The 144179-nt window shown below is 43.5% G+C and overlaps 4 protein-coding genes, 1 non-coding gene and 1 pseudogene across 9 annotated transcripts; 3 read left to right on the top strand and 3 right to left on the bottom strand.

Annotated features, from left to right (window-relative positions):
• Positions 1–6162: 6162 nt before the first annotated feature.
• Zc3h12d (zinc finger CCCH-type containing 12D) lies at positions 6163–37132 on the bottom strand. The gene is made up of 5 exons (XM_038340653.2): positions 36751–37132; positions 24516–24655; positions 13830–14064; positions 10202–10308; positions 6163–9179 (listed from the first exon to the last, which is right to left on the bottom strand). The coding sequence occupies exons 1-5, from the start codon at positions 37062–37064 to the stop codon at positions 8386–8388; spliced, it is 1590 nt and encodes a 529-aa protein (XP_038196581.1). The 5' UTR covers positions 37065–37132; the 3' UTR covers positions 6163–8385.
• On the top strand, positions 28790–28913 carry LOC119822084. The gene has a single exon (XR_005286690.1). It is a non-coding gene; the product is annotated as a small nucleolar RNA SNORA40 (small nucleolar RNA).
• Positions 37133–54694: 17562 nt separating the features above from the next.
• Ppil4 (peptidylprolyl isomerase like 4) lies at positions 54695–88740 on the bottom strand. Of its 3 annotated transcripts, none has more exons than XM_038339953.1 (13): positions 88612–88740; positions 83159–83226; positions 83009–83073; positions 80186–80303; positions 79523–79665; positions 78116–78212; positions 77169–77285; positions 73317–73441; positions 70118–70184; positions 69371–69482; positions 68025–68121; positions 64365–64512; positions 54695–56095 (listed from the first exon to the last, which is right to left on the bottom strand). In XM_038339953.1, the coding sequence occupies exons 1-13, from the start codon at positions 88679–88681 to the stop codon at positions 55844–55846; spliced, it is 1479 nt and encodes a 492-aa protein (XP_038195881.1). In that variant the 5' UTR covers positions 88682–88740; the 3' UTR covers positions 54695–55843. The 3 variants fall into 3 exon arrangements, with proteins under 3 accessions (XP_038195881.1, XP_038195883.1, XP_038195882.1); XM_038339955.1 differs by lacking the exon at positions 88612–88740 and adding an exon at positions 88363–88540; XM_038339954.1 differs by lacking the exons at positions 79523–79665; positions 80186–80303.
• LOC119820644 lies at positions 68287–68686 on the top strand (annotated as a pseudogene).
• Positions 88741–101715: 12975 nt separating the features above from the next.
• Positions 101716–115769, top strand: Ginm1 (glycoprotein integral membrane 1). Of its 2 annotated transcripts, none has more exons than XM_038339448.1 (8): positions 101716–101879; positions 105959–106018; positions 107408–107504; positions 108938–109089; positions 109908–110064; positions 111214–111344; positions 112901–113064; positions 115103–115769. In XM_038339448.1, exons 1-8 carry the CDS (start codon positions 101766–101768, stop codon positions 115212–115214), a joined length of 987 nt encoding a protein of 328 aa, XP_038195376.1. In that variant the 5' UTR covers positions 101716–101765; the 3' UTR covers positions 115215–115769. The 2 variants fall into 2 exon arrangements, with proteins under 2 accessions (XP_038195376.1, XP_038195375.1); XM_038339447.1 differs by having other exon boundaries at positions 101719–101879; positions 111211–111344.
• A 1557-nt stretch (positions 115770–117326) lies between these two features.
• Katna1 (katanin catalytic subunit A1) lies at positions 117327–143511 on the bottom strand. Of its 2 annotated transcripts, none has more exons than XM_038340356.1 (11): positions 143329–143511; positions 136957–137131; positions 134627–134784; positions 132421–132601; positions 130945–131066; positions 127625–127730; positions 126429–126587; positions 120746–120872; positions 119510–119644; positions 119012–119138; positions 117327–117689 (listed from the first exon to the last, which is right to left on the bottom strand). In XM_038340356.1, exons 2-11 carry the CDS (start codon positions 137122–137124, stop codon positions 117491–117493), a joined length of 1482 nt encoding a protein of 493 aa, XP_038196284.1. In that variant the 5' UTR covers positions 137125–137131; positions 143329–143511; the 3' UTR covers positions 117327–117490. The 2 variants fall into 2 exon arrangements, with proteins under 2 accessions (XP_038196284.1, XP_038196285.1); XM_038340357.1 differs by lacking the exon at positions 143329–143511 and adding an exon at positions 139066–139632.
• Positions 143512–144179: the final 668 nt, after the last annotated feature.

Below are 144179 nucleotides of genomic sequence, written 5' to 3'. Positions count from 1 at the left end.
CTTATGAGTGACTTACGAGTGAGTACGTATTATATTTGTCTTTTGGGGTCTGGGTTACCTCACTCAGTAAGATGTTTTCTAGATCATTCCATTTGCCCACAAATTTCAAGATGTTATTTTTTTCCTGCTGTGTAGTACTCTATTGTATAAATATACCACATCTTCTTTATCCATTCTTCAGTCGAGGAGCATTTAGGTTGTTTCCAGGTTCTGGCTATGACAAACAAAGCTGCTATGAACATAGTTGAGCACATGATTGAGCATCCTTTGGATATATACCCAAAGTGGTAATATTGGGTCTTGAGGAAGGTTGTTTCCTAATTTTCTGAGAAATTGCCACACTGACATCCAAAGGGGTTGTACCAGCTTGCATTCCCACCAGCAATGCAGAAGTGTTTTCTTTTCCCCCACAACCTCTCCAGCATAAGTTGAAATCAGTATTTTTTTTATCTTGGCCATTCTTACAGATGTAAGATGGAATCTCAGAGTTGTTTTGATTTGCATTTCTCTGATGGCTAAGGATGTTGAGCATTTCCTTAAGTGTCTTTCAGCCATTTTAGATTCATCTGGATTTGTTCTTCTGATGAGCAATTTCTTGAGTTCTTTTTATGTTTTGGAGATCAGCCCTTTGTATGATGTGGGATTGGTGAAAATCTTTTCCTATTCTATAGTCTGCCATTTTGTCTTGTTGACTGTGTCTTTTGCTTTACAGAAGCTTCTCAGTTTCAGGAGGTCCCAATTAATATTTCTCTCAGTGTAGATACAAGCTCTGTGTATTCTGCCTTGTGTGTGTTCTATGCAACTGAGGTTATATTTAGGAAGTGGCCTCCTGTGACAATTCATTCAAATGTGCTTCCCACTTTCTCTTCTATGAGGTTCAGTGTGGTTAGTTTTATGTTGAGGCCTTTGATTCATTTGGACTTGAGTTTTGTGCATGGCGATAGATAAGGATCTATTTTCATTCTTCTACTGTTGATATTCAGGTATGCCAGCACCATTTGTTGAATATGCTTTCTTATTTCCATATTTTTTTGCTTCTTTGTCAAAAATCAGGTGTTCATAGGTGTGTGGATTAATATCTGGTTCTTCAATTCAGTTCCATTGTTCCTTCTGTTTGTTCTTATACCAATACCAGTCTGTTTTCAGTACTGTAGCTCTGTAATAGAGCTTGAAGTCAGGGATTGTGATGCCTCCAGAAGTTCCTTTATTGTACAGGACTGTTTTGGCTATCCTGGTTTTTTGTTTGTTTGTTTTGTTTTCTATGTGAAGTTGAGTATTGTTCTTTCGAGGTCTGTGAAGAATTTGCAGCAAAAGTTCTTAAGCACTGATCACCTCCCTCCTCCAGTATCTTTAAAATAAATCTATCCATATTTTAATTTTTTAAATTAGTTTCAGAGGTCCTCTGTGTGTTCTGTACGTGGGTCCATTGCGGATACAAGCTCTGTGTGTTCTATATGTGTTCTCTTGTGGATATAAGCTCTATGTGTTCTTGTACATGTATCCTCTTGTGGATACAAGCTCTGTGTATTCAGCATGTGTGTCCTCTTGTGAGTACAAGCTCTGTGTGTTGTCTGTGTGTGTCCTCTTGTGGGTACAAGCTTTGCAAATGTTTTTCCTGTCAGCAGCTTGTCTTATTCTCTTCCCACTGTCTTTCAGAGAACAGGCCAGGTTATTTTTTGTTTTCTAGCATACTGTTGGTATCGTATTTTAAAATCTTAAACTCGAGGTCACGTTCTGTGCCTTTCTTGAGCTTTTCTAGTCTTAGGTTTCACATCTGATCCATTTTGATTAGATTTTATGGCATTAATTTTTAAAAAATCAACAGCAGACCAGAGCAGGTGAGTGTCCATTGACTCGGAGACTGAGCTGTCTCTGGGGCTTTTCTGACTTCTTCCTTCCCCACACCCAGCTCCACAGGAGGCAGGAGAGGGGCTGGCAGTGGAAGAGGATGCAGATCCTCTACTTGGTCTTAGTAACGAATACTTTGTGAGAAGCACGGACCTCCATCCACAGCTCCACATCACATCTGCTTCTACATGGACACAGTGTAGTCACTGCCGCATCTGGTTTTGCAAAGTACGAGGTGCCCTAAGGCAGTGGTTCCCAACCTATGGGAAACCTCTATCTTGTAAAAAATATTTACATTGCAATTCCTAACAGTAGCAAAATTACAGTTAGGAAGTAGCAATGAAAATAATTTTATGGTTAGTCGGAGGAGGGGGTCACCGAAACATGAGGAACTGTATTTAAGGGTCGCAGCAGCAGGGAGGTTGAAAACCACTGCCCTAAGGTATGATGCCGTGAGGCAAGCAAAAATGGGCTTAGGAGGAGTTTCTGTTTTACTGAGGAGGGAAATATGGGACAGTCTAAGTGCTGCAGCCCTCAGCCCTGCCTCCTGAACCCCCAGCAAAGGGAAGAGCCGAGAATCACCAGCAGGATTTGGAAAAAGCTCAAGGCCTGAGGTTTGCCAGAGCTGAGCACTTTGGACACTGAGCAATCATCTCTAGTATTCTCTCTGGGGACTGGATGGCCCTGGCTCGTGCTCCTGTCACAATCGTTAAAGCTTCTGAGGTACGAGCTCTGCACAGAGACTATCCACCCAGACCCTCAAATGCTAACCCAGCCGTCTTTGAGAGAGATTAAGTGCACATACCATCATTTACACTTAACTGAATTGGGTAAAGGTAATCGAGCCATGTAAAAGAACATAGAACAAAAGACATGGGTTAATTTAAGTTATAAGAGCTAGCTACAAGCAAACCTAAACTATCGGCCCATATTTTATAATTAATAATAAGTCTCTGTGGATATTGGGGAGCTGACTGGTGGACAGAAAAACATGCCTATAGGCATTCTCCTGCCTCTGCCTCCCAAGTGCTGGGATTAAAGGTGTGCGCCACTGAGTCTGGCTCACTTAATTGTTTTTAGAGGAAGAAAACATTTATAAAATCAATACAGTTGACATTCGGCAAGCTACGTCTCTGTGCTTTCATCTCCTCCTCTGGAACTCACAGCAGGCCTCCCAAGTGACAGTGACTGATGGTAAATGGTTGGCAGGAAACAGCAGGTGACGGGTAGAATGGCCACCATGTGGTGCACGTTAGCTTTGCCTTCACCTAGGAGGCTTTGTGAAGGGAAGACTGTCCACTCAGGCACACAGCTGAGGTTGCGAATAAGAAATGTCCTGGATAACTAGATAAAATGGGTGGAGTGTTGCTTCACAGAGCCCCCCAAGAAACGAAGAGGCTCTGGGGGTCACAAGCTCCCTTTGTGACTTGAGCAATTACTTTGATCTCCCCAGATGGGGGTCTCCTTGGGACCTCAGAGTTGCCTTCCACTCCAACATGACATGAAAGTACTAAGTCATACAGTCCCTTTGAGGCCCAAAGAATGACCCATGGGGTTACTCAGAGCTCCCTCACCCCTCCATGAACCCCTTTGCCTCATAAACCAGCCCAGCTTCCCAGGGCACCATTGTGCACTCTGATGAAGCTAATCCATCAATAACAACTATTAAAAGAAATAACCCCAAGCCGGGCGGTGGTGGCGCACGCCTTTAATCCCAGCACTCGGGAGGCAGAGGCAGGCGGATCTCTGTGAGTTCGAGGCCAGCCTGGTCTACAAGAGCTAGTTCCAGGACAGGCTCTAGAAACTACAGGGAAACCCTGTCTCGAAAAACCAAAAAAAAAAAAAAAAAAAGAAAAAGAAATAACCCTGCATTCTGGTCACCCTCAGCCACTGAGCAGTAGAGGGGCAGTGCCCTAAAAGGAGGGAAGAAGCCAGAGTATAGGCCACAAAGAACAGCAGCTCTGGGGGTCTCTTCGAGGGACTCTTAAATGGGTGACAAGAGCCCTGCCCTAAATTGAGGGCAAGTCCCAGGAATCGGGTCTCTAGTGAGAGAAACATGGAACCTCTTGGCACCAAAGCTCTGAAATCACTCTGGTAAACAAGCAAAAGAAAAGCTCCCAGGGCCCCAGGCAGAGCGAGGCCAGTATCAGAGTTCCACAATACCAAAAATAACTGCATTTGCGTCAAAGAGATCATGAAAGATTATTTTGAAAACAACTCCCTCCAAGAAGAATTGTGTTGGGATTTTGATGGGGATTGCATTGAATCTATAGATTGCTTTTGGTAGGATTGCCATTTTTACTATGTTGATCCACAAGGATGACCCCAGCTAAAACCCTAAGCAATAGAGGAGAGGGTGCCAGAACTGGCCTTGCCCTATAGTCAGACTGATGATTATCTTAAATATCACCATAGAACCTTCATCCAGCAACTAATGGAAACAGAGGCAGAGACCCACATCGGAGCACTGGACTGAGCTCCCAGGGTGCTGCTGAAGAGTAGAAGGAATGAGAATATGAACAAAGAGATCAAGACCATAATGGGTTCACCCACTGAAACAGTCTACCTGAGCTAGTGGGAACTCACCAACTCTGCTGGACTGGGAAGGGACAAGCATAGTTCCAGACTAGTTCCTCTGAATGTGGTTGACAGTTGCATGGCTGGGGCAGACTGAGGGGCCACTGGCAGTGGCACTGGGATTTATCTCTACTGCATATACTGGCTTTTTGGGATCCTATTCTCTAATAAGAACTCTTTCCTAGGATTTTGTCAAGGCTACCTCATTCTTTATCTGAAAGGACATGTGCTCGAACCTGCCTGCAGAATGGTTCTCACTGTGTAGAGAAAAGCTTAGTAAGAAACAACTAAAAAAAAAAAAAAAAAAAAAAAAAAAAGAAATCAAAGAAGCAGATCCAAAAGGAAATGGGCAAGAGACACCTGGTGGAGCCTGCAGCCTCAAATGCTGCTTCCACCTCTGGCCTTCTGTCATTTGGTTTTGGAGGCTGCCAAAGAACGTTGCTTAGCACAGCGTTACTGCCAGGTGTGGGTATCGCTTGCCCATTGGGAAGTGGGTGATTCCCTGTGTGTTTGCTCAAGTCCCTTGACTTTTACCCTCTAGTATCTTACATCAGGAGTGGGCTGGGGCCACCTGGGACCACCCCTGATGCTCAAGCATAAGCTTGGAGTAGCCCCTGCTCTGGATGTCCACGACATCTTTGATTGTTTTGCTAAAAGGTGTGTGTGTGTGTGTGTGTGTGTGTGTGTGTGCACTCACATGCATGCACGCATGCTGTCTGTGTATGTGTGTGTGCACTCACATGCATGCATGCACGCGAGTGTTGGGCACTGTTTTGCTGGGAGCTCACTCTGGATTCTGGGTGTAAGAATGTTCTCCTCATTCTTGTCTTCTTTCTAGAGTTTCATAGAGGGCACCCTGTGTTGTACACAGGGCCCTGGACTTAGAGGAATCTATGTGCTTGGTTTAACACTATGCTGTCACCATTTTGAAATTCATGGTCCTTTAAGACAAGAGACCCTATATTTTTATTGTGCACAAGACCCCACAAATTACATACCTGATGCTGGCTCCTTGAAGCCCTTTGTGGTGGGATTTGTTGATGCCAATGAAGCTCTCCAACTCCCTAAATCCCCTGCCCTCTTCTGGTATCTTCTTCAACTTCCTTTCCCCTCCCCAGGATCTCCTTTCCTTCCACCCCCATAGGGGACTTTTCTCCCGGAGGACGCCAGTCCTCGTGACCTCATCCAAACAAACAATGCCAGACAACAGCTGTTTTACTGCGCTCCATCTGACTTTACATCAAACCAAAGCTGGGATTCACTTTATTTAGGACAATGCCAAAAGCAGCAGCTTTCTTGCTTTTCCTACTCAACACTTAAATTCTGTGATTTGGCCTCAAATCTCCCTCCAGATGGAGCCTCTGGGGGAAACTGCAGCCTGGGCCTCTCTGTAGGGAGACACTGAAAACTCCCTCTGCTTTTGGGCGTGGCAGGATGAGCCAAGCACCAAGACTCTGCTGTGGATCCGGAATGGAGATCGGGGTCCAGCAAACTGGTGAGCAGCCTGTGGTCATGGGCTGAGGGCATCTGCTTGTGTGGTTCTAGCTACTTCTGGGGAAAAGGTGGGCTCTGGCCCTTCACATCTGCCCCCAAGGGAGGGAGAATACTGGATGGCAACTGCCAAAACTGGACACTAACCAAGACTTCTCGCCCATCCTGCTCAGCCTGTCCACCAAAAGGCGGAGGAGAGAGGATCTGACCAGAGAAATGGGTGTACAGTTGACAATAGAGTCCAAGTGTGGCGAAGTAGTTTATTTTTGGAGCATGGTAACAGCTATGCAATTAGGGATGGTCCTTTGATGCTTCTCACCTGTGTATTTGTGTCGCAAAGACATACTAAGACTTTGGAAATTTTCCAAAGGTGATTATACTTGTGTTGGGGTTCCCCCCAACTTTTTTCTCCCCTTATACCTGTTTTAATCACAGTCAAACAAACAAACTAGCTTTACAGCTTACTAAAACTAAAACTCAGAAGTTGTCCTCAGAGGAAGCAGGTAAATATTTCCAACTGTAAATCTGCAAGGCATTGATAAGCAGCGGGAAACAGGGCCCAGGAACTGAACAGCGGCTCTAACACTGGTGAGCCTGTCTTGTGGAAAGGAAACACAAACACACACACACACACACACACACACACACGGAGAAAGGAGTCTAGATGATCTAGAAAGAGCAGACCCTGTTCAGGACAGGGGCCTCAAAAATCAAAAGTATCACTTGAGAGCAGTGTCAGCTTTGAAAAGGGGCAAGGAACAGAAGCCATGTTAAGAATGTGGTTTTAAGCCGGGCGGTGGTGGCGCACGCCTTTAATCCCAGCACTCGGGAGGCAGAGGCAGGCGGATCTCTGTGAGTTCGAGACCAGCCTGGTCTACAAGAGCTAGGTTCAGGACAGGCTCTAGAAACTACAGGGAAACCCTGTCTCGAAAAATCAAAAAAAAAAAAAAAAAAGAATGTGGTTTTAATAGAGGAAGGACTTGCAGGAAGCCACATGGCTGCCCTGGTACTGAGGAGCCACGTTTACCATAAATCCCGCAACAGCATTCTCTCTGAGGCATATCTTTGCTGTGCCAACAACAAGCACTACCTTTTTAAAAAGTGGCAATTCCCCCAATGCACCTACCACACTGCAGGGACTTGGAAGCGCTGGCAGACAGATTCCATTGGCAGGCTCTTCCTAATCTCCCTGGCAAGCTGAAATAGCATGAACAACCTGGCATGCTATCCTTGTAACTGGAATATGTGGGTGCTGCCTAGAGATGCCAGCATCCCTAAGAACGCTGGGTTCATGCTCCGCATCGCTGTCTCATCTAGTGCCCCCTACAAATGAATGAGTTTCTTCTCCCCCAAACCCAGAGCCAAAGTTGTCTAGAAGACACAGCCAAATAAAAGTTAGGATAACCTCCACCAGAACCCAACTCTATGCCTCCCCAGCTGGAGGTTGTTGTGTTGTTGGAGTGGCAGGTAGACTGAAATCTTAATTCCGTAATTTACAAGTTTGTTTTGTAGATTCACCACAATGGAAGGCTGATTAAAAAAAACAAGCCAGGTGTGGTGACACAGGCCTTTGATCCTAGCACTCAGGAAGCAGAGGCAGGTGGGTCTGATAGACAAAGCGAGTTCTAAGACAGCCAGGGCTATACAGAGAAACCCTATCTTGAAAAACAAGCAAATGAAACAGGCTGATTCTTGAGCAAGGCTGTGTGTGTGTGTGTTTGTGTGTGTGTGTGTGTGTGTGTGTGTTTTGGGGGTGACGTTTGAGTAGTATGGTATTGCATGTACAAAAGGCATGAAGGACGGGTGAGAAGACCCTTAGAATCAAGTACTGTTGGGACACAACACCTCACAGCCCCACAGTAAAAATGTACAGAAGGTTGGGTTCCCTTGTGAGTGAGCTTAGCAATGGTGGCATGAAAACCCCAGGCATCAGCCCCTTCCTTCCCGTATCACCTGGATACATTTTTAAACATTATTTGATACCACAAAAGTCAAGATTGTCTACCAGTCTTTTTCAAAATTTCAACCATGACCCACATTCTCATGGCTTCCTAGAGTCTCTCTCTCTCTCTCTCTCTCTCTCTCTCTCTCTCTCTCTCTCTCTCTCACACACACACACACACACACTCATACACAGACACACATGCTCTTACACAGCAAGAGTTTGCATCAAACTCAGCTCGATTACTTGGGTGTCCTTTTCGATTTGCGGTGACAGCCACTGAAACATTTTGTGGTTGGCAGTTAGAGCCAGACACGGATGTGTTCTGAGCACATCAGAAACCGTCCTGTCCACTCAGCAGGCCCTGAAAGCAACACCAAAATCCCCATGGGTACCCACCACCGAGGATGAGAAGGAAGTCTCCTACTGACAGGGTCCAAAAACAGTGACTTACATCCAGGTTGGCAACTGTCTTGTATCCCACAATTCAAGTTGCAAGACTCCTTGCAGTGTTGTGAACCTGTCCCTTAAGGGTCCCCTAACCGCTCACCAGGCCCTTGGGATCTCTGCCGGATGGTGAGTAGAGCCAAATCGGAGAGGGCAGAATCCGAGGCCATCCCCCGGTCCTCTTGATCATCTGGGAAGACACTGCAGAAAGCAGTGCGTGCTCCCCCACCATTGACTGCTGACTGCGCTGACCTCGAAGGTTCTCTAAAGGTGTCATCGCCCCAAGAGGAGTCGGCCCAGGCCGAGTGACTCAGATAAAGGTAGGAGCTGGGCAAGAGGGTCCACGGATCTTCCAGAGGTCTGCGCTGGGGAGGCAAGTCACTGTGCATGTCCCTGGAAAGGCGTCTGTCTGGCGGTTGGACCTGAGGGCAGTTTGGGGACCCAGCATCGCCCGAAGAGAGCGCATTGCTCGGAGTCCGGAGGCATCGCAGACCTGGCGACCTTGGTGTGGCAGCGCTGCCCGCTGGAGGAGTTATCAAGGCCCAGGACGTGGGCATCCAGTCGGGTTCACGCGTCCGGAACGCGACGCCGCTAGTTGGGGTTTCGCTGAAGGTCAGCCGCGAGAGGCTCTGGCCCAGAGCGGCCAGGGTCGCGGGCTGCGGTGGCGGTGGGAGGCTGGGTGCGCTGGGCTCCCGGAGAAGCGGCCTGGCTGATGCGGGGTTGCTCCGGACGCTCAGTGGCCGCTGCTCCTCGGCGCCACCGCCCGGCCAAGCCCGCGTCTTGGCGCGGAGTTCGTCGGCCACCGGCAGCTGCGCGTGGTGTGGCCTCTCCGGGTGGTAGAATCTGCACTTGACCCCATAGGTGCATTTCTTGCCTAGAAGGGGTGCAGGGTGGAGAGGGCGCGGGATGAGATCTGGGATGAGCAGAGGCTTCCAATACCTGGCCAAATACCCTTCCCCGGGGCCTCTGACTCCGCTGCCTTCGGCCCCGTGAAAAGACCACAGATCTGGAAAGTGACCCAGGTGGCAAGGGTTCTAGGATGGATGGGAGAGCGTGCTCAGAGCTCCATAAACCCCAAGTCCAGCAGAGTAAGTATCCATCCAGGCACTTCCTTTAAGCACAGTCTGAAGCCTTATCCTCCTCCGCCCCAGGGACCCTATGGAAAAGGCTGACCTTCGGTATGGTGCCCCGCAGTAAGGGTGCTGATGGGACAAGATCATGCCTCCAACAATGCCTGCCTAACCATTGCCTTCTCTCTACACCTGCTCTAACCGGGGTGAGACCAAATAACTGACCATTAAAAACCCAAGCACTTCACAGGGTGAACCTAGACAAACTGGGCCAGCTTGGAAGGATAGTCACGTTAATTCTAACAAGAAGTGATTTCGAATGTCACCCGCGCCTTAATGAACTTCTTTAAGCACAAAGGCCAGGAGTATTAAAATAACTTTAACAAAGCAAGTTAATCAAAGAGCTAGGTAGACAGCTAGGATGAAACCCTTACCTCTGGATCGACAGCATGGACCAAGTTTGTGAGGCTGGAGGTGGAGGGGGCAGGTAGAGGGGGCAGGATGAAAACATAATATGCCAGGGATGCAGGGAAGGGCTGAGAACAAGAGCTGGGGGATGCAGGGTCTGCCCCTCCCCCCCACCTCCACCCCCTGCAAGTGTGGTTTTACATCCAGCCTTCATGGCTATCCATTCATCCTCAGAGCTGTTGGTAAGCTACAGTCCAGAAATGCTAGGCTTCTCACCAGGGGCGGGTAACTGGTTGAGGGCAGAGCTTGCTTGGGCAGGAACCCAAGTTGCTGTCCTCCAGGCTAGGGCTTCCCACTGTGCCCCTATGGAATCTGTACCAATTCCAAGACAAACACCCAACGCCTGGCCGCTACCCACCATAGGGACAGTGCTGCCAGGAGGGCTCTGGGGGCCTTGGCTTCTTGCTTAGGAAATTGCTCAGGGTTGGTCCACGGCGGCCCAGGGGGTCATCAGGAGGCATGAACCTGAAAAATAACCGTAGAGGGGTCACTTCAAGAGCAAATGGGACTTACCACTGGAACCTATGTGGAGCCTCAGGAGAGGAGGCCTTAGCCATCCAGAGAACACCAGATGGCGTGGACCATGTCCTCAAGAAGATTCACATACCACAGCACAACCCTCCCTTCACGCCAGCCCTCCCAGTGTGGTACTGGCAGCAGGTTCAGAATCACCTCAGAGCTTGTTACATAAATGCAATCTGAAGCTTTGAAGCTATCCCCGTTAGGGAGAAATGGACGTGTGTGTGTGTGTGTGTGTGTGTGTGTGTGTGTGTGTGTGTTGCCGTTGTTGTTTTTTAGGAGTTCAAATATTAACAAAATACTAGATGTTTTTTATGCAGGAAGAGTTCACGCATTAACAGAGGGCTCCCAGGAGGTTTGGGAACTGTAAACGCCTTGGAGGCTTAGGTCTTGGGACGTTCACTGTCAGTTTGGTGAGAATAACCCGGGGAAAGGCCCCTGGGCATGCCTGTGAGAAGGTATCTCTACCAGGTTGAATAAGTTGGGAAGATGCACCCCTTGTGGGCAGTGCCATTCCCTAAGCTGGGATCGTGAGGACAGGTGGATTGAGCCTACTCATTCACCGCTCTGCTTCTTCACTGCAGAAGCAATGTGACCAGGTTCCTGCAGCTGTGATTTGCTCACTATGAAAGTTGTAACTCAGAACCAGGAATCAACATATGCCAGTAAATTGTTTTTATCAGGGTATTTTATCAAAGCAACAGACCAAGAAACCCCTTCCACCCACTCGCCTTACACCATGCCTCTCAACTCTGGCATATGCAAATGAAGGGTTAATATTGACCGGCTAAAACACCAGCAGGTAAGCCCAATGAGGCACAGACCCCTGCACATAGCACCTCTGCCAGGCTCAGCCCCGCTCTTTGCAAACTCTGGGTATGAGGGAACCTCTGGGCTTGGCCTCAGCTTCTGGGGTTGCCCTGCCTCTGCACACATGGTCCTCTGATGCTTGTCTGGCTCTTGCCTGCTCCTCCTCTCTGGCAAAGAACCTCATCACAGAAGGGGATAGGTGTTCCAGATGTTCGGGTCAGAAAATAAAATGTGGCAAAAAGCTGGGCGTTAGTCATTTATACCTGTAACCCCACTCTCAGAGAGGCTGAAGCAGGAGGATTACAAATTCGAGCCAGCCTGAGTAACTTAGTGAGACCCTAACTCAATAACATTTACAAAAGGGTCCCCAATGTGCCTTTGGTAGGGTACTTGCCAAGTATATGCACAAAGCCTTGGGTCCAGCACCACAAAAACAAAATGCTTCTGAAAGTAAATAAATAAATAAAAAACAAAAATCCTCCCATTTATTAAGATCCTGTGTTTCCTATCACTCCTTTTGTTCTCAGGAGCCCCTTTCAATTCATACAGAAGTTCTAGAGGAGGGTTAAAAAGGGAGAAGGGCTGTCTTTGCCATTGCTATCACCCACAAGTTGAGCGAGTCCCACCCTGCAGAGAGCTGAGTGATCCCTGACCCAGTGCAGACTCCAGGGCTCAGCTCCAGCCACACAGCTGGCTTCTTCTCGGAGTTGGGATCTGGCCAAGAATCTGAGGAGCTGCCCACTGCAGTTATTAAAAGTTCTCAAAGGCATTACCTCCCCCCCAACCTCTCTCGGGTGCCAAGAGCTGTGCCAAGAGTGCCCTGTGGACATGCCCAGGGCACTGAGGCAGGCGCCCTCACTCACAGGCAGTCAGGCCCTGCCTTCTGACCCTCCACTCCCTTAGCAGAGTCCTTAACAGGCATTAGAAGGACTTGGCCAGGACCTCTGGTTGTCACCAGGCCAGAGGCAGCCATGACCTGTCAACCCACAGCGAGGATTTCTAGCTTGACAGATTCATCTAGACCAAAGATGAACAGAAGAAACCCATGAGCCAGAAAAGACCGTGGGGGTTACTGCAGGGCGGTTGCTGAAGCAGCTGTCCTGGCACTCAGAAGGGCATCTCTTCTGGGTTCAGGATCAGGTGGCAGTGCGGGGTGGGGGCGTGTCCAGACCTGTCCCCGGGAATAACTGCAACTCCTTATAGGACACAGTTTTCTGTAATCATCACACCACTTCAGGAGGGCCTCCGAGGAAACCACTGCGCATGCTCCAATGCCTTAGCTCTCTCCCTGTGCTGCACCAGCTCTCGGTTGGGGTCAGGCTCTGCTCTCTTCTGGGCTAGTGGACCTGGAGGGCCTCTTCTCTCCTCTCATCTGCTCTTCGCCTGGCCCATAGTCATGGGTTCATTCCTTCACGGACTCCTCCACTCCTGTGTCAGTAGTAAATGTGTGTCTCCTATGTGCCAAGCGTGCTGGGAACATGGCGACTCGGCGGGCAATCTGGGTCATTATGGAGTCAGAGACTTCGTCTCAAACCATGTGCCAGAAGGCTAGTCAGAGGTCCCAGAGCAAGAGTTGATGGACTGTCGCCTAGGAGGGCTGGGCTTGTAGCCCAGATGGTAGAATCTATGTGTAGGATACAAGCCCTGCATTGGTTCCATCCTCAGCATGATATAAACTGGGCATGGTGCCCACGTCTGTAATTGTGATACTCGGAAGATGGAGGCAGAAGGACCAGAAGTTCAAGGTGATCCTTCACTACTGAGTTTGAAGCCAGCCTTGGATGTAGAAGAGTGTCTCCATCAGTATTCTTTAAATATTTATTTGTATTATTTTTAATCATGTGTAGGTATATATGTCTACATTTAAGTCTATATATGCAAGTGTAGGTGCATTTGGAAGCCAGGGGTATTGGGTTCCCTGGAGCCTGAGTTATAGACGGTTGTGAGCTAGCTGAGATGGGTACTAAGAACCAAACTCTGGTCCCCTGGAAAAGCAGCAAGTGCTCTTAACCCCTGAGTCATCTTCCCAGCCCCAGTAAATGTTTTTAAAAAGACAAAAACTTGAAAGAAAATACAAAAAAGTTGAAATTCCCCTTCCATGATAGCTTTTTTCTAATTTCAATTTTAGATTTATTTTTATTTTATGTATATGGGTGTTCTCTCTCTCTCTCTCTCTCTCTCTCTCTCTCTGTGTGTGTGTGTGTGTGTGTGTGTGTGAGAGAGAGAGAGAGAGAGAGAGAGAGAGAGAGAGAGAGAGAGAGAGAGCACCCGCGCCACATGTATGCCTGGTACCTATGGGATCCAAAAATGGGCATCAGATCCCCTAGAACTGCAGTTATGGTGTCTGCGAGCCACCATGTCGGTGCTGGGACTCAAACCTGGGTTCTCTGCAAGAGCAACTGTGCTCCAGCCCTGCCTTTCATGATGACTATCTTATGGATTTTACTTGGATAGAAAATGGAGTTTGTGATGTGCTGAACACACTGGCCCACCTGCTGGACAGCCTTGCAATGGGTTCAATGGGCCGTGAAAACCAAAAGGTCACGGGCAGAACTGCTTTCAGGGAAACCAGTCACGGAATAGAGGGGATATGAGGGACAGAGATGGCCCCTGGCCTGAAGGGGCCTGATTCGGGCAAGCAGGCTTCCGTCCCTTACCTGTCGTTCACAAAGGAGAACATGAGCAGTCGCTGCTCGATGAACCATTTCCACTCTGGGTTCTCACTCTGCAGGTCCCGGTAGTTGTCATTGGAGACGATGATGCCATCCTTCTCGTAGGCCACCTTCACAATGTAGCGGTCATCGTAGCACACGACTCGCTTGCCGTTGACCTTGCGGGACGGGGTGTACACCAACACAGCTTGCCGCTCCAGCTCTTCCAGCACGTGCTGCTCTGAGGCCACAGGTGGAGACTTGAGTCGGGGCTCTATAGAAGGGCGCATCTCCCAACCCAGGAACGCCCCAAACCACCTGCCTCCGTACCAGCGGCAGTCAGACCTGGGCAGGCTTGAAGGGACTATTACCGTCTACATAGTTTCTTCCTATAAAGTCTAGACTGGTCTCAACTTCACAATCCTCCCCCTTCTGCCTCCTGAGTGTGTTGGGATTATCGCCTGCGCCACCAAGGCTCTTTAATGCCTATAATCCCGGCATTGGGAAGTAGAAGCAGAGGGACAAGGAGTGCGGGGTTACATGAGCCCCTGCCTCAAACAACACAATTCGGCAAAAGTGCATAGTACACCTAAGCTACTTGCGATAAACAGCACGGCAAACTTGGTGAACTTCGAGAATGAGGTGCGCCATGCCTGGAAAGTCCCTGCTGCCCATCCCAGTCCAAAAGCCTCACTTCCCCTTAAGATAATGTGTCATAAAACAGTGTTGACAGTCCCCATTGCTTTTATTTTCACAGGTACACAGACGAGGATCATTTTCAGGGTGGCTCTGCTTCGGACTTTACCCAACGAATTGTCCCTACCCACACTCATTTATCAATTTCTTTGCCCAGTTACCGTATGGTGACATGGTCTAGCTGTGCCCATGTTGGCTACTGTCACCAAGTGAGTCTCTGGCATGTACATCCAGGGAATCCCCTGGAGTAGCTCTCTAAAATATTTTTGGGCTTGCCGGGTATAACATGGTTCCTTACAGGGGTTTATTTTGCATTTATTTCTGGTTATTAAAGGAATTGAGCACCTTTGCCTATTTTTACTGCCTATTTACAGTTTTCTTCTATAAAAGGCTTATTTGTGGTACTGGAGAGATGGCTCAGAGGTTAAGAGCCCTGGCTGCTCTTCCAGAGGACCCTTGTTCAATTGCCAGCACCTGCATGGCAGCTCACAGCTGTCTTTAATGCCAGTTCCAGAGGATCTGACGCCTTCACACAGACATACATATGTGCATACTTTAAAATAAATCTTTTAAAAGGCATATTTATGAAATAGCTCATCTTTCTGTAGGTTCTTGTCCTTGCTTCATTCATTTGGAGATGAACCCCTTCAGCAGTAAAATGTAAGCTATAGGGCTGAAGATGTGACTGGTTTAGCCAAGTATCTCCCTGTGATGCAGGAAGCCTGGGTTTCAACCCCATCACCCCATAAAATAGGCCTGCAATGCCCGCCCTTAGCCCTAGAAGGAGAAGCAGGCAGGTCAGATGTTTAAGAAGGTAGATCCTGCTACAGTCCCGACTCTTCCCTCTTGTTCTCTCAGTTCTGTTTTTGTTTGTTTGCTTATTTGTTTGGTTGGTTGGTTAGTTGGTGTTTTGGGTTTTGTTTTGTTTTGTTTTGTTTTGTGGCACTGCTATCTGCTTCTGAGCCAAAGCTCCCAACGTGCCCAATTTTATTCATTTTTTCTGCACAGAACTGACTGCCCCTTTGTGGTTTATTTTAAAATCCCAAGCCAAGGATGTTGGCACACACAGCACTTGGGAGACTGAGGCAGGAGAATCACCGTGGTTTTAGGCTATAAAGTGAGTTCCTGGACAGCTAGGGCCATACAGCAGGACTCTGCCATAAATAGATAAATATATAGAGGTCAGAGGACAACTCTTAAAGACAGAAATCAGAGAAAATCGTACTGACTCCACAGTGTGGAGGGAGTTGCCGCCCAGCAAATGCCTGGAAGGCCAAGCAGAGGTGGGAACAGCTCTCCCTGGAGGCAGCAAAAGGTTCCAAGCAGAGGCAAAGAGTTAGTGCGGGGCCTGGGCCTCTTCTCATCTCCCATCGCTGTCTCTGAGAAAAAAAGGAAGGTATGGCTAGCCAGGAGAACAGCCTCAATGTACTGTTCTCTGGGAAGAAAGCCCTCGTTGTCCTCCCATTGGAGTGTGTGGGCCCAGGGGCCTTGCTTCCTGTCTGCTTCAAGGAGATGTGGGAAAGAAAACTGTGAATGAATGACCGGGAAAAACCCTCCTTCTAGGAGAGAAACCCATGGCACTTAAATAGGCGTTTGTCTGATCAGACTGACTCTGGTGAGAGGCTCAGTGCAGCTAAGCCTGGCAATTCATGTAGCATGAGTACACACACACACACACACACACACACACACACACACACACAAATATAAAAATAAAATAAATAAATGTGCCTTTTAATCAAGCTTCCCAGTGAACAAAAAGGACTGATAAACAAATCAACATACTTTAGGGAAGAAAACCTAAGAGCAAGAGAGACTAAAATGAGCAAAGAGAACTAATCTCAGAAAAAATAATAGAACTAAGGAAAAACAAATAGAAATCAAGATACCGTTTTAAAAAGTCTACATTAGTATAGAAATATCCAAGAGGATATGGCATCCATAAGAATAGCAGTTTTACTTAAAAAACAAATAAATAAAAAGAGGAGGGGGCAAGAAGCAACTGGTAGCCATGCATGGCATTTAAAACAAACTAAAGGGCTGGAGAGGTGACTCCATGGGCGGAGTGCTTGTCTAGCATGCATGAACCCTGGGCTTAAGCAGCAACAACACTGAACCAAGCCTGATGCTGCACATCTGTAATCCCAGCACTGTGGAGGAAGATGTAGAAGTTCAAGGTCACTCTCAGCTACACCAGCATTCAAATCCAGCCTGGGCTGTATGAGACAAGACAGTCTCTGTCTCTGTCTCTGTCTCTCTCTCTCTCTCTCTCTCTCTCTCTCTCTCTCTCACACACACACACACACACACACACACACACACAGAGAGAGAGAGAGAGACAGAGACAGAGACAGAGACAGAGACAGAGACAGAGGAGTGGGGAGAGATACCTTTGGTTAATATCAGAAAAGTCAAGCAACACTTCCAAATGACCCAGGGGTAACCACCACTCCTGGAGTTGACTTGGCTGGATTGATACCAGTACAGGTTTAGCACCCATCTCTGGTGTAACCTCTGGTGTAAGAAAGCAGAATGGAAAACAAGCAAGCCTGGGGACATAGCTCTGTAGTGGAGCACTGGCCTAGCATGCGCAGGCTTTGTGTTCAAGGCCTCCATCACGGTATCCAGCTAGTTGTAGCTTAGAATAGCAACTGTATTAAGAATAAAAATGGGGCTGGAGCCCCTTCACCCGGTCTCTCCAGAGTCACTCTCAGGAGCTCCCCACCTCCATTCCCTAGAGACTCTAACTCCTGGTGCAGACCCAGGGTCCCCTCGGGTCTTTCTCACTGAGCCTCTCAGCCTTCCCTTCCAGCTCCTCTCCACTCCTTTGTGTCAGTGACCAACACAGAGAAACATTTTGTACCAGGGACCCCTAGTGGCACACGGGGCTGGGATGCACTGTCCTTCCTGTCCTCCACTATGGTCCTTGCAGAATCACTAATTCTATAGTCTCCTGAAGACAGGAGTCCCTCTTCCCACACCTTCATTCCCTGGGAACTCCACCGCTTGATGTGGGCCTCAGTGGCCCTGGCTCTGACTTTTCAGTGGAGACTCTGAAAGCCAGAAAGACCTGGGCAGATGTTCTACAAACCCTACGAGACCACAGGTAGCATCCCAGACACTATACTCAGCAAAATTAAAGATCACGATTGACTAAGAAAGAAAAACATTTTAAGATTACATACAATTTTAAGCAATTTCTATCTACCAATCTAGATCTATAGAAGGCAATAGAAAAATTTGTCTATACCTAGGAAGATACAAGGAATAAATAATACCAAAATACTAATAAAAAGGGAGGAAATACACAACATCAACAAAATAAAAGCAATTAATAAATACTGCTCATTGATACCTCTCAATATTAATGGTCTCAGTTCACCAATAAAAGCAGATTAGAAAAAACAAGATCGTTTTTATTTTTCTTTTTTATATTTCTGCTGTTTCTAAGAAACATCAAGGATAGCCATTATCTCCAGGTAGAAGGGTGGGGAAAGTTATTCTAAGCAAATAGACCCAAGAAGCTAGCTGGTGCAGTCATTTTAATATCTGACAAACTAAACTTCAAACCAAAAATTACCAGAATAGATAAGAAGAATCCTACATACTTGTTAAAGGAAAACATCTACAAAGAGGAAATTGCAATTCTAAACATTTAGTCATTAATCACAAGGGCTCCCAAGTTTATAAAAGAAACACTACTTCAGCTCCAATCACAGATTGACCCTCACAGTGATAGTGAGTAGATTCAATACCCCACACTTGACAACAGACAGGCCATCCTGACAAAACTAAACCGTTAAATAGCATCACAAATGAACGAACCTAGCAGATACCTACAGGACATTTCACCCCAACACTAGAGAATATATTTTCTTTCAGCACTCATAAAACTTTCTCCAAAATTAATCATATACTTGAACACAAAGAAAGTCTCATCAGATACAAGAAAATTGACATAACACCCTATATCTTATCTGACCCCTACAGATTAAAACTGGACATAAAAAAAAAACCAGGAACAGCAGAAAGTACACAAACTCATGGAAACTGAGCAACTTTACCCCTGTGAAAACTGGGTCAAGACAGAAATTGAATGGAAATGAAAACACAGCCCACTCAAACCTACGGGACACAATGAAAGCAGCTCTAAAAGGCAAGTTCATAGACTAAGCTCCCACACAAAACAAAACAAAAGAAGCTGGGCGGTGGTGGCACACGCCTTTAATCCCAGCTCTCGGGAGGCAAAGGCAGGTGGATCTCTGTGAGTTCGAGGTCAGCCTGGTCTACAAGAGCTAGTTCCAGGACAGTTAGGACCGTTACACAGGAAAACCCTGTCTTGAAAAAAAGAAAGGAAGGAAGGAAGGAAGGAAGGAAGGAAGGAAGGAAGGAAGGAAGGAAGGAAGGAAGGAAGGAAGGAACGAAGGAACGAAGGAAGGAAGGAACGAAGGAAGGAAGGAAGGAACGAAGGAAGGAAGGAACGAAGGAAGGAAAAGAAAAGAAATACAAAACAAACAAGCAAAAAACCTGGAGAGACCTCATATTAGTAACTTAGTGGCACACCTGAAAGCTTTAAAACAACCAGAAAAAAAATGATACACAAAAAGAGTAAATGACAAGAAATAAACTTGGGACTGAAATCAATGAAGTAGAAACAAATAACAAAAACACAAAGAATCAATGAAATGGAGAGTTGATTCTTTGAGAAAATCAACCATATTGACAAACCCTGAATCAAATAACTAAAAGACACAGAGAGAAGACCCAAGTTAATAAAAGTAGAGATGGAAGTGGAGACGTTGCACAGACACAAAAGAAATTCAGAGAACCATAAGGGTGTACTTTAAAAATCTGTACTCCACCAGGCTGGAAAACCAGAGAAATGGATGGATTTCTTGGTATATATTGCTTATCAAAGGTAAATCAAAATCCAACATGCAATTTAAACACACCCATTAGTCAAGTGAAATAGAAAAACCATTTTAAAGTCTCCCAACTCAAAAAATCCCAGGGCCAGATGGACACAGCACATAATTATTTCAGGCCTTCAAAGAAAAATTAACACTAATACTCCTCAAATTATTCTGCAAAATAGAAACAGAATGATCTTGCCTAATTGTTTCTATGAAACAAACTCAAAGCATTTCCACTAAAATCAGGAATAAGACAAGGGTGTCCACTTTCTCCATACCTATTCAATATAGTATTTGAAGTCCTAGCTAGAGCAATAAGAGACCAGAAGGAGATCAATGGGATACACATAGGAAAGGAAGAAATTAAAGTATCTTTATTTGTAGATGATATGATTTTGTACAAAATGACCATAAAAATTCCACCAGGAAATTTTCTACAGCTGATAAACATTTTTAGCAAAATAGCAGGTTACAAAATTAGCAAATTAAATCATTAGTCTTCCTATATACAAATGACAGACAGATAAAGAAAGCAGGGAAACAATAGCCTTTTATAACCGCCTCAAAAATAATCTTGGGGTAACTAACCGAACAAGTAAAAAAAAAACATGTATAATAAAAACTTTTAGACGTTTAAGAAAGAAATTAAAGAAAACATAGAAAGATCTCATGTTTATGGATCAGTAGGATTAATATTGTAAAAAATGATGATCAAAATCTCAAGACAGTTCTTCACAGAAATTAAAAGAATAATTTTGGAAACACAAAAACCCCAGGGGTAGCTTAAACAACCCTGCTAGAGAGACATCACTATCCCCAATCTCAAATTGTGCTACAGAGCTATAGTAATAAACAATAACAACAAAAACCATGGTATTGTCAATAAAAAGAGACTCATTGATCAATGGAGCAGCATTAAAGAGGCAGGTAAATCCACACACCTATGCACACCTTATTTTTGATAAAGAAGCCAGACATACACACTGGATGAAACCTGGCCAAACTGGATGGCTGTTTGGACAAGAATCCATATAGATCCATACTTATTACTTTGCATAAAATTCAACTCCAAATGGATCAAGGACCTCAATATAAGGCCAGATATTTCGAATCTTACAGAAGAAAAAGTGGGGAATAACCTTGAATTCATTGGCATAGAAAAAGACTTTCTGAAGAGACTACCATTAGCAAAAGCACCAAGATCAACAATTAATAAATGGGACCTCATGAAACTGAGAATCTTTTGCACGGTAAAGGACACCATCATTGGAACAAAGTGGCATCCCATAGCACAGAAAAAGATCTTTACCAAATACACATTCAATAGAGGGTTAGTATCTAAAATATATAAAGAACTAAGAAAAAATTGAACATCAAGAAAACAACCCAATTTAAAAATGGGGTACAGAACATCTTCTCAGAAGATGAAACTCAAATGGCTGAGAAACACCTGAAATGTTAAACATTTTCAGTCAACAGGGAAATGAAAATCAAAACCACTTTCAGATTTGATCTTACACTCTCAAGAATGGCCAACATCAACAAAATAAATGACAGCTCATGCTGGTGAGGATGTGGGGTGAAAAGAACAGTCATCCATTGCTGGTGGGAGTGTCAACTTGTACAGTCTCTATGAAAATCCGTGTGGTAGTTCTTCAGGAAGATGGGAATAGATATACCTCAAGATCCAGGCATACCACTCTTGGGCGTATACCCAAAGGACTCTACGTCCTACTACAGAGACACATGCTCAACCATGTTTGTTGATGCTCTATTCATAATAGCCAGAAAGTGGAAACAGCCTATATGACCATCAGCTGATGCAGTGGTTCTCAGCCTTCCTAATACTGCGACCTCCAACCATAAAATTATTTTGTTGCTACTTCATAGCTGCAGTTTTGCTACTGATATGAACTGTGTTGTAAATATCTGATACACAAGATATGCGGCCCCTATGAAAGGGTTGCCCGACTCCCCCCACCTCCGAAAGGGTAACAACCCACAGGTTGAAAAACGCTGAACTGATGAAAAGATAAAGAAAACGTGGTACATTTACTCAATAAAATATTATTCATCTGTTAATGATGGAGGAGAGTTATCTGTCTATGTTTCTTTCATTGGTTAATTAATAAAGAAAACTGCCTTGGCCCTTTAAGAACAGAAAATTAGGTAGGTGGAGTAGACAGAACAGAATTGTGGGAACAAGGAAGTAGAGTTAGGGAGACGCTTCAGGCATTCGCCATAGTGAGTCTCCATGCTGCTCCTCTCCGAGATGGACGCAGGTTAAGATCTCTCCTGGTAAGCCACACCTCGTGGTGCTACCCAGATTACTAAATATGGGTTAAAGGAAGATGTGAGAATTAGCCAATAAGAGGCTGAAACTATGGGCCAGGCAGTGTTTTAAAAGAATACAGTTTCCGTGTAATTATTTCGGGTGAAAAGCTAGCCGGTGGCCGGGTGGTGGGATGCAGCCCCGCCGCTTCACACTACATGTTAAGAAAAATAAAATTATAAAATCTGCAGGTAAATGGGTAGAGCTAGAAAAAAAAATCATCCTGCGTGAAGTAACCCAGACCCAGAAAGACAAATGGTTTGTGTTTTCTCTTATATGTGGATGTTAGCTTTTAAGCTTCCAGTAAGTGTGTTAGGATCTGAATAATCACCAAGGTTCAGTTTCCAGTAAGGGACTAGCAAGGAGAAGAGGACTGGCCAAGGAGGAGGAAGTAGGATATATTTTTATGAAGAGACAAAAGGGAAACTAGGAGGATTAAATACATGAGGGACGGGAGAGAAGGGTAAAGGAGGAATATGGAGAGGAGCAGCTAAGACAAAAGGTCATTTGAAAAACCATAGGAAAACTTACTGCTGAGAAGCTTCCTAAAATACACACATACATAAAAAGAATCTAATTGGAGTCACCAAATAATAGCAATGCCCCAACTAGACATCTTATGCCACCAAGTACAATCCCCAGTGCTGAGAGTTTTTATTTTGTTGAGTCATTGGCCGAAGGGCCCCTTGGAAACCCCCAAACACTGGAGGCCATTGCCAATGGCTATTGGTTACTCTCCATAAATTGATGGTAACTCTCTCTTGCTGAAGATACTACTTATTTACGTCATCAAACAGGAGAAATCGAGCTGGTGCCTAACCGGAAGCTTCTCCTCTGCTGACTAGCATTCATGATACTGGAAGGTGTTCTTTTGTTGTTGTTTTGTTTTGTTTGAGACTGGGTTTCTCTGTGTAGTCCTGGCTGTCCTGGAACTTGCTCTGTAGACCAGGCCGGCCTCGAACTCACAGAGATCCGCCTGCCTCTGCCTCCCGCGTGCTGAGATTAAAGGTGTGCACCACCACCGCCCGACCCTAGAAGGTACTCTTAATACCACCCAGCTACAAGCCTTACAACCTACAACAGTAGGTTGTAAGTGGAAACAACAGAGGCACAACCTCACGGGAGTAGCCAGCCACTTTCTGACGGGGTTTAAGGGCCACTCTGGGAGACACTGCTGAAGTGGAGAAGCTCCAATTAGACAGGGAATGGGCCTACGGGGAAGCCTGCGACTATTCTTCTGCTAAGGGAACACAGCGGTAAAATGGCTTCCAATGAGATACTGCTGCACTCCTAGATCGGGTCACCACTCAGGTTGCACAAGAGGATCTTCTTCTTGCAGAAGATGGGAATTAATAGAGACCCTCAGCTGGACCAAGAGCGGAAAGTCAGACTTCAGAGCAAAGTGGGACATCATCGAACTCCTCCCCTCAAGGCTCGGGGGTCTAGTCTGAAGACACAAAGATTCCAAGAGGAAACCTGTCTTCCAGGCCCAACTGGACCGGTGCCTGTATGAACTCATGGAGACTGTGGCAGCACACACAAGACCTACAGGTTCAAGCCAGATGCTATCTGTCCCAGGACTGAGAGGGGGAAGCGGGCACAGGCTCCCACCCCCAACCAGGAAGTTATCTGCGAATGAAAGCACATGGAGAATCAGTTTCCCTAACAGACACCTCAGGGCAAGACCAGCGTCCAGGAGTGGTTGACTAATGGCAAAAAAAAACCACAGTGGTACTTATGTGGACTTTTTGTTTAATTTTGCTTTGTTTTGGGCCCTTTTTTATGTTATTGGTATTTTGCTTGTTTGTTTTGATTTTCATTTTTGTATATTTGGGTTGCTGCTTCCTTTTTTTGGTCATTTTTTTTCTCTTTGGTTTTTGTTTTTTCTTTCTTTTCGGGTTGGTTTTTATTGTTTGCTTGTTTGTGGGGTTTTGGGGGATTTTATTTTTGTTTTTCAGGACAGGGTTTTTCTGTGTAACAGTCCTGGATGTCCTGGAACTCACTTTTTAGACCAGGATGGCCTTGGATTTACAGAGATCCTCCTGCCTCTGCCTCCTGAGTGCTGGGATTAAAGGCGTGTGCCACCACCACCAGCTGTTTTGACTTTTTTTGAAAGAGAGAAAGAATAGAAAGTTGGCTAGGTAGTGAGGCAGGGAGGATCTGGGAAGATTTGGGGGAGAAGAAAACATGATAGTTCTAGTTTAAAAAAAAGAAAGTGGGGCTGGGAATCAGAAAAATGGCTCGTAGTTAAGCACACGGGCTGTGCTTACAGAGGACCACAGTAAGTTATGGGTGCCCCACAACCATTAGTATCTCCAGCTCAAGTAATTCAGCACCTTCTTTAAGCTTCTGGGTCTCCATTTCCGTTTCTTTAGATGAAGTTATTGAAGAGGTATTTGACAAGCAGTAAATATTACCTGACAGAATGACTGTCTCCACGAAGAGCCTATTAGGTGTGAAGTGTGGATCCCATCTTCAGAGGGCTAAATGTTGTAAGACACAATTGTGGTTTTTTTTTTACGCTATAAATCATTCACAAGAAATGATAAGCGATGTGCTTGTCTACAAACGAGGAAGTAAGAGTTGCAGCTTGTATACTCTACAGGTTTTCATGACATTTCTGCTCTGAGGAAGGGCTGGGAGCTAGAATGCTGGGTGTTCACAGTCAGGAAGAAAGGCCATTAACCAATACTACACAGGTGGCTGACCACCACAGTAGCTGACACTACCACAAGACAGGGTGCGGCATACCTCTGATAGGGGTATCAGATCTTGACGGTTCTTTCCTCCAGGAGGGGACAAAAACTTTGATGTAGGTGTGTCCTCTGTCCCTGAACCAGTCCACGGCCAGACGAATTCCCCGGCAAGAGAAGGCTTCCTTATTTCCATGGCTACAACAGAAGACAAAGAAATCTGAGGAGAAACAAAAAGGGACTTTCTCTGGAAGCATTCTGGGTCACAGTCTAAAACTGAGAGGGAAATGGGCAAAGAGAATGTTAAACACGGTCCGTTCTTTCCACAGACCACAGTAGCAGGCAGCTTTTGAGGAGAACACAGGCTCCTCTGAGTGGGAGGGGACATATTTCAAGGGAAGCTATTAAGAGCCAGCATCAAAGAAAAAAGAAAAAGAAAAAGAATCGTGAAATACACAAGATCAGCCATCTACAGAATTGCACTCCCTTTGAGAGATGACGGCACCGGCTCTACCAGGATTCCCAAGTCCGAGCAAGGGACCAGTGCTCCACAAGTCCCACAGATGACATCAATGTTGCAGAAAAAGAAGGGCTATGTGAGACCTTACTGTGTCTTTTAGGCCTCTTAAAAATCATCATCCTAGCCAGGCACTGTGATAAACATCTTTAATCCCAGCACTTAGGAGACAGTGGGAAGTAATCTCTGTGAGTTCTGGGTCAGCCTGGACTACACAATGACTTCCAGGCCAGCCAGGGATACACAGTGAGCCTCTGTCTCAAGAAAAAAAAATTATCTTCCTCAAGTAGGGGATGATGGCATATTCCTTTAATCCTTGTATCTTGGAGGTATAAACAGGAGGATCAAAAGTCTAAGGTCATCCTTGGTTATACATTGAGGCTAGCCTGGGCTACACAAGACCTTGCTATGGAAGAAAGGGTGTGGGGGTTTATCTTCCTGCATCTTAGGAGGGCTGAGAGATGTAGAGGGGTTCTAGCTTTGAAGTAGATATGAGAATATGGCAGACACCCATGTGAGGCTCACAGAGCTCAGCTGGCCCACAGAGAATGGTGAATTGGGCAGGAGGCATGAGACAAGAAGCTGTGGAGTCAGTGTGAGCTGCTGCGGCTGAGTAAGCAAGAACAGAAAGTGGATTCTGGGGACATTTGAGGTGCCAGGACTCAGGAAGTGACTGAGAAGAAGGTATCAGGTTCTTCCAGGTTCCTTGTGGGCCGTGCACTGACAGCAACTCTGGAAGGGCTCTGAGTGGAGAGAAAGCCATTCATAAGTTTGGCGTTGGATATAACATGACTTGGATAAGTCTTGTGACTGTAAAGTCGACATGTTAAGTAAATAACAAGGGGTCAGAGGAGAGATCTGAGCAGTAAAGGTTATAGGTCACCCTTGCTTAACCCAGAGTTGAAACCACAGCATGGACAGAATCGCTCAACTGCCAGAGAGGAAGTTAGAGGTCGTAAGCTTGACCTGGAGTGAGTCTGGGATGCAGCCGCTGGTTTTAGGCAGGGAAAGGGGGGTCTCTTACAAAAGAGACAGAAGGGATCTCTCCAGGGAACAAGAAGACAAACAGCCAGGGGTGTTGCTGTCTGGAAGCCCAGGAAAGAGGCAGCTAAGTGCCCTCTGGGGGACTGGTGAAACCTAAAGGCTTTGCTTGGGCTTGGTCAATCCGGGTCACTGATGCTGGAGACAGAGACAAGTGGACGGATGTGAGACAGTGTGAAGGCAAAATCAACAGGCGGAGCCATGGATGTGGCAGAGCCGGACCTCCAGATTAGATCATTTTCTGCTCCCTACTTCTCCAATCTGTTTTTCCTCCAGCTGTTTATTCAACCACGCACCTTGCTGGATGCCATCAGTGAGTCTTTGCTGCAGCTATCCCTGCCCTGTCACGGGATTCACTCCTCTTCCTTCTCCTCTAGTTCTCTGCTAAATCCTTGCTCCCTCAGGAAGCAGCCCTTGACTTATTAGACTCCATCACACAGACGCTTCCTAGCATTTAAGAACATTTACCCAGCCAGAGCCACTGATGCACACTTGTAATCTCGGCACTCAGAAGGCTGAGGTCGAAGAATTGCCTGGAGTTGGAGGTAGACTGGCTGCGTACATAGCAAGCCCTTGTGAAAACAGAAAACAAAACAAGACACAACAACACACACGCATGTGCACACACACATACATGCACAACCCCAAGAGACTCTGTGTGACCACCAAGATCCCAAGGACTAACCGTGGTCCCTGATTATTGGTGAGGGCTTAGTAAAAACTTGCTGAGTAGCTCCATGTCTGAAAAGCTACCTGCCTCGGCCTCCTTGCCAGCAGGAAGAAAAACAATGCAGGCAAAAGGGGAGGGCTGCCTGGAAAGACCTACAGTCCTATTTTGGGGACAGAAGGTACAGCAATGTTACCACAAATCACAGAATAAATGCAAGGGACAATGAGACTAGATAGGTTCATCTCCCACTCCCCACCCCCTAAAAAAACCAAGTAAGGTGGGAGTATGTATACATAAATGTGGGTGCTAGAGGAGGCCAGAGGTGTCAGGTCCATCTAGAGCTGGCGTTGACAGGTGAGCTGCCTGACCTGGGACCTGAACTAGTGTCCTCTGAAAGATTCTGAACGGCTGAACCCTGAACTCTGAGCTCGAGCCCTAAGACAAGTTCCCAGAAGCCTGGCTAGAAAAGCCAGCTCACACCCTGGTACAAACCACACTGAGTTCCCCTGGCTGTGCTGACTCTGTCGTGTGATTGTCCCTGCTGTTTTCTTGGGACTGAGACAGACACAGGTTTCCAGACTAAGAGCAGGAGTCCAGGGAAGCAAGGAACCTGTGGAACTTGGAATGGGTATAAACTGTCTCTGGGAGCTCCTTCAGCTTCGGTAACCATGAGGATCCTGGCTGCGCAGGCTAGCGCTTTTTCTCTTCGGCCTCAGAGGCTGCTCTGGGAGCCTTGTGCAAACAGCAGGAAGAAGACAGCAGCCGTACACAGTGGGAAAGGAGGAGGAAGCGAACCATGAGCCCCTCCCACACACTGTACAGGTTGAAAGAAGAGGGGAGAGAGGTGCCAGAGTCATTCTCAGGGCTGTTCTGGCCCCTCCTTCTTCTGATAAGGCCTGGGAGTAGCAGAGACACAGAAACTTGCCTCAAACAAGAGGCTGAAGCCTTGTGGCCCAGCATGTCTGGGCAGGCTGCACACCCTCAGAGAAATTCTGGCCTGCAGGCTGCGTGGTTTGGAAGTGTCCCATAGGGGTGCTGGAAACATCTCCCTAGACCTCTTGCAGGCCCTAGGCCTGGTGTTGTCAAAGACCTACAGACAGAACAGGTCCCTGCTGGAGGAGACTATTTTAAGCAGGCATAGCTGCCAAAAAGAAAACAGAAAAAAGCCAAATGACACTCCTGCCACAAGCCTTAGCTCTTTTTCCAAAAAACACTGGGCCTCACTTGGTCCCACAGTGATCAACCAGGCCTCCTAAGGCAGCACAGGCCACCTCTACAGTGAGAACATCATTATCCAGAATGAAGAGGCTCCGCCCTAGGGAAAGCTGTCTACTAAACACCAGACTGTCCCTTTGATGACAACAGTGATCAAAAGATGTAGCCACCTCTTGGAATGACCCTGCAGTCTGGAGCTGAAACTGGAGACCACACCTTGACCAGGACAGCCTAATTATGATCTTCCTTGTTCCAACTCTTCCTTTATATAAACCTAAAATTCATGTCAGTACCCCGAGCTTGGATGTCCCTGGACCCCTTTATCTGTCCCTCTTCTCAGTGCACACTAATTAAGTCTCTGGTCTCTGCTTTCCCCATTCCTCGTCTCTTTAACTAGCATGTTGGGACAGGCGGTAGGGCTTACCTTGTTGGGGGCTGCTGAAGCCCCAGCTCTTGACCTAAAATTCTTGTTACAATCCCAATTCACCAGGACACTCTTGTAGCAGGGTACCATGAGAGCCAAGCCCTCTTGTCCCAGCTATCACTGGGAAACTCAATGTCTCCAGTAGAAAGGAGTCAGGCCAGAGGTGGAAGTCAGAGCCTGATCATCCAGAAGGTTAGACAGGGAGGAAACACCATAAGGTACAGACAAAAGTCCACAGCCCCCCCCCCCCTATTCCTAAAAACCGAGGAAACACAGAACTGTGAAGGACGGACACACCTCTTCCACCTCCCCTCCCTCAGGCACACACAGCTCCTGCCCTGCAGCCATCCATCCCCAGTCAGTTCTCAAGCGAAATGGCCCCTACACAGTTACTCTGAACACTATTTAATCGCTGTGTCTCTCCTGGGACTCTCATGTATCTGTCTTAATCACTCAAAACCATGCAGCACTTGCGTGTCTCTGTTGAACTGGTGGACAAAGACTCAAAGACAGGTGCAAGAGGCAATCTGCTTTTGTAACCCAGAACTCTCTAGTCAGAATGAATTTTGATGTGTTTAGCATAGACAGGTGGCTTGAAGTGATGGCAGTAGTGGTCATATAATTGGTTCTGAGAACAGTTAACAAAAAGAAATAAGCCAGGTTTCCCTCCTGGATCTTTTGATGGGTGTGGGGTTGGGTGGCAGGGACATTCAGAGGTGAAGAGAAGGAGGGAAACTGAGTCTCAGTAGAGTTCCAGTCAGGAGGTGACAGTCATCCTGGGACCCTTTCCAGGAGAGAAGGGTCCATCTGGGCATCTGTCCCTGTCTTTGCACCAACTTACAAACTCCTACAACAGGACTGTGCTGGGGGCTAAGACACCAACCACGCATGCTCCTGTAATCCTAACACTCAGGAGGTTAAACAGTATGGTAAGCTTGAAGCTAGCCTTGGCTAACGGTGAGTTTCAGGCCAGCCCAGACTACAGAGATTTTTTCTCAAAATATTCAAAGCACAGGGCCTAAGGACAGAACTCAGTTGGCACCGTGTTTGCCCAGCATGCCCAAGCTCTGGCATCAGATAAGTCAGGCTTGCTGGTGCGTGCCTACAATCTCAGCGCTCAGGAAGTAGGGGCAGGAAATTCAGGAGATCAAGATCATCTTTGACTACATTGTGAGTTTGGGGATAGCCTGGTCTTTTTAAGACCCAGTCTTGAACTCTTTTTAGGGGAATGGGTGCTGTCAGAAAGGCTTAAAGCTTATTTTATTAACTGCAGAGAGTTCTGTTTGCCAGGTCAGGGGGCTCATTTCATCATTACATTGCGCCCATAAAAAATGATTTTCACCCCCATTTTACCCTATGGAAACCAAAGCAAAGAAACATGCCCAGTTCCCAGATCTGGGGGTAACTCTAACTCTACAGGCCTAACTGTCATGAACCCTTCCTTTCCCCAGAATCGCTGAGGTCCAGAGAGCAAGTCTTGTGCAATGGAAGTCCTCCCACTTGGAGGCCTCCCGTGGAGAGACTGACAGACACTGAGAACCAGTTGCCAGGAGGCCATGGGAAGGGAAGTGAGGGCCTAGAGGTTTTGAATATTGGGAGGGTTGAAAAGGGAAGTGGTTGGTGTCTGAAGCAAATTTTGCCTACAGGACAAGTGTGCCAATGGCAGCCAGTTAAGGGGACTGTCATTTGCACAAACTAGACAATATAATTGTACACGCTGCATTCTGACTAGTGTCCGAGAAATCCTTCCCTGTAGAAGTTGGGGTCATAGGATAACCCATGGGGTACGAGGTCACAGTCCTGCGGTGCAATGAACAAAGATGTCTCGGGGCTCTGAGATAGAAGGGCTGTGCTCTTTCTGCCCAGTTTCTTCCTGGGGGCTCAAATGCCGGTGTTCTGAATCTGCCCAGTGGGAAGTCTAACCCAACCCAGGTCGTGGAAGAAAAGGAACAAGGATGCACAGGGGCCACCCTGGTTGCCTCCTCCTGCCCTCCCAGAGACAGAGTTTCTCTCTGTGTAACAACCCTGGCTGACCTGGAACTCTGACTTCAGACTCAAAGAGATCCACCTGCCTCTGCCTCCTGAGTGCTGGGATTAAAGGCGTGCGCCACCACTGCCCAACCTACCCTTTTCTTAGGAGGCAGAAGTAGGTGCAGATTTGTGTAGGAACCCAAGACCCCAGCCTAGAAGTAAAATGGCACCTGATCCCAGGCATAGTGGTTAACATCTATAATCCTAGTACTCAGAAGACTGAGGCAGGAGCATGAAATTCAGGGCCAGTTTAGGCTATACAGCAAGAGTTCGTGGTGGCTGTTTTGGAAAGAGGGGGGAGGGTAAAAGGTGGGGAGGGGGGCACACTGGTGGATGTTAGCCTAGGATCCACAGAGTCTTGGGTTCCATTCCCAGCACTACATAAAACCAAGCACAGGGGTGTCTGTCTGCATTCCCAGCACTTCAGCCCTGGAATCAGGGGAATCAGAAGTTCAGGGAGAGGCCAGCCTTGGCTACATGACCAGTGTCTATAGAAAGAAATGAAGGGCATTTCTGGACATTTACCTTGAGGTCAGGTGTCTAGAGAATAGTTACACAGCTAACAGGCTTACATCCCCTCTCCTTTATATGAACACACACACACACACACACACACACACACACACGTATGTGCCCCTTCAGGGGAGTGTAATGGAAAGGATTCTCTGGCCCGTGCGTCTATCAGAGCCACCATTCGATGTGCACATGATGAGTGAGGGACCCCAACATTGGCAGTAGCAGGAAGTATCCTGGTACCCTCCCTACAAATCCCTCCCAAAGGGAACAGGCACCGGCTACATCCTGTCCATAGCTCGTGTGGCCATTACAGTTCATTCAGATGAATGAAAAGAAAGTGACTTTTAACACTCAGGTCCTCTGTGCTGTTAGCCACCCTCCAAGGGTTCAACAAGTAACCTCCACAGTAGTAAAGCAACCCCAGAATTTCCACCCTCTCAACTGCCTTGGACAAGTGGTCAGAGCTTGGGCTTTCAGGCAAAGATACATTGGGGTCCTCTGCAGCTGGCTTTCTGTTTTCCTGTGTGGACATGAGGCCTGCAGAAAGACTGTGGAGTGCACGTGAGATCTGGCTTCCCAGGGCCTGCAGAGACTGGAATACATGTGAGATCTGGCTTCCCGGGGTCTGCAGAAAGACTGTGGAGTGCACGTGAGATCTGGCTTCCCAAGGCCTGCAGAGACTGGAAAACACGTGAGATATGGCTTCCCGGGGTCTGCAGAAAGACTGTGGAGTGCACGTGAGATCTGGCTTCCCAAGGCCTGCAGAGACTGGAATACACGTGAGATATGGCTTCCCGGGGCCTGCAGAGACTGGAATACATGTAAGATCTGGCTTCCCGGGACCTGCAGGGAGACTGGAGTACATGTGCCATCTGGCTTCCCGGGACCTGCAGGGAGACTGGAGTACATGTGCCATCTGGCTTCCCGGGGCCTGCAGAGACTGGAATACATGTGACATCTGGCTTCCCGGGGCCTGCAGAGACTGGAATACATGTGACATCTGGCTTCCCGGGGCCTGCAGAGACTGGAATACATGTAAGATCTGGCTTCCCGGGACCTGCAGGGAGACTGGAGTACATGTGCCATCTGGCTTCCCGGGGCCTGGTATGGTGCTCATCTATTTCACAACTTAGGATTCTCATTTATTTGACTCGCTCCTTAAAGAATGGCAGAATGTGAGTTACCAGTCCCACCTAGAACCCATGGAACTCCTGGGGCCACTCAAATAAGGAGGCTGCAGGCTTTTTGAGCTGGTTATGGGGTAGTTGCACACGTTCAGCTCCCTTCTGTGCGAGTGAGTCATGATCAGAATATGTTTTCTAGATCTCAAAGCCCAGTGCGTCCTGAGCAAATGAGTCCCCGTTGCTCATAAAAAAGCCTTCAATTCAGGACCCAGTCCAGCCCACCTGGGTTCAACCATCACCAAAGACTTTGGCCTAAACAGCCTGAAGGACTTAGGAGAGAAAGCCACAGAAACTTCTATATAAAGCGGCACCACTGGGGACACATCACTGGAAGCTGGGTCTAACTTGAGCCAAGCGCTGACCTCAGAACCACCAGGTCCCTTCCTCAGCAGCTGGAACTTTCAGCTACAAGGACAGACGGCCCTACTCAGACATTCTGTATAGATATGGGGTGGGTGGCTTGGTGCATTCTCCGTAACGTCTCATTGTATGTCAGTGGTCCCTAATTATTTATTAAAATCTGTACACCTTCTCAGTAGAGAGGCAGTGCTGTGTGCGCAAATCCGCCATACTGCATATCGTCTCAAGCCAATGATGGCTTTGAAAGTGAGTGGGTCCCAGACCCAGCCACACAGGAAACAGAAAAGAGGTTCTCCCTTAAGGCTTCCAAAGAGGAACTCAGCTCTGCTCACACCTGGGTTCTAACCCAAAAGCTCCATTCAGATGTCTGTCCTCCAGAAACAGAAGCGCATGAAGACATGTTTTAAAGCCAACAAATGACAACAGGTGTTGGCCTCTGGGGAACTTCCCAATGATTGGGCGGTGGGGGTGAGGGAGGTTCCAGCAGGCCTGAGCATGGCAAACATGGCAGACAAGTTTTGCTCTTTTATCCCTTGCTAAAAACGTGCATTCCAAAAGCTAGCCCCCAAGGTCTATCTAGTCCCTTGTTTGGCCACTGACACATTCCAGAGATAAAACATCAAAGTCCAACCATCAAAATTCATTATTTGGCTAATATGTCTAGTTAGGATTCCCAACTCATCCTAGCAGAGATGGCCCCCCACTTCCCCCTTAAGAACGCATTCCCAAAGAAACACCTGCACTTGCTCTCTTGCTTGCTTGCTTGCTTGCTTGCTGCTGCTGCTGCAACCTTTGCAGCCTCCCCCAGCCCCACTTGTCCCTCCAGGGTAATAAATCCCCTTTGCGTCTGGGTATGTCCTGTCCTGATTCTGGGAGGCTGACCTCTCTTTCAGGGGGAGCAAGCATTGCTATCAAAAGTCAAGTTGTTGAACCCTGTAAGCAAAAGCATTGGTCACCCCAAGCTCCAGGGATGGAAGAATAACCAACTGTGGAAGATGCCCCTGCCAACAGGAGTTCCACTTCTCATATGTTAGCGGTAAAAGACACACATCTCACTCAGGCTTTACGTCCTCCCAGCCTCCGAGGACCAGGCAGCAGCCTTGCTTCCCAAAGCAATCTGGGATCATATATGCCTCAGAGAAGAAGGACCTCCTAAAATTATCTTTCTGGCATTACCAAAATTCTGTGCTCAGTAAGTAATGAATCACCAATTTTGAATTTCCACCCTCCGTTTCCCATGAAGGGGGCCTCTCTGTGGACAACTCTTGTGGCTGAGGATCTGTCTGGCTCTGGGAACACAGGCCTTGTCCAGGCTCCCACTGGAGGAGACAGTAGAGGAACAGAGGATGGACACACACCCCCTGCGTGCTCTTAGAACTTCCCTCTGGAGGAAGTGAATAAGATGTACAGTCATAGGTTTATTATATAGTTTATGCTTTTCCCTGGGACCCAAGGGGCAAAGAGGTGTGTGTGTGTATGTGTGTGTGTGTGTGTGTGTGTGTGTCACTGAAAGTATATGAAAACCCTTAGACTTTGACACATTCTTTGCAGTAAGTCAGTGTAATCGTTTCCATTCTCCACCCACACAGATTGATCGTGGAAAAGACAAAATTGATCATGGCTGGAAGTCCGGGGGTGGCAGTGCTGCTACTGAATGCATTGATCTAGGACGCTTCGTAGTCATGTACAAACAGAGGATGTGGTTTTGGTTTGAATTCCCGGCTGCACAGAGAGTCTCATCCAAAGAGTGTCCTCCACCATGAGCACCCTAACATCGTTCTTAACAGTGTTCTCTGACCCCAAGAGAAAACGCCGTCCTGAAGTAGTCTGTTTGCCCTGTGACTTTTCTGCTGTTTTCACCCCAACTCAGGGAACTCATTCCGGAAATCTGGGGGCTTTGATTTGTGCAGTAACAAGTTCCACTCGATCCTCTCTCAGTTATGGCCAGCCTGCTTTGCCCAGATCCCAAAGAGGCCAGGCACCTCTTCCCTCTGCACCTCCTACGGCTGCTGGAGCACACCGGTCTCATTTTTTAAATTATTTACATTCACTGGTTGGTGGGGTCGTATGGGAGAGGGTCAGAGGATCGTTAACATGAATTTTCACCCTGTGAGTCCCAGGAGGGAGCTTGGGTCATCAGATTTGGCAACAAGTGCCTTTAACAGCTGAGTCATCTCCCCGGCCCTTGGATTCTTTCATGGCCTTGTCCTGGCTAGTTTACGGTCAGCTTGGTACAAGTTAGAGTTGCCCAGCAAGAAGAAAACATAATTGAGAAAATGCCTTCCTAAAACTGGTCTATAAGCAAGTTTGTGGGGCATTTTCTTAATTGGAAATTCATGTGGAGGCTCCAGGCCATTGTAGGTAGCGCCACTCCTGGGCAGGTGATCCTGGCGTGTGTGAAAAAGCAGGCTGAGGAGGCCATGAGGAGCGGACCAGTGAATCACACTCCTCCTTGGCCTCTCTTTCAGTTCCTATCTTCGGGTTCCTGGCCGAGTTTCTACAGTGGCTTCTCTTGATGATGGAACGTATGTAACCTGGAGGCCAGCTAAAGCCTTGCCTCCCCTGGTTACTTTTGGTCAGGATCACAGCAATAGAAACACCTGAAGTAAACACCCTCGAGAGCAAGATGTCACAGTTTCCCATCTGCTGCCAGAAGGGGGCGTAGTTGAGATCGTGAGAGCGAAAGCACAACAGTTCAAGTCCCAGGGAGCAGCAGGGACTCCACCATCCCTTGATACTATCGTTGCTATGGGCAAACCTAGCTGGTGAAAAACGAAGCAGATGGCCTTAGTAAGCACCACGCTGGGTGCCTGGGGACAGCCCCAAGACTGGGCCACACTGAGCTGGACCATTCCAAACTTCTGTCCTACTATGCCAAATTCAAAGTGAACTTAAATCCCCGAGGGGAGCTTCGGAAGCTTGTCGACACATTTGAAGCGGCTGATAACTGCTTTTCGGAATTCCTACGCTGCTTTTAAAAAGGGAAGCAGAAGTATTACAGCCGCGCGTGAACAGTTTCCTACGGCTCTGCCCTCTGCCCGGCTGTAGCTCCGCCAAGTTTGCGCAATGCCCTCCTCACCCAGCACTGAGCGTGGCAGACTGGGCCACAGGGGAGCTTAACCGAGTCAGGCACAATATAACCACACGCGCCATCATGCTGGAATCCCCAAGCACACAGAGAAGCCAAGTTACAGACTGACCTAGCTCTATCTGCAAATCAAGGCGGGAGCAGCGAAGCCACAGACCCTCCTTTCAGCCTGAATGGGAACTGCAGCCTGGCCTCCCCGCCAGCCCCCAGCAGAGGGCTTTGCATTTCGCACGGCTTTCTGGTTCTGAAGCCCTGAGGGAGACAGTGGAGACCTACTGGCCTGCTCTGCAGAGAGGAATTGATACACTCGCGGCTTCCCAGCTGCCTGGGGACAGACTCCAAAGGAGACATATCTGCCAATACCTAACCCTGGGCTTCTGCCCAGCACTTGCTCCCTTCCTTCTGAAGAAGGCTGTGCCTATGGTGAGCATGGTCACTGCACCGACTTGCTGAGCGCACTACAGCTAGCACCTTTTGTAGCTCAGATTGTTACAACTCCCCTCAAGGTAGAGTTGACTCTGTCACAGAATGGGAAAGCTTGCCTCATCCCCACAACCACTAAGATGTAATAGAAGAAGAATTCTAAGGGGGAAGGGGGAGGAAAATGAAAGAAAAGAAAAGAAAAAGAACTCAGACAAATTAAAATTAGAACTACCTCTTCTTGGTGTATACCCAGAGGAAGCTAAATCAAACCTGGTACCAAGATGCTTTCCTATCCATGTTTACCGGAACCCTATCCACAATATTTGAGTTACAGAATCAGTCCAGATACCCACCCCCAGATAAATAGAGACTAAAAGGAAACAGGGTATGTGTACACAATGGAGCATAAGTTATAAAAAAAAAATGATTGTGCCATTTGCAGGAAAGCAGACGGAACTTGAGATTCATCTTCCTAAGAATTACAAGCCAGACTCAGAAAGTCAAAGATGGCATCTATATGGACTTGAGATTTGTGTATATGCATACATTTATAAGGCAGAGAAATGGAAGGGAGCTGTTGTTGAGGAGGAAGGGTCCAGGGGAAGGAGAGCAGGAGAGACGAAAGAGAGCCATGGAAAGTGACTATGGGCAAAGCATGCGATATGCATGTGTGACTTTGTCATCAGGAAACCTAAAACCTCATCCATTGTGCCCAAAACTCTTTGGACCAAACCACGGAGAGGAAAACGGTTCCCTGGACTCCTGAGATCAAAGTCCTAGACCCCAGCACCTAACAGCAGGATGAAGGAAAGCAAGGACCCTACCTCATGGCCACATTGCTGCCATCGATCACTATGGGCCGCAGGGAGCTGCCTGGGTCTGCACCAGCTTCTTCCAGTCCTGGTCCCAGGCCCTGTGGGGCAGAGTCCCGGGTCCCGCAGCATCCCCGGGGTGTCAGCACTACTCCGGTGCTGTTGACTGGATCCTCCTGGGCCCGTGGACGGCTACCGGTCTGGATCAACTCCTGCAGTATGTCGTTGACCAACGCACTGTCTCCCAGCTTGCCCAGCACCCTCACCACGTCGTCCTGGCTGTAGCCCAGTTTCTGGAAAAACTCCATCTTGTTCCGACGCTCCATATCGTGCCAACTGTTGCCTGGCACGGCTCCTGCCCTGGGCTTCCTCCTGGCAGAACTGCACAGGCATGAGCTAAAAAGAAAACGGCAGTAGTCAGGTGTTTGCTAAGCAGCCTGGCAGCCGGGCCACTGGGTGAGGAGGGCATGCTGAGTGTGTGCTCCTCCCTCCCGGTGTTATCTGTCAGGAAATCACGCCTTGCCTGGTCCCCTTGAGGATTTTCAGTTGTTTGGTGTGGTTGGCAAGCCACAAATGCAATCACACCTCTTTACCAGTGCGTTCTCTGAGCCCTTTGCTCCTGAGTGCCAGGGCCCAAGGTGGCAGGGGCTGAGTAAGGCACCAAGCCAAAGAAATCTTTTTAGAGACTCTTTTAGAAGCGAAACAATTATCTACCCAGACTTCTGTACAGAAGTGCTTAGCACCAGTACCTAAGGGTGTTACTGTATTTAGAGACAGGGCCTTTCAAATCAGGTCCTAGGGGGCACACCTTCACCCTGCAATAGCGTTCCACAAGAAGAGGTGAGGCACTTGGGACCAGACACACAGATGTGTCACCTCAGTGCTGTGAAGGGACTGCTTAGATAGTAAGGCCTGGGAAGGAACCAACGTCGTTGACTCTTTGATCCTGAACACACAGCCGCCAGAACCCAGTGACTTTTGATTGTACCAGCCTTCATCTGCCAAGACTGTTGGAGCAGTCCTGGCAGGCAGCAGAGGCTGCAGGTCCATCCAGGGAAGAACCCTCCCAGGAGAGGGCCCCTCCCGGAAAGGCAGAGTTACCCAGGAATTCAATTCTGCACTCTGGCTCAGATGAGATTCAGATCACCCTGGACCCTGAAAAGAAGAGGTCCTGACCCATATTTGGCTTTTCCTGTGGGGGCACCCAGCATAGCCCCCCTGTGTGGGGGGGTGACAAGGAAGGGACTATGCTTGACAGTTGTTTTCAAAAGGGGGAAAATGGGAATATTCAGGACATGCTGGGTCTCTGTGCTACTCACAAAAAAAGCTTAACACCCTCCAAAGGTGCCTTAAAATGAAGAAATAAACTTGAAGACACAACTACTGTGAAATATTCGAACAGCGCAGAAGTAGAAGGCTGATACAATACATGGCCCACACCCCACTCTCCCAAGCCCCACTCCGTCCTCTTCCCCTCCCCCCACTCTCCTGTTGCCTCTCGTGCTGATGGCTGTCAGCATCTCTCCAGAACTTTCTCTGTACACCTATTAGCATATTAACAAAGGATTGTTTCTGGTTTATTTTTGCATATACGATGCCATGTTATGCGTATTGCCAGTCAGCAGCTTGCTTTTCTCCTTTAAAACACATCTTAAGAGCCAGGCGGTGGTGGCGCACGCCTTTAATCCCAGCACTCGGGAGGCAGAGGCAGACGGATCTCTGTGAGTTCGAGACCATCCTGGTCTACAAGAGCTAGTTCCAGGACAGGCTCCAAAGGTACCGAGAAACCCTGTCTCAAAAAAACCAAAACAACCAAAAGGAAAAAAAAAAAACACGTCTTGAGTAACTTTTCTGGCCAGTTTCTGGGACCTGCCTGCTGTATACTCCGCCCCCAGCATCAAATTTGATGGTGAACGAATGAACGAATGGATGGATGGACAGATGAATGGTGTTCCTTAGGGCTAACCATATGCCAAATGATAGAAATTTCATTGTCTTCTATTTTTTCACTGATACAGATCCTGCTTGCTGGAGATTCCTGCACATCCTCCGTTCACCCGACCTGGCTTCCCAATGCTGTGGGTTCTTCACCTTCTGATTCCGTTCTCCTGTAGGAATTCCTTACAGCATTTGTGTTTCCGGGCTAGCCTCCTGCCCTGACTCCACACACTTCTGCAGACCTCTCCAGCAAGGGCAGGAGAAAGGACAGAGCTAACAAGGCCAGAGCCTGCCAGGGGCTGAACATTCCAAATTCAACCTTCCAGACAGCGCGGACTCTGCTGCTGCCCCGACATGCTCAGCTCCCACTCTGCCTCTGCCCAAGCTCATCTGGCTTGGATCCAGCACTGCATTTTTTAACACAAATCTGACCATATTTCCCTTTCTTTAAAGAATGCTCTACCGCAGCCCCTGGTGACTCTAGAAGAAAACCCCAAGTTCCTGGGCATGGCATGCAGAAGAGCTGTGTGACCCCGTGGCTCTGAGCTCGGCCACCCACCACCCACCAGTGCCTCACCTAGTCCTTAGAGTGACATGAATGCCCTCCTCATATCTAAACGTTCCAGGATGCTCTCACACTCACGCTTGTTTCTTTTGGGGTTGTGTGCTTTAAATTTCAATTTGCACGCCACTCAGAGGGATCCTCCTGGACTCTCCAGACCTAAGAGAACTCAGTCACGCCACCTGCCATGTGGGATCCACGCACATGAGTTATCACGTATCTTTCTCAAGAGACCCGATGTTCTGACCTGTCTGCCTCGGGGTCACCACCCCTTAGTATGGTAGGGCGGAGGAGCTCCATAGATTTTTTTTAAGTGGGCACTGGAGTTCTCTTTTCACACGATTTTTCCTTGAGTTTCAAATCTCGAAGAACAGCATCCTTCAGAGATCCCCAAAACGACATCCTGTTGTCCCCTTCGACTCCACACCTCCACATCCGGCGAGTTCCGTCTCCTGGACTGTTTGCACACTCACCCTGCCCTCCACACCCACCCTGACATTCTTCCACCCTCTCACTTCTCGCTGGAACAAACTTACTGGTTGCCTTCTTCACCCTGGCTCCACAGAAACAAAAAACACTATCCAGTCTCCACTAACTCATCATCTGCTCTGGAAAACAGACCAAAAAAAATCTAAATAATGTCATAAATCCAAAATAAGCACTATTGGTTTTCTTAGTGTTTGGCTTTTTGTTCTTTTTTTGTAAGTTATTTGTGTGGTGTGTGTGTGTGTGTGTGTGTGTGTGTGTGCACGCGCGCGCGCACGCACGCACACATGTACGCACACATACGTGCACATGCATGCTTGTATTTGTTTTGTGTGCCAGAGTGCTCATGTAGAGGTCAGAGGACAACTTGTCAGATCCTATTCTCCCCTTCCACCCACTGGGTCGTGGGGATGGAACTCAGGTCGCTGGGCTTCACAGCAAGTGCCTTTACTGGCTGAGCCATCTCACTAGCCCAGAACAATTGCTTTGATTAGAAAAAAAAAATGTGCTTTTGGGAGCTGGAAAGATGGCTCAACAGTTAAGAGCACTTGCTGTTCTTACAAAGGACCTTAGTCGGGTTCTCAGCAGTCACAAGCGGCTCACAACCAACTGGAACTTCAGTTCCAGGCAATCCTGCCTTCTTCTGGCCTCTAAAGACACCAGGCACACACTCAGTGTACATGCAGACCTGCAGACAAAACACTCAGACACACACAGTAAATAAATCTAGAATAATATTTTAAAGAAAGAGAAAGAAAAGTGTGCTCTCAAGGCCCATGTGGGGAATGACTTATCTCCTTTAGAAGGGTATGGAGGGGTCATCTGGGATCATTTGGTAAAGGCATCTGCCACCGAGTCCAGTGAGCTGAGTTCGGGTCCCTGAGAGAATCAACTTATGGGACTTGTCAACACACAGTAGAGAAGTAAACATAAAACTGGTGCCAGGAAAGGCCAGGGAAGTCCTCAGAGGACCGTGAGACCCCTGAGAGGACCCAAGGTCTCGGGATGCAGCTTGGCCCACCCCCACCACCCCCAGTGATGCTAATGCCCAGTCACTCCAAGACCCCAGAGTTGAGGACTTTGATAGACCTTTGTTTTTTTGGTTTTTTTAATAGACAAGTCTAAGGTCTAAGTTGAAGTTTTCCTCTTTTCTCCAAACTCCACATTCCTCCATCCTGCACAGATTAAAGGACAAAACTCATCCACATGAGAGTCAGGGCCTCACAGTCAGCCCTGTTCTACCTCCCGTCTCTTAACTGCAAGTCTCTGTCTGGTCCAGCCTCACCTTCTCTCTGCGTCTAGTGATCAATCCTTCTCTCAAAGAAGCTTTGGCCTCTAGGGCTGGGGTCCAACTCTGGACCAAATTTCACATAAAAAGAGGACACTCACAAACCTGATGGATCACGTCACACTGTGAGGCGAGGGGTGTCACTTGCTGACCCACAAGACTCCCCCTACCTGGGACATCTGTTCCCTCCATAAGCTAAGCCTATTATTCTATTACATTTTCTAGAAGCTTCCAAAATTTTGATGTTCCGTGAGCACTCGCTCCACCCTGCACTGTCTGTGCACGCACCTCTGCGCTTATTTCAGAGAGCAGGGAAGGAACAGAAAGACAGCAGCAGAAATAACAACACACATGTCCCTACTACTGCGGCTTTTCATGGTTTCCAGATCATTTTTATGAACTCTTAACTAAACTTCCTGTTTCTCTTGGTGGGAAAACAGTCTAAATGGGCACATTCTCTCCTTTCGGCACTGAGGAAACGGAGGCTATAGAGCTAGTACACGGCAGAGTGTGACAATCAGCGTGTTCCAAAAATAACTTGTTATTTTGAGTCATGTGCTCAGCCCAGGAGCAGCGTCTTGCCATTGCAGAAAGGGAGACATTAAAATTACAACTGAGTGGCTTCCCCTTCCGTCTCAAAGGAAACAGCTCCGTGAAGAAGTCCAAGTTTCCACCTGCTGCCGGGTGGGACAAAAGCAAGAGCATCTAAAATGAGTTTGTGTCTGATGGTGGTAGGGGAGTAAGCAGGCAGCTGGCCGTATGAGGGCCTGCCCTGCGACTGCTTCTTTCCGGGGGGGGGGGGGGGGGTCATCACCCTGAGAACCTTTCCTGTGGACACTCTCAGAAGCCATGGGTGCCACCAGACAGCTGCTTTTTATACAAAACTAACAGAATTCACCTACTTCAGAAAATAATTCCCCTCGGGACCTTAACAGCAACTATCGCTCCTTTTAAAAACAAATGTCTTCTAAATAAGGGTAGGGGCCTGCCCCAAGGAACCCCCTCCCCGACACCCCAATGAGATGCTCTTCACGCACTAATACCCGGCCGCTTAAGTGTGACCTCGCTATTTTTAAAACCTGAGAGTCCACACAGCTTCACCTCAGTTTTCTTCCTCAATCTTGACTGGAAGTCACAAATAGCCCAGAAGATTAGCAACGAAATCATCTAGATTTCCTCATGAGACCTTGTGACGGTCAGCATCCCAACCCTCAGGACTGAGAGCAGAGGCAACTGTCCTGTGGGGAGACCCCTTCTAAAAGCAGCAAACCCAGGTTGGAGACCCCCTCAAGCCAAAGGCCTGTAACCTCTGCCTGGAAAAAATCTAGGAGAGAAGGAGAAAAAGTGAGGGGTAACGATACCAGAGGAACAGCAGCTTCCGTGTACAGAACTGCCTAATTATGAGCTGCTGCCCCCTCCACTGTCTGTGGAAGCCCCAACCTCCTTTTGAAGTGGGACAAGCTAACCCATTCCTCCTGTGGCCGTTTCTGTGAGGAAACTGAGGAGGAAAGTCTTTGGTGATTTGCCGGGGGTCCCAGAGCTACTCAATGGGAGACCAGCTTGCCAAGGGAGGTGAGATTTGTCTCCCAGGCCATAGAGCGCCCTCCAGTGGCCGGCCGCCTGCAGTGCACACCCACAGAACTGAGCCCCAGATTACATTCAGCATCCCGTCCTGACCCCCAAAGCCACTTGAAAGGGATTCCAACCACAATAGTGAGGAGAATGTCAGTCTGGCCCCAACTCTCAACAACTCCGTGAAAACTTGTAGTGGTCGGCCCAGACCTCCAACCCCTCAGCGGAGCTAATTGCCAGACTCTTTTTGTTTTCTGTTGTTTTTGTCAGTTAGAGTTTGAGGAAGTCACAGAGAATCTAAGATTTCATCCCACGGGACTGAAGAACTGATTTTTTTAAATTTACTCACCTCTGACTTCTTAAAGAAAATTTGTAATTTAAAAAATATTGTAGGGGGCTGGGCCTGTAGCTTAGTGGTGGCTGCTTGCCTGGCATGCACAAGGCCCTGTTGTAACCCTTCCAAGCACATAGTCCTGTACTGGTGAGTTGTTCACACGCTGGAGAGCCATTCACACCAGCCATCTCTAGAACTCCCCACCCAGCAAAACTCAGCCATCTTCCCACTGCCTCTCAGCACACCTCCATGAGTGGGGTCGTACAGCCTGTGTTCTGTTACCCATTTGCTTTGCCTCCAGGTCCACCCATGCTGTGGTACATACCAGCATGCCCTTCCTTTTTGAGGCAGAGGTATGTTCCACAGGTCGGGTCTGTTCACGCCTCCAGCTGTGGAGCACTTTGGCTGCTTCTAGCTCTTGGATACTGTCACTCAAACTGCTGTAAACATGGGCATGCTGGCCTGGACTTCTGTTTCCTCCTCAGACTTACCCCTTCCCCTCTCTGTCGCTATAGGTAACTTACAGGTATGTCTGACGCCTTTACAGGCATGGTCCATAGTCCTACCCGTGTTCCAGGCTCAGGTGGTCCATTGTGGCATCAAGCTTAAGTTTCCAGAGCTGCAAAGACTTGGCCAAACCAGATTAAGGGCCGTCAATCTCCTCAGCAGCCCCAAGACTGCTGCAGAAGCTCCTCAGCTGCATCAACTAGGAAACTCCAAAGAACCAAAGTCTAGCTAGGCAGACGCTTCTGGGAGTCTGGAGATGGGGTAAAGCCATCCCCACTCCACTTCACAGCACTCAACTTGCTACAAAGCCCACAGATGGAGGAGGTTTTACTTCATCTGGGAAGATCACCCCCGACACCCACCCACCCTACCCCCACACACCCTTGCTAAAAGTGAGCAGACATTGCATCTAAGGGCAGTTAAAGATGCTTACCTTATTTCTACAATTTGAACATCTAAAAGAATTCCAGGTGTTCAGGGCAGTCCTCACCCACACACCCCCCTTCAAACATGCCCTTCTCCCTTGCTCTTGACTGAATGAAGTCTGTCCTGGGCCTGCCCTGTTAACTGAGAGCAGGGCACAGACACTCACCAGCAGGGTGTGTCCCTCGGGTTCTCACCGCAACCCCGCGGGGCGGCCGGATGCTGCCCAGCTGCCTTGAGCCTTTCTGTTGAAGGTTCTCCAGCAGGGAGTGCTCAGTCCCTCAGGAGCTCCTGGAGTCCAAGGAGGACGGAAAACCCAGGCCACACCCCTGCTAGAAGCTGATCCATGCCTACTCTCCACTTCCTGCACAAGTCACACTCAGCTGCAAAAGGTACTTAAACGTCGTGTTAAAAATAAAAGGAAGAAAGCAGCCCGAGGTAGGAAGTTCGCGCCTCTGCCTGAGTCAACGAATCAAAGTACAGCAGCCATGCAAAACAGGCTCTCCTGAGGGCTGCAGCAGCAGCTTCCTTCCGGGAGAGCCAGGCGTCCAAAGAAAAAGCATCGGGAATAGGAGGGTCTGAACGGCTGCTAAGTTCCCACACCTGGTGCCTGGGAAACCAGCGTGCTTGAAGACGTTCCTAGGGGAAATTGATGCCCAGTTAAAGAAGGCCACAGCCAGCAAGATGAAAGTCTCCGCAAGGGAGAGAACAGAGATCACTACAAGTTGCACAGGGAACTTGGGCTTGAAGAAGAATTCTGCTCTTGATTCACAAAGCCAGAAGTCCCAACAAGTAGTGCATCCCTTGGGATAGGGGGAGCAGGGGGTGTGGCTCTCTTCTCTGCTGTCCTGCATGGTGACTGCTTCCCTAACTGAGGAGAAGTCTCTTGACCCCAGGCCTCTACAGGACAACATTCTGCTGTTATACAGAAAGCAGACTCTGGATTTTGTTTCCTGAATTTGGGATGTTTCACAGTAATGCAAACTGTACAGCAACCCATCTTCCAGTGGACATAGTCAGGGAGTCACGCTGAGTTTAGAATACAAGAGTTGGTACTGAGGGAGTAAGGAGGCCTGTCTTTCACCCGAGGGATGGAGATTAAAACTCGGGCCCCCAGGTTTGCGCAGCAAACACTCCCTCTCTTTATTTATGTCTTTTGAGACATAGTCTTTGGATGTCCTTGAGGTTGTCCTTAAACACCCTCTGTCCAGGCTAGCCTTGAACTCAGTCCTTTGGCCTTGGCCTTCCCAGTGCTGAGATTAAAGGTGTGAACTACCATGCCCAGCATCAAAAGCTATTCTCTTAAATAAAATAGATCATCAAAGCCCTGGGAAGACTATCAAGATGGACCCAGGACGTGGGATATAAAAATCTTGACTTGTGGGACATCGAGATGACTCAGCAGGTAAAGATACCTATGGCCAAGACTGATAACCTGAATCTGATTCCTTGGACCCACAGTGGAAGGAGAGAATCCACTCCTGCAAGCTGTCCTCTGACCTCCACACTGTATCATGTCACATACATACATACACACATATGCACATGCATACACATATGTATACACACATACACAAACAACAAATAAATAAATGCAACAGACATTTAAAAAAGAATCCTGCGGGGCAGTGGTGGCACACGCCTTTAATCCCAGAAATCGGGAGGCAGAGGCAGGCAGATCTCTGTGAGTTCGAGACCAGCCTGGTCTACAAGAGCTAGCTCCAGGACAGGCTCTAAAGCTGCAGAGAAACCCTGTCTCAAAAAAAAAAAAAAAAAAAAAAGAATCCTGATTTGTGTCCAGCCCTGTGTCAATAGCATTTCTGCAGAGGATGGGACCAAGTGGAAAGCATCAAATTATTTCTCAAAAAAAAAAAAAAAAAAAAAGATGTCTGTGGGTAGCAAGATGGCTCAGCAGGCAACAGTTCTTACTGCCAAGCCTGATGACTTGAGTTCTAGTTACAGGAGCAGCAAAATGGAAAGAGGACCAGCTCCTTCAGACTGTCCTCTGACCTCCACACTTGGGACATGACACCGTGTACTCACGTACATACATGTCCACATATGTATGCACACACATACACATATGCACACACGTGCTATGTTTTTAATTGCTTGAGTGGACGGTGCCTGGGAATGACGCCTAAGATCATCTGACCTCTTCCACACATGCGCACGCTCTCACACAGTTACATGCACATGCACAAAAATGATGGCATCTGGTCAGCTGTCAGAATACAAGGTGATCGGTGGAGGCCAAATGTGTCTTAATTCCTGGAGACATCATTTTGACTAGAAACCTCGATCCTCACTTGTCTTTGTTAGGAGAGCCACCGTACTGTCTCTTTACTGGTCCCTCTCCAGTGCTGGGCTCACCACAGTGGCATGTTTCAGTTGCCATGACTGCGGGCTGCTGAGCTGGGAAAGAAGCCGGCCCTGCTTAGGTGACTTGTTACCCACTGGAAGGGGAGCCAGTCACAGTGTTACTCACTCCAAACTGAGTTCTGCCTAGAAGAGGAGGGGGCAGGGCAGCAGCTTACATGGGAAGAGTCCCTGGACTCCATCTCCAACCCCCAAGAATCAATCAAATAAAAAGAAGGGGGACCACAATCACGCAGTGGTGACAGACACAGGGCTACACCTCAGAAATGCTGCTGAGTCCTGAGCAGGGCAGGGTAGAAGCGGGATGGCAAGCCTCCTTCCTTTTCCTCTTCTGCTTGGTCTACCCCAAAGCTACTTCTGCCTTCTCCCCACCTTTTTGTTAACGCTGGGGTCTGTGCCATCAGGAAGTGGCCCAGAAGGGCATAGGCATGTGGGGACAGACTCTCAACACAGAAAGAGGACAACATGCAGGCAGGTAACATGCACAGAGACCCAGAAGCTCTGGACGTTCAAGGACCAAAAAGGCTGCCTCCTCTGTCTACAGTTCCGGTGGACACCACCAGTCTACCTCACTGGCTTGAGGCTGCAAAGCTGATCGATTCAGCAAAATAAGCTTTAGATTATGGTTAAAAGTCTTACTTAAATAACAAAAAAAAAAAAAAAAAAAAAAAAAAAACAGGGCCAGTAGGATGGCTCGACTGGGAAACATGCCTACTGCCAAGCCTGACATCTGAGTGAGTTCAAATCCTGAGACCTATGGGAAATATGCCTACTGCCAAGCCTGACATCTGAGTGAGTTCAAATCCTGAGACCTATGGGAAACATGCCTACTGCCAAGCCTGACATCTGAGTGAGTTCAAATCCTGAGACCCACATGGTAGGAGAGAATAGTTTCTGCAAGTTGTCCTCTGACTTCCATACATGTTATTCTGGAGTGCACACACACACACACACACACACACACACACACACACAAATGTAATGATAAAAACCATTACAACTTGAGAGAAAATGTCTTTTCAATCCCAGGATAGAGAGTTGTTTGTTTGTTTTAGGCAAGATTCAAACAGCATAGATTATGAAGGAAAAACCAATACATTTAACTGTAGACCTCAAAACATTGTAAACAAAGTTAAAAGTTGCATATAAAACTGAACAAATACTTAGGGCATACAGAAAACGCACGGTGTCTCAATACATGAAAGATAATGCAAACCAAAAAGAAAAGGGCACGAAAATGCGCCATGGAGTAGACAATCCTAGCAGCCAGGGAGCAAAAACTGGAGTGGCCTTGGTGAACCCTTTCTCACATATGGGTTTGGCAAAAAGCAGAATGGCTTGGAAACCCGGATGTTGGCAGGATTTGGAGACTGAGGACTCCCACCTGCCTCTGGTGAGCACATTAAAAAAACTGAGAACGCTCCTGACCAAGCACGTGCATGACTTCTCCCCACTGTGCAAGGCCGCAGGTTCAATCCTTAGCACACACCATAAAGATGCTTAAAAAATACTTTAAAAAAAAACCACACGTACTTGTAACAGCATCTGATCTCTGTTAAACGCTCAGTCGATGGCTATTATCTTTTTGACTATAAACTCATTCATTCTTTGGCTTGTTTTGTTTTGTTTGAGACAGGGTTTCTTTGTAGCTTTGGAGTCTGTCCTGGCTCTTGTAGACCAGGCTGGTCTCAAACTCAGAGATCTGCCTGCCTCTGCCTCCTGAGTGCTGGGATTAAAGGCATGCACCAACACCACCTGGCTAAATTCATTCATTCTTTTTTGTGTGTATGTGGGTTGAGGATCAAACCTCTGCCTCCCATTCCTAATTCAAAAGCTTTGACTGATTGAAATTGATTGAATCTCCCTATATAGCTTAGACTAGCCTTGAACTCACGATTCTTGTACCCCAAGCCCCAACCCCGAGTGTTTTAATGTTTATTTATTATGTGTGTGTGTGTGTGTGTGTGTGTGTGTGTGTGTGTACATGCTTGCTGTGACATGTGTGTGGGGGTCAGAGGATGACTTTTGGCCATCGATTCTCTCCTTCCACCTTGCTGAGTTGATGATCTTGTCTTCTGCTGTTTACTACGTCCTCCAGGCTAGCTGGTCAGCAATTTTAGGCTGTTCTCCTGTCTCAGCCTCCCATCTCCATGGTAGGACTGTTGGAATTACAGGTGTGAGCCACCACATCTGGCTTTTGATGAGGGTTCAGGGTCAAACTCAGGCTGTCAGACTTGCATGGCAAGCACTTTTCCTGGCGGTGCCATCTCTGCAGTCCTGTTTTGTTCTTTGAGATCGATGTGTCCCAGTCTGGTAACCTCCTGTCTCAGCAACCTAACCCCATAGACCATGAGTGCCTGACACCACAACTGGCTCAAACATAATTTTTAATGGAGATAGGACTGCTACAACTGACTGTGGTCAAGCCCAACACCTAGACAGTACTAACAAATTGCAGAGACAAATGAACACGGCACTGGGGAACACATCTTTAATCCCAGGACTCAGGGGGCAGAGGCAGGAGGTAGAGGCTTGTAGGTCTACACAGCGAGTTCCAGGCCAGTTAGAGCTACACAGTGAGATCAGGTTTCTAAAACAAAACAACTTTGCAGAGACTAGGAAATCTACCCTCCCAGTCAACAGTAGGAATGCGTGAGCTCATCACACACAGGCTGAGAGCAGCAGAAAGGGCTGAGCTGCTCAGAGTAGCTGTGGCTCTTGCAGATGACCCTACCACCTGTATGGCAGCTCACAAATGTCTGTAAGTTCAGTTTCAAGAGATCTGATGCTCTCTTCTGACCCCCATGAGCACCAGAAATGCACACAGTAAACACACATACATACCTACATATATACATATATTCATACATTCACACAGGCAGGCAAAACATTCAGACATATACAATTTTTAAAAACTAATTCAATTATCAATTACTATGTACTGCTGTCACACACAAGCTGTTTGGTTGAGGTTTAGAAAAAAAGCATTTTTTTTTTCTCCTCCCATTCCCTAAGACAGGGTTTCTCTGTGTAGCCGTGGCTGTCCTTGCTTCAAACCAGACTGGCTTCAAACTCAGAGATCTTGCCACTGCCTCCAGAGGTGGAGAGGGGAATCATTTCCAGAAAACTGATGGCCTCCTCCAGCAAGGAACTATTGGACAGACTCCAGTGTGGGAAGGTCTGGCTCTCCAAAGATCAGCCAGTCTTTCTCAGGACTACAGGCCTCATGAGCAATACGGGACACGGGGAATCATCCTGTTTTCTTTATAGATCTTAGCTACTGAATCCACTGTGTCTGATGTACCCAGTGCCTCGTTTGGTCCTGTGGGCATTCTCATCATGAGACTGTGACTACATAACCCAAATCAGTCAGCATTTGGGAAACACACCTACAGTTGCAGTAACGCATAGCTTTAATAGACCACCGTGGACTCTGGAAGTCCTACCTGCCCTAGACTCCACAATTCTCAAAGAGCCCTCAAGGGAAATGTGAGGTGGCCTATGCTAGAACTCTATACATTCCTGGGAAAAGATGCTGTTATCAAAAAGACACAAGGACTGTGGGTCACTAATAGAGAAACGGAGATGAGCACAGTGAACAGTGGCAGATGTTGCACATGCTACATGAGCCTTGACAACCTAGACCAATGACATTGTCTTGTAAGTGACCACATCTGAACACTGGCCACATTGCTTAGAAATCCAGGCTCCAAGGCTATCCCAGCATCCTTTGCTGATCTGCTGGCCAAAATGCCACAGAAGCTTTACTTAAGCTCCACAACACTTCACCCACAAGAAGGTCCCAAGTTACCATGGCCCTATCCCCCACCCTGTCCCAAGACATGTTCAAGTCCTAACTTCCTATGTCTGCAAACACTTTATTTAGAAATAGTCTCTGTAAAAGTCATCCAGGTGAGATGCAGTCACGTGGTCTTGAGTGGACCCTGAATGCAATGGCCAGCATCTTTATAAGAAAGGGGGAAAGAGCCAGGTTGTGGTGGTGTACGCCTTAATCCTAGCACTCAGGAGGCAGAGGCAGGCAGATCTCTGTGAGTTTGAAACCAACCTGGTCTATAGAATGAGTTCCAGGACAGCCAGTACTACACAGAACAACCATCTCGAAAACCAAACTAACAAAGAGAGAGAGAGAGAGAGAGAGAGAGAGAGAGAGAGAGAGAGAGAGAGAGAGAGAGAGAGAGAGAGAGAGAAAGAGGAGAGGGAGATTCAGAGATGCAGGATAAAGGCCATGTGAAGACAGGCTGGGCTTGGAGTGGTGCAGCTAGTAAACCAAGAACACACCAGAAGCCAGCAAGCAGCAAGCATCAAGCATCATTAGCGCCTTTGAGGGAGCGCGGCCCCAACCATACAGTGAAATTGGGACTTGTAGCCTCCAGGACTGGGAGAGAAGTTTCTGTTCTTTTCAGTCATTGATTCGTGGTCATGTGCTATGGCAGCCCTAGAAAGAGCTTCCCACCGCATCTCCTCACCTCAGATCAGCTCGCACTGCAGCCGGGGAGCCCTGGGCAGGTGTGGTGCGCTTCCAGAGCCTGAAGCTTTAGCCGCTACTGTGTTGCAGCACCACTGTGTCCACCCACGAGGCTGCGCAGTGGGCACGAGATCTAACACGGACTCCGAAACAAAGCAAGCTTCGTGGTGAAAACCATCACATTTTTTCCCATCAGCATGAGAGGGGGAAAGGCTATGAATCTGTGCTTTTGGTTTGTGAGTAGTAGATAATTATCAGTGTAATAGTGAAACATCCTTCATGACGTTAGAAATGCCTGCTGCCATCGGAGGAGATTACAGTAACAGCGAGGTTCTTTACTGCATGCCTGTGTGTAGACATGAGGCAGACCGGGTGACTGTCCCGAAGACAGTATGAGAAGTGGTCCACTAAGGGAATGGAGTCCACATTAACTAGGGGGTTCCACGAATCCTGCTCCCACCATATCAAAGTTTTACCCAAACTACATCCACATGGAACCATTCCAGACACTTGAACTGCTGTTCTCTGCAGAATGCTCACTATGTGGCAGGACTGTAGATTTGTTGTTTTTTTTTATTGGTAGGATGCCCACTCCATGTTGGAGCACTGCTTCCACGAGGGTCTCAAATGCAGGCCTCCACTATGTAGCACCTCCTCTGGGAAGGCTACTTGGATTAAATCTGGTTTGGGGTTGCACGTGGCACAGGTATGGGATGAGTTGCATTCAGAGCCATGAGTGCTGTGGTACCAACCTGTTGCAGAACCTATATCCAGCTCTCAGTTTCCTCAGCTAGACTGTGCCACTTCCTTCCTTAGGAACACGCTAGTGTTTTCTATTGCCTGCAAATCAAGTTCAGACTTCCTGGCTTTATGCTTCCCACTCCTTCCTGTCTTTTGGGTCCTCGCTTCTCTTTACAATCCTCCGCTTTGGTCAGATCATCATCTTGTGGCTCCTTAGCTTTCTGCTCCTCTGATCGGCACAGGTCTTTGCTTCTGACTCAGGCTTCCCGACTGGAAACCCAAGACTGTCCTCCACACCATGCACCAAGGAAACAGCACAAAACTGTTTTCAGGAACTGGGGGTCACTGTGGTTGTGTTCCAGAGCTCCAGCAGCAGAGTGGCACGCTCTAACTTCTCTTTTTGTACAAACTCTTGCTAATACGTGACCTCCTGTGAAATCTTTTGTGTCAGCTTCCCAACAATCCAGACAAAGTAAATGCCAGCAATCCAGGCTGAAGAAAACCATTACATTTACTGTGGGGTGTGTGTGTGTGTGTGTGTGTGTGTGTGTGTGTGTGTGTGTTAGCCTATGTGCCAGTGTGCTTATGGAAATCAGAGGACAGCATGTGAGGCTCAGGGTCAAATCAGGCTTGGTAGCAGTGCCTTTCCCTGATCAGCCCTAGCAGTACAATTTTTAAACTGCACAGTGAAAACACTCAACAGCTTATGCATGACAGAATATGAGGCAAAACATAAAATGGCTAACTCCCGCCAGTGCTCACATTACCCTGTCGTGGGTGGGTAAAACAGGTACGAATAAAGATCGTCCCATCAGCAAGAATAACTGCTGTTATTTGCTCTGAAAAGGACACAGTTTTGAATATGAAGGGGATCTCCACATGCTCATCTAACAGGAAACACAAGCTTCTCTCAAATTTCCCATCAAAACATGGTCTCCTAGCAACACCCACTGAAAGGTAAAGCTTCTGAGATTTCGATTTTACTATCTGTTATGCATTCTTTGTGACTCAACCTTCAAGGGTATAAAATGTCAAAGTTGAGATTAAATTTCCACTAACCGAAATGCAATTTGTTAAAGGAATTTGTACAATGGCTGAAACAACATAAAGGTTCTCACTCGGCCACTAGAGAACTATTAAAGTTCTAGCCAGAATATTTGAAAATTCAACTAGTAAAAGATTAAATTAAAAGCTTAAAGTGAAGTTATATTAATGAGCAATTTTGGGTACAAAGTAACTATTTTAACACAAAATCTACTTGCTGCTCAATCTTTTTTTCCTTGCAAAAATCAATGGACAATATCACTGAAGATTAGTTCACCTAGTGCAATGAGCAGAAGATTCTCAGCCTGCACAAGGCCTTCAGTTCAATGCCAGTGTGAAAGGAAAACATGTTAAGAGTTCACCTAAACCCTACAGAAGCCAGGTCGATACGGGAAACATGGCCGTTTTAGCTATATAAGCAGTAGTAACACAGATCCAAGCCCGTCCTGTATCTAGTCACGGTAGTTCACTATGCTTTGATTAGAAGTCACAGTTAATTAAAAACCACCTGGTGAGGCTGTGCGCAGTGGTGTACACCCTTAATCCTAGCACTCAAAAGGCAGCGACAGGCCTGGGCTACATCGTGAGCTCCAGTTCAGCCAAGGCTACAAAGTGAGACTCTCTCAAAAACAAACAAACATCACCTGAAGTCGCTGGGAATGGAGCTCAGTTGGTAGAGAGCTTGCCTAGCACACATGAAGGTTCAGTCCTCAGTGCCATACAAAATAGGCATGGTGGTACACATTTATAATCTGGAGGTTGCGGCAGAAGGATCGGAAATTCAGTCATACTCAGCTACACAGTGAGTTCAAGGCCAGGCTGGGGTACAAATGATCCTTGTTTCCATAAACTAAAAAAAAGGGGGGGAGGACGCTGAAGACATGGTTAAGCAGTTAAGAGCAGGCTGTTCTTCCAGAGGACCCTGGTTCAACTCCCAGCACCCACACAGCAACCCACAACTGTCTGTACCTCCACTTCCACGGGATCCAACATCCTCACACAAACACATATGCTGGCAAAACACCAATGCACATAAAATTATTTTAAAAAAATAATCAGTCGGGCAGTGGTGGTGCATGCCTTTAATCCTAGCACTCGGAAGGCAGAGGCAGAAGCAGGCAGAACTCTGTGAGTTCAAGGCCAGCCTGGTCTACATAGCTAGTTCCAGGACAACTAGGGTTGTTGCACAGAGAAACCCTGTTTCAAAAAACAAAAACGACAAAAAAAATTATAATAATAATAAAAGAAAAAAATCACCTGGTGAAAACCACAGCTTCTCAAAAGGGAATTCTTGTATATTATCTTTGGGAATGTGAATTATTTTAGCCACTATGGAAAACAGTAGAGATATTTGAGTTGGGAAAAACGCTGAGGATAGTACTGTTATGATCCAGCAATCTAACAGGTATAAATTGGTATGCTGAAGGGCTGGATGTGGTCCTAGCTCACTGCCACGTTAGTTACAACAGGTCAGACATAGAATAAATCTATTGGCTAACAATATAACATATAGAGAAAATATGTCATAAATACACAACAGGCCAATACTGTTTATCCTTTAGGAAGGAAACTGTCACTTATAACAGCATGGATGAACTGGGAAGACATTAATACTGAGTGATATAAGCCAGGCACATAAAGATAAATTCTATGTGACCTCATTTTTATGGGAGGAAAGTCTATAAAAGTAGAATTCAAGAATGAAATGATTGGCAGATGAATGTGGCTTGAATAAAAATGGCATCCATAGGCCCATAAGAAGTGACATTCTCAGGCAGTGTGGCCTTGGTGGAGGAGTATGTCACTGGGGGCGGGCTTTAAGGTCTCAGATGAAGTGTGGCACTCTCCCTTCCTGCTGCCTGCTGATACAGATGTAGAACTCTCGGTTCCTTCTCCAACACGACTCCCTCCATGCCGCCATGCTTCCCATCATGGCAATAATGGACTAAACCTCAACTGTTAGCAAGCCCCAATTAAATGCCTTCCTTTATAAGAGTTGCTGTGGTCATGTTGTCTCTTCACAGCAACAGAACACTGAGACAAGGGATAAAGGAGATTTGGGTATGTTTTTTACTAGATGAAAGGAAGAAATGTCTGAGAAGTACTGCAGAGAGTGCAAACTGCAGCTAATAATAATGGAATAGATTTCAAAATCCCCGAGAGCAGGCTTTGGCCAGAAGAAAAACAAAAGTGAGCTGATGTTTGTAAATAAATTTACTCATCCCAGATATGAACATATAAAACACATTACACCTCCATAAGTGCATAGAATTACTGTCAGATGTGTAGGGAAAATAAAACAGCTTCTCAAAATTTGCAATAAAGGATATTTTACCCTGACACGCTTGGTGTATAAGTTTTTACCATTCCAATATTCCAGAGCTATTAAATCAAGTCTCAGCTGTCAGTAGGTGAATTCTCAGTTTCCAGCTCATCTCTTGCTCATTCTTCCAGACCACACCTTAGAATCATTTGTGCAAGCAACACTTACAGCTGTCTATCCAGGATGCACAATTTGTGCATGTATGTGGAGGAGAGGTCAGTCAGGTTGTCTTCCTCAATCACTCTCCATCACAGTTTTTGAGACAAGGTTTCTCACTAGCCCTGGAGCTTCACCTGCTCCTGCCTCTCCAGCGCTGGGACAGAAGCATGCACTGTCAGCCTGGTTATGTGGTCCTGAGGATCTGACCTCAGTCCTATGCTTGTGAAGCAAGCACAGGGCAATCTGAGCCATCTTCCTAGCCAGGAAGCTAACTTCTTACATAACTAAGCCTCTTCTATTGGTGGTCAAGGCTATGTACAGCAATAAAGCAACAAAGGCCCATCAACAGATCAACTGCCCCATATCTATTACAACTATGTAACAATAAAAATGAATCAACTCTTAAGAAAAGTCACAGAAGTAAACATATATTGTGTCATTTTATAAAATTCCAAACCATACGAAATTAACAGCAAGGTAAACACAACTCAGAATGATAAAATCTGGAGGAAGAAAGGACATGAAACTTCCATAGCAAACGACACTCTTACACTGCGGCCGGGTATACAATTTACTAAGTTTTATGTATTATATACAACTTTATGGACTTCTGTGGTATGAATTGCTTCATTTTAAAAAGGCTGAAAATATGAAAGAAGTTAAATATGAACACTAACATGTATGCACAACAATAAAATTTGTATAAAAAGTATACACAGAAAATGCCCACTCTCTTCCAGTGCCCCACACCATCGGTGTTAACCTGAAGCAGGTAGAGTTGGCTGTGCCAGCAGGAACTCAGCGTCAGTGAGAGCTCCAGGCAGGAGCAGACCCGCCAGCATTCACTTCCTCTTCTTCCCCTCTCATCTGTACTTAGATCTGTCTTTGTCTTTGGATTTCTTTGGACTTCTGCTTCGGTCTCTCTTTCTACTCCTTTCCCTTTCATAAGGATCTGTCTGGTACTTGGGTTTGTGGCTGTTACTATAGTGACCATCCCTTTCTCGAGATCGGCTCCGACTGCGGTTCTGACGTCGGTCTCTCTTTTCACTTTTCTGCTTCTCCCAACAACTTTCTTCATCTTCATAATGGCCAAAGCCCATTTCCCTGTAGATATCCTGTCAAAGAAATGCAGTTTTAAAGTTGGTCAGTAAAATGATCATCTATGAGCACTATCAATTCATGAAGCCAAGAAGCCATTAGCAAGTCATTGCAACAGTTCAAATCCATTTTTTAAAATTCACTTTATTTTTATTTTCTGTGCTTAGGTGTTTTGTCTGTCTGTATGTCTGTGTACGAGTGTTGGATCTCCTGGAACTAGAGTTACAGTCACTGCCATCGGTAAGTACCATGTGGTACTGGAAATTGAACCAGCATTCTCTGGAAGAGCAGCCAATGCTCTTCACTGCTGAGTCATCTCTCCAGCTTTCAAATTCATTTTCATTTTTTTCTTAGGCAGGTTCATGCTATGTGGCCCAAGCTGGTGCTGAACTCACACTTCTTTAGTCTCAGCTTCTCTCAGCCACTGCCCTCACGGCTTCAGTGTGTACTACTCCAAATACTAGAATCTCAAAACTATATAAACACAAATAACTCAGAAAAGTTAACCATTCTTTAGAGCAATCCAATTGGTTTATTACATCTATTTCAGTTGAGCTGAAGGATCAGATCTAAACACAAGGAACTGACGCAGCCAAGCTAACTCTGAACAGGCCTTGATTTAATGGTATCAGAGGCACAAACACAGGCTTCACACATGCCAGGTAAATGTTCCACGGTGTCTCAGTCTGGAGCAACACCCAGTGCTCTCATCACACACAATCTCACTCCCCACTTCCCCAAAATGTGGTCCCATCACTAAGCTGCAGTGACACTACTGAAGTTCCCTAACAATTCCAGCAGGAAGAGAATTTAGCTAAGCCAGGCAAGCTAAAATTAAGGGAAAATAGACACTACAAATGTTGGTGTGGACAACACCAAAGCCCCCAAGAGGCTGGCCTTGAACTCACTCTGTAATCCAGGTAAGCCTTGGACGCCTGATCTCCTTGTCTCAACCTCCTAAGTAGCTGGGATTACGGACCTATGTTACCACACTTGCCTCATTTTTTCTTAATTACTGAGTACACATTCTATTAGTCCCCTACGGCTGGCTAATTTTAAAGTGTTCTCTAATGTCATCTCTTTATGTATTCAAATACATTTTACATGTTCAATCTAGGCTGGTACATGATGTGTTAAAACTCTTACTGAAGGGGGCTGGAAAAATGGCTTAGTGGTTAAGAGAACTTACTTGTCTTGCAGAGGACCTGAGTTCATTTCTCAGTACCCACAAGACAGCTCACAACTGTCTGTAACTCTAACTGGACAACCATGGCAAAACATCAATGCACATAATAATAAATAAACTAAAAAACAAAAAAAAAAATATTTGTTAAAAAAAAAAAACCTCTTACTTAATATGTCAGACATGATGGCACACACCTTTAACCCCAGCCCTGTGAGGAGGCAGAGACACGTGGATCTCTATATGAGTTTGAGGCCAGCCTAGTATACATGGTGAGCTCCAGGCCAGTCAAAACTACATAGTGAGGGGGTTGGAGAGATGACTCAGTGGTTAAGAGCATTGCCTGCTCTTCCAAAGATCCTGAGTTCAATTCCCAGCAACCACATGGTGGCTCAGAACCATCTGTAAAGAGGTCTGGTGCCCTCTTCTGGCCTGCAGACATGCACACAGACAGAATATTATATACATAATAAATAAATAAATATTTTAAAAAACTACATAGTGAGATCTCCTGTCTTTACAAAAAGATTAAAAGTGAATTAAGAAACAATATATTGGGCTGGAGAGATGACTTCAGAGGTTGGAAGCACTGGCTGCTCTTCCAGAGGTCCTGAGTTCAATTCCCAGCAACCATATGGTGGCTCACTCCCATCTGTAATTCAATCTGGTTCCCTCTTCTGGCATGTAAACAGAACACTGTGTAAATAATAAATAAATTTAAAAAAAAAAAAGAAAAGAAAGAAATGACTAAGAAACCAATTTGGGGCTGGAGAGACAGCTTAGCAGTTAAGAGCACCTATTTAAAAAAAATAATCTATTGTGGTAAAGATAGCAAAAATGGGTCTGTCTGGGCTGGAGGTACAAGGAGATATATTAAAGTGCTTATTGAGCAAGTCATAGCCCTGAGTTCAGTCTCCAGTTCACATCCCCAAAAGATGAATATTTGGAGAACTGAGAACCACTTTGACTACCCAACAGGCAAGCTGCAGCTAAATACTACTCAATTTCCTGCAACCCAGTAAAACCCAAACAACACAAAGCCACTTATGGAATTAAGGTATAAGGTGAAAATTAAGTAGATGAGTTTCTGGACTGAACAACAAGGCTGCCATTCAACAAGCAACAGTTTGAATTGAAACAAGTGAGAGCACCCTTAGGAAACTGGACTCTGTCAGCAAACAACAGCACACAGCAACATCTCCTACACCTACAACCTAACCTGTACTGAAGTTCCTGTTAGTAATTATGTCTTCCAGACTACAATAGAAAATACCAATGTTGAGCTTTCTTACAAAGAAATTAATATAGCTATATTGTCAAATCAAAATATAAAACCCCCAAAACTTACTTTAATGTACTTAATGGGGAAAAGGTTAGAAAATGATAATTGAGAATCTAATCCTTTTATAGTTACAAGCACATTTAATTATTTCTAAACTTAAAGGGCATGCGTGGGTGTCAGAGCACAGCTCCCAGCAGGTGGTCCTTCCCTTCCACATGCCAGGCTGGAGTAGCATGGCCCCACACTGGTCCTCGAGCTTCTGGGAGACTTTCCTGTTTCTGTTCTCCATGTCAACACAGGAGTGCAGGGAGGATAAATGTGTGGCACCAGAGCAAGCAATTTTTTTTCTCCTTCTTTCTTTTTAAAGGGAGTTCCAGGAACTGAACTCAGGTCATTAGATTTGCATGGCAAATGCTTTTTACTTGTTGAGCCATCTCCTCAGCCCTTAAAACTCTTTTAAAACTGCTAACGGCATTTCTTCCTTTTTACCGCACGCCAAAAGAAAAAGATTGCCACTGCCAAGTTTTAAGTAAACAGAAAGTTGACTAGGGAGATAACTCAGTCATAAAGCGCCTGCATACAAGTGCCTGAGTTCAGATCCACATCTCCCATGTGAAAACTTAGACAAGATGACATGTAACCCTAGCACTGTTGGAATAGTGAACAACAGATCCCTAGAGTTTCCTGGTCAGAGAGCTTAGTCAATCACTGAGCTCTGAGCTGAGGTAGAGATGTTGTCTCAAAGAAAATAATATGAAGAACAGAGGAAGACACTTAACTTGAACCTCTGGCCTACACACACACACACACTCACACGCACCACAGATATATACCTGCACACAAATATAAGCACAAAAACATACACACAAAATTTAAAATAGCTCCCCTGCCCAAAAGTAGGATAAAAAGATTCCTAAAACAGAGAAGATGACCTTAAAAATAATCAGTCTTCTCATTTCTTTAAAACTCTGATTATCTCAAATGTTTATCTTGGGCCTGGATTCACTGAAGATATCTAAGTACAGGTTGAACACCTGTAGCTAAAAGCGATATGGGCTTCAAAGGTTTTCACAGAAACATGTTAACCACTCATAGGAATGTACACAGTGATTATTTTAGAAGACTGGGGTGATCTAGACTAAGCAGAAGCTCAGAGAAAGGGGCTACGCTATGGAGATGACTGAGGGGGAATGGCCGTAAGTCCAGCACTGTGTGGAATGGCAGACACAAAAGGATTGCTGGAATTTCTTGGCTACCAGTCTAGCTGCAGGTCTGGTAAGAGGTCCTGACATACAGCGATAAAGCAGGAAACCTTGATGTGGGATTCCCCTCTGTATGCTGTGATTACCACTAGTAAATAAAGGAACTGCTTTGGGCCTATAGCAGAGCTATAAGGAAACAGAGCTAGCGGGGAAAACTATACAGAATTCTGGGAGAAAGGAGGAGGAGTTAAAAGCAGTGATTTAATTAATATGGTTTCTGTGTTGTATTTCAGTTCTGAGCGACCAGGACAAACAAGCGACCTCCTTACTACAAAACCTGACATCCTCCTTTAGTCTCCAGAGCACATACCCTACATATACATGCATACATGTACTAACATGCACACACACAAACAGTAACTTTTAAGGGGGAGTAGATTCTCTGATTAGATGGCACGGATACTGGACTATGGGCTAATTTTACTAGAATAACAACAGAATCAAGGAAAGAAGACTGAGAATATGTTCCTGGTAAAAAGAACAGCAGTAGACTACTTAGGAATGTAAATCTGATCTAAACTATTGCTCCACTGCTTACTATAACTACAGGTCAGTAACAAGCTTCTTCCTTTACAATTTCTTCATTGTGAAATGGGGATAAAAGAGCTTACCTCACATTTTAAGAGCAAAAAAATGAGTTTATGATGGACAGTGGTTGCACGTGCCTTTAATCCCAGCACTCGGGAGGCAGAGACAGGTGGATCTCTATGAGTTCAAGGTCAGCCTGGTCTACAGAGTGAGTTCTAGGACAGGCTCCAAAGCTACAGAGAAACCCTGTCTTGGGGGGGGGAGGGGAGAGAGAGAGAGAGAGAGAGAGAATGACTTTATTGCTTTTATCTTTATTTATGCATGTGAAGAACATTTGAAAGAATGGACGGATATAGTTTAAAATCTACAGCAGGAACCGAGTGGTGGTGCATGCCTTTAATCCTAGCAGTTGGGAGGTAATGGCAGGCGGATCTCTGAATTCAAGGACAGTCTGGTCTACAAAGTGAGTTTCAGGGCAGCTGTCTATACATAGAAACCCTGTCTTGAAAAACCAAAAATAAAATCTGTAACAGGACATGAGTGATGACAAAATTTAAAAAGCTAACAGGCTATAAAAAGGAGAGAGATTATGCTTCTGCTAGATGACACTAAGGGGTAGGAATGTATGCTGTTTAGGAGTATTTATCAAATATATATTTACTAAAATATTTTTAGCTCTAGAGAGATAATGAAGACCTGTATTCCAATTTCCAGCACTCACACAAAAGCCAGGTGTGAAATACAACTCTGTAACTCTAGCGTTGGGGTTGAGGAAACAGCAGGATTTTGGGAGCCCTTCCAGCCAGCCAGTCTAGGCAAATGGCAATACCAACTTCAGTGAGAGACTGCCTCCACAAATAAGGTAGAAAGCTTACACAGCCAAGTGTTAAGCATCCATGCTAACACCCTTCTACACACAGAAAACACTATCAAATGATGACCAGCAATAAACACATATTCATTATAAGACAAAAAGGGGATGGCATGGGGTTCACGTCACACTTTGTATGTGTCCTAGGTTCTGTAATTTTTCCTTAAAAAAAAAAAAAACAAAAAAAAACAACTCAGAGCCTCACTATGTAGTTCCGTGTGGCTTCAAACTCTCCCTGAGCTTTCCCCTGCCTCAGTCTCCCAAGCACACTACGGTAGATGTGCACCACAATAACATCCAGTTAAATTTTATTTTTGAATCTTACTGTTTTAAAAACTACTAACCATTTCATTTCAGCTCTTGGGAGGAAGAAGCAAAGACTGGTGAATTTGAAGCCAGTCTGGTCTACATAATGAGTTCTAGGCAAGCTACGGCTACACAGTGAAATCCTGTCTCAAAACAAAGCAAGCCACAAAACAAAAACTATAAACCAAATATAAATGTGTGTGTGTGTGTATGTGTGTGTGTGTGTGTGTGTGTGTGTAGTGCAATCCATTAACATGAAATAGAAAATGAGACAAACTACCTGAAACAGGAACCAAGCTATGACCTAGCCAGGGAGAACTATTGTAAGTGACTGTAAAGCAGCACCTTGACAGTACTAGTGGAAGAAATGAGATTAGCCAGATATAGGAAACGTTTGCACACACCTGCCCACGCTTATTGTAACAATCTGTCTGTGAAGGATTATCTCCTTTCTCAAAGAAGGAAACTGTGACTCAAAGTTAACTTATCACACCAAGGGCAAGCAGTGTAGAAATGTCACTCTTAGCTCTCCTAACTGCAAGAACTTGGCTCTGCTTATCCTAGCCCATCTCTCCACCTGTGTCTCTCGCTTTACATTTTCATGCTCCTGTGTTCCCTGCCTCCACACTTTGGTCTACTAAAATCTCTCTCAATCACCAGGATTATCTAAAACGACTAACATGAGGTAAAATAAAAGCACAGAGCTAGGATGGAATGGCTTTTTTTTTTTCATTTAACAAAGAACAAAAATAGACTAGAAATGATTTCTTTTCATTACCACTGTTTTAGGAAATGGGGTGATGTTTAATGATTGCTATTTTTATTTTACAACTATAACATAGATAGGACATAAACTTCAAGGGCTAGCCAAGGATGAGAGCTCTCACACCTGTCATCCTGCCAATTGGAAGGCAAAGGCAGCAGGATCAGGAATTCAAGGACAGCTCCTGCTAGACATCAAGTTCAAGGCCAACCTAGATTACAGGAGACCCTGTCAATAAACAACCAACCAAAGGAATCTTCAAACCTACTAGCAGTGCTGCACATAAATACATGCTGGTCATCAACATTTATTGTAGCAGCATTCACAATAACCAAGTTATGGGCACAACTAGGTGTCTAACAACAGAGGAATTGATGAGGAAAATGTGAATACCCACAATAAAAACTTTTTTCAGCCATAAAGTATGATGTCCTAGGTAGTAAATGGATGCAACCAGAAAATCATATTCAGCAGATTAAGTCAGTCTCAGAAAGATAAATTGTGTAAGTTTTCTCTCATTTGAGGCTTTACATTTTATACAGTCATATATACATATGTATATATAATATATGAAATTGTCTAGGCATTAGACAAGGGGACTAATGGGAAAGGAGTGGAGGGAATATTCACAATAGAAAATATGTACATGTGGGGGCTGGAAAGATGGCTCAGCAGTTAAGAGCACTGGCTGCTCTTCCAGAGGTCCTGAGTTCAATTCCCAGCAAACACATGGTAGCTCACAGCCATCTATAATGAGATCTGGTGCCCTCTTCTGGCCTGCAAGGATACATGCAGATAGAACAGTATATATGTAATGGTCTGTCCTGTCATTTTAAGAGACAAGATCTGCCGACTCCCTCCCTGTCCAGCAGGGGGCTCTTCTTTTCACTTACAGTCCCAAGCTCCTTCCTTTCTGTCTCTCTCCCGAGGGGGCAGCTGCTGCAGTGGCTCACACCCCTCCCCCGCCTCCTTCTCCCACCCCCGTTTCTTTCCTCATCCCACTCCCCCCCTTCTCTTCCATAACCCACTAAATAAATATCCAATCTCACTCTGCAGGGGGTGCCTATCCAGATGTCTCTCACCCACCCAGGGCTGCGGTTCCTTGTGGGACTGGCTGCCCCACCGAGGTCTCTCATCCTGCCTAAGACCCATTGGCCCTCATGGCCCGCAGGACACTAGGGGGCTCCCTGCTTGGGATCTGGCTGCCTTCGTGACCCTCGGTGGTCTCGGGAAGAAGAGTAATATGAAGATTAAGGAACTGGAGAGATTGTGCCTCAGATAAGAGTGCTGACTATACAAGTATAAGGAACCATGTTCAAATCCCTAGAACTACACAAAAAAGCTGGACAAGATCACAAGCCTGACATCACAGTGCTATGGAGAACAGAGAAAGGAGGACTGCTGGGGCTCGCAGGCTGCCAGGTTTAGTAAGACCCTGTCTCAAGGGAGTAAGATGGGCAGTGATAAAACAGGACACAAAGTGCCCCTCTGGCTTCCCTGCATGCATACCCCATGGACATACACTACACACAAACAGACATAGACATACACATAACTTAAAGTTTTCAGAGTGCTAAGGGGTTGATAGATGGCTCAACATTGAAGAACATATACTGCTCTTTCCAGAGGACCCATGTTTGGCTCCCATCACACACATAACATTGGCTCCTAACTGCCTGTAACTCCAGCTCCAGGGAATCCTATTCTCTCTTCTGACCTCCAATGGCAAGATCATGTATTTAACAGGCATGCATAAATTAAGTAATAACAACAAACCTTTTAAAAAGCGTTGACAAATTAAGTTTGGAATTGAGAAACAATTTTTCAGCATAGCTATATTTTTTTTATGAAAATAAGTATCCGTAGGTAAGGAGATCACTCTTGGTTAAAATGTAGAAATATATAATAAATTATTCTGAAAACAATATTTATATCCTGTGGGATACATTTTTTTAAAATTAAAGCGCATTATCCTGTGTGCCCATTCTATAGCTCAGAGAAGGAACAGTTCAAATTACACCACCAAGATGTACTGTACAAAAGGACAAAAATATCGATTTCTTCATATTTAAGCCTGAATGTTAGAAATACCTGATTAGGATTTTTGATCGGCATATATTCTTCATCTTCCTTTTCTTCAGAGCAGTGACGGGTTTTCTTTTTGTGTTTTTTACTGGTATGTGAGTGACTTGACTTTGAGTCTTCTGCCTGCTCATCTAGTATAAGATCATATTTTGCACTTACATTTAATTAAGGACAAACAGGATAAATATTGGAAGTAAAATATAAGAAATATGGTAAACAAGGGAGGCCATAAAACTAAATGTAACTTAAAACAAATAACACCTGAAAGCACAGAATACATTTAGAAAACAAGTAATACAGTCTTTATTAAGATCAAGAGAAATGGAAGGAATCCTAGCATCAGACAGCTAATAACCACCAGGCAAAAATTATAAGTAGAATAAAAGTGTATTTGTCAATAATGAAAAAACTTAATTTAGAAAATGAGGCATGACATCAACTAGAAAAACTGAAGGTATTATGAACCCCAAAGCCAGAGGCACTCTATAGATAGAAGGTGCATTGCACAACTCTTCTCAAGTCAGTCAGGAATTTAGCAATAAACAGTGACGATGAGGAAATTCTTTTAAGAATTTATAGCAATTAAAACTAAGTTACACGAACACATGAGCCATTTTAATTATCAGAAAATGGGAATAATATTTAATAATACATAATAAAATATATTTTAGTGTCATAGTATGATATAATATAAAAGGAGTTACTAATATTTCTTTTAAGGCTAGGAAGGCCTATATGAAAATTAAAAGTGAAAAAGAGCTTAAGTCAAATACTGTATGGTTGATCCCAGGAGACAAAGCAGGCAGATTTCTGTGAGTCTGCATATGTAGCAAATTCCAGACCAACCAGAGCTATACAGCGAGACCCTGTCTCAAAACAAACAAGCAAACAAAACGGCATAGACAGGAGGGATGGCTCAGCAGTTAAGAGTACTAGCTGCTCTTCCAGAGGACCTATGTTCTGTTCCCAGCACCCATGTCAACTGGATTACAACTGCCTGTAACTCCGGCTCCAGAGATCTGACACCCTTTTCTGGCTCTTCAGGTACCCACATTCACACATGCACATACCTATCCATAGACACACACACAAAAAAAACCCCATAATTTTTAAAAACAACTTTTTAAAAAACTTCATAAACATTACTACTTGTAATCCCAGCTACTCAAAAAGATGAAGTAAAAAAAAATTAGTCTGAGATGAGCCTGGGCTTTTACAAAGTAAGACCCTGCCTAGGAAAAGAGTGGGTACCTTACATACACAATACAGTGATTTTAATTTCATCAATCTTTATGAAAGATAAAGGCTTGAAAAGAAAAAAACGAAAAGTGTCATTTGTGTATGTGACAGAAGTGAGCAAATCTTTTCTAAATTTATATAAAATGTTACTTAAATTTTAATTGGACCCAGGAGTGTAGCTCCGTGGTAGCATGCTTGGTAACATGCAGAAAGCTCTGGGTTTGATCCTAGCACAATATAATAACAATAGTAGTAGCAGCAGCAGTAGCAGTAATGTCTTAAATCAAAATATGCAATTTCTCTAATGCAATAAAAAGCCTTAGAATAAAAGAAAGCATAAATTGGGCATGGTGGTACATGCCTTTAATCTCAGCACTTGGGAGGCAGAGGCAGGCGAGTTCAAGGCCAGCCTGGTCTATATAGTGAGCTCTAAGACAGCTACATAGTGAGACCCTGTCTCAAAAAATAAACTAGGAGAAGCAATAAACCTCATGTAATAATAATCTCCATTTCTACAATGCGCTCTGAAGGCTGAGCTCTGAACTGTGAGGAACATGAGGAAGCCTAACACACAAGTGCTATTTTAGTTGTATCGGAGACTAGAGTCAACAAAGACATGTCCTTTAAGGACCAGAATCTAATGTCTGTTTTCTTTTTCTTTCTTTTTTTTTTTTTTTTTTTTGGTCTTCATAGTGGCACTGCTTAGGTTTCCCCTATGCATATCCCAAATACACATAAGATCAAAAAGTTAATGATATCCCTTCTAACTTTCCACAAGATGGTCAGAGATGGACCATCAGTCCCATTATTACTTTATTACCTACAATTTCTTTCCTCTTTTATACTCTGCCTGATTATTTCTAGTGTTCTTCAAACTAAAGGTCATAATTCAACAATGAGCTATAGAATTTATGGTTCATAACTAGCAATTTTAGAATCACAATAATAAAGAAATAAAGAACAGCACTTCCAAAATACTGTTAGTTAGGATGCAGCTCATATGTGCAAGGTCCTGGGTTGAATCCAGCACTGTCAAAAAAACAAAAAACAAAAAAAAACCCACAAAACTTAATAAGATTTTGTTTCACTTGTACATGGGGACTGGGTGTGCATAAAAAAAGAGTACATATGCTTGCACTAGGGAAGATATAAACTTTGTATTTTTAAGATAAGGTTCTTACTAAGTCACAAGCCTAATCATGCCCCATCTTGAGTAACTGGACTTCACGCATGCACTCCACCCTCTAAGCTTTCTAGATGATGGGTAAAGGAAGTAGTATGAAGGGTTGCAGTAAGCCCAATAAGTAGAGTGGATGGCTAACACTCATTAAAACATTTGGGGCTACAAACTTTAAATAATACATTGACTTCCTTATAATCAGAACAAACTCTGTGGTAAACATCTCTGCTTTATGCTCGGCAGCTACACTTCCTTTATGGTCCTATACACTCCCCTTCTTAGTGATTAGACTAAACTTACCATCACAGATGTGAGAATAACATCTGCACATATTCATCTATGCCTTTTATGATCCTGAGCTTCAATCACATGCCTTCTAATATCCTTTCTTCAGGATCAACCTCAGCTCGTTGGTCTGGCTGCCTGTGAAGCTTCTTAGGTTGATGCTGTCTGCCCCCTTCAGACTCTAACACATCACAATGCTTTGTGCACTGCAGACAGCAACACATTTTAAAGCGTGAATATCTAAAGGCCAACCTGATACTCATCGCTCCTTGATGAATACTTGGAGAAGACATGCCTATGTAACACAGGAAAAGAGAACTTCTTTCCATCAACAGAAACGAGGAAACAAAGATGCCATTTACCAGACATGATTGCCAAAGAAATGACCTTTGCAAAGTGTGGAGTGATAGGTTTATAATGGGAAAATCTGTCAAACAAATAAAAATGACATAATACGAATAGTATGTTTCACTGCTTTTTACTTGTCTTAACTTAAAACTTGGAAGAATCTGAATTATATGGTTAAGTCAATAGATTTGTTGTTCTTAATCCTATAAATGTCAACTATTGCACTGAACAGGAAGAAGCCTTAAACAAATCTTTGTTGCTAAAATGACAGTGTATTATGCAGAAAAAAAGCAATCTAATTATGTGACAGAGAACCATAAGATTTTGTTATCTAGATAAGGATATTAAATATAAGAGAATGAATAACACAAAACATTAGCAAATACAAAAATAAAAAATTTACCTGAAGAACATACGTAGGAAAGTATTTAATATAAGAGTAGGAGGTAAACTATTTAGACCTAAGGTTTCTTTCAAACCTAACTTTCTCCATAATACAAAGTATAATAAAAGCAAAGTCTATGGGAGACACTGAAAAGCTGTAACCGCAAACTGTTCCTTCACAAATGACCCATACAGTGGATGGATGTGCATACGACTCTTGAAAAGGATACTCCTGTTTAGGCTTAACTTTTTCTTTCAAAACCAAATTGGATGGTTTATCCTGTTCCTTTTCATACTCCTTGAAATCACTCTTGGTATATTTCCCACCTATTTATTAAGAAGAAAAAGAATTAGTATCACATAATGAAACACCAGCGAGTTTATAACTCACAAAGGGCTACTGTATAAAAGGCACACATTGGGAAGCAGAAAAAGTGAAGGACAAAAGTACCAGAGCAAACCTGTCTCTGCTGTCAGTATAGTTGAAAGGGTATGTTCAACTTTCTTGGTAGCCAAATGCTGCCATCTACTGACATATATGAATATTACAACACCCAACTGAAATACTCCTGCTACATTGCCAATCAGAGCCACTAAGTCAGCAGCTAACACTAATCCTAAATAGACTTGTAATTTCCCCACATAATACTGTAATATGTAAAAAACACAAACAAGAGGCCATTCTGGCAAAGAGTACAGGGACAGACACCACGCTGCTTTCCGCCATCACTTTAATCAAGAGCAAGTCAAAACTCATTCTGGTCAGACTGGTGAGCCAAGATGGGACAGGTTTCTCCTTCAGCCACAAGAGAAGCTAACTCTTTGGCATTATGATCTAACTGTGAACTAAAAAGTTCTCTTTGTGGAGCAGAGAACATTATATGCCCTCTAAGCAGTGGACTGAAAATGAATTTGATTTTTAAACGGGAAGACAAAGGGTAAGGCACTGGTTGGGTATACTGAGGAAACATCAGCATGGCTTCTGGTGAGGTGAAGGCCATTGTGAAGAAACAATGGGAAGAAGGAAAGTTCTTGACAGAGACCAGATATTTATCTGGATTTTTATAGGCCTTAATTAAAAAAAAAAACAATTCATTTTCACAAAGCACTCAAAAGAACACAATCATGTATTTCAACAGTAGGGAAGGAATCACAGAAACATGGAGAGGATAGGACTTGAACCAAGTCATTTCTTCCTGCAGAGATCACAGATTCCAGTGGGCCTTCCAGCTGTCAATTCTATTAACTGATTTCTCCCTCTTCTAACCCCCACCACTGACCAACAAATAATCCTATTTATTTTTAAAATGCAGTAAAATCATGGAAAACAGATTATAAATGGTATAGAAAAAGTAATCTTGAGGCTGGCATGATGGCTCCATAATTAAGAGCACTGCTCTTGCAGAGGACCTGGATTCAACTCCTAGAACCCACATAATGGCTCATAACTATCTGAACTCCAGTTCCAGGGAATCCAATACTCTGGTCTTGGCTACACCAAGGCATACACATGGTACATACACACAGACACACACAGACACACACACACACCTGAAGCAGAATATCACTGACATACCTTTCCCTTTCCATTTAACCTTTGCAACAGACTGACTAAAATCCACATGTATTCTCCTGTCGTCTATAAGTACATTATCCATTTTGAAGAATGCTTTCTCACAGTCTTCTTCCTATTAGTGATTACAAAAAAAATCAAGCATGAATGTTTACAGGAAAGATTTCTGCAATTAGAACAAATACTGTAAATAAAAAGGCTGTTATTACTAAAATTAATCTTCAAATACCTTTTTATACCAGATATTAAATGAATTACATCTCAACCCTGGTAATAACATTTTGAGTCTCCATCTATTTATTGCCTCCATTATCTCAATGAGAAAACAGCAGAGTTTAATGAGATATAGTATACAAGTAGCCAAAGGTCAGAGCCATCATTTGAACTGAGGCGGTCTGACTGTAGTGGGCAGACATACACTTACCATCTGGGTGATGCAAAGTCTACAATTCCAGTTACAGTTACTCAAAACTCAAAAATACTATATCCCCAAAGTGAATGTTGTCTTCATAAACTTGGTTTTAAAAGTAATTTAGCAGGGATTGGAGAAAGTTCAGCATAGTAGGACCCTTGCTTAGCACATACAAAGAACTGGAGCTGGGGCAGGCGGGGGGTGGGGGAAGAGTCCTCTAGAACCAAACAAAAACCTCTGGTAAGCCAGTATGACATCAGCCAAGGCAACAACAAGAACTCATCCTCAAAAAATAAATAAGAAAAAACAGAATCTGGTATATTTAGACTATGACATACCTTTTCAAATTCAATAAAAGCATAACAGAGGGATTCTCCTGTTTTCCAATCTCGGATAACTTCACAACTGAAAAAAGAATTTTTTTTTGAAAAGTCACTTAAAAAAATAAAACAAAAAACATTTTCTCTAATTTTTCAGTCCAGAACAAAATACGTCAGTTATTAAACCCACAGATGGCAAAGTTTTCAGTAACAACTCTATTTAAACACACACACATACACAGCCCATCACTCTAATAACTGACTTATTTAAATTCTATTCCAAATACACAAACTAGGTTATAGTGGTGGAGATGGGGGCAGGCTTCCTTTTAACAAAAATAAACTGCTAAATTCTTTTTATCTTAAAATTATTTTGTTTATTTTCACATTTTTGAGGCAAGATCTTCTCGTGCAGCCCTGGTTGGCCTGGTACTCATTCTGAAGCCCAGGTAATCTCAAAATCACAGCAATCTTCCTGCCCCAACCTTCTATGTACTGAGATTAAAGGCATACACTATCATGTCTTGTAAAATCTTTAAATCATAAAGTCTTTTTTAGTTCAAACAAAAAAGACTTAAAGAATATGTTATACATATAACTGTTTATTAGTATGTTTATGCTTTTGAATGTGATACAAGGACCCACTATGTAGCCCTGGTTAGCCTGGAATTCTCTATGCAGACCAGGCTTTCCTTGCTATAGAGATCTCCCTGCTGCCATCTCCCACCTGCTTAGATTAATGGCATGAGCCACCATAGTTTAGGCTTATGTTTTCAGCTTTAAAGTAAACAGGGCTCAAATACTGTAAATACAGGTACCACACAAAACTAATTCACTAAACAGTATTAAGGGAAAAAGCCAAGAAAGAATTGAAAGAAGCTGGCTTATCTCTCCCCATGTATCATATGGACCATTTTAAAAACATTAAATGAAAGGACATCCTAACCGTAGGACATGTTGATCAGTTAGAAAATCTGACTAGCTTTGCAGATTTTCGCGTTAATAATATGGGAGAGGGGCCATGAGATGGTTCACAAAGCAAAGGTACTTGCTCTGGGGACTGATGGTGTCGCATGCCATTCATCTCAGCATTCGGGAGGAAGAGGCAAGCGGATCTCTAAGTTTGAGAACAGCCAGTCTACAGAGCAAGCTCCAGAACAGCCAGAGCTACACAAAGAAATCCTGTCTCAAAAAAAGAAAACAAAGGAGAATTATTTCCTGCAAGCTGTATATTCTCTAAAATGGTAGTACTAGTTTATTTTAAAATAATAATAATAATAATAACAATAATAACAACAACAATAATAATAATAATAATAAATAATGGCTGGAGAGCTGGCTCAAAGAGTAAGAGCACTTGCTGCTCTACCAGAGGACCTATGTTCCACTCCCAGCAACACACTAGGTGACTCACAACTATCGCTAACTCTAGTTCTGGGATCTGATGCCCTTTTCTACCCTCACCCATACACATGTGGCATATACTCACACATACTTTTTTTAAAAATAATAATATTTACAATAAAATACTTAATGAAATATAGGGAAAATTAACCAAAAGAAAAAAATTTTCACTGGGGTGGTCTAGTGGTAGTTTGTAAAGTGTTTGTCTTGAATGCATGGGGACCTGAGTATGCAGTGATGTGAATTTGTAATCCCTAGACCCCTAGGGCTCAGTGTAGACAGCCAGAAGAGCCTACTTGGTGAGCACCAGCCAGTAAGAAACACTGCCCCCCCCCCCTCTCTCTCTCTCTCTCACACACACACACACACACACACACACACACAAGCATGGGGACCTTGGGGGAGGGCTGAAGTGGGGAGAGGCAGGGAGGGGAGCAGAGAAAAATGTAGAGCTCAATAAAAATCAATTTAAAAAAATTTAGACAGGGCTGGAGAGATGGCTCAGCGGTTAAGAGCATTGCCTGCTCTTCCAAAGGTCCTGAGTTCAATTCCCGGCAACCACATGGTGGCTCACAACCATCTGTAATGATATATGATGCCCTCTTCTGGCTTGCAAGAAGACACACAGACAGAATATTGCATACATAATAAATAAATAAATAAATATTTTTTTAAAAAAGCAATCAAAAGAAAAAAATTTATAGACACTGCTTGGGGAAAACACCCAAAGTTGCCCTCTGGTCTCTACATACCTGCACATGCAAAATAAAAATAAAACCCACAATACATCACAATTTTATGCTTTTGAGGTATGGTAATGTTAACTTGTAATCCCAACACTCATTAGTGTGGAAGATAGATTCAAGGTCAGAGTAAGCTATGATAGTGAGACCGTGTCTTAAAAACCTCGTGCACTCACACCACACACACACACACACACACAGAAAGAGAGAGAGAGAGAGAGAGAGAGAGAGAGAGAGAGAGAGAGAGAGAGAGAGAGAGAGAGAGAGAGAGAGCAAGCACTGGACACAAAGTTTAACTGATAGAGTTTGTCAAGTATGCAAAAAGCCCTAGGCTCAATCAACAGAACACAGAAACTGAGTGTGGTAGCCACCTATAATCTTAGCACTCAGGAGGTAGAAGCAGGAGAATCAAATTCCAAGTCATCCTTAGCTACATGTTAAGTTTAAAAAACAAATCCATAAAACTTGGTAATAGGGACATAGGGTGCTAATAATTTTAGGAGTTAATTTAAATGAGATAAATATTTTAAATATTAAGGTTGTTGGGAGTATTATACAAGTAGATAAATTGCTCAACTCATATTTTACTGTGAAAATGTATTAAGAATTGAGAAATCACTCAAATATTTAATTTGTGCATGTATCTGAAAACATACTTTTCTTTTCTACTGTTGAAATACTCGCTTGTAAAAATCACCAATATGAAATTCACCAAAGGGACTGGGAACATGTCTCAGTGGTAGAGGTTGCTTAATAGGCATAGTACCCTAGGTTTGATCCTTAGCCCCACAAAAAAAATTAATTCACTCAAAATTGACAAACTTCTCAAAAATGTATAATTAGAAAACTTTCTTGAGTGTTGTGGCATGGGGCTTTAAGTCCTAGCACTCAGTAGGCAGAGACAGAAGAATCTCCATGAGTTCAAGCTCTGTGTGGTATATAGAGAAAATTGCTGGCCATCTAGGGCTACAAATAAGACCCTATTTCAAAACAAAAAATAAAACAAACACCAATCAATCAATTAATTAATACCTAGACATTTCCAAATCTTTTATTAACCCCAGGATTACCTTCTTATTGGCCCAAATCTTGAGAATATTATCTCCAGGTCCTCATCTGTGGTCACTGGATTCAATTTACACACAAACAAAACATTTTCTGGAGGTTTAATATCTGCATCAGGTAAGTCTCCCACCTAAAGTTACAAATAATCAAGCATACAAATTAATTCCTTTAGTTTCTCTTCTAAATATTTTGTCCAAGCCCACAACACTGATTTCCTCGAACCATCTAAATTTACATCATGAACTATAGGTTCAAGGTGAAAAGAAAATGTAAAAAAACATTTCAAGGGCTAAAAAGATGACATACGGAGTAAAGGTGTTTGCTACAAGCTCAGTGACCTGAGTTCAATTCCTAGGGCTCAGATATATCAGAATATGGCCCAACAATGGAGTGGTGGGAGGGTTCTGAGCATTTGTGAGAAAGCTCCAAGAAACCAAGACAAGAGCCTTGTGACCTCAGTTTCTTCAAAAACATGGAATTGTTCTTAAATTGTACTTTCATGCCTCTCCCAGGTGTAGGGGGCGGGAGTGAGTTTACTTCAGATTTTTCATTATAACTTGGCTATTGTTATTGTCTATATGTCTATATGGAAAAACATGAGGCAGTGGTGGTGAACACCTTTAATACCAGAACTTGGGGGGCAGAGGCAGGCTGATCTCTGTGAGTTTGAGACCAACCTGGTCTACAAAGCAAGTTCCAGGACAGCCAGGGCTATTACACAGAGAAATTCTATCTCAAAAAAAACAAAAAAAAAAAAAAAAACAAAAAAAGGGGGTGGGGGAGACTGGAGAGATGGCTCAGAAGTTAATAGCACTGACTGCTCTTCTAGAGATCCTGAGTCTAATTCCCAGGAACTTCATGGTGGCTCACAACCATCTATAATGAGATTGGATGCCCTCTTCTTGCTTGCAGACATACATGTAGGCAGAACATTGCATGTTTAATAAACAAACAGGTAAACAAATAAATAAATATAACAAATAAATCTTTTTTAAAAAGTGATCTTTGTGAGAGAAACAAGGACAATAGGACCTGGAAGTATATTTGCTCTTAGCTAGGTAGTTTTTATTTCATTTATTAATTTTGATTTTTTTAATTTTTTTTAAATACAAAGCTGCATTTCTTTTTTTTAGATTTATTTATTTATTTATTATGTATACAGCATTCCTTCAGTGTATGCTTGCATGCCAGAAGAGTGCACCAGATCTCATTACAGATGGCTGTGAGTCACCATGTGGTTGCTGGGAATTGAATTCAGGACCTCTGGAAGAGCAGTAAGTGCTCTTAACCTCTGAGCCATCTCTCCAGTCCTATTAATTAATTTTTAAATGCATTACTTTTATTTTGTGTGTGGATATACGTTAGGTGTACGTGTGAGGGTCTGAGTACTATGGACAGCAATTGGTTCTCTGCTTCCACTGAGGATCAACTTAGCTCATCAGGTGGCGGTGCTTTTACTCACTGAGCTAGCCCAGTGGTTTTTATTGTTATGCCTCGTAACTATGCTTTATACCGTTTTTGGAAAACAATATATCAAATACTTTAAAAAGAAAAATTGGGGATAATTTGGGACTTTTGAAGCCAGGATAGATCTCGATGCCTATCCTAGCTATTACCCTTTTGATTTCACTGCATTTGCCTTTAAAATGGAAATTGTGCCTGGTGTTGTGGCACAGGCCTGTAATCTAGGTTCTCAGAAGGTGGGGCTAGGAGGAACACAAGTTTATGTTCATGCTGAGTTCCAGTAAGAGTCTGTCAAATAAATTTTAAAAGTAAATATATGAATGGAAATTGTGGTATTGCCTGAAGAATTAGCAGTAATGATTTGTAAGTATCAAGTTAGGTAAAAAAAATATTAGCTATTAATATTGTTAATACCAGGAAAAATATAGTATCAGACTTTTTTAACTGAAAAAATATTAGTACATTTTGTTTTTTGTGTGTATGTGTATAAGTACATGCATGTTGTGTTTTTCTACCATATGTGTTTACTATAAAGGTAGTGACTGGGAGAGGAGCTATTAAATGAGGTCTCATGCACAGCCAGCTTTATTCACAGCATCAGGCAATTTGTGCTCTGAGTGTTTTTATTTTTCCTTTTTTTTTTTTGAGACAGGGTTTCTCTGTGTAACAACCCTGGCTGTCCTGGAACTTGCTTTGTAGACCAGGCTGGTCTGAAACTCCCAGAGATTCACCTGCCTCTGCCGCCCTCCCCCAAGGATTGGGATTAAAGGCGTGCGCCCCCACCTGACAAGATCACATATTTTTTCCCCTTTTTTGGCTATTGCTTCTCATAGTCTAATATGTTTACAACATATATCATTAATAAATATATTATTTAGTTTTATTATTCAATTCTTTAAAAATGTGATTATGTGAAATCTAGTCTTCTGTGATTTATAATACCTAGTTCTTTTCATACTGCTTTTCAATATGGAACCACAATTTCTACATATTTTTTCCCTTAAAGTCTCAACCTTATGCCTTTTCCTTTATGCAGACTAAAGTTAAGATGAAAGTCAGCTGTTGCACCAGTGTGTCAGAGTACACCGTATGCACTTCCTACTAAAGACCACAAAGGGCAGCAGTGAGATAGAACCATGATGATGCAATTTATTTCCTACAAGCATTTTGTGGGCAACAATATTCTACTATATGTATTTGAAAACTCTGAGATCATCATGTAAAGAATCGTCTACTGAATAAACACACCAAAAATAAAATCTTTGAATTCAGAAACAGAAGAAGCTACAAAGCCATAAATCTGTTCAACAATTTTGAAGCCTGTCAAAGGCAACAACAGCCTATTAACTATGCCCAATGACAAGGATCACAGCCAGGCAGCCAGGCATGGTAGCACACTCTGGGCTGGCGTCCAGGCTACTTGGTAGGCTGGTGAGCCTAGGGAGACTAGCCTGGGCAGTACAGTAAGACCCTGTCTCAAAAAAAAAAAAAGAAAGAAAGAAAGGAGAGAGAGAGAGAGAGAGAGAGAGAGAGAGAGAGAGAGAGAGAGAGAGAGAGAGAGAAAGGAGATAATCATGCAAAAGAGAAAAAAGTTAATAAAAATCTATAAATGACAAAAGAACAAATAAGTTTGTAGGGGGTAGGGACAAAACTTGCAAGAGACTGGGGAGATGTCTCAGTGGTTAGAAGCATGCACTAAAAGCTCCTAATTTCTTTCAGAGAACCTAATTTTGGTTCCCAGAGGCTCACAACCACCTGTAACTCCAGTTCCATGAGGACCTGAAACATCGGCCTCCATGGGTACCTGCACTCACACATGCACACATGCAAACATACATATAATTAACTGGGCTGAGATAACTAGACAAAGAAATGTTTCATTATAGGGAATTAAACGATTAATCAGTTCAAAAACTATTCTCCAATTTACATAAAATGCAGTAATAAGCAATGTTTAAAAACTATATGAAAACTAACTAAAATCCTTAGTTAGATAACTATCTCCTACTTTTAATTGCTGTTTTTACATTAATTTGTGTATGTGATGTGTGTTTGTGAACATGAGCAGGTACATACCATGGTGCACATACAGAGGTCAGAGGACAGCTTCTTACATCAACCGGCTTGTCATCACCTCCACTCACCACCTCACCTAACCTTTCCCAGTTTGTAAAAAAGCCCTCAGTAATTAATGGAAAAACAAAACCAAACTGTTTACTTTTCTGTTATTATTTTCTACAAAATATAATCCAGGAGGAAAAATCTCACTAAATTTTTACTAGTTTATTACCACAAAAGCAGATAAACTCCAAGAATGTGTTCTGTAAGTTATATATCATATCTTAAATAGCATAAGTTATATAATAACTTTCTGACCAAAATTATTATCTTACCATCTCTAGAAGAATAGCTTGAGTTTTAGCCTCTTTTTCTGCCTTTATTTCTTCTACTTCTTCAGCTGATCTTCCTTTGAAGTCATCAATTTCTTCATCTGCTCCTATTCGACCACTCTGCAAAACAGAAGTTAAAAATCTGAGAATCATAAAAGATCCCATGTTTTATTCTTAGCCTATCAAATGTAACAGAATAGAAACTTACAAGTCTCTGGGCACTCACTGAAATTAATTCTATGGTATTTGCCAGACTTGGCTTCTGATAGATTGCAAAATCAAAAGAAATGTTTATACCAATACTATTAGCCAACTAAGTATTCAATTGAAAGGATACATAATTTTAGAATTAAAACACCAAACCCAACCATAAATTCAGCTTTGAGAAAGCATCATGAACACCTTAAATTTATACTTTAAAATGCCTTAGAAACATTCCCTGCAGTCCACAAAAACGCCTGGGCCTAGTCTGGCTCCAGAATATCCCCATTTCAAAAGTATTTTACAAGATGTTCTTTCAGTTACCGTGAGGCTATTCTCCTAGAGCTGGGAGATAAGAAAACCTTCCCAAAGCACTGCTTATATAAGGTTTGAGAACTGAGATTTCTGGTGGAATAGAAACTAAAGAGAGAAACTAAGGAAATAATGAAACAACTATAAAAATTAGCATCTCTATGGGCAAGAAAAGAATTCCAAACTTGTTCTAGTATAATAAACAAGATAAGCAATAGAAAGAAACACTTTAATATACTTATACGAGAAGGTGGTACTAGCTGAGTGTGGTGGAGCACCCCTTTAATCCCATAACATAGGAGGCAAAGGCAGGCAGATCTCTGTGAATTCATGGACAGCCTGGTTTACACAGCAAAATTCCAGGCTAGCCAAGGCTAACTAGTGAGACTCTGTCTCAAAAGAAAGACAACAAACAAACAACACCAAATGCTACTTACATCTAATTGTTCCCTTGTAGGTTCTGGTGATCGATCAGGAATTAATAAATCAGGAGGGTCATCAAATGGATCATCTAAAATCACTGTATGATTTATCCTTACAAAACAAATCCAAGTCAAATGTTACATTTATTTCAGAATCCACACTTATTTTCAGACTTTAACATACAAGTATTTCTAATGTCCAAAGACTCCACAGTGCATGGTGTTACTGACCTACAGATACTTTTATAATGAGCAGCACCACATTTCCTTCAGCATTATTGCTCTGCATTACTTTATGACGTAAATTAAGCTGGGCATGAAAGCTGGTACCTGTAACCCCCAGCACTCAGGGGGTCAAGAGAAGAGAATCACAAATCTGGGGCTAACCTGAGCTAGCGACAAAGTTCCAAGTAAGCTGCGTTACAGAGTGAGACCCTGCCTCATGAAAAACTAAAACGAAAAAGAGGAAAAGGAAAAAAGTAAATTTCTAAACCTTGTTACTTGTGCTCTAATTTTTTTAATAACCTGACTCTAAAAAAAAATAAACTTAAACAAGAGTAATTCTTACCAAAATAATTAGTACAAGAGAAAAAAATATAAAAGCTCCTTTTCTTGAGATTCTAGTGTTCCCATTTTAATTCACACTATAGAATTATTCTGTAACTAGTCTTGATACTTAATTTCAATTGTCAACTTGGCAGGATCTGGAAACTCCAGGAAAGGGAGTCTGGATTAAAGTGGTCTGTGAGAATGCCTGTGAGGGATTTTCTTTGTCTTCCCCTCCCTCCACCCCGAGACAGGGTTTCTCTGTGCAGCCTTGGCTGTCCTGGAACTCACTCTGTAGACCAGGCTGACCTCGAAATCAGAGATTCCCTGCCTCTGCCTCCCAAGTACTGGGCTTAAAGGCATGCGCCACTACCAGCTGGCTTGAGTTCAGCGGATGATCCACCTGAATATGGAAGGCACCATCTCATCTCCCTGGACTGACAGAAAAGGAGAGAGGAGCTGAGCACAGGCACTCCGTGCTCTGCTTCACCACTGTGAATGTGATGGAGCTCCTGCCACTTGAATTACCCTTACTTTATCCCTACTACAGTCTTGAGCTGTGAAATGAAATAAACCCTTTTCTCCTTAAGTTACTTTTAATTTTATTTTATTTTACTTTGTTTTTTTTTTGAGACAGGGTTTTTGTGTAACCCTGGCTGTCCTGGAGCTCTCCTCGAACTCAGAGATCTGCCTGCCTCTGCCTCCCGAGTGCTGGGATTAAAGGAATAAATCACCACCACCTGGCCTTAAATTACTTTAATAAAGAAGACATTGAGATTTTAGTTCTATGTATAGAAGTCTCATTCATGCCATCACACGTTCAACACCACAGTGTTAAAACATTCTAGTATATTAAGATAGGAAAGGTAAACACACCTGATATCTTGATATGGTACAAAATCCTTGTCGACAAAGGTCTCATTGATTTTCTTAACTATGTCCATGCCTTCTGTCACTTCACCAAACACTGTATGAACACCATCAAGGTAATCTAGATTTTCTCCTGTAGTAATAAGAAACTAGACCGAAAGGTACATAATAAACATTTTTAAAAAATATGTAACTCTGAAATCACTTCTAACTCTAAAGAAAACAACACCAAGACTCTACATTTACTCTATCAATTATTTCTAGAACCAAATAAAAAACACAGACTATGTGTGTATCAACAGGTGCACAGATGTTCTGTTGATCAACAAGACATGGGCACATGTGTACACCGTGCTCACGGAAGCCAGAAAAGGGCATCAGATGCCTTGGAACTGGAGTTTCATTGTGAGCCATCATATGGCTGCTAGGAATAGAACTGGGTCCTCTGGAAGAGCAGTTAGTGCTCTTAACCACTAAACCATCTCTCTGCCCCCAACCCCCCTTTAATGTAGAGAAGAAATAGTATTTCTCCCTTAAAAATGTCCTTTAGTTCAAAAAAAAGTACTTTAGTACATTCTTTCATTACTGAGTAACTTGAAAAGAGAACTTCATAGGCTCCTTCCAGTTCTTCATGCCTAAACAAAGCTCATCTCCCATCCATGTTCTAACCTGAGATCCATGTTGATCACTGCCATTGTTTACCATGGACACAGTGCCCTTCTTCTTGTGCTTAATCCTTGGCACTTTTTCTGCCTCAAAAAAGTTTGCTTGATCACCATACAGTTGTCTGAAAGTATACAATAAAGTTATAAAGCTTAAATACTCTCAAAATGAAATACAGATACTATAACAGTGTTATTGTGTCTTTAATAGATATCCCACTATGATTCAAATACTCCTTTCTTCTTACAGGCATTCTCAGAACCTAGGAAACTACCCTAGAATTTGAATGATATTTTAACATGAAGATTGAACTACAGCAATTATACTTTGTTCTTATTTAAAAATAAAAAGCTGGTGGCACACTTTTATCCCAACACTTAGGAAGCAGAAGAAGGCAGATCACTGTGAGTTCCAGGTCAGCCTAATCTACAAAGCGGATTCTAGGACAGCCAAAGTTATATAGAGAAACCCTGCCTAGTCAACCCAAAAAGTAAAATAAAATAAAATGTTGAACATGATGGCATACACTTTTAATCCCAGTACCTGGGAAGCAAAAGCAGGCAGATATTCGTGAGTTCAATGCCAGTTGGTGTTGCAGAATATTTGTTTACACTGTGTGAAGATACGTCACTGTGACTGGTTTAATAAAGAGCTAAATAGCCAATAGCTGGGCGGGGAGAATAGGTGGGACTTCCAGACAGAGAGGGGAATTTGGGAGGAGATACCAGGATGCACTGAAGAAGTTGGACATACAGTACAGAGGAGAGGTAACCGAGCCACATGGCAAAATGTAGATTAATAAAAACAGGCTAATTTAAGTTATAAGAGCTAGCTGGGTCAAGCAGTGGTAGTGTACACCTTTTATCCCAGCGCTTGGGAGGCAGAGGCAGGCAGATCTCTGTGAAATGGAGGTCAACCTGGTCTACAAGAGCTAGTTCCAGGACAGGCTCCAATGCTACAGAAAAACCCTGTCTTGAAAACAAACAAACAAACAAAACAAAACAAAACAAAAAGAGCTAGTGGGAAAAAGCCTAAACTACAGCCAAGCTTTCATAATTAATAAGTCTAAGTCTCCATGTCATTATATATGAATTGGTGGGCCAAAGGAAAGTCTGAGATTCAGGCTAGCCTGGGCTACATAGTGAGACTTCTAAATACATAATAAAAAAATAAAGAGGGCTGCTGAGATGACTCAATGGATGAAGGTGCTTGCCACCAAGCCAGTCAGCTGGAGTTAGGGCCCCAGAATTCAGAAGGCAGAAAGAACTGATCCCTTCAATTTGTCCTCTGATCTCCATGAAAACACACACACATACACAAATAAAAGTTAATTTCTTTTTAAAGAATAAAAGTAGGACTGTGAGCTGACTCAGCAGGTAAGGTGCTCACCACCAAGCATAATGACCTAAATTTGATCCCCCAAACTGACATGGTGGATGGAGAAACCAGACTCCTAAAAGCTGTACTGATCTTTACACATGGCATGCATGTCCATACAGACATGAACACAATAAAAGAATGAACTGATGAATACATAAGTAAATACACATATCAACCTGCACTTGGGAGGCTGAGGCAAGAGGGTTGTAACAAGTTTGAAACCAGCCTGGGAAACACAGTGAATTCCAAAACAGCCTGGACTAACATGAGACTGTCTCATAAAACCAAATAAATAATATGAACTGAGACAGAAGTGATGATGCACATCTATAACCCAAAACTTAGGAAGTTGAGACATAAGAATCTTGAATCTGAGCCAAGCCTAGACTACATGATGAGTTCCAGGCTAGCCTGGGCTACAAATAAGACCCTATCTCAAAAGCAATCAAAGAACAGAGAAGTAAAAAGAGGAAAGAGTTATAGTTCAACCAGGAGAATACATGTTTAGAATGCACAAGCATGTTAAGCCAGGTGTAATGGTGCATGCCTCTCATCCCAGAACTTGAGAAATAGAGGCAGAAGGACTAGTTCAAGCCCATTCTCAGCTTGTTAGAGATTGAGTTCAAGGTCAACCTGGGCTACATATATAAGATCCTGTCTCTACATACATACATACCATACATACATACATACTGTCCTCATTGGGTATTTTTGTTGTTGTTGTTAGTGGTGGTGGTTTTATTTTATTTTTTTTTTTTAAATCAAGTTGACACAAACTAAAGTTAATTATTTGGAAAGGAGAACCTAAATTGAGAAAAATGAGATTACCTGTAGGTAAGTACATAGAACATTTTCTTGATTAATGATTGATGTAGGAGGGTCCAGTCCAGAGGAAATCAGTGAGTAGTTCCAGGTTGTATAAGAAAGTACACTGAGCTGTGAATACGTTTTATTGGTTAATAAAGAAGCTGTTTCAGCCAAAGGCTTAGCAGAGTGAAGCCAAGTGGGAAACCAGAACAGAGATAGAGAGAGAGAGAGAGAGAGAAGGCAGAGTCACAGAGATGCCATGTAGCTGCTGAAGGAGTCAGACGCCAGAACCTTGCCTGGTAAGCCACAGCCTCATAGCAAAACACAGATTAATAGAAATGGGTTCATTTAAGATATGAGCTAGCTAGAAATATGCCTAAGTGATTGACCAAATAGTGTTGTAATTAATATGGTTTCTGTGTGATTATTTGGGTCTGGATGGCCAGGAAATGAAAGAGCAGTCTCCACTTACAAGAAGTGCTTTTGCTTCAGTTTCTGCCTTAAATTCCAGTCCTGACTTCCTTTACTAATGGAGTATTACCAGAAATAAATAAACCCTTTCCTCCTCAAGTTTGATTCTTGATCATGGTGTTTTATCACAGCAATAGAAACCCTAATTAAAATATTTACATAAGAACTTACCCAAATATAGACTCTCCTCCACGGCCAGTCCCTGTAGGATCTCCTGTTTGTATGATAAAATCCCTCTATAATATACAGAATTATTCATTAATTCACAGTTTGCTAGATGTTTCCAATAACAAAGAGCATGACTTATATTTACCAACTTACCTGTACATTGTGAATAAGGCAATAATTGTAATATTTTATTTTGCACAACTTCAGAAAATTCAAGCATGCTGAAAGAAAGTAAAAACTAAATTTATTACCAGAAAGCAAAAATTCAGTTTTAAGCAAATTTGTAAAAGCATAATTAGTACAATTTAATCTTTACATTTACATGTTTATTAAAAGAAAAACAAGGGTTCTGGTAAGACGGCTCTGTAGGTGAAGGTTCTGCCAAACCTGAAAACCCAAGTTCTATTCCTAGAACCTACAAGTCAGAAAGAGAGAAGCAACTCCCCAAAGTTGTCTTCTGACCCTTGCAAGCATGCTGTGGTACACATTCATTCACATCATAAATAAATAAATGTTAAAAGAAAAAAATAAGTTCAAAGCCTTAAAAAGAGGTACTACAGTTTTCTACAAGTCAACTTCTTCTTTGAGGATATAGCCACTGGTATGCTTGCCATGCAGTGAATAGTTCCACATCCATGCACACATGGGTAGTACTAGCTAGATATGAAGTTGGGAAGGAGACATGGAAGGAGTTGGAGAGGAAATGGGGATTTATGTATACACAGATGAAAGTCTCAAAAATAAAGAAAAATCAAAAGGTAATATAAACACCATTTTATTTTCTTACAAACTTTTGGACATCAAAGCTAATGTAGGAAATAAGCAATTGTTTATTTATAGACTGGTTTTTAAGGGGAAGGTACAGATAATGCTATGATGAAAGGAAATCTAGCAGGATGTATGAAAATGAATGTAGATTATGTAAATTAAAGAAAAACCAAACACCTTCAGGACTTTTGTTTGTTTTACAATTAATAAAAAGTATTTCACAGACGAGGGGTATAGCTCACATAGAATAATTACCAAGCATTCCTGATGCTTTGAATTCAATCCCCAATAGCATATAAAAAAGAGGGGCTTTGCAAAAATCTTAATTTACTGTGAACAATCTTTCTCATATAAATTCACCTGCATATTCAATAAACATCTACTGTGTACCTTTGGGGTGGTTTGAAATGTCTTCTATAGGCTCAGGTATTTGAATACTTAGTCCTCAGATGGTGGTACTGTTTGAGGAAGCTACTGAATTTTTAGGATGGAAGCCTTGCCAAAGGAAATTCATTCCTGGAGGGAAACTTTGAGTGTTCATACTCACCCACTTCTAGTTTACTCTCTCTGCTTGGTGTGCTTGTTAAAGATGTGAACTCTCAGCCGCCTAGCCCAGCCGAATGCTGCCATGCCTGCCCTACCATTATGAAACACCCCTCTGGAACAGTGATCCAAAGCAAACTCTTCCATAAACCACTTATGGTCGTGGTGTTTCATCATAGTAACAGAAGAGTAACTAATACAGCCTTCTAGATGGCTTGGCACTGCCATCACCAACATCATTAGATTATATGGTTCACGTCCTTGAAGAACTCACAGCCTAGTCACAGAGAGACATTCTAACACAGTCTTAAGGCACTAAGAAACCAGACAGAAAATAACATACATGAGGCTCCTTGCCCTCAATAAATTCATATTTATGAAACTAGTGTCATAACCAGGTATGATGGCATATGCCTGAGCAGAATCAGGAGAAAAATGAACTTAAGATTAACCTGGGACATACAGTAAGACAGTCTCAAAAGCTGACAGGAAAAACAAAACAATGAAGGTCCTTACAATTAAACATGAGATAAAGACAACACTAGTATTTCTAATAATACTATGTTATTTAAGTAGTAAGTTGTTTACTATTTAAACTACAGGGTTTCTCTGTGTAGCTCTGGCTATCCTATAAACTCCCTTGGAGACCAGGCTGTCCTTCAACTCAGAGATCCACCTTCCTTTGCTCTAAGTGCTGAGGTAAAAGGCGCATACCACATCTGGTTCTGTAAAATTTTTTAAAGGTAGTTTTATAACAAGGATTCAGAATAAGGAATGTTTATAGCTGGGGAAATTAGAAGACTACATGGAGTCCTAAGGTAAAAATTAAAAGAATTTGATTGTATCATATATATCAACACATGGTATATCATAGATACAACAATTTTACATATCAATTAAAAATATATCTAAAAAGAAAACTTGGAGACTGGTGAGGTGGCTCAGTGGATAAGGGAGTTTACTGTCAAGTCTGATGACCTGCAATTGATCCCTGAAACCCACATGCTAGAAGGAGAATGGACTCCCAAGTTGTCCTCTGACCTCTACGGGAATGCCTTGGAGAATCTGCAAGAGCACACACGTACACATGCACACTCTCACACACACAGAAACAATAAGTAAAATGGATTTTTTTTTTAAAGATAAAAGAGAGCTGGGCAGTGGTAGTGCATGTCTTTAATCCCAAAACTCAGGAGGCTGGGCCATATCTCCGAGTTTAAGGCAAGCCTGGTCTACGGAACAAGATCCAGGACAGCCACAGCTACACAGGGAAACCCTGTTTTGAAACGCCCAATCTCCCTCCCCCCTCCAAAAAAAAATCACAAAAAGAAAAGAAAGAGATTTGGACTGGCAGAGAGTAAAAAAAAAAATGAGAAAGATGAGGGTGGGGGCTGGAGAGATGGCTCAGTGGTTAAGAGCATTGGCTGCTCTTCCAGAGACCCTGAGTTCAATTCCCAGCAACCACGTGATAGCTCACAACCATTTGTAATGAGATCTAGCGCCCTCTTCTGGCCATGCAGGCATACATGGAGACAGAATACTGTTTAATAAATAAATCTAAAAAAAAAAAAAAAAAAGGATGAGGGTGGGGACACAGCTCAGTGTCAGTGCTTAGCATGCAGGAGGGCCTGGGCTAGATTCTCAGACATGTGCTACTGTGTCGGGCTCCAGTTATACATGTGCTCATGATTCTCAGACATGTGCTACTGTGTCGGGCTCCAGTTATACATGTGCTCATGATTCTCAGACATGTGCTACTGTGTTGGGCTCCAGTTATACTTTTAGTTATTTTCTCTTATAGACACATACTGAAGTAATTTCAAATTAAAAAATCCAGTGGAGGTAAGGGGTACTGTAAATGAAACAAAATTAGCTATGTGTTGACTAGTAACAAAGTTGGTCATGGGTACTTAAAATTTTTCATTTACTGATTATCTTTACTTCTGTTTGCTTAAATTTTTTTTCCTTTCTTTTCTTTTTTTTTAAGTTTTTGCTCCAAACATAGTTTCTTTGTGTAGTCGTAGTTGTCCGGGAAATTGCTCACTGGAATTAAAGGCGTGCACCCACCATGTCTGGCTGGCTTAAAATTTTTTTCAGCAATTAAAAGTTTTTTTAAAAAAGGAATCTGGATATGTGGATATGCTTACTATTGATTGATAAGTTAAGTATATACATAATGAGATGTCCAGTCACTCTCCTTCAAGTATGCCCACACAAGCAGATATACTCTTGGTGTGCCAAGCCTTCTCTGCAGAACCCCTGCTTGTTCAGGACATGTGCCGACTATCTCCACTTCAGGAGTGCACGAAGGAGTCCACTCGTTTTGGAGAGTGCTGCTCTACGTGCAGAGTGTCAAAGGAGCTCAAGGAAAAGGAAACGCAAAATCAAGAGCTAAAAATACAATTCCAAGGGCTAGTGATGTGGCTCAGCAAGTAAAAGCACTTGTCACAAAAGCCTGAAGACCTGAGTTCCCAGAAGGAGAGAACCAACTCCTGAAAGTTCTCCTGACTGCCACACATGTGCGTGCACAGACATACACACAAAATAATAATAATAATAATAATGGAAATTAAATTGTTTAAAAAAAAAACACAATTCTATCCAGGTAGTGGTGATGCATGCAAAACGCCTTTAACCCAGCACTCAGAAGGCAGAGGCAGATGGATCTCTGTGAGTTCGAGGCCAGCCTGGTCTACAGAGTGAGTTCCAGACAGCTAGGACTGTTACACAGAGAAACCCTGTGGGGGTTGGGGGGGGGGGGCAGGGACGACGCCGGGACTTCAATTGCATAGAGCTCCAGTGACAGAAGGCAACTGAGCACTTTAAGCTCTCTTGAATTGTGTTTCTATTCCTTGACAGACCAGCAAGCAAAAACAACACGTTGTTATGCACTACTCGCTGCATCAAGTGCAGATGCCATGCCATGTTCTTGAGATAATGGAGATGCTCAGGCACAGTTCCTACTCTCCTCGCAGCACACAACTGAGAGGACACAATCAGGCACACAGTTCCAGGACAGGGAAGTATATGTTCTAATAGAATGACTGTCATTGTGATTTATGAATCCACTGCAGGCAGAACACAAGTAACAGATTAACGTTGATCTTCCTTGCAGGGAAGAGCCCGCGGTTTCTGAGAGATCTGGGAAGTTCCCGGATGGATAGGAGTGGAGAGGAACGTGGGCAGTGGCAACAGTGAGAAACAGGAATACTGCAGGAGCAAGTGAAGTGTTTGAAGGTGGAGGGGGGAAACATCTGAGCGTGGGGAAAGGTGTCTGTGCAGTACCGCAGCTCCTCTCCTTCTCGGGGAGCTCTGCATTCTGCAGGGGAAGGGCACTGATTGCAGCTAATCTCTCCTGGCTTCCCGATCTCCCAGGGGCTACAGTCCCCACACAGCTGCCTATTCTCTTTCCCAGGCCAGTGTGCCACACTATAATCCTGCTTCCAAAACCTTCAAATGCTGCGACCTTGCGTCAGCAAGGCACATAAGACTACTGGCTTACCGGACTTACCAGGATCTAACCTGACTGGAAGTCAGCGGCAGCTGCTTCATTCCACATAGCAATCGTTCTAGCCATGCCAAGTGTCTTGCTATTTCCGGGAAAAACTCCAAATTGCTAAGAAAACCTTAAATGCTACTCATCTCCGAAAGAGTTAAGTTTTTTGGCTTGGCTTCTTCCCAACCCCAATAGAGGAGACTCACCTCTCTATTTTCCATAGCAACGCACACATCCTTCACCTAGGACTCTTTTTTTTTTTTTGTGGTTTTTCGAGACAGGGTTTCCCTGTAATTTCTAGAGCCTGTCCTGGAACTAGCTCTTGTAGACCATGCTGGCCTCGAACTCAGAGATCCGCCTGCCTCTGCCTCCCGAGTGCTGGGATTAAAGGCGTGCGCCACCACCACCTGGCTCTCCTAGGACTCTTAAGTTAAAAATGGAGTCCGCTTCGTTCCCCCTCAGTGGAAAAGCAGACTCTAAAAGGTGAGACGCCTAAACTCTAGCTGACCCCTGGCGTCGGCCACCCTCCCGAAAGCCAGATGCATCCTACCTGCTTTCACTATGACAAATGATGGCACATCGAGTTGTATTTAACTCTTTTTCCTCTCACGAGTAAAGAAAGCACAGCGGGTGGACGAAAGCTAGGGGCATCGCCTACTCAGGCCAGCTCACCCACCCACACAAGCCAAAGTCCTTCTAGAAGGACCACAGCGGAAGCGAGTTGTAGACACACGCGCACACACGCACGCACACGCACGCTTTCGCCGCTCCGCCAGGGCGCGGAGGACGCGGGTCTCACCGCGCGGCCGCTCCTCGGTGTACAAGTCGATAACCACGTCGCCCAGAGTGGTCTCCAGGAGAACCGCCATGGCGCCGGCTTCTCCTCAGGAACAAACCCCCGGCAATGACAGGCGTAGCCCGCGCGCGGCTGCGCCTTACGTCACGACCTGTGCGACGCCTGTGGCGTCATCCGCTGGCGCCGTCGCCCCTCTGGGAAGCGCAACTTCCGGCAGGCTGCTGAAACCGTCGTTTGGATCTGCCTCTGACATCCGTGCAGGCTGCGGAGCCTTTTGGGAGATTCTGCTTCACCCTTGGTGACCCGTATAAAGGCCTGTACCCCACGAGCGCTATCTTATAGGATTATTGTATCCATCCGAGAGCAGGGAGGGCTCCATACCCGCGACATGGTCTTCCCTCGCCCTTGTAAGAGGAGGACCCGGGGATGCAATAGTCTCTAAGCTCTCCTAAAACGCCAGGCCGCAGGCGATCTGTTGCCGCATGAAAAAGTGACTAAGCCTTTTCCGTCTCCCTCTCCAAGAAATATTCTGTCTCTCCCCACTTATCCCCTCCCCCCTCTGCTCTTCTCCCTTCTCCCCTTCCCTTCCGTAACCCACTAAATAAAAAATCCAACCTCACTCTGAAAAAAAAATGTGACTAACAAGCTTTTTTTTTTTTTAACCTATTTTGTAGCTGAGGACTGTACATGGTTTAGCAGCACAGGGAGTTATTTTGTGCGACAAACACAATGATTTTAAACTTTTTAATATTTACTTGTTGGGAGGGTGTCTGCATAGATGTGCAGATAGGTGGCGTGCGAATCAATAACTTGCTTTTCGCTGACGATACAGCACTACTTGCTGAAAGTCCAGAAGAGCTGCATGCAGGCCATGGTAAATAGAGTGGTGGAAGTCAGTGAAAACCTTGAGAACACTGAGATACAACACTTGGGAAAGGGGCACAAGGATTTTAACATTGTAATAAAGAATCCGAACCTCAAGCAAACAGTCAGTTTTGTCTGCCTGGGAGGAAACCTCGACTCAAAGGAGGGAACTATTTCAGATGTCAAGAGGTGGATAGAGATAGTGAGGGCTGCTTTCCCGGCACTAGGAAAAGTTTGGTCAGCAAGAGACATAACGAAATTAGAAGCATACGAGACTTGTCTTGAGCTGTGTTCTTTACAACTCCGGAACCTGGACAATGAGACGCTCCTCTGAACAGCGCAGCGGCTGAATGTGTTTGAGACGGCAAGGCTCAGGAGGATTCTAGGTGTCACATGAAGAGACAGGCTGTGCAACAATGACGTTAAGAAACATCCCCATCTACAGAGGGAAGTAAACTACAGGGTACAGCAACGGTGCTTGAGATACTTTGGCCATGTTATCAGAATGATGGCCGATACCCAAAGACAGCACTGCTTGAAGGAGTACACGGGATAAGGTGAAGAGGAAGGCCCAAAATATGCTGGATAGACAGCACAAAGGAAGACTGTGGAACCTTGGGTATGACAATAACAAGCATCTAGGACTGCCCACGATAGGAACAACTGGAGACCCGCCACAAACAGGCTGCCCATGCGTGCGTCAGCATTGCTGGGGCATAAATGATGATGAATGAGGGTGCCTGTATGAGGACATGAGTGTGGTGGTCAGAAGACCACTGTCTTCCGCCATGTGCTTCCTAGAAGGGGCTCTCAGGTCGTCAGGACCATCTGCCTAATCCTTAAATTTCTCCTTATTAACATTCTAACTTAGGAGACTTATCAACACTAATCTTTTGGGATGCTGATAACATACTTCCATAGTTTATTAACTCTTTTCTAGTCAAACATTTTTTACTAGACATTTTTACTTTTATGTCGTTTTAATGTGTTCTTGTGAAAATCAGAGACCTGATATGACAGATCGTAGGCATATCTGGGAAGGTGAGGAGAAAAGGCTTTTTAAAGGTAAGCTTTAAAAACTGTTTTTTGAAACAATTCTAGGGCTAGAAGTGTTCACTGAACATGTGCATTTCCTTATATTACAAGGAAATTAGGAAATAGAAGTTGGTAAAGAAAAATAAATTTATAGCCTGGTCGGTCCCATTTGGAAGGGTCTAATCCAAAACCCTGCACATGTGGCCACCTTATAATTTAGATAGTCATGGGAGAAAGGCTAGAACACATGTAGATTTAACTGCAGGAGGCTAATCAGTCACTGGATTTATTTGTGTTCCACTTATTAATGAAGCCACAGTGAAGCTATGAGTTAGAGGCATAGGGGAACTCTATCACAAAGACAATATAATTATATATATTTAGCCGGGCGGTGGTGGCGCACGCCTTTAATCCCAGCACTCGGGAGGCAGAGGCAGGCGGATCTCTGTGAGTTCGAGGCCAGCCTGGTCTACAAGAGCTAGGTCCAGGACAGGCTCTAAAAAAGCTGCAGAGAAACCCTGTCTCGAAAAACAAAAAAATATATATATATATATATTTAATATTATAATAATTCAGTATAATTATAGCAGAAAACTTCCCAAATCTAACAAAGGAAAGAAACATACCCAAGCTCAAGAGGCTTATGGAACACCAGGATCAAAAAAGAAATTACCATAGTATTATGGTTAAAACACTGACTATACAAGACAAAGAAGGTGCATCAAGAGCTCACAAGAAAAAAAAAACACCAGGACACATATAAAAGCAAACTCAATAGAATAATAGCTTAGTTTTCAACAGAAACATTAAAAGTCCAAAAGGTGTGGAATGTATTTCAAGTTCTGAAAGACCATGCCTGCCAATCCAGACTACTATACCCAGGGCAACTATCTTATGGAGAACTATATGATGGAGAAACAAAAATATTGCATGATAAAAGGTTAATGGAATTATGACCACTAAGCCAGCTCTTCCGAGAATATTGGAAGAGAAATTCTTCAGACTATGTAAAATGATACACATTAAAGAGAATACAGGAGAGCAAGTGAAAGATGCTACAACAGCAGATAAACAAATGAGGATTAGGGAAACACTTTATAAAGTCAACTAAGTGACAGAGATACAAGCCTTTTCTGAGGTCTCAGTTGCCCAATCAAAAAGACTAGCAGATGTGTATTTTTAAAAAAGAAAAAGAGAAAGAATCCCCTATTTTCTGCCTTCAAGCACCACACCTCCATCAAGAATAGAACTTATCTTAGAATGGAAGGATAGGGGTTAAGAATTCAAAGCAAAATGGATTTAGGAAACAAATAGACATTGCTATTCTTCTATCTGACAAAGTAAACTTCAAACCAAAACTAATCAGAGGGAAGTTACTTTGTAATGATTATGGGAATAATTGTTCTAGACATTACAGTTTTAAAAAAATGCACTGAACACAGGTGAACCCAAATTCATAAAGTGAACACTTCCGGATATAAAGTCATAGATTTAACCCTACACTCTCACCAATATGGGGTTATCTTTAGGAAAACTGAGAAATACTGTTGTTAAATGACATCATAGATCAAACGGGCACAACACAGTAGAACATCCATCCACATACTACAGGACACACTGATGGAGGCGGGTCTTCTATCAATCTGTTGATTTCACTGGTTAATTAATAAAGAAAACTGCTTGGCCTAATAGGTTAGAAAATAGGTGGGTGGAGTAGACAGAACAGGAAGAAGGAAGTAAGGTAGATGGCTCAGACAATTGCCCTGCCTCTGCAACCAGATGCGATGAAGCTCCAGCCCAAGATGGACGTACGCTAGAAACTTCCCGGTAAGACACCGCTCTAGGTGTTACATATATTATTAGATATGGGTTAGTCAAGATGTGAATAAGAGGCTGAAAATAATGGGCCAGGCAGTGTTTAAAAGAATACAGTTTGTGTGTTGTTATTTCAGGGTATAAGCTAACCATGTGGGATCCGGGCAGGACGAAAAGCAGGCCCGCAGCTCCCCACTACAGAATGGCGCCCAACGTGGATGGCTGAATCCACAGAAAGCCTGAGAAAGCTTGGGAAAGAATAGAATAAAGCATGTTTTCTTGATAGCAGCAATTTCTCGGGTCTGCTCTGATTGCTAGAGGTTAGCAAGCGCTCTCATCTAAGAGAGGCTTCCTGACTCAGCTTTAGCTGCAAAACATTGCAGCTCTTTTAAGAGGTCCTGCCATGAAACTTAAATGCTGTTGATAAAAGCTGACTGCATGCTTGTTTGTTTTCAGCTGTAGCAGGAAAAAAGTTGTGCTGTTTTAAAATGCCAGCTTTCTGGGCCGTCCTGCCAGGGCAAACTCTGACTCTTTCAAGTCGTGACTATGGAGCTTTTGATTATTGTTTGACATTGTTGCAGCTTGCTTGCTAGCAGGGACCTTGAACCGCCACAGAGTTGTGGTGATAAACATGGCTACAGCCAGTACCTCTGCCAGAGGCTGAAAAGCTAAGGAATGGGCTGGATCTAGCCGCCAAAGTCACGGCTTTAGTCCTACTGATATTGTTTGGTAAAGTAAAGACTCATGTAGTCAGAAAGAGAGATAAACAGTAAAAGAAAAATTCAAAGTCGAAGAAAATGTCAAAGTGGTTTACACTGTGTTAAAAATATATGCAGACTAAAGGTTAAAGTTCTTAAAAGTAAAAAAGAAAAAGGAAGTAGTTTGTTGTGGTGGTACACACCTTTAATCCCAACACTTAGGAGACGAGGTAGATTGACCTCTGTGACTTCAAGGGGCAGAGGTGGATTGACCTCTGTGACTTCAAGGTGTGGTAGCACACGCCTTTAATCCGAATGCCTGGGAGGCAGAGACAGACAGATCTCTGAGTTCACGGTGTGGTAGCATACACCTTTAATCCCAGCACTTGGGAAGCAGAGACAGTGGATCTCTGTGAGTTCAAGGACAGCCTGGTCTAAAGAGTTATTCCAGGACAAAGATATAAAGAGAACCTGTCTCAAAAATATAAAAGTAAAAATAAACGAAATAGAGGTTAAAATAAAGCTGCACAAAGATGGAAAATATACAGAAAATCTTTATACTGTATGCTATTATGCTCTCTTTGAATTGTTTGAATGCTGAGGAAGAAGCAACAGCTGCTAAAAGATATTTGTCTATAAATGCTGCTGAACTAATCCAAGAAAGATATTTTGAAAATACTTTGACTTCAGAATTTGGATCTAAGGATATGATACTTTGGAAAAGAGATTTTTCTTTTATTTTTACAGAAAATGAGACCCATTGGATTGCTATCATCCCAATATGGTATGATAGACCACGACCTCCTGAAAGGTTGCTGTGAACACTTTCAGAAAATTACTTCACCCAACTGATGACCGAGATGAACCTGGAACACAGGTTACACCATGAAAGATCTGATTAACAGCGTCCCCATTCAGCAGGAAGCAGTTTGGAGAGAGATAACTGCGCCCATATTCCCAAATATTGTTTATAAATGTTCTTTTACATTTAAAGGGGTATATAATATGGAGATGAGTAATTTGCATTGATATGGATTTTGCTTTAGTGATTTAAATTTAAGGTCAATTTTGTTATATGTATATGTATTTCTGATACTGATTAATGTATTGTGATTGTGTAGTTCATTTAAAAATGTAATGTATATAGGTTGTTAATGGATAGTTATAAATAATAGTAAAACTTGTAGTTATGTTAGTTAGATTTTCTAGCTATATAGAGATATATTTAAGTTACATAGGCATTCTTCATATCTTTCAAAGACTACAGAATATCGCATTTTAGATGTTTTAATAACTTAGGGCTTTTCATGACAATGAGACATGTCTGCTCCTGGCAGCACCAATCTACTTCAAGAAGATGATGGGCATCAAAAAGGATCCTTATGGAGTTTGACAGCCATTTGGGCAAGAAACTGCTCTTGCCTGGACTATTGCATAAACTGGACACAGAGAACCCTTAGAGAGAAGACTGCTGAACTTGTCTAAATGTGAGATGATCTTTCAGGGTTCCTGATTCAAGAAAGAGTCTGCGAGACATTCTGAAGGACACAGCAGATAGTGACTGAATTGCCTTCAAAATTTCCTGCTGCATAGAAATGTCTGCTGGATACTTATGGGCCTGTAGGCCGAAGACGGATGCCCCAACGGTACAAAAGAACTTTGGGTGACTGTCCAGGTAGCAAGATGTCTCTGTGATTTCTAGAGTTTGGAAGTTGATTATTTCTTGTTTACTTAGGTAGTATTATATCTTTCTGGAGTCTTTGATGGAGTTGAAGAATGGATAGGTAGTTATAGTTTTTCATTGTTATGATAAAAGATAAAATAGATATAAATATTGTAACTGTAATTCTTGCTTTATAACTGTTTTGTTATATGTAGTTTTACTATGTTAAAGTGAAAGCCTTTCTTTTTTGTTTAAACAGAAAAAGGGGAAATGATGGAGGCGGGTCTTCTATCAATCTGTTGATTTCACTGGTTAATTAATAAAGAAAACTGCTTGGCCTAATAGGTTAGAAAATAGGTGGGTGGAGTAGACAGAACAGGAAGAAGGAAGTAAGGTAGATGGCTCAGACAATTGCCCTGCCTCTGCAACCAGATGCGATGAAGCTCCAGCCCAAGATGGACGTACGCTAGAAACTTCCCGGTAAGACACCGCTCTAGGTGTTACATATATTATTAGATATGGGTTAGTCAAGATGTGAATAAGAGGCTGAAAATAATGGGCCAGGCAGTGTTTAAAAGAATACAGTTTGTGTGTTGTTATTTCAGGGTATAAGCTAACCATGTGGGATCCGGGCAGGACGAAAAGCAGGCCCGCAGCTCCCCACTACAACACACTTCTCAGCAGCCTGTAGACCAGTCTCTAAAATAGATAGGTCATACATTAGGACACAAAGCAAATCTGAACAAATGCAGAAAAACTTTCACAAAGTATAAATTAAAAATTTCAAATATGAATGAGTTGTTGAAAAAAATTTAAAAATTCCTAGTATTGGGCTGGAGAGATGGCTCAGCGGTTAAGAGCACTGATTGTTCTTCCAGGGGACTTGAGGTCAATCCCCAGCAACCACATGGTGGCTCACAACCATCTGTAATGAGATCTGGTGCCCTCTTCTGTCCTGCGGGCATACATGGAGGCAGAATGTTGTATGCATAATAAATAAATAATAATCTTTTAAAAAAATTCCTTGTGTTGAATGAAAATGAGGATAGTACATACCAAAACCTAGGGGATACAACAAAAAACAGCCTTAGGGACATCTGTATCGGCTCCCCAAGGACCAGGGACACTGGGGAAGAAGGGATGTGAGAGCTGGAAGAAGGGATGAGGGAGCAGTGTGGAATGCTGTCTTCAGGCATGACATGGCTGTAGCATTGCTGAACTCACTGCAGCTCTGATTACTTCCTCATGTTTGGGACCATAAACACTCTGTCATAAAAGGGAAGGGTTCACAGGGCTCCTCCTCTCCCTGAGAATTTATATATAGTTAATGATTGATGGGAGAGACATTTCCTTCAATGATGTAACCACTGGTAATGTGTTCATGCCCTTGTAAACAAACCCATGTTCCAGTAAACAACCCAAATAAAACTCATTGGAAAGAAACAAAGACATTTCTTTTTGAAGTCTTATTATCTTGCGTATGTCTGTGGGTCAGTATGTGCCATGGCACACTTGAGTAGATCAGAGGACAGTTTTGCAAAGACAGTTTGTTGCTTCCATCTCTCCCTGGATTCTGGGTATCCAACTCAAGTCACCAGACTTGCACAGCAAGTACTTTTGCCAGCTGAGCTATTTTGGTGGCCCTACAGTGTTATTACTATTAGTCAATTATGAATATGGCACATTATCACTATAGCTAATAAAATTCATTTCTAGTCAGGCATGGTTGTACATGACTTAATCTTAGCACTTGAGAGGCAGAGGCAAGCTAGCACGATCTACATAGAGAATTCCAGGCCAGCTAGAGCTACATAGTGAGACCCTCAATAAACAAAAAATCTTCATTTCTAAACACTTGGACAATAGGGTTACAGTAAAAGCAGTTTTTAAAGTTCTTAGAAAAATGAAGTAATATTTGTGGATAACTTTGAAAATTGTCTTAGATTGGGTTACTGTTACTCTGATGGAACACCATGACCAAAGCAAGATGGAGAGGAAAGTTTACTTGGCTTATGCTTCTGAATCTATGTATGTTACTGTAGGTATTTAGAATAGAAACTCAAGCAGGATTGGAACCTGAAGGCAGGAGCTGAAGCAGAGGTCAGGAAGGGGTGCTGCTTACTGCCTTGCTCAGGCTTTTTTTTTTTTTTTTTTTTTTGGTTTTTCGAGACAGGGTTTCCCTGTAGTTTCTAGAGCCTGTCCTGGAACTAGCTCTTGTAGACCAGGCTGGCCTCAAACTCAGAGATCCGTCTGCCTCTGCCTCCCGAGTGCTGGGATTAAAGGCATGTGCCACCACCGCCTGGCTTCAGGCTGCTTTCTTAGAGACCCCAGGACCATCCCAGGGATAGCACCACCCACAATGAGCTGAACTCTCCCCCATCGATCACTAAGAAAACTCCCTACAGATTTGTCTGCAACCCCATCTTGTGGAATCATTTTCTGGAGGTTCTCTCTTCTTTTGACTTTAGCTTGTGTCAGTTGACATAATGTTATCACCTCCCCCCAGAAAATTTAGCTTTCTTTCTTATTCTTCCTCTTGTTCTCTCCTGGGAGTCTTTGGGAAGTTCAAAAATATGTAGTTGGCTAACTCTGGAAAACACCAAGTAAAGTATATTGTGCCAACAACCCCATGACTCACTCTGTCCCAGAAATTTCAATCAGACACTGAGCAAGCCCCAGATTTCCCTTAAGTGGCAAGCTTGCTTTGCATCACAGAAAATGATAAATATGATAAATTCAAATTTTGATTGTGAAAATGATGAAAACAACACTTATTATTATATCAATTAAAAATGTATTCTGTGTCTTACATACTTCACTTTCTAAGCTATTAGATGTTTCAAATATTTTCTGCTTCAAAGATCAAAGTGCATCATATGTGCCCAAGATCAGACTAGCTGGATATATTAGGTAAATCGAACCCTTGGATGGGTTTTGTACTCAAATAAATCCAGCTGACATGAGCTGACTCAGAAGAAGATCAAAATACATACTGCATTAATACTGATGGGTTTATTAGTAGTCAGGTAAGCAACTGCCAAGTTAATTCTTGATTTTGCATATTAATGTGAAGGTCAGGTGAACCAAACTGAGTTTTCTACTCGATAGAAAGTAAGTAGAACCTTTCAACAAGGTATATTTAAAATTGGGGATTTGGGGGCTGGAGAGATGGCTCAGAGGTTAAGAGCATTACTTGCTCTTCCAAAGGTCCTGAGTTCAATTCTCAGCAACCACATGGTGGCTCACAACCATCTGTAGTGGGGTCTGGTGCCCTCTTCTGGCCTGCAGGCATACACACAGACAGAAATATTGTATACATAATAAATAAATAAAATATTTTTAAGAAAATGGGGGGGGCGGGGGGGCGAAAAAAAAGAAAATGGGGGATTTGTTTGATTTCTGGAGGGATTGTTGACTCATAGTTGTGGTAGTTTTATTTTTGCAAACAATGTGATTTATATATGCATATAATATATGGGACCTAAAGAAAACCATGGTATGGAAATAGTAAAGTTCATTATCAAATAACACCTTTAATTACTTGGTCATTATTTGTCCAAAGAATAGATGCCAACTAAGTATCTACTTGAGGTGGCTCCATGCTTTAAAGTTTGGCCACTACTTCCTGGAGCTCATCTACCAGTGGAGACAGAGAAAGAAAGAATGGACTGTCTGATAATAGGAAGAGCTCTACTGCAAAGCAGCAGCCTTATCTTCCCACTACCTGGTCACGCGCATGTAGTACTTTGGGATCTTTTGCATATGGTCTTTTTTTTCCCTGAACTCTGAATTCATTTTTTAAATGGTTTGCATGTGTATGTCTGTGTCTGTGTCTGTGTCTGTGTCTGTGTCTGCATGTGCAAAGTCAGAAGGCCTTGGATCCCTTGGAGCTAGTTACAGGTGATGTAAGCCAACCATGATGGACCCTGGGAACTGAGTTCTGATCCTCTGGAAGAGCTACACTCTGCTGCTGAGCCATCTCTCCAGTTCTCTAGACTCGTTTTTAATTCCAGAAGTTTAACATAGACTGAAATGACCAGTGGTTCTAGATAGACCACAGAAGTAGGCGGGGCTTCATTGTAGAGTCCATCTCTAAGTGAGTACAATGTACTGTATCTCATAGTGAAGTAACTTAAGTGAGCACTTGACCAGTTTTGTTATGGGGACTCTCATTCTGGTCTCCTGTTAGCCCCAGTTATCTCTGTCAAAAAAAATTCAGAGACACACTACATAGTAAGATGTAGATGTCCTATTACAATGTAAAGTGCACTCTAGAGGTTGACAGTCAGGAACGAACCATTGCAAAGGAAACACTCAAGGGGTGAGACAATGACCAGAGAGACAGCTTTCCTGAGGGATGGTTTTCCTGTCCAGGTGATTGACAGGTCCATTGCGGTTAACTTATTTTTTTTCTTTTTTGAGACAAGGTTTCCTGTAGTCCAGCATTATAGCCAAGAATGACCTTAAACTGATCCTCCTGCCTTCACCTTCCAACTCTGGGTTACAGTCATGGTCTACCACACCCAGTGATTTTTTATGCACATTTTATTTTATTCACACATTTTGTGTGTGTGCACACTAGAACCATAGTGGATACATGGACATCAGAGGATAACTTGCAAAGAGTTGGTTCTCTCCTTTCATCATGTGGCTCCCAAGGGTTGAAGTCAGGTTTTCAGACTTGGCAATGAGAGCCTTTATCAGCTGCACCATCTCCATGACCCCAGTCAGTGCTGGGAATGAACCCAGGGTTTTCATGAGTCTCTGTAGATTAACTTTCTCTTTCTTTTTCTTTCTTTCTCTTTCTTTCTTTCTGTCTGCCTGTCTGTCCGTCCGTCTGTCCGTCCGTCCGTCCTTCCTTCCTTCCTTCCTTCTTTTTTTTTTTTTTTTGATTTTTCAAGACAGGGTTTCTTTGTGTAGCCCTGGCTGGCCTTGAATTTATAAAGATCCACCTTCCTCAGCCTCCCCAGTGCCGGGATTAAACAGGGGCACCACCACTGCCAGCTTCATTTCCTGGTTTTACAGGCTACGGATTCTGCAGAGTGGGTCCCTCCTCAGTGACTGTCAAGTCTGACTAGCTACTGAGCAGTTTGCTGTGGTTTAAAAATAAGGCAGATGGGAGAGGTGGTAAGAGAAAAATGGTTTCAAAACTAGAAAGATGTCCTCTTTCACAGCAAGGGTTTTATTTCAAAGACTAAATAACTTTCTTATTCTACCCAACAGGCCACATCTACAAAAACTTCTCAACCAGTATGCAGTCCTGTATTGTGAAAATTCCTTCCCTGGGGGAGCTGTGACCATCTACCCCCTATTTCTAAGGTCCATGGCAAACCAGAATAGAATCCCACTGAAGTTCACCCTGGGCAATCATTGAGTTTATTGGGTTTACACAAGTGAGAGGTTACTGGTAAGAGTGTGGGTGACCCTAAAGCAGCAGTGGGGAAATCACATACCATGGCTAATGGCTTCTTGATAGCCTCAAAGCTAGAGCCTATTTCTACTCTTCCCAGCCCAAATATTCCAGCCCCTCCCTGAGGCTCAGAGCAATTAGGATTGTTTTTCCACCAAGTCTAATGACCCCTGTTAGATTCCTATAACCCACGAGGGAGAAGCCGAGACCTAGTCCCAGATGTTGCTTCTTAACCTCCATCTGAATCCACTCCAAGTAGATGTAAAATTTTTAAATATGAGTTTGGAGAGATGGCTCAGCAGTTAAGACCACTTGTTGCTCTTAAAGAGGACTCAGGCCAGGCTGCGGTGGCGCATGACTTTAATCCCAACCCTCGGGAGGCAGAGGCAGGCAGATCTCTGTGAGTTCAAGACCAGCCTGGTCTACAAGAGCTAGTTCCAGGACAGGCTCCAAAGCTACAGAGAAACCCTGTCTCGAAAAATCAAAAACAAACAAAAAGAGGACTCAGGTTTGATTTTCAGCACCTACATGGTGGCTCACAACTCATTTGCGTAAAATTTTTAAAAAATTAACACGTTAAAGAAAAGGCTACACCTTCATTTTGTAGGTAGAAAAATAACAGAGCAAGGTGTAGACATATGTGCACTGGGCTTCAACCAGGAGCGCTTTCTCTCATTACCAAAGGTACAGTACTAGTGATGTTGGGTCCAGGGGGGGTCATGCAAAGATAAGAACACCACCAAGTCTAATAAACCAGAAGCAAACTTTATTCCAGAAACCAGATCCTAGAAAAACCAGAAGCAAACTTAAAAATAAAAAACCATTGTATTTGTCCACTGTCTCCTGGTACGTCCAGGTGTAAACTGGAGTCTTATGCCTCTCCTCTGGTGGGGCCAGTTTTCCATAACAGAGACAGCGTCTAACCCAAAGGTCACATATCTCTGTCTCCTAAAGGTTAACTCAGTTCACATCTGTCGTTTATCAAGGATGGCCAGGACACTACTCTCCATTTGCAGGGAGAAGCTCTGGCCTTGTAAATAAAACAGCCAGCTGTGAAATGACCTAATCTTCCCAAGCATCTGAGAAAATAGCTCACAGTGAATGAATGATCCTTGATCTGCTGAGAAAGCTGCTGATAGTCTGTTCTCATCCTAGACTTATAACTTTATTTTTCTTTATTTCTACATTCTTATTTTTGGAATCTACATTTTTATTTTCTTATTCTTGGGCTCTTCAGTGAAAAAGTAATAGCAGGGTTGAGGAGGTGAGAGAGTGGGTGCACTCCTCTAATTCCAGCATTGAGGATTTAGGCCAACCTAGGCTACATGAGGTTCTGTTTCAAAAGAGAAGAGGAAACAAAAACACATCTCCAAAAGGATTGGCATCGAAAAGAATTGTACTTGTTTTGTGGGAACCACTTCCCAGCATCAAGCAGAGGCCGTGCCAAATTTGACTCAGCTTTTGACAGGCAAAGTCTTAGGCAACCTCAGCAGCTCTGCTAGCCTACTAGCTGAGTCCGCCCCACCCCTCCCCGCGGCCCCGCCCCTCCCGTCTGCTGGCCCCGCCCCTCCCCGCGGCCCCGCCCCTCCCGTCTGCTGGCCCCGCCCCTCCCCGCGGCCTCGCCCTTCCCGGGCCTCCACGCCCTCACCTCCCGCCGCCGGTGTTGTCCAAGATGGAGGGCGCCCTATCGGCGCCGCTGCCCGTCCGGCTGCTGCTGTTCGTGGCGCTGCCAGCCGCGGGGTGGCTGACCACCAGCGCGCCTATGCCGCCGTCCACAGCCCCGAAGGTAGGGCAGAGCGGGCGCCGCGGGCCGCTCCTCTGCGGACCTCCGGGAGGCCGGTCGCGGCGCCGCTGTCCCCTCCGGCAGGCGGACGGGCTGGGGCCGGGCAGGACAGGGTCTGGGCGCCCCGAGAGAAGGGAAGGCTCTCCGGGGTGCCGGGCGGGGTGGGCCGCCCGAAGGAGAGCGCGAGGAAGGCGCGCGGGCGTCCTTGAGAGTGTGGTCTCGTCTCCAGCCACCGAACTGTCGCCGGTCCTGCCTGGCTTTGCTGTCAAAAGTGCGCGGTCACCAGTGACCTCGGGCGTTTGTAATGGCTGCTTCCTGGGTTAGAGCCCAGCCCTTGGGCCTGGCGATGTTGGTGCTGCCCAGTTAGCAGCTTTCCTGGCCACCTGTGTCTGCTCTGTCGCCATCAGGAGGGAGCGCCTTTCCCGGCCGCGGGGCAACTCCGGCTGGCGATGGGAGAGGCAGAACTCGCATTTCCCGGCGTGGCTTTTTATTGGATATTAGTTGAGGGGTCGTTGGTGCGTCATGGGTCAGAAATGAGCTTCGGCATCACTGGGGAACCGGATTCAGTAACTCTGCGTCACAAGCCTTGCAGGTGTCTCTACCTGGCTGACTAGGAGAAACATGGCATTACAATATTCAGAGGCAGCCCGTTTTTACTTTGTTGCCACGTTTGCCTTCTTCATTTGCACAGACGGAAAAATTTTGGAGATTATAAAATTCGAGTTTTCCCAAATGACCTGAAACTTAGGAGACTGAATTTCCTATTTCGGTGGGAACACACTAAATACAGAAGTGACTGACATGAGAAATGCCACGTTCTGTTTTTAAAATTTTACTTATGTGTGTATGATGTTGGAGCAGGGATGTATGCCACAGAAGTGGAGGTCAGAGGACAACCTTGTGGTGTCGGTGTTCCCCATGGCCATCGCGTTTTGTAACAAGGGCTTTTATAACCCCTGAGTCATCTCTCCAGCCCTTCATTTTACTTTTAAAGCTTTAGAGCCATGCTCTAACTCCCCCGGGTACAGAAATTACACACATGCCGCAGTGTCGGTTTGGACACATTCTGGATATTGCACTAAAACACACTTGTATATGAAGTTGTACATGAGCCACAGCTGCTTCTGGGTAAAAATAGCAACGGAATGGACAAGAACCAAGAATAAATATTGGGATTTTTAAAGTTATGGAGATACGAGTTTGTTTCCTCTCTTTTATAATTTTGAAGATTCATCTTCGTCACTTAGGAACCTAAGAAGCATCTGAACCTACCCACGCAGTCAGAAAAAAGTATCTTACCTGCAAGGTTAAGCACTGTGGGCTAGCTCCTAGTGACTTCACCGTTTCCTCTCTCCCTTTCTAGGTCTTCATTCCACTTTTGGAAAGCACCCATGCACATAAAATAAAAATAAAGGTTAAAAAAATTACTTTAAGTTCTCAGAGGAAGAGCTGTGCCTTGGATCTGAATTTAATGTCAGATGGAAGTAAGAGGTACAATTCTCTCTTGACAATGGAAGCATTCAAAAGCATCACAACAAATTGTGTGTGTATGTGCGTGAGTACACGCATGTGAAATCACTAAATATTTTTAAAAAACTGGTGTATTCATGCACACATTCGCTTGTGCACAGACACACCACACTCACAAGTGTTTGCTTGTGCCTGTGCTAGAGATTGAGCCCAGGGCCGTGAACTTTCTTAGGCTCCACCATTGAGGTATGCCTCCATATCTGTAGAAAAAGAATTGAACTTGTTTTTTTTTGTTTTTTTTTTTTTGGAGAAAACAAAACACACCTGTGTCTGTCGTCTTTTATAAACCATGTTGTTCCTAATAAAACAGTAAGACGTAAATTCAGTAAGTTACTAAGTATGGTGTGTATTCTTGAAAAGCAGAGCTGTTAAAAAGATTCTCAAAGGCTTTTTCTGGGCTCGTAGAAGAAGAATGGCCTCTGTTCAGCAGATCCTCCCATGATAGGTGAAGGCCCAGCAAGAGGAGCATGAAGCACCTGGTAGAGCGCACCTGTAGTCAGGAAGCAGGGGTGAAAGCCCAGCAAGAGGAGTGTGAAGCTCCTGGTAGAGCAAATCTGCATCAGGAAGCAGGAAGGATAGCTGGTACTCAGCTGGGTTTCTCCCTTTTCTCTTTATATTCAATCTTAAGTAGTTCATGATCTGGTCCTCCCAGCACATTCAGGATGAATCTTAAATCTCTGGAGATGCCCTTACAGACATACCCTGTCTCACAATGAATAGAGAAAGGGCTGTGGGGCAGTGTGCTGTGGTGAGAAGGCTCAGCAGGAAAGGGTACTTGTAGTGGGAATAGCAGGCTGTGTTCCTGCCGCCCAGCTCCTGGCCGCCTGGCTAGCTTATGCCCCGAAATAACAACACACAAATTGTATTCTTTTAAACACTGCCTGGCCCATTAGTTTCAGCCTCTTACTGGCTAACTCTCACATCTTGCTTTAACCCATATTTAGTAATCTGTGTAGCACCACAAGGTGGTGGCTTACCCGGAAAGATTCAGCTTGTCTGACCTGGCAGCTGGCTCCATGGCATCTGTCTCAGAGAGGAGAGGCATGGCATCTGACTAACTTCCCTTCTTCCCAGCATTCTGTTCTGTCTACTCAACCTATCTAAATCCCGCCCTATCCAAAAGCCAGGGCAGTTCTTTATTGACCAATGAAGGTCCTCCATCAGGTACTCACTGCCAAGCCTTGTCATAACGCAGTCCCCACTCCCAGACATACCAGACCAATTGGCCACATCCCCAGTCCTAATAGAAAAGCCTTCGACTAACAGTAACAGGTCCCTGTGGCCAGTAGTGCTTGTCTACAGAAACGCCATCAGTAAATATAAGTATCTGGGGAGATGGCTGTTGATAAACCCTTGAGCAACAGCAGAAGTGCCTGCTGCAGACACTTACCCAAGAGCTGTGCCCAAGCAGGGTCAGAGTGGACTGGATAAGAAACCACTGGGTATCCATGGGCAGTGGGAAAGTGAACTGAGGATCCTCACATATCCTTGGAAGTAAGTGACTGTTGCTGCACACGTGAGTGACTTCAATGAAGGAAGTTAGCTCCAGGTAAATGGCTCTGCTTCTGTAAGGCTCAGAAACATAAAGCTAAGCGGTGTATTGTTTACTAAGACACAGCTAGTAAACCTGCAAAGAAAAGTGGGAAATGAGTAGAGACCAGAACAAAAATTTCCTCTGTGGGGTTGGGTAGTGGGCACGAGGAACATTCTCTACTTAAACTCCAGCTCTCTGGGATCCCATGCCTCGGACAAATGAGAGCACCTGCACTCGCATGATGGAGGAGAGTTATCTGTCTATGTTTCTTTCATTGGTTAATTAATAAAGAAAACTGCCTTGGCCCTTTAAGAGAACAGAAAATTAGGTAGGCGGAGTAGACAGAACAGAATGCTGGGAAGCAGGAGTTGGGGAGACGCTTCAGGGACTCGCCAGAGGGAGTCTCCATGCTGCTCCTCTCCGAGATGGACGCAGGTTAAGATCTCTCCTGGTAAGCCACAACTCGTGGTGCTACCCAGATTACTAAATATGGGTTAAAGGAAGATGTGAGAATTAACTAATAAGAGGCTGAAACTATGGGCCAGGCAGTGTATTTAAAAGAATACAGTTTCCGTGTAATTATTTCGGGTGTAAAGCTAGCCGGCTGCCGGGTGGCGGGACGCAGCCCCGCCGCTTCACACTACACTCGCATGCACACACATGCACACGCATGCGCACGTGCACATGTGCATCCCTAATTTAAAGTAATAAAAATAAAATTTAAAATAATAGTAACAGAAGCAATGAAAAAAGGACTGGTTATTCTCTAGGTAAATGGTTCAGCAAGTAAAAGCATTTGCTGCAAAGCCTGACCCACTTGAGTTTGATCCCAGAACCCAAATGTGGAAGGAGAGAACGGACTCCCAAAAATTGTCCTCTGACCTCCACACATGCACCTTGGCATGTGTGCATGCACTCATGTGTACACATACAATAATAGCAAATAAATTTTTTAAAGAACTGGGTTGTTTTCAACTTGTAAATGTGTATCTACCCAACCTATACATTTGTTTTGCAGGATGGCATCAGAATTAATGTAACTACGCTGAGAGACAATGGGGAGGTAGCTAAAGAACAGGTTTGTCTCCTTTTGACTATATTTTTAGTGTAACATTTAGCCAGGAATTTTTACTGATTGTATTAGAACACTTTCTGTTATCACAGTGAAATGGCTGAGGCAAGCTACTTTCTAAAGGAATAGCTATGTCTATAACTAGACATAACTAATTAAATAACCAGACTGTAACTGACCTGGTTACCTGCTTCTCTAATGAGGCTGGGAACAGCAGCTCATGCTTGTAACCCCAGTACTGTGGAGGCTGAGGCAGAAGACTTGCCTCAAGTTATAAGTCAGCTCGGCCTTCTTAAATAGTGAGACTGTCTTAAACCAAAACCCAAGGACTGGAAGATGACTCGTTTATTAAGAGCACTGGCTGCTCTTGCAGAGGATCCATGTTTGATTCCCAGCACACCCACATGGCAGCTGACAACAGGGTCCTAAGGAGGGGAGAAGATGAAGAAGAGAAAAGTTGGGGTCAGGAGGTCTTGCATAAATTATGTCTTATTCTAGGCAAGCTTATTAAGTACAGTATCATGTATGTGGTTTTTAGGAGAGAAACGGGACAGTGTCAGTAAAAATCCTTGGGAAGAAGTTAGCAGGAAGCTAATCAAGCAATGCTGCACAAGGGGAACACAGGATATTTCAAGGGTGACAGAGGGCGGGCCTGGGACTGATAACTGTAGCCCCTTAGGGTAGGAAGAGTGGGGTTCTCAGGATTGGAAGCCACATCTCTTCCAAGGACCTGACCCTGGGCTATTACTGGCTCTGCCAAGCATGCTCGCAATTTAGAGAAGGAGCATTGTTCCTTCTCTATACACCAGGGTCTCAGGGAAAGCCTTGGGTCAGCTGAGCTTTCAACATGTAACTGTAGTTCCAGGGGTCCTAGTACCCTCTTTGCCTCTTAGGCACTGCACACACACGGTGCACTGACATACATGCAGGCAAAACATCCATACAAATAAAACAAAAGTAAATAAAATTTAAAAAGCAAGCCAAACAAAACAAAAGCCCTAAACAAAACCCAAAAGGCTTTTCTTGTTTAACTTAGTCACAGAGGTTCAAGGGCATATTGCTGGCATTGGTTTGTCTCTGCTCTCGAGGCAGATGGTACCACAGTGACAGGAGCTCACTTGAGAATAAAAGTTTACATTGCCACACACCAAATAGGAGAGGGCCTGGGGTAGCACAGGTCCTGTGAAGATACTGCCCCAGGGATTCCACATCTGCCACTAAGGGTTGTACCTTAGAGGTCCCCACCGGAACATCACCACACCAGGATACTCAGCCTCCAACACATCTGATCTGTGATACCTACCATATACACAGTTAGACAATGTAGTTTGACATGAAGAGAGTATTGGCATTTATAAACCATTGGAATTAATGTATATGCTGTTTGATTTTAAGGTTGTTCTTAACATAACCTATGAGAATGGACAGGTGTATGTAAATGATTTGCCTGTAAGTAGTGGTGTAACCCGGATGCACTGTCAGACTTTGATAGGTGAGTACTACTAATTGTTCACAACGTTGCTCTTATTTAAAAATACTAACAGTGCTGGATGTGATAAAGTTCCACTTTAATGTGATAAATTATTTCTGTAATAGTAACTAAGGCTTTTAAACTCTGTTGATTATTGATAGTTTGCCTGTTCCTCCATGAGACTGGCATTTAGCTTCCAGTAGGTTAACAGTGTAAGAGTGGGCATAGATAGGGGCTAGCAAAGCTCACGTCCTGGAGAGGGTCTCATCGCAATTGTAGAAAACAAAGAGATTTTGTGCATGAATGAATGTGTGTACAGGTCCTGCTTTATTTCTTTTAATCGTCTGTCAACAGAATGTTTTTCTTTTTAAAGATTCATTTATTTTTATGTGTATGGTGTTTTATCTGCATGTATATCTGTGTACCACTTGTGTGCCTGGTGCCCAAGGAGGCCCAAAGAAAATGTTGGCGCTCCTGGAACTGAAGTAGTAGGCAGTTGTGAGCTGCCTTGTGGGCTCTGAAAACTGATCCCAGATCCTCAGCAAGAGTAGCGAGTGCTCTTAACTGCTAAGCTATCCCTTCAGTCCCCGTTTTTCTTTTTAAACTTTAAGGTTTTGTTATTTAAGGAGTCAGATAATATTATGTTGGGATATACCATTTAATTTGAATAAAACAAAGAATATGGGAGGTGTCATTGGTGTTCTGTGGCTCCTGAGGAGCAGTGACTGGGCCCAGCTGGCACGGAGGTAGGGGTTAAGCAAGGGTGTCCGTGCCTGGCAGCAAGCATCGTTGAGGGCACTCCTTGAAAGCTGGCTACTGCCGTGAGGGGTCACTGTTGGGCTTTTGTTATTTTTAATCTCCTCGTACATGTATGCAATGAGATATGGTCACATCTTCTCCATCGGCATGATGGAGGGAAGAGGATTCTCCCTACTCCCATCCTCTGAAAAGTCACCTACTGGGTGCAAAGGATAGAGAACATTCAAAAAAAAAAAAAAAAAAGGAACGTCAAAAGTAAAGCCACACAGCTTGCACGTTGGCTCTTCTCTCAGCGGCTTGATCTTGGGGGTGAATACATAACTGCATATTTTGTGCCTATGGGACTGTCTTGTGGCTGTGTCACTCTCCCCTGGCAGCCACTACGAAACCAAAGCAAAGGTGCTGCCTGCCCCGTAGCACGCGTGGCACATTCAGACTGCAGACCAGAAAGCATTTCCTTGTCTAATGAGTGCGAGCCGCTGGAAGGACTTGCCAGCTCATCTCTGCTTTCATAAACCTGAGACTGTTAAGGTCAGGAATGAAGGAAACCAATAAAATGTGTTTGTTGCTGTCTTGTTTCAAGTAAATGTCAAAGAAATCACCAACTACAATAAGAGCTTCAATGGCAGTTTTGTTTTGTTTTTTTTTTCTAAAATCTGTTGGGTTTTTTTTTGTTTTGTTTTTTCTCTTAATAGTGAAGAATGAAAATCTGGAAAATTTGGAGGAGAAAGAATATTTTGGAGTTGTCACTGTAAGGATCTTAGTTCATGAGTGGCCCATGACATCTGGCTCCAGTTCACAGCTAATTGTTATTCAAGAAGAGGTGGTAGAGATTGATGGAAGACAAGTGAGACTCTGTGCTTGTTAACTGGGGGTGGATCGTGCTGTGTGCAGGTGGTGTTTTGTTTCTGACTCAGTGAAGAAGGTTCCTCTCTTAGTTGCTTTTCTATTGCTGTGAAGATACTGTCACCATGACCAAGAAGAAAACATTTAATTGGGGCTTGCTTACAGTATCAGAGGGTTAGTCCATGATCATCATGGTGGGAGGTATGGCAATAGGCAGACAGACATGGTGTTAAAGAAGTAGTTGAAAGCTGAGCTGTATCTTTTGATCCTTAGGCAGAGAAAGGTGGGGAGAGAAGAGGAGGAGGAGGAAGGAGAGGAAGAGGAGGAGGAGGAAAGGGGAAGAGGGAGGAGAGGGGAGAGAGGAGAGACAGACTGAGAGAGACTGGGCCTCAGAGCTCACCCTAGGGCATACCTCTTCCAACAAGGCTACAGTTCCTAATCCTTCCCAAATAGTTCCACTAACTGGGGACCAATCATTAAAACAAATGAGCCCATGGGGGCCATTCTCATTTAAGCTACCACAGTACTTTAGAATTGTCTGGTTTTAACCATATTTAGGATTTTTGTTATTTTTACATTTTTTAAAAGATCTCACATTCATATACCTTTATATCATTTAAAATGTGATGAGCATCAGCAAACAAAAAGTGAAGGGACTTGATTGGTTCATAGTTCTGTTGCTGTTTCCTCAATGGTGTGAATGAAGCAGTCTTGAAGGTGTAAATACCTCACAGTGGGTGTGGGGGGAGTAAGAAGCAATTGGCTGAATGTGTTTAGTCATAGATCAAGGAGGAAAGTTCACTATTTTTTCTTTCATAGGCTCAACAAAAGGATGTTACTGAAATTGACATTTTAGTTAAGAACCAGAGAATACTCAGACATTCAAACTTTTCCCTTCCTTTGGAAGAAAGCATGCTTTATTCTCTTTCCCAAGACAGTGACATTTTACTTACCCTTCCCAACTTTTCCAAAGAAGGTAATTTAAAAGACCATTATTTAAAATATTAATGAAATTATTTTGCCTCATATGCTTTGTTTTTCCCCAAGACAGGGTTTTTCCTTGTAACCCTGGCAGTCTTGGAACTCACTCTGTAGACCAGGCTGGCTTTAAATTCAGAGATCCACCTGCCTCTGCCTCTGCTTCCCGAGTGCTGGTATTAAAGGCATGCACCACACCCAAGCTTGCCTTATATACTTAAAAAAAAAAAAAGATTTTTATTTGTGTGTGTATGTCGTGCATGTGTGTGTGTGTGTGTGTGTGTGTGTACCTCCAGAGGCCAAAAAAAAAGAGTCAGATCCCTGGAGTTGGAGTCACAAGGTGGATACTGGGAACTGAACTCGGGTCCTCTGGAAGAGCAGCTGGACTTCTAACCAGGGCCAGCCCTCTGGTCTCTATATGCTCCTAAACATTTTTGTCATTACATACAAATGCTGCTGTATAGCCTTAGTTAATATATTCAGAAATAGGCTTTTTTAAAAAGGTACTCTAAGAGTGGGACCAAAGCAGAACTTTTACATTTTTGTTGTTTTGTTTTTTGAAGATAGGGTTTTTCTATAGCTCTGGCTATCCTGGAACTCACTCTGTAGATCACTACACCTGGTAGAACTTTACATTTTATTATATTCCCTTCTTTTCTTTCTTTCTTTCTTTCTTTCTTTCTTTCTTTCTTTCTTTCTTTCTTTTTTTTCCTCCCTCCTTCCCTCCCTCCCTTCCTTACTTCCTTCTTCCCTCCCTTCCTCCCGTCTGTTTTCCTTCCTTTCTTTAGACAGGGTCTTACCGTAGCCCAGCCTGTTCTGTAATGTGATAGGTAGACCAGGGTAGCCTTGGATTTGTGCTGCTCCTGCTTCACAAGTGCTTGGATTACAGAGGATGAGCTCCATGCCCAGCAGAACTGAAAATGTGGGCTTTCTGTGTGACAAAACCATAAGTTCTGTAGCCCCTTATAGTGGTCTGCGTACCTTTCTTCTTCTGGTGTTAAATAAGTAAATAAAATTCTTGTTCTTTGATGGTGAAATATATGTTAGGACAGTAGTCACAAATGTCACTGGTGTGCTCTGTTCCGGCTTGGAGAAGACACCAGCACGCTGCTAGCATTTTGATGACTTTGTTCTCCCTCTTCAGTAGAAAGCATTAGTTCACTGCAGACCACCAGCCATTACCTTGTCAGGAATGTGGAGACCACTGTAGAGGGAAATGCATTACCTGGCAAATTGCCTGAGACGCCTCTCAGAGCAGAGCCTCCATCTTCATACAAGGTAAATCTAACATTGGTGTTATCTTGATGTTGTTTTGCTATAAGCAGTTATGTTTATAGTGAGGAAGATAAATATGTCCTTAAAATGAAGATGAAACCATAAAGATTAAAACATTGGATCATTATTAATGATGGGTACATTATAGTTTTGTTTTTAGTTTTTGTTTGTTTAGTTTATAGCCTAGGCTGAGCTCAAACTCACAAAGATCTTCCTGTCTCCGTCTCCTCAGAGTTGGTACTAGCGGTGTAAGTCACCTTACCTGACTCATTTATTCTGTGGTGCCTGCCAGAGGACAGCTTTCAGGAGTTGGCCCCAGGGATACTCAGGTCATGAGGCTTGGCCACAAGCTCCTCACTGAGCTACCTTGCCAGCCATTATCTTAATGTGGTATTCAAAGTGTTCCAATTTTCTTCTATAAACCTCATTTAATGACAGAGTCAGATTACGATTTCAAGGCCTTGGGTTTCATGAGGTTGGGAATCTTCGGTTCCACAGCTCATTCTCAAATCTCCACTCAGACCTCACCTTGTATACACCATCTGTAGATGAAGTTCTGCTCCCAAAGGTCTGTGCAGGTAATTCTCACGGAAGGTCAGATTGCTGATTTGGGTTGCAGAAGTCTTGACTAGGAGGGTAGTGTGCACTGTGGCACCTCTATCCCCCACCTCCCAGCAGGTCAGCCTCAGAGCAGACTGTCTTCACAGCCCAGGTCATGAGTGCCCGCATTTGGTTCCTGAAACATTTCTAGAGCCATGGACCTTCCCTGTTCTAAAAGCTGTGGCATTTGTTCCTTCCTCTCCTTGTCTTCTCCCACAACAGGGGATAGTTCTCACCAGCCTGCCAGCATTCATACTCCCTTGATTTGTACCTAGACAGCAGGATAGACAATTTTTGCACATGTGTTTTGGGAACTTAATTTTTAAGATCGTAAAAGATTCTCTTTGGGTACATTTTTTTTATTTATTTTATTATGTAAACAATATTCTGTCTGTGTGTATGCCTGCAGGCCAGAAGAGGGCACCAGACCCCTTTACAGATGGTTGTGAGCCACCATGTGGTTGCTGGGAATTGAACTCAGGACCTTGGGAAGAGCAGGCAGTGCTCTTAACCTCTGAGCCATCTCTCCAGCCCCTCTTTGGGTACATTTTAAAATAATTTTTTTTGTCATGTTATTTATATATGTCCCTCAGTCACCCCATCCATCGCTGTGGAACTAGGGAAAAAACACTCATTTTTGAGCTGTTTATCCCAAAACAGGTTTCTTTCTTATTTTATTTTTTGAGTTGGCTTTGACACACACTTAACACTATTATAATCAAGACACAGGTTGTTTCTGTCACTCAAACCCAAAGCACTAAGAAATTTTACCAGGCATGGTGGCACACACCTTTAATCCCAGCATTTGGGAGGCAGAGGCAGGTGGATCTCTATGAGTTTGAGGCCAGCCTGATCTACATAGTGAGGTCCAGGCCAGCCAGGCTACATCTCAAAAGAAAATAGAAACTTTAAATTTTACTTGATGGTACTGGCCTTTCTGATCAAAACCCTCTTTCCAGGTAATGTGCCAGTGGATGGAAAAGCTCAGGAAAGCACTCTGTCGGTTCTGGGGCAGTGTGTTCCCGGTGTTCTTCATGTTTCTGAATGTCATGGTGGTTGGAGTTTTAGGAGCAGCGGGGGTCATAGCCGTGTTAAAGGTGCTTTTCCCAGTTTGTGAGAACAAGTAAGTACTTCTTGTGTCTGAGACATTATTAATCTTTACTTTTAGAAAGTTATATGGCCGTCTTCTGTAATCAGATTGATGACTGCCCTAATTGCCATCAGAGACATTCTATCCAGTAACTGATGGACACAGACAGGCCCTGTGCTGAGCACTAAGAGCCTTCTGAAGCAAGGAGGATGGATTCTACTATCCAGGGGGGTCGTGATGGGGGTCCCACAGAGACAGCAAACCTGAGCTAGCTGGAGCTCATGGACACTGGACCAGTAGTCAGTGAGCTTGCATGGGACCGACCTAGGCCCTCTGCAAGTGTGTGACGTTCGTATATCTTGGTCTCTTAGTAAGGCTTCTAACAGTGAGAGCAGGTCCTCTCCCTAGAGCTTAGCAGGCTTTTGGTAGCCTGTTCCCCATGCTGAATTACCTGGCCCCATCTTAACCTAAGAGGAGGAACTTGGTCCTGCCTCAACGTGGTGTGCCATCCTTTGTGCAAACCCATGATAGGCCTGTCCCTTTCTAAATGGAGATGGAGGAGCAGGTGGAGGGAGGTGGATGGGAAAGAGGAGAGGACAGGAGGAGAGGAGGGAGAGAAAAATGATTAGTATGTAAAATGAATGAAAAAAATGTTATCTGAATTTTTTTTAAAAAGTAAGTTATAGTCAGGGAGTAGTAGCACACACCAGCACTCAGATCTCTTTAAGTTTGAAGGCATCCTAGTCTACAAAGTGAGTTCCAGGACAGCCAAGGCTATTCAAAGAAATGTCTTTTGCCACTTGTAAGGCCATGTAGCTGAGGATGGCTCTGGACTGCTGAAGTGCTGGGATTGCAGATGTGTGCCAGCAAGCCCGAGTGTCCCTGATTTCGTTGGCCACTGTGGCCATCGGCAAACAGGTTCTTTCATTCCACTCTACTGCTCATTACTCCTCTCAGTGCTCACATTACAGGTCATGAAGTTACGCTGCTCAGTGCCCAAGAAAGGGTTAAAGTGGCCACAGAATTCTGAGGGCAAAGGCGGAGAGCCTGTAGAGATGCAGTCACTGCCCGCTGTTAGATATTAGCACAGTCTATTAGCTGTTCAGACTCTGGCTAGGCTTCCAAAGCACAGGGCTGGCTCCAGGCACAATGGTCCTGTGAATGGCAGTTCCAGTCAGTCTTGTCGGGCAGGAACAGGTTTAGGAACATTAATTACCTGTTCCTCCTGATGGCCTGGTGACTACTTAGTTGATGGGTGACTCCAGTCTGAAGTATCTGCTTTTTGTTGTTCAGTTTGGATATTTTTAGATGGGTCTCCATATGCAGACGAGGCTGGCTTTGAATTCATAATGACCTTCCAGTCTGTGCCTGTATGGGGATTCTAGGTGTGTGCCACCACACCTGGCTTACACATGACACGGGTGAGGGGACTGTGCCTGGTGCTTGCTAGCTTCCCTAGCCTGGCCCTTCTACTTCTCCTTCGCTAAGTTAGGAGCCAGTAACTTATTTCAATCATCAGCCCCTTTTCACGTGCTCACTGAGTTGTAGAGTAAGACAGAGTCATTGAAAATCAGCACTTGGACCCAAAATGAAGCAGCAGACTGCTGCATCACAGTAAGATGGCGCATGCAGCTTGGAAGCTGCTGTTGTACGCCACAGAGTAACTTAGAGCAGCAGTCTGACCATGGCCAGTCAGCTTGGGATTTTAAGATGACCGTGGCGGCTGGCTTAATGGAAGACACTTGGTTTGATATGAAAACCTATTGTGTGTCACGGATTTAGAGACCGAGGTTGTGTGTCAGTGGACAGTGACTAGAAAGGTCTCTCCTTTCACCAGCCTACACCAGTCGAGAGTGGAGACAGCTCTTGCCCTGAAGACTGTGCTCTCCTTCCTGCAGGACCAGGCAGTGATTTTTGTTCCCTTCTAGTCTCTCAGCGTTTTTGGTTAAAGCGTTTGTACAGCCTATATAAACCATGAGAGGGAAGGTGGACTGTACCCTTAAAGTGAGGCTGTGTACACCAACCTCCTGGCTGGGTGACACTGGCAATAAGGACTTACCTTGTATTTCAGAGGCATCCTTCAGGTGGATAAGATGAATGTTATGACAGTGGCACCTATCATCTTATATCCAGAGGGCTCCGAGAAAACAGAAGAAAAACTTCAAGATAAAACGTGTATTTAAAACACCATCTCCAATCGTGGACTTGGAATTGCCCTGCTGACTCCAGACTTGCCATTTGAATACCATTCTACTTAAATCATTAATCAGTTTATACATAGAAATTGCCAAATTCCTAAGACTGCCTGAAATTTGACCTTTACAATGCCAAGTTAGAGTTCACCTCGTTCCATACACAGGCTGGCTGTTCCAAAGATAAGGGAAATTTAAGTGGAAAAGATGTGACTTCAAAATAACCAGAATGAAAAAAAGGTGAGACAGACACCAAGTGCCAATAGCTTCCAGGTGCCTTTGCTGCAGAAACTGTATCTATTTGATTACTATTGTAAGGTTTTATAAGAAGCACTTTATGAAATTCTAATTTAAAAGCTGAAGAATTTAACACTTTTTTTTTAACCAGTACAATGTGCCTTTATACCACACACAACTCATTATGAAATCACTGAAGTGTACCATGGTCTGTGTCCATGCCAACTGCTGTCCTTGACTGTACCAGGATTTAGAAGTAGTAGTGACATGTTCTCACTCTAAAATAAACGTTCTTTTTTTAAAAAAGAATTGCCTTATTTTTAATTATGTGCATGGAGGGTGGAGTGGGGGGCTATGTGCACATGAGTACAAATGCCTGCTAAGGCAAAAAGAGGGCATTGGATCCCCTGCAGCTGGAGTTAGAATGGCTGTGAGCTGCCTGACGTGGGCACTGGGAACCAAACTTGGGTGGTCTGCAAGAGCAAGAAGCATTTTAACCACAAGGTTCTCCCTCCAGCCCCCTCCCTCGTCTACTAGGATAAAAGTATAGCGGTTTGGGTTAAGTTTACCTAAGTGAGCATCACTCACTATACATGGTTGAAAGTGAAGCTCAACTCTTTCAAAGAAGCTATCATCTTCATGGAATTAAGAATGTAGCCTCATGGGGTTGGAGAGATTGCTCAGTGGTTAAGAGCTTTGCCTGCTCTTTCAAAGGCCCTGAGTTCAAATCCCAGCAACCACATGTGCTCACAACCATCTGTAATGAGATTTGGTGCCCTCTTCTGGCTTGAAGGGATACATGCAGGCAGAACATTGAATACATAATAAATAAATAAATCTTTAAAAAAAATATAGCCTCAGCCTTCTGGTTGAATAGTACCGTTTATAAAGGTTTCACCTTGTTAGCGGTCACTCAGATTGGCCTATTTCAACAATGTTATCTAGCACACACAATTTACTTCATGTGGTTTTCTTTTCCATTAACATTTTTGAAAGCCAGATATGGTAGAGCACATTTGTAATCCCAGGCCTTAATGCCGAGGAGGAAGACCTTGATAGGCCACATAGTGAGACTCTGTCTCAGGATTTTGGTTGTAACCCTTTTTAAAGCATGGCCCAAGCTTGCTGTTTTGCTTTTTTTCTTCCTAGCAATAGGACCTGACCCCATGAATGCCACAAATGCACTGTACTACTGAGCTACAGCTGCAGGCGTGCTGGGAAGAGATGAGGGAGGAAGGATGACAAGTGTGGTGGTCAAGTTTAATCTCTGGGGTTTGGTATTTTTTGTATGTAATCTAGGCTGGTCTCAGACTCACCAAGTAGTTAAGCATGACTTCAATCTTGTATTCTCCTATAGTATTACAGGCAGGTAACACTATGCTTGGTTATATGTAGAGCTGGAGTTCAAACGTAAGGCTTCATGCATGCTACGCAAGAACCCTAGTAATGAGCTATATCCCTGACCCTTGCTGGGTTGTTTTCATTTTGTGTGTGTGTGTGTGTGTGTGTGTGTGTGTTTCTGGGTATGTGCACATCCATTTAAGTCCAAGGATCCCAGAGGCTTTGGATCCCCTTGAAACTAGACAACATGGGCACTAGAAACTGAACTTAGGCTTTTGCAAGAGCAGTGTGCACTCTTAATCACTGAGCCATCTCTCCAGCCCCAAGAGTTCTATTCTTACTCCAACAGAAAGGGAAGAGAAGCTACCATGACACCAGAGAAGAAGGAAGATACACTAGCCTGGCTATGCTCTAGTTAGCTGCAGTATGAGTGTTTATAGCTTTCAGTTATTACCACAGAACAGCAAAGAGTAGGGAGAGATGCTGTAGTTAGCAGAAATCAAGCAGCTCTAGAGGAAAACACTGTGCAGCTTAAAAACATTGCCTTTATTCAGAACCCAAAAAAGTTTAAAAATCACACCATTATGAAAGTTTAAAAAAATATAGCACTCAGTGCAATGAAATATTACATTTACTTATTTTTCAAAGACTTAAGGCAGATTTCTGAGAGTTTACATGTGAGAAGTTAACTAGCATGATCCAAACTCAACTATCCATTTCTCATATCTTTCAATATCTGCAGCTGATACCGACTTAGAAACTTTCTTTAAAGCCATTTCAAAATCCTCCATGGTGGTAGGCATATGCATTTCTTCTCTGGAAAGGTTTCGGATTTCTTCTGGAGTTAGACCCTCAATACGCCTCCTCATGGCCATCAAGGATGCGTCCCTAGGGTTTAAGTTTTTAAAAAGCCCAAAGTGTTATTTTAATTGAATTAAAAAAAAACTGTCAAATTCTCTAAGATCTTACACATATTACATACATACATTAATACTGCACTGCACCTTACATTGGAAAACAAGGCTTGCTTTGAGTTGCTTTTTAGCAATGAAATCTTCCAAAATGAAATAAGTATACTAATATTCAAGTAATAAATACTGAATATACACTCCAAGATAAAGTAAAAAAAAAAAATCAAGAAGCTTGCAATTTCATCTCCTTACGTGTTCAAGAAAGAATAGGCATTGACCATGAAGACAGAAAGGAATATATATTAGTTAGAAAATTAAACATTTTCTCCAGGAAAATGAGGTCAGGCATGTTTTCCCTGTCCTTTCTATTACGGAAGCTTCACATCAAGAAAGTCTTTTATAAGCCAGGTAGTAGTGGCACACACATGTGAGGAAGAGACAGGTGGATCTCTGAGTTCAACACCAGCCTGGTTTACAGAGTAAGTTCCAGGTCAGTCAGGGTTACACTCTGAGAAAGAGTTTCATGTAGCCCAGACTGGTTTCAAACTGGCAGTGTAGCTAACGATTCATGTACTTCTGATTCCCATGCCTACATGTCCTGAGCACTAGGATTATAGTCCTATACTCCTGAGCCACCACATCTTAGGTGGTGCTGAGGACCAACTCCAGGGCATTAGTGTAAGTTAAGCAAGTATTCTATTACCTGACCCACACACCAGCTCATGTAATTTCTTTCTCAGACCAAGTTCATCCTTAACTGTGGTCACCATATTTGTAGAGACAGTAACTTCATTTGTATATATACTCTCTGACCCTCATGTTCTGAGTGATGTTCTCACTTAGCAATGAGGAAGCTAGGTAGGCAAGCCCCTGAGACTTGGAGCAGGGCCACACTGTGTTGAGCCAACTGGAGAAAACATTTAGGGCACAGTGACTGAAAGCAAGACTACAGTATTACAGTCTATGCAACCCTGCGGGAACATTAAATGCACTTCAGTCATTTCCCATCTAATATTGCAGGGAAGCAAAGCTTCTTGAACTTACAGCTTTCAAGTGGACTGCGGACCATCAAATGCAATACCTGTTAACACTAACTTAAAACCAACTTGTAACCATAAATATAGTGTAGTGTAGGGTTGGGTTCTTTGTAGTACTTGGGATCAAACTCAGGGCTTGCACATGCTAGGCAAATGCTCTACAAATGAGCTATATCTCCTGCCCAGTTTAGGTCATTTGCCTACAATATAAACACCAACAACTGAAGTTTATGCTTACAAAACACGAGTGAGAAATACACACCTGCATACATTGGTAATGTCCGCACCTGAGTAACCTTCCATGTTTTCTGCTATGCTTGCAAGGTTAACATCATCAGCCAATTCCAGCTCTCGAAGACTTATTCTTAACAGTTCTTCCCTACCTTTTGCTGATAGGAGAAACATTTTAAAACATAAGCCTTCAATGGGAACAGAATATTGCTAATTTTGCTCAAGCAATAACCTACTTTCTGATACAGTTTTAAAGATGGCCTCAGAATGTAGCTTAGGTTGCCCCTGAATTCATTATCCTCCTGCTTCAGCTTAAAAGTACCAGATTTACAGGCAAAAGCCACCATGTCCACCTCAAGCCCACGGAGTATTGGGAATTGTTTTACAATTCTTGGAGCAAGTGTGCTCATCAAGTTATCAAGACTTCCAGGTTCTAGATCTAGCCAAACAGCCACACAGGCAAGAGCATGCATCTGCCTCTTCAAGGAAGGCTACCATCCGTTCTCAATTACAAACTCGCTGATGATACCTGACGGCAAAGGAATGTAGATCCTTTTCTCAAGACGCCGCCTTAAAGCCTCATCTATATCCCAGGGGAAATTAGTAGCTGCCAGAACCATAACCATCTTGGAAGGGTCATCGTTTTCTGAGGCGCCTCCAACACCTAAAAGGGTAGGGAGAATAAAAGTTACTGAGTGAGACTCATGAAATAAAGCTCAGTTCTCTACAGACTATGAATCTGTACACAGTAATGCAAGGTGGTGCAATTTTCCAGCATGCCTAAGACTCACATGAGTATGTGACCCAAGAAAATGAGGTTTTGCAGTACACAAAAATACAACTCAGGGATTTAATGAAAACATCAGCTCATCTAATTACTTACCAATTATTTAAAAAAGAAAAAAATCACTTGACATGGTGATGCATTCCTTAAATCTCAGCACTTGAGAGGCAGAGGCAGGTGGATCTCTGAGTTAAGAATCTCAGGACACCCAAGACTGTGTCGAAACCCCATCACAAACAAACAAACAAACCAACCTATCAGTCTGGAGAGACACCTCAGTAGTTAAGAGCACTGACTGCTTTTCCAGAGGACCTGAGTTCAATTCCCAGTACCACGCAGCAGCTCACAACTCTAGTTCCAGGGGTTGTGACACCCTCTTCTGGCCTCCTCTGGCAGTAGGTATGCACAAGACACAGAAACATACATGAAAACACACACTCATTAAAAATGTACTCAAGGGGCTGGAAAGATGGCTCAGCGATTAACAGCACTGCTGATCATCCAGAGGTCCAGAGTTCAATTCCCAGCAACTACATGGTGGCTCACAACCATATGCAATGAGATCTGGCTCCCTCTTTTAGTCTGCAGGCATAATGCAGACAGAACATTCCATACATAATAAATAATAACTCTTAAAATAAAAATGTATTCACAATTTATGTGTGGAAGTATTCCAAGTACATACACAACCTCTAAGGCCAATTTGTTTGCATTTTATGTCTACTTATTGTGGCTAAAAATAAGAAATCAATATATATGCCAAAGAGTGGTGTGTGGATGCCATTATTTCTGATGTCACACATTCAAGAATATCTATCCATTTACTGCTACGGATCTCTCGCCCTGAATGCCTCCTCTCTCGTCCTTCTGGAGTTCTAACATACACTGAATGTGCTGGACTAGCACCACAAACAGCTGGACTGACTGGAAGGACAAACACAGCCAGCTCCATTCCCAATCTATGCACAGACATATGTGTACCATCCATTTGAACCAGCAGCTCGGCTTTCACCCTTCGGCTTGCTTCATGCTCTTCAGAAGTCCCTCGGCGACTACAAATGGAATCTATCTCATCAATAAATATGGTAGCTGGAGAGTAAAACCGAGCCTAAAGGAAGAAACCAAGCGATACCAGGTTTTAGGGTTTTGATTTTTCTTATTTAAAAATAATCTGAGGCTGGGAATACACCTAATGATAGCGTGCTTGCCTACTCTGCCCAGTGTCACTGAAATAAACAATTTGTAGATTAGGAACTGGGAAACGTGAGCACTTGCTGCTCTTGTGGCAAGCCTAAGTTCAGTTTCCAGCATGCAGATAAGCAATTCACACCTTCTGTAACTCCAGTTACGGGGATCTGACACCCTCTTCTGACCTTTGTGGGAACCAGCACACAGGACACACAGACATACACACAGGCTTCAGATTTACACAGAAAATAGGAATAAACAAATCTTTAAAAAAAAAACTAGAAAACAACTAAAGAGGCTGCCATACAGCTTTCCTCTTGCCTAAAGGAAATAAAAGAGGCCATGGCATCATATTTAAGTGTGTTTTAATTACATTTATTTGTGTGCATGCATGTATGTGTGGGTATAGAAGAGCCACAGCGCGTATTTATATAAGGACAACTTGCACGTGTTCAATCTCTTTTTCCACCATGTGGGTCTGGTGGTAAGCACCACTGAGCCATCTTGTTGTCACATCTTTTTCTTTTTTGGATACAGGAATTTATTAATCCCAGGTATCCCCAACTTGCTATACAGCTGAAGGTGACCTGAGTTCATTTCTCCTGCTGGGATTTCAGATGGGCACTGTCACAGTCTAAAACATAGACATCATCTTTTTTTCCATTATATAAACTGGCGCTCCCCCCCCCTCTCTCCAAAACAAAACAAAACAACAATAAAAAAAACAAAAAAAGTATGTGTGTGATAAATACAGGATTATCCTGTACCCTATTATATGAACAACTATGGTAGGACATTTAGAGGTACTGGTAGATAGTCTCCAGTTCTAGAAAAAACTTGGTTGAAACCATTTCTTTACATTATAGCATCCGTCTAATAGAAATTCTAGTTAGATGGTCATTTTTACATAAATTTACTTTTTTTTTAAACATGAAATGTATCTTAATGTTTCTAAGTAGATTGTTACAATTTTTACTGTGATGTTTTTTAGTTTGTTTCTCAAGACAAGGGGATTTTTTGTAGCTTTGGAGCCTGTCCTGGAACTTGCTCTTATAGACCAGGCTGGCCTCGAACTCAGAGATCCACCTGCCTCTGCCTCCCCAGTGCTGGGATTAAAGGCGTGAGCGACCACCACCCAGCTTACTGTTGTGTTCAAAGCACATGAACGAAAATTAAATTTCATTCTGTATGTTGTCACACCAAGCAAAACCCCCCATTTCTGATTCTTCTGCTTCAAGCAGAGGCTACAGGATACATGCCAAATTGGTTCTGCTTGGCTTGGGAGGGCACTGTGGAGAGATCAATGGACAACAATTGGCTCTGGCTTCTGGTAAGGGAAACCTCTGCTACATGCAAACCATTGTTGGTAACAGCCCACTATTACGAGAATCCAACTAAGAGACATTCAGACATGGCTCATCACACCCTCCTTCTAATCCCGATATGAGCACCGGCTTTGACTCGAGACCAGATGCTGACTCCTGGACTTCTGCTCCAACCGCTGCAGTGAGGGTGCATTCTCTGGCTCCTGCTTCTCACCTCAGTCCCCTGAGGAGCCTGCCCCAAGTCAAAGCCAGCCATACGAGAGCACTCATCAGGAAGACCTCTGAGGATGTCTGATCTGAGGCTCTCAGTGGGTCTAATAACTGGAAAAGTAACTTTAAAAAAGCCCTTACACAGCACATTTTCTGCTAAAGTTTAAAACAAAACAACGAATTAGACAATTACTTTTTATATCATATGAAAAATCATAGACATTTTCATTAAACTTAAATGCTCTTATTTAAAATATAGGCCTTTAGGGGCTGAAGAGATGGCACAGCAGTTAGGAACACTGGCTCTATTCTGGGACCCACATGGCATCTCACATTATCTACTCCAGTTCCAGGGATCTGACGGCGTCTTCTGGCCTCTTTGGGCACCAGACATGCACATGGGTACACATACACACTTGCAGTCAAAACACCCATACACACAAAACAAAAATACAGATTTTAACTTCCAGACAAATTCTCAGAAAAAAAAAAGTCTCATCCCACACTCAGGAGTAATTGGCCAACACCAATCAGACTGTGGTTTTAATGGCTTTCCTCTTTATTTTTTTTTAATATTTATTTATTTATTATGTGTACAATATTCTGTCTGTGTGTATGACTGCAGGCCAGAAGAGGGCATCAGATCTCATTTCAGATGGTTGTGAGCCACCATGTGGTTGCTGGGAATCGAACTCAGGACCTTTGAAAGAGCAGGCAATGCTCTTAACCGCTGAGCCATCTCTCCAGCCCCCTCTTCTTTATTTTTTTAAAGAAAGAGGGAACTGGAGAGATGGCTCAGAGGTGAGAACACTGGCTTCTCCTCTAGAAGACCCGGGTTCAGTTCCCAGCACTTACATGGTAGCTCAAAATAGTCTACAGTCCCAGTCCCAGGGAATGTGATAACCTCTTCTGGCCTGCTCAGGCACTGCATGCACATGGCACATAGGACACACACGCAGGCAAAACACCCATACACATAAAATAAAGGGAAAAATATTTTAAGTTTTTTTGAAATGAGAAAGAACATGAAATTGGGTTGGTAGGAAAGAAGGAAATGTGGGAGAAGTTGGGGGACAGGAAAAAGAATGATAAAAATATATTGTAGGGAAGCCTGAAAGAAAGTAATAAACCTTGACTGAGCATCACAAGTTCAATGTCATCCTCAGATACATACAGAGTTTGAAGGCACCCTATGATAGATGAGACCCTGACTCAAAAAACTAAATCAATTACTTAGAACATAGGTCTCAAGTACTGTACAACACTCACAGGAAATGAGAACATGTTTAAAGAAGTATCATCACCTCACCTGGGTATGGTGGCACATGCCTATAATCTCAGCATCCGGGCAGATGAGGCAGGAGGACTGCTGTGAATTTTAAGCTAGCCAGGATTATATAGCCATGACCCTGTCTCTTAATTCAAAACGGAGGAGAAAGTATCATCAAGTCAAAGGAGAGGCAGAAGCGTTAGGTCTTCAAGAAAGGGAGTCCACATTAACTATGGGTCTTGACTTGGCTACAGGGCCGAAACTCTGAACTATAGGCACTGCCTTGGGACTCAGCCAATGCTCACTTGTCACTCAGGTAACAGATTCCTAGAGATGCAAAGGGATTTATTTAATGATGGTTAAGGTTTTCCCGGGCAGCTCTGGGGAAGCCAGTAAAAGAATGCATTTTGGCATGCCATTGTAAACCTCAATATGAAAAGCACTGTGGGGCTGTAGTGCAGAGCAAACCCAAGGCCCTAGGTTTGGAGAAAAGAATGATGCCAGCCAGCATTAGGAGGAAGCCTCTTCCCATAGAATAAATTAGTTTATATCAAATATAAAACTCTACACTTGAAAACATATCCAACCTGGGAGGTGGTGACACATGCATTTAATCCCAGCACTTGGGAGGCAGAGGCTGATGGATTTCGGAGTTTGAGGTCAGCCTGGTCTACAAAGTGAGTTCTAGGGCTATGCAGAGAAACCCTGTCAGAGGGGAAAAATAAAATAATGTGTGTGTGTGTGTGTGTGTGTTATCCCAATCATTTTAAAACATGTAATATTAAGCTCCAATGAGTAAAGGCTTGTATTAAGCAATTTTCTTGTATCAGCTGACTTTCCACTATCACAGAGGTAAACTGCATGTGTGCATGTGCACAAGTTTATGTATGCAAAGGCATAAGCATGGGCTAAAGTGTGATATGCATGTGGAGGTCAGAGGTCAACATTGAATTCTGAATAGTGTCTCCCACTGGCCTGGGACTCGACCACGAGATTAAGCTGGCTAGACAGCAGAGTGCTCAGGGACCTGCCTGCCCTTGCCTCCCCAGCTCTGGGATCACAAGTGCACACCGCCAGGTCCTTGTGTTGCACTTTCCCAAAAGTTATATATTAATGTCTTCTATGTAAAGGATGGAGGCTCAGAAAGGGAGGACCTGCTAAAGGCAACTGCTAGGAAAGTGACTGATATGGATTGGCAGTACACTTTCCCCCTTTTTCTCAAGCACTGGGAAAATGATTTTTTCAAAATTATTAGAGATTCTCCATTAGACTGATATTATGCTATGAACTAGTAACATTGAAAGTCTGTTAAAAATTGCATCCTGGTTTATGAACTATCTACATCTAAGAAGTAGAAATAAAAACCAAAACAGGAAGAAGTTTCCCAGAAAGTGGATAACTGAGATGAGGCTAATTTGTTTCATTAATTATTTACTTATTTGAGCTTAGAAAGTGTAAGATCCATGATGGTATCAGAAAGATCACCTAAGACTCTTTCCACTATGATTAAGAATTCATGTCTTGGATCTGGAAAGATTGTTCAGCAGTTAAGAGCACTGGCTACTCTTCCAGAGGACCTGAGTTCAATTCCCAGAACAACATAGTGGCTTACAACCATCTATAATAGATGAGATCTGTCTGGCACTCTCTTCTTGTGTGCAGGCAAAACACTGTATACATAATAATAAATCTTTTTTAAAAAAAGAAAGAGAAACTCAAAATAAGAATGGAAGAAATTAATTCAAACATGGTCACTGAACTCAAGGAGGCATCTGGAGAGATGGCTCAATGGTTGTTACTGCTCTTGGGAATATTTGGAGTTTAGTTCCGTGCACCCACAAGAGGGCATTCACAAACATCTATTACTCCAGCTACAGGAGATTTGGCACCCCCTTCTGGCCTCCACAGGCATCTGCACATGTGTACACAAACCTCACAAGACATACACAAATGCACACAACTAAAAGTAAAATGAATCTTAAACTCAAGGTTGTTGGCATAGTTGATAGGTTAGAGGTCATCTAAGTTTCATGGCATGGATTGCTCTTCCAGAGAACCCAGGTGTTCAATTCCCAGCACCCACATGGCAGCTCAAAACCACCTGTAACTCCAGTTCCAGGGTACCAAACACCCATGCTAAAACACGAAAGCACATAAAATTAGAAAAAAAAAAGATTCTCATCTTTGGCTTGTTAAAATACAGCCCTTACCATGTCACAACTAGGCATGCTGTCTAACAAACATATTTATAAAGATGGTTCAAACAGATAAAAGCACTTGTTGCACAAGTGTGAGCCCTGGAACCCACTAAGGTGCAAGGAACTGCTCTACAAAACTGTCCTCTGATGTCCACTTGAGTGTGGTAGTACGCACCTGCCCTGTGCCCCACCACACACACACACACACACACACACACACACACACACCAATAATAAAATTTAAAACAAACCAACTAACCATAATTATTCTAGACTCTTACAGCACATTAGTAATGCTAATGCCACAGTGTGCACATGCTCAGAAACTAGATGTAGCCCCACCTCTGGAGGAGAGGAAATAAACAGGAACCCAAGTCACTCATATTTACAGAGGTCCTTGGCAGAGTGTCATCCTATCCATGTAAGGGGGAAAGTCAGAGGTCTGGAATCTCTAGAGCTGCCTCAAACATTACCATTTCAAACAGAAGACGGACAAGCTTCTCAGACTCTCCTCTGTATTTGGAAGTCAGCGTTGATGAAGAGACGTTGAAGAATGTTGTCTTGCACTCTGTAGCAACTGCTTTAGCAAGGAGTGTTTTTCCAGTGCCAGGTGGGCCAACCATCAGTACTCCCTGGAGGAGTAGAGCAGTGTATTATATAACAGTGTAAGCAAAGACTTCATCTGCCATTGCCATTTCCTTCCCTTTTCTGTTTTTTTAGGAAGATAAACACAAACGAGGCCTTGACCTCCCGGACTCCTTGATTCTCCTGCTCTATTCTCTGGAGGAGTGGGGCTATCAGTGGACAACACCTTGTCCAGTAGCTTGCCCTTGTTCTAATGAAAAATACAAAGTATCAAATTTCACTAAATGTATGAAACAATGAGACAAAGAACAAGGAGAAAAATGAATGATATTTCATAACAAAGTTTTACTTATTTAGTTTTTGATATAGGGTCTCATTAATTTAGCACTGGCTGGAGTGGAACTCACTCTGTAGACCAGGCTGGCCTCACACTCACAGAGCTCCACCTATCTCTGTCTCCAAATTGTGGGATTAAAAGTATACGCCATCACTACTGGAACAAATACCTTTTCTATTACACAAAAGGAAGATAGTAACTTTAAAAGTTTGAAATTCAGTTAAGAAAAGATAATTATTATTCATTCAAAAGATTAATTATTAATAATTGCTATTTTAAAAAGCAGATAAATGCTCACTCAACCCACATTCCTTTAAATAGCTCCTTTTCATATCATCCCCAAAACTCCTCTGACAAGTCATGTGATGTGATAATGGAACGCACAGCCAATGGGTCCTATGTGCAAGCAGGAGGTCACTCTAAGGGTGCTGTGTGCAGGCAGAATGGTCCCCAACACTGTACTTCTTACTCTGGGAACCTTGAACTGGTTTGGTCAAAACAAAATTCTGAATAATACAACATAAACTGTTTCAATTTTTTTGGCAGGAAGATAGGGTCTTATAATCCAGGCTTCTTGGAGCTCACCATGCAGCCCAGGCTTACCTCAAAGCCAGTGTGATCCTCCTGCCTAGGACTCCTGAGCACTTCAACTACTACCCTGGTTTAATTTTTCCTTATTCCACTCTCTCCAATCTGAGTAAGTAACAGCTCTCCATAGCAGCACTGCCATGTCCTCTGACGACTTACTTTCCATGGTCTCCTTATGCCCTTAAAGAATTCTGGCATCCACATTGGTAACACCACTGCTTCCTTAAGCAACTTTTTAGCTTCTACTAAATCAGCAATATCATCCCTGAAAGAAAAGATACTTTATCAGCCAACCTCTTATATTATATATCCAACCCTATAATCATCACCCTGACAACCATCACCCACACAGGACTTTATGGCACAAACAAACACTAGTCTTACACTCCAATCAGTATACACAGAGGATAACCTTTGTCTTTAGTTCTTGGTAATAATGGTTTTCAGTTTAACTCAGGAGAGCATAGATCTCATTCATTCATTCTCTATGCCGCCGGGCTAGTTTAAAATTTGTGATTGACCTAAGTCAAGGTTTAAGCTTGGGACCATAAATGTTTGCATACACCTCACCAGTTAAGCATTCTCTGATCCAAAAACTGTTCAGATTAATTTCATCTAAAACTCTCCAAACTTTCAAAAGATAATGTATTTGCTTGCTTAAAAAAAAAAAAAATGTGGCTTAAGGCCCTAAGTTGGATAAATGAATGACACAAGCCAGTACTTAGGAGGAAGCCTGTTCTCATAGAAAAAAGTCATTTAACTCTCTCTACACTTGAAAATATATCCAATAACCAGACAGTCAGTGGTGGAGCATACTCAGGAGGCAGGAGGATCTCTGAGTTTGATGACAGCATGGTCTACAGACTTACTTCCACGACAGCCAGGCAGGGCTACACAGAGAAACCCTGTTTTGAAACCAAAACCGAATCAAAACAAAACAAAACAAAAAATAAACTTGAGGGGGCTGTAGGGATGGCTCACTAGTTAAGAGCACTGGCTGCTCTTCCAGAGGTCCTGAGTTCACTTCCCAGCACCCATATAGCAGCTCACAATTGTCTGTAATTCCAGTTCCAGGGTATCCGACACTCTCAGACAGACACACATGCAGGCAAAACACCAACTCACGGGGCTGGAGAGGTGGCTCAGAGGTCTTCTCTTCCAGAAGACCTGAATTCAATTCCCAGCAACCATGGTGGCTCACAACCATCTATAATGAGACTTAATGCCCTCTTCTGGCCTGCAGATGTACATGCAGGCAGAACACGGTATACATAATGAATATATTATATATAATAAATAGATAAATCTTTTAAAAACCACCAACTCACATAAAGTAAAAATAAATTTTTTTTAAATGTAGATATTGGTGCATTTTTGGATTTCTGATTTTTTAGATTAGGGATGCGGAACCTGCATTATCATTGAAGCATCTTATCTTATATTTCATAACTCAAATGGCTTAGAAGAATGGCTATTTAAAAAATAACAAGGGGCTGGAGAGATGGCTCAGTGGTTAAGAGCACTAACTGTTCTTCCAGAGGTCCTGAGTTCAATTCCCAGCAACCACATGGTGGCCTACAACCATCTATAATGAGATCTGGTGCCCTCTTCTGGGGTACAGGTATGCATGCAGGAAGAACACTGTATACATAATAAATAAATTTAAAAAAATAAAAAATAAATAGCTTTAAAAAAAATAAAAATAAAAAATAGGGCATAGAGCAGATATAGCTGCTAAGCTTCCAACTTTACTAAGAGGCAGACACCAACAGTAAAAGAACATCAACATCATTATGAAGTTCTTCCCAGCCACTAGGATACCTATCAGTACTACTAGTATATGTAGCAGTTTTATTATGAAAAAAGATTTTTACTGCATAAATATAATGTGTAAGGATAATATATATTTATACTGTATAAATATTTTAATTGAAAGTATGTAACAAGCTGGGCAGTGGTGGTGCATGCCTTTAATCCCAGCACTCGAGAGGCAGAGGCAGGAGGATCTCTGTGAGTTCGAGGCCAGTGTGGTCTACTAAAGCTAATTCCAGGATAGGCTTGATAGCTACAGCAAAACTCTGTCTCAAAAAACAAAAAAAAAACAAAAAAAAAAAAAGAAGTTTGTAACAGAATACAACTTGTAGAAAAGTGATCTCTTATAAGACACTATAAAAATGAATAGGTCCTTTATTAGACATAATAAAAAAAAGTTGAGGATCTTCCACTAATAGCAAATAAAAAAACATCTACCATAAGCCATAGACATAAACAAAATGCATTCATAAAAACCTCCACCTCTGGCTGGCGAGCTTGCTTAGTGTGTAAAAGCAGTCACTGAACAAGACTGAGGGTCTGGTCCTCAGAACTCAGAGATGTGGGTGAGAATAGAGTTCACGTGAGTTTTCTCTGATCTCCGATATGTGCCATAGCCCAGGCTCTACCCCATCATACACACAATAATAAGAGTTTTTGCTTGTTTGTTTGTTTTGTTTTTTCATGAGAATAAGAGGTTTGTTTGTTTGGGGTTTTTTATTTGCTTTTTGTTTTTTCTTTATGTATCCCTGGCTATCCTGGACACAGAGATCCACCTACCTTTGCCTCCCAGGAGCTGGTGTTAAAGGCATGTACCACCACCACAGGACAATAATAAAAGTTTAAAACAAACAAACAAACAACAAAAACCAAACCTCAATCTTTTCAATATTAGAAAGGGGCCCAAGAAATTAAATTTGTGTTCTTAGTCTCTCTTTGTATATGACATTAATTTAAAAGAATCTTAAGAACTAGGGATATTCTGTTGGCAAAGAACTTGCCTCATATGTATGAGACCCTGTGTTCAATACCTAATATCACACACACACACACACACACACACACACACACACACAAAGAGCCTAGTGAATGGCTCACTGGTAAGAGCACTGGCTGCTCTCACAGAATGCCAGATTTGACTCCCACAATGCAGCTCACAAGCATCTGTAATTCCAGATCCAGGAGATAGGACACTGCCTTCTGCCCTCCACAGGCAAGACACTCATTCACATAAAATAATAAACTTAAAAATGCAAAATACAAATAAAAATATGAAAACACTTCAAACTGAAGTCTAGATCCTGTACTACAATTGGTTTAATACTTGGTTAGGAAGCACAAGCCCTGGAGCCCTCACCATCACTATGTAACTTGGCCACTATAACGTATGTCTTTGATCTCAGCGCTCAGGTCAAAAGGACAAAATTCAATGCCGTGCTGGCTACACAGCCATTCTGAAGTCAGTCTGCACTACAGGGAACCCTGTCTCACAACAAACAGGAATAAGAATCTCAAGACAACGTGTGGGTGATGCAGCTTTCCACTGTCTTGTCCTGTTTACACCGCAGATCCTCTAGCTGTCTTCAAAGACTGATCTTTGGCACATACCCAGATTTTCTCCATCTTAAAAACCGTCATCAGCTCAATTATCTTGTGATGTGACTTACCACCGAACGTTGGGATTCTGAGAAATTATATCTCTTTCCAAAGCTTCTACCAAGTCCTTGTCGTATCCAGTGCTGTCAAATTTATGTGCCTCTGGTTCTGTAACTGCAGCAGGTGATTTGTTCTACATGAGGAGATAAAAACAGAAGAAATTTTAATTGACTGAAAATTTGTATTTTGTTTCTGTGAATAAGAAATAATGATCAAACCAAAGTGATTTAGTTTATGGAACAGTCTCCTGGTGTAAACCCAACACTAGCCAAACTTCTGACCCTCTTGCCTCCTAAATCAATGGTATTACCACCACACCTGGCCAAGGAAAACCAATTCTAATTAATCAATGTAGCCTTTTCCAAGACACCAGAGGCCAGAAGGAAGTGGTGCAGTATTTCCCAAGTGCACAGGAAACCCAGAGTCCTTTCAGCACACTAGACTTAAGAAATGAAGAGGACAGGAAGGCAGTCTCAGAGACGGGCGTGGGAACACAGGCCCAGAACCCCAGCACTTAGGAATTAGGAACAAGAGGACTGTGAGACACCTCACTAAACCAAATCAAACCAAAACCACACCCCTCAAAACAAACAGACAAACAAACCTCAGATAAGAAACTAGCAGAACTTTATCAACCTCAAAACGTGGGCAGGTCAGGAAACAATACATGCAGCTATGTAAATATGGCAGGTTTATTTCTCCAAGTTTTCTAAATTACTTTGAACAACAAAAGCACAAATTACAAGTCTGATGCAGTTCTAAATTAATAGAGGAAATGTTTATAATTGTAAAAAGGGAGAATAAAAAGATATAGAAGACTTCTGTACTCAGAAGTCATAAAATGACTATCAGCAAATCACTTCACAACACCCCCAGATAGATAGATAGATAGATAGATAGATAGATAGATAGATAGATGTGTATCTTCTTAATTTAAGCAAAAATTAAATTAATTTTTAGTTCTAGCCAACCAGTGGTAGCACATGCCTTTAATTCCAGCACTTGGGAGGCAGAGGCAGGCAGATATCTATGAATTCAAGGCCAGTCTGGTCTACAAAGCAAGTTCCAGAACAGCTAGAGCTGTTACACAGAGAAACCCTATCTTGGGGGGAGGGGAGGAGACAAAACAAAAACCAAAACCATTTTGTTTCATGGGCTGGAGAGAACACTCAGTAGTTGAGAGTACTGGCTTCTCTCCAAGTTCTGAGCTCAGCTGGCAGCACTCACATGGCCTTTCCACCTGTCTGTAACTGTAGTCCTATGGGAGTCAGTGCTCTCTTCTGGTGTGCAAATGAACATCCATACACATCAAGTAAGTAAATCTCACTTTTGTTGGTGTGTGTGTTTAAGTATGTCACATGGGTGTGGGATTCTGGAGATGGAGGCAGAGGAGATTGAGCGCCCCGATGGAGGAGCACTAGGTGTACTTTAGCCACTGCGCCATCTCCCAAGCTCCACCTTTCACTTTCGAAGGCCATAACATTTACCTTTTCCTCTCTTCCTTTATTCTGCTCTTTCTTTTCCCGACTACGAACAGCTTTCCCTCTGTCACTGTGAAGATGCTGAGCGGACGGACGGTGAGCTCTGACGATTGCGCCTGGGCGGGTACTATGTGCTTTAGGGTCATTGTGCTGAGAAGACTGGCGCTTCCTAGGTCCTGGTGAGGGTCTAAACAACACAAGATCATTAAAGTCATAGTCAGTTCCTGAAGGAGCAGGGTACACACCCAGCTAACGAAAAGAACTAAAGAAGTCAAGGCAAACACCGAGCACAAACTTTAGGGATAACAAACTTTAGGATGCTGAAACCCAGGTAATCTGACGTAGCTGCTATGGCCAATGACAGGGATGCAGTACTGTTTATTTTAGAAACAAGGGGAAGTAAAAGTCACTCCTACTTAGGACATTACTGTACTGCAAAGAGAATCCAAAATTAAGTCTGATTGCTAGAAAGTGAAAAAAGAGAAGTTATCAGAAAACAATGTTCATCAGAAGAACCAAAATGCAAATGCTGGATTCCTTCTACCACGGCTACACAAGCAATTCAGTGTGATTCTACTTAGAATATATTATAATCCTGTGGTTTAGCTAAAGGTTTTAGTAATTTCCCTATTCTAAAAGACTAGGATGAAAGTTGGGTACGGTGGTACATGACCTTTACTCCCAGCATTTGAAAGACAGAGGCATGTGGATGGGTCACTGTGAGTTAGAGACCAGGCATACAGAACAAATCCAAAGTTAGGGTTATATAATTAGATCCTGTCTCAAAACAGAAAAATAAATAGAGGGAGGAAGGAAGGAAGGAAGGAAGGAAGGAAGGAAGGAAGGAAGGAAGGAAGGAAGGAAGAAACAAAGAAAGAAAAGAAAAAAAAGGTGGTGGCTGAAGCGATGGCTTAGCAATTACGAGCAGTTGTTGCTCTTGCTGAGGACCTGGATTCTCAGTTTCCAGGACATACACAGCAGCTCACAACTGCCTGTGACTCCAGTTTCAGGAACTAGCAGAACTTTATCAACCTCAAAACATGGACAGGACAGGAAACAATACATGGAACTATGTAAATATGCAGGCACCAGGCACACAGGTAGTCTACACACACACACACACACACACACACACACACACACACACACACAGACAAAACATTCTTACACATAAAATAGGTAAATAAAAATTAATACCAGTGTAAATTTCTTTTTTTTTTTTTCCTGGTTTTTCGAGACAGGGTTTCTCTGTGGCTTTGGAGCCTGTCCTGGAATTAGCTCTTGTAGACCAGGCTGGTCTCGAACTCACAGAGATCCGCCTGCCTCTGCCTCCCGAGTGCTGGGATTAAAGGCGTGCGCCACCACCGCCCGGCCCAGTGTAAATTTCAAAATCTCATGGAAGGTGCCTCATGCTCATATATAACCTGCTTTTTTCATTTTGATTCAATGGCAGAATTTAGACCTCCATATTTAGTGGCTCTTTGATTAGTGTGGGATGAATAAAAACACACAAAAACCAAAAAGAACAAAAAGAAAAGGGGCCTATTCTCAAGTACCTCAGGGTATACTTCAATGCAAAGAAAGTATATTATCTAAAGTCAGTGCATCTTAGTTGTCTGGGTTTTTTGTTGTTGTTTTGTTTTGTTTTGCTTTTTTGTTTGTTTTCAAGACAGGGTTTCTCTGCATAGCCTTCGCTGTCCTGGAACTCACCTTGTAGACCAGGTGGGCCTTAAATTCAGAGATCTGTCTCCCGCTGCCACCCATGTGCTGGGATTAAAGACATGTGCCACCAGATACCACCTGGCACTTTACTGATTATTCATTTGCTGTCTCTTAGTAGAAAACTGAGCATAAGTGCCAAAGAAAGCCAAGCAGGCTCAAAAGCCTGCCAGTCTAAATCCCTCGATTCACATGTGGAAAATATGAGTTACAGATGTGTGCGTGGTTTTCCAGCAGTCATAGAGTGAAGAAAACTCTAGTTCCCAGATGTCCTCAGTCTGTAAGCTGAGTCAGCTACTCTCAGCCCATGTACCCGTAGTTCCGGCTAATTTCCACCTCAATTTGATACACATTTAAACAATTCTAAAAGGACATTTCAGTACGAATGTTCCCCATGTCCCTGTCTCCCAGCAACCTAGTCCATCTCCTAGATATGGCCAAGGCAAAAGCTGTCAGCTTCTTGGGCAAGTCTTCTTAAAAAGTCTCCACTTACCTTCGCTCAACAGGTACAGGCAAGGACCACACTTCTCCCTCAGAAGCCGGAAGCTCATGCTGCGCAGCTTTTAGAGGAGTGCTGTCCAGTTTAAAGCTCTCCAGTGTTTTCATGATGTCCTTAACATGCTTAGCTTCCACATTTATTTCCTGCCAAACCTGATTTCAAAGAAGAATATGACTAAATTTCTTTAACTTAGGGCCATTTCCTATGTTAGAAGCCCCCACTTTGACGAGAGTGAGCAAACTACATCAAACATCTTACAAAATTGCAACGACTGATTTTCTGTTCTCAAAATTAACTCTGAAAGAATGATTTAAAATGCTAGCTAAGGGGCTGGAGAGGTGTCTCAGAGGGTAAGAGCTGTTGTTCTTCCAGGGCACCTGGGTTTGATTCTCAGCACCTGCACGGCAGCTCACAACCATCTGTTAACTCCACAAGGGATCTGCTGTCCTCTTCTGTCCTCCTTGGGCAATGTATCCACCTTGTGCACTGCCATAAATTGCAGGCAAAACACTCACACACATAAAATAAAATCTTTTAAGACGAATCCTGGCTAATTAAATTGATACCTACATAATTCTTTTTGCTTGTTTGTTTTTGGAGACAGGGTTTCTCTGTGTAACAGTCCTGGCTGTCCTGGAACTCACTCTGTAGACCAGGCTGGCCTTAAACTCCCAGAGATCCGCTGCCTCTGCACCACCACTGCCCGGCTAATGCCCACATAATCCTTCTTCAAACCGTGCAACAACTGAAAGGTTAGCTGCAACTTTCAAGTTTGACAAAAACAAAACTTCTGCAGGTTGCCCTTTGATGCATTTATACTACTTAAACAACTGATTCTTGTTTTAAACAAGGTTCCATGAGTACTGTACAGTGGCCTCAAAGTCACAACTCTCCAGCCTGGGCCTCCAAGGTGCTAGGATTGCAGGTGTACATATCAGGTTTAGTTAATTTTTAAAACCATGATCGAATTTTATTACACAGGGTAATGGTCGTACAACATTCTGAATGTATTTAACACTACTGAGTGTTAATAGTATAAAGTTTCAATATGTTTAGAACTTTATACTGAACTATACATTTAAAGCGATTTACATATTTTTAAAGTATGTTCCTCTGCCAATAACATAAATATGGACAGTCCAATTTAAGGAAAAGTTATTTTCCAAAAGAGGCTACTTCTCTCCAAGTGTTACAGACAAGTGTGGTACTGTATTTAAACAGCATCCAGGAAGGAACAGTTCACAACAAATTCAGCCTAAGGAACCACTCATTTCTGTAATGTTCTGTTCTAACATCTGAACTTTAGAAAATGCTGCCCTAGACTAGATTTTATAAGTTCCAGGGTTTCTAACTATAATTTTCTTCTGGTCCTTGTGTCTAAAATTCCTTAAATGGTATTCAAATATGATCAGCTCTGTAAAGTTCTATAGAAAACAGGTTCTGCAAGAATTTGCTGTCATTTGCAATTTCAGCAACGACATTAAAAAAATCAACTGCAGGGCTTGGATGTGGTGGTGCAAGCCATTAATTCTAAGAATGAGCAGGAAGAGACAGGATGATTGAGTACGAGGCCACCAAAGCCCACACAGCAAATTCCAGGACAGCCAGGGCCACAGAGAAAGACCCTGTCTTAAAAAAAAAAAAAAAAAAAATAAGAAGGACGCCTTTAATCCCAGCACTTGGGAGGCAGGTGGATCTCTGTGAGTTAGTTCCTGGACAGGCTCCAAAGCTGCAGAGAAACCCTGTTTTGAAAAGCAAAAAGAAAGAAAAAGAAAAAAGAAACAAAAAGAACTTTCACTTTAAAACTATTAATAGATTACAATAATCAGAATAATGAAGCAGAGGTCATAACACTGTGGATATGAAAGGGCTGCTGCTCACCATGACAGCGAGTCTTGGTTGTCAACCTGAGGTTGACTACCTCTGGAATTAACTAAAAACGCCAAGTCATTGGACACACCTGTTAGAGATTTTTAGTTAATTGGATCGGTTGAGGGGGAAGACCCACATCCCCTCGTGGCAGCCTGTATAAAGGACAAGGAAGAAACTTTTGCTCTTGGCCTGCTTGCACTCATTCACTGGCACTAGAGCTCACTTATTCAGATTGCCAGAGTATACTTTAGACCAGTTGTGAGTTCAACTCCAGCCTGGTCTACAGAGCTAGTTGTAAGACAGCTAAGGCTACACAAAGAAAACCTGTCTCAAAAAACCAAACAACCAACCAAACAACCAAACAAAAAAGCTTATACTCTCTGAATGCATGTACAGGATTGAAAGTCAATTTAAATTTTCTGAGTATTAAACGTAGCAGCCATGATTCTTACCTGCTGCCATTTCTGCTGGAGGTATGTATCTTTGACTGAATACAGATACTTGTTCATTTGGTCAAGAACTCCCTGATAATAGACCATCGCAGAGTCATAGTTACCCAGCAAGGCATACTCACGAGCCAATTTTACATTCTCACTTATCATGAGAAGACTCATGCTCATATGTAAGCTAAGAAAAGAAGAAACAAGAAACATTTTCATGTTATACATCTCTTAAAAAGTAAGTACAAAGCTTCTTAAAAATATACTTTCCAGTGGGGTCAGTGAGACCATTCTGTCCTGACCTCCATGTGCATACACCATAGCACACAACTGCCCCAACACTGACAAAGTAAGTTTTTAAACAAAGATAGAATAGAGTATTTTCTTTAATTTTGGCAAATACAAATAGACTAAATATTGTAACTGTAATTCTTGCTTGATACTTGTTTTGTTATATGTAATTTTACAATGTTAAAGTTAAAACCTCCCTTTTTAATTAGACAGAAAAGAGGAGATGTGTGATGTCCTTCTGTACACTGCAAATATGTGTTGCTTTATCAGTTGATGAACAAAGCTACTTTGGCCTATGGCAGGGAAGAATACAGCTAGGCGGGAAAGCCAAACTGAACACAGGGTGGAAAGGCAGAATTGAGGGAGACATCAGCAGTCATCAGAAAAGCAAGATGAGCCATGAGCTTCATGGTAAAACATAAAATAACAGAAATGGGTTAATTTAAAAGAGCTGGTTAATAATAAGACTGAGTCATCAGCCAAACTTTTATAATTAATATAAGTCTCTGAGTGTTTATTCGGGAACCAGAAGGTGAGGAAAAAAACCTCAATTTACACAATAAAATATCCAAATGGAACTCTTGGGCAGTAATGGATAATTATTACATGGCTGGAACATAGTTCAGTGGTTAAGGGCACTGACTGCTTTTGCACACAGTGGCTCACAACTGTGTGTTACTCTATTTCAGGATTCCAACATCCTCTTGCCTCCGTCGACACCTGCCTGCAAGTGGTACACATAAATTCACACAGGCACACACCTATATGCATAAATAAAAATAAAACTATTTTTTAAAAATATTTATTTATTTATTATGTATACAATATTCTGTCTGTGTGTATGCCTGCAGGCCAGAAGAGGGCACCAGATCCCATTACAGATGGTTGTGAGCCACCATGTGGTTGCTGGGAATTGAACTCAGGACCTTTGGAAGAGCAGGCAATGCTCTTAACCTCTGAGCCATCTCTCCAGCCCTAAAACTATTTTTTTAAAAAAAAAAATAAAAGGCTGGGAAGTGGTGGTGCATGCCTGTAATCTCAGCAGTAGGGAGGCAGAGGCAGGCAGATCTCTATTAGTATGAGGCCAGCGTGGTCTACACAGCAAGTTCTAGGACAGCCAGGGCTACCCCACAGAGAAACCCTGTCTTGAAAAACAAAAACCAAAAGCAAGTTCAATAATGCTAAATATGAGCATGAATTTTGTAAGAAAGGAACAGTTTGTGAGAATAAAGTTGCACACTCATTTTAAAGAACAATCAAGGAATACTTAGGGATATCAGCCTGCTTGCACTCATTCACTGGCTATATATATATATATGTATATATATATATATATCAATGGCTCTATGTAGAAATGTTATAAAAGACTTCAGAGAAAGCCTCACAAAGGACTTAGTTTTGGACATTAATGATAGAACTATTTGAATTATCAAGAAATTAGAGGCAGGGAAAATATAAAATATATTATGTGTATGTATGAAAATGTCAATGATATATATTATTATATAATTCATATATTCAAATACAAAACACTACAAAAAAGTTGGAGGTGATCTGTTCTGCTAGGAAACTGGCAAAGAACACAGCAAACATACAGTATATGGAAGCAATAAACAACTTTATAAATAGCAAAATAAACAGATCATCAAAAATAAAGGATCAGGGAACAGAAATCTTAGCATAGAACAAAGTCTAATTTGAATATCATTTTACCTATGCTACATAAACACTCATTTTAAAATATACATGTATACCTAAGAATGTATATGAAATGTACAAGAGGGTGAGGAGAGAAATGTGAATCAAAGAATCAGGTACGGGGGCACAAACCTGTAATCCTAGCATTTGGAAGGTCAAAGCCATCCTCAGTTGTATATTGAGCTTGAAGCCAGTCTGGGCTAATAAAAAGGATGGATGAGATTTTCCTCCTGGGATTAAACTGTGACTTCCATCCTACTCACTGTCTCTTGCTTATCCACTCAAAGGAAAACCAGCTATTATGTGGCAAGGTCTTCTGTGTAGAGACTCACACCACAAAGAAATAAGGGCAGTCCCAGGGCAGCAATTAGTGATTAACTGAGGTTCTCACACCAAGAACCCACAAGGCCCTGAATCCGGTTAGCAACCACATGAATGCGCTTGAATGCTCCTTTGGTTATGTCTAGAGATGACTGCAGTCCTGGATGACATCTTCATCACAGCTTGGCAAAAGTCTGAATCAGAGGCATCACAAATCCACACATTCCTGACCCAGAGCAGCTGTGAGTCTGTGTGTTAACAGAAGCTGTGCAGTAACTGTGTGTCTAAGTGCAGTAAGTGTTCTTAACCACTGATCCATCTCTCCAGCCCCCTAAGTCAGATTCAATTTCCCTTATCATTGTTGAAAGTCCTCTGCAGGAAAACAGAAAATGGTTTATCTAATATAGTATCTGGCAGTATTTGGGGAAAAGAACCTATGTAGAGAAAAAAGCTAAGAGGCAAAATTTTAATTAAATAGTTACAATTACTATTAACTGTAAACACTACCTACTGGCTCAAAAAAACTGTTGCCTCAAAATTCAGAATCTTAGTTGTTAGAAAGACAATCTGCTGCTTCATCTCCAAGTCCTCCCTTTAATTACCCAACATGCTCTGTTCTGTTTACAAGACTTGCATATAATTAAGTCAATGGCTAAATTCACTTATTCAAACTGAAAAAGCTACAACAGGAATTTTAATTCAAGCATAAATTTAATTACATTTAAAAAACTTAGAGCTGTTTTAACAAACTTAATATCTGACAGGGAACAGTTCCTCTACAGAGAGACAAAGTACTATCTAACCCCCCCCCACACCTCCAATGTACAATTAGGAAAAAAGAAAAGAAAAGCCAGCAACTAAAGAGCTGCAGAGAAGAGAAAAGAAATCCAAACGCTGAGCAGTAGGATCTAGCCAACAGGATGTAGCCATGTAATTTTTAAAGGTATGTTAGGCTGGGCTCCACTGAGAACTGCCATTTTTACTGTAGTGAACATAGGTCAACCACTCAAGAAACATTTAAGAAGCAATAAGTTGCAAGGAATTTCTTTGACGATACAGACAGACCGAATAGCTGAGGTAGTGAAGGTAGAGGTCTCATCCTTGGCTACAGAGCCAGTTTGCATCACAGTACAGCCTGTCTCAAATATACACACACAAATAAACAAAAGCTAGCAATAGAGAACTGAGTGCCACAGACATATGTGGAGGTCAGAGGCCAGCCCTGTGGAGTGGATTCTCTCTCCACCCTTGCCTGGCTTCCAGGATTTGAAACCATGATGTAAGGCTTGCGTGGCAACGCATCCTCAAAGGTGCTAGAGAAGAGCCATTTCAGGAAGTTCACCTCTGCAATATGAGGAGTTAGTTATTGGCAGCTGATGGCTGCCAAAGAATGGTCATTAATAAAAACTGAGGATCTGAAGTTGGGGAGATGGGGGCACTAGGAGGAGTTAGAGGTAATGCTGGATGGGTATGATTAAAAAACACTGTATAAATATAGTCTGTTTTCTTTCTTCTTTCTTTCTTTTCTTTTTTTTTTTTGGTTTTTTTGAGACAGGGTTTCTCTGTAGCTTTGGAGCCTGTCCTGGAACAAACTCTTGTAGTCCAGGCTGGCCTCGAACTCATAGAGATTTGCCTGCCTCTGCCTCCCAAGTGCTGGGATTAAAGGCGTGCGCCACCACTGCCCAGCTATAGTCTATTTTCAAAGAATAAAAAAATATTTAAAAGAAAAAAGTGACTAACTGCCTGTAACTCCAGCTCCATGGGATCTGGTATCTTTTTACTTAGCTGCGCCCATTCCCGAAGACCCACACATACACACATTATCAAAAATAAAACAAAGTCTTTTAAAAAGAAACAATATTAAAAACCAAAAACCTAATCCAACATCCTCCTGAAGGCTTATGAATATGCCATGCAACTTTTTTTTTTTTATTATTGTGTGTGTAACATGGCACATGTGGAGGTCAGAGGACAACCTTGGAGCCAGTTCTCTCCTTCAACCCTTGCTGGCTATCAGGCTTTGAACTCAGGTCGTGAGGCCCACCTGAAAAAGGACTTTCAAAGGGGCTACAGGCAGACAAGCAATTTCAGAAGTTCACCTCTGGGATGTGAAAACAGCTACACTGTAATTTACCCAGTCACTGATGACAATGAATACGCAAAAAAACAGACACCACCCCCCCCCCCAGAACAAAGCATGGTACAGGTTTTTTAGCCTCTATAACCATCAAATGATAAACACCCAAGCATAATAAAGTTATCATTACTAAAATACAAGATGCATGCTTGCATGCATACACACATAAACCTCTTCAGGAAAAACAAATCCGCTCTACAGGTGTTGGTACTTTCAGTTCATCTTGAACAAAACAGATTAATTATTAAGTGTAACAACTGAACAGCAGCCGTATCAAGAAACACCAGCAAAATCCACTTAGCATTTCATCTACATGAATCAAATCTTTTTCACAGTCAAGTAGAAAACAACAAAAACAAAAAGCATGCTGCTTCAAACACAAATACAGTAAATTCAACAAGATCCTCTAATCCTTCCTTAATATTTATCAAAATTTTGGTAGCAGTTTCAAAACCAAACACACAGCTACAGCTTTCCTGGATAATAAACGCCACCAAGGTTCACTGAGCTTTTTGTGGTCTTTGAGGACTGAAAGTTGATCAACGCTGACTTTTTTTTTTTAAAAACATGATACAGTTCACAGTTGCCAATGTCGGTAGGAGGAAGCTATGCTCCTAATCCTTGGTATGAAAATTTACTAATTACCAAACCATCTGCTTCAGAAAACACAACAGGATATTGAGACATTTAGACTTCTAGTAACATGACAAGAATATTTCTTGACACCTGCTTTAAGTGCACACATTCTGAAACATCAATGTTTCCAGCAGGAACTAAAGGTTTGATTTATTTTAAGAGAAAACGGCATCATTTAGGTGTCGGTACTGGCCTGCCCTTACAGTCCTGACAGTTGTAGCCACTAAGAGCACCTCCTGTACACATTCGCTACGTTCCCTTTTAAAGGATGGGCCTTGCCCATCTCCAATCTCATTTTTTCCCTCTCTCTCCCTCTTTCTTTCTCGCTCTCTTTCCTTCCTCTCTCTCTTCTGTCACTCTTGTCCCAAGGACCAGTCTTTGCCCCCTTCTCTGCCTCTTCTCTCTCCTCTTCCAATAAACCTCCTTATGTGAGCCTTGTTGCATGATGAAGACTTCTCTTTGCGGCCTTTTTAAAATTACAACAAGTCTATGTTTGTATGCAATTTTGCAGTCATATACTTAATGAAACAAATGCTTCGAGGGATAAATTTTCTCCAATCAAAAAGGTCATAAGCCTTCGTTAGAACACTGGGCTCTAAAGTAAGAAATAGCCAACTTTAAGCATGGTGTGGTGGCGCACATCTTTAATCCCAGCATTAGAAGTCAGAAGAAGGTGATCTCTGAGTTTGAGGCCGGTCTGGTCTACAAAGCGAGAGCTCTAGGGCAGCCAGGGCTACACAGAGAAACTGTCTCCAAATTAAAAAAAAAAAAAAAAAAAAACTAGAAGAAAGAAGTAAAATGAAAGATCTTTGTTTAGGTATTACACCTAAACAAAAAAAAAAAAAAAAAACGAGTAACAAACAAAACAAAAACCAGTGAGTTATCTCAGCTGGTAAAGGCACTTGCCCAGCATGCCTGGCAACCTGAGTTAACTCTGGGACCCCTGTAGAGGTGGATGACGGGAACCAACTCCACAGGCTGCCCTCTGACCTCCACTTGCGAGCCCACATCTACATCATACACACAGAATAGCAATACATTTTAAAACTAAAACTAAGGACAAATACAAAGGAGAAATAAGTAAACCACAAAGAAGCAGTACAACACCAACAAATTGTACGAAAAGAAGCCGAATCCCAACACCCAAGCCGTGGAGAGTTTACAGGGCGGAGGTTTCGGGGTGGGGGCGAGGACGCTTTCAACGCGTTCCCGGATCGGGTGACATCTGTACGGACAAGGGCCTGAGGTGGCATCACAAGGCTCCTCGGGCGGAGCGGGCGCACTGTGGCCCAAGCACTCACCTGGCGTGCCCGAGGCTCCGGGACACGCTGCCCGCCGCGTGGCGGGGAACGAGGCCCGAGCCGCAGCGTCGCGCTCGCTCCGGAAGCCGCACGGCCGAGGTCCGCGGGCACCGCAGCTCCTGCTCGTGGCCAATGTGCAGTCCAACCCGGTAAGTCCACTTCCAGTGCCCGACCGCCTCTGCCAGTCCCCCCCCCAACCCCACCCGCGGGGCCACGCCCCGGAAGTGAGAGTTCTGACGCCCGCGCGCACAGGCGGAACCTAAGGGGGCGTGGCCGAGCTCTGGGTGCGTCTGCGCATTCCGCGGCGGCCTCTAGGGAGGAGTAGGCACTACCTCTCCTAGCTCCGAACTTACTTTGTGAACTTTACTATCTCTTCCCGAGGCTTGTTAACGGCGCCTCCGCCTCGCTTTCACCATTCTGTGTCAGTGGTCAAGCCATTCGTTTATGACAAATCTTGTTTTAGAACCCGGTGCTTATACCGTGTAGACTGGGACCCATGTCGCGGTGTAAACAAACACAAGTACCGTCAAGACTTGCTGCTATGGGGAAAATTTTATTTCCTTGATTTTTGTTTTGTTTTGGCTTCCGAGGGCTACCGTTTTAATATAAACATACAAGTAAAGTTATGTCCCACAATTTGCAGATACTTACCAGACAATGCTATAGGCAGAAATAAACATCGACATATTTCTCTTTAGGGGTACATGTAATTCACTTTCTAACATCCCAGCCAAGGGCCAGGAGTCATGGTACATGACTTTGACCCTAGTGCCTGGGCGGATTAAATGGATCTCTGTGAGTTCCAGGTCAGCCAGGACTACATAGTGACACTCAAAAAAAAAAAAAAAAAA

The sequence above is a fragment of the Arvicola amphibius genome, chromosome 8, assembly GCF_903992535.2.
Source record: "Arvicola amphibius chromosome 8, mArvAmp1.2, whole genome shotgun sequence".
In the NCBI taxonomy this organism is placed as follows: Eukaryota; Metazoa; Chordata; class Mammalia; order Rodentia; family Cricetidae; genus Arvicola; species Arvicola amphibius.
The sequence above is the reverse complement of the archived record's forward strand: the minus strand, read 5'-3'. Positions and strand labels throughout refer to the sequence as shown.

Coding starts and splice junctions, on each gene's coding strand:
- Ginm1 (XM_038339447.1), top strand. CDS start 101,766: ATGGAGGGCGCCCTATCGGCGCCGCTGCCCGTCCGGCTGCTGCTGTTC. Junction 106,019..107,407: donor GGGAGGTAGCTAAAGAACAG/GTTTGTCTCCTT, acceptor TTTGATTTTAAG/GTTGTTCTTAACATAACCTA. Junction 113,065..115,102: donor TTCCCAGTTTGTGAGAACAA/GTAAGTACTTCT, acceptor CTTGTATTTCAG/AGGCATCCTTCAGGTGGATA.
- Zc3h12d (XM_038340653.2), bottom strand. CDS start 37,064: ATGGAGCGTCGGAACAAGATGGAGTTTTTCCAGAAACTGGGCTACAGC. Junction 24,656..36,750: donor GGCAGCAATGTGGCCATGAG/GTAGGGTCCTTG, acceptor CTTCTGTTGTAG/CCATGGAAATAAGGAAGCCT. Junction 9,180..10,201: donor CTGGCAGCACTGTCCCTATG/GTGGGTAGCGGC, acceptor CACCCCTTCTAG/GCAAGAAATGCACCTATGGG.
- Ppil4 (XM_038339953.1), bottom strand. CDS start 88,681: ATGGCGGTTCTCCTGGAGACCACTCTGGGCGACGTGGTTATCGACTTG. Junction 79,666..80,185: donor GTGATCAACATGGATCTCAG/GTTAGAACATGG, acceptor CTTTCGGTCTAG/TTTCTTATTACTACAGGAGA. Junction 68,122..69,370: donor GGTTAAATGGAAAGGGAAAG/GTATGTCAGTGA, acceptor CTTAATAAATAG/GTGGGAAATATACCAAGAGT.
- Katna1 (XM_038340356.1), bottom strand. CDS start 137,124: ATGAGCATGAGTCTTCTCATGATAAGTGAGAATGTAAAATTGGCTCGT. Junction 132,602..134,626: donor CCTGTACCTGTTGAGCGAAG/GTAAGTGGAGAC, acceptor TGTGTTGTTTAG/ACCCTCACCAGGACCTAGGA. Junction 126,588..127,624: donor GCATAAGGAGACCATGGAAA/GTAAGTCGTCAG, acceptor CTACTCCTCCAG/GGAGTACTGATGGTTGGCCC.